The sequence below is a fragment of the Dipodomys spectabilis genome, unplaced genomic scaffold (genome assembly GCF_019054845.1).
Source record: "Dipodomys spectabilis isolate Male_0828 unplaced genomic scaffold, ASM1905484v1 ptg000119l, whole genome shotgun sequence".
NCBI lineage: Eukaryota > Metazoa > Chordata > Mammalia > Rodentia > Heteromyidae > Dipodomys > Dipodomys spectabilis.
This window is the reverse complement of record NW_024870796.1, coordinates 3,186,330-3,309,007: the sequence shown is the minus strand read 5'-3', so window position 1 is coordinate 3,309,007 and position 122,678 is coordinate 3,186,330. Positions and strand designations below refer to the sequence as shown.

General features: G+C 42.4%; 5 protein-coding genes and 1 non-coding gene across 10 annotated transcripts in view; 2 read left to right on the top strand and 4 right to left on the bottom strand.

The window, feature by feature from the left end:
• Nucleotides 1-12,992: 12,992 nt before the first annotated feature.
• Gdf9 (growth differentiation factor 9) lies at nt 12,993-30,623 on the bottom strand. 3 transcript variants are annotated; one of them, XM_042688932.1, is made up of 6 exons: nt 30,573-30,623; nt 29,916-30,142; nt 26,557-26,716; nt 17,767-17,962; nt 13,287-14,213; nt 12,993-13,062 (listed from the first exon to the last, which is right to left on the bottom strand). In XM_042688932.1, exons 3-5 carry the CDS (start codon nt 26,572-26,574, stop codon nt 13,312-13,314), a joined length of 1,116 nt encoding a protein of 371 aa, XP_042544866.1. In that variant the 5' UTR covers nt 26,575-26,716; nt 29,916-30,142; nt 30,573-30,623; the 3' UTR covers nt 12,993-13,062; nt 13,287-13,311. The 3 variants fall into 3 exon arrangements, with proteins under 3 accessions (XP_042544866.1, XP_042544867.1, XP_042544865.1); XM_042688933.1 differs by lacking the exons at nt 26,557-26,716; nt 29,916-30,142; nt 30,573-30,623 and adding an exon at nt 21,530-21,572; XM_042688931.1 differs by lacking the exons at nt 26,557-26,716; nt 29,916-30,142; nt 30,573-30,623 and having other exon boundaries at nt 17,767-18,198.
• LOC122115447 (cytochrome b-c1 complex subunit 8) lies at nt 21,604-23,547 on the top strand. Its single transcript, XM_042688934.1, has 3 exons — nt 21,604-21,695; nt 21,855-22,021; nt 23,352-23,547. The coding sequence occupies exons 2-3, from the start codon at nt 21,868-21,870 to the stop codon at nt 23,444-23,446; spliced, it is 249 nt and encodes an 82-aa protein (XP_042544868.1). The 5' UTR covers nt 21,604-21,695; nt 21,855-21,867; the 3' UTR covers nt 23,447-23,547.
• Nucleotides 30,368-31,741, top strand: Leap2 (liver enriched antimicrobial peptide 2). The gene is made up of 3 exons (XM_042688935.1): nt 30,368-30,722; nt 31,133-31,272; nt 31,523-31,741. Exons 1-3 carry the CDS (start codon nt 30,666-30,668, stop codon nt 31,557-31,559), a joined length of 234 nt encoding a protein of 77 aa, XP_042544869.1. The 5' UTR covers nt 30,368-30,665; the 3' UTR covers nt 31,560-31,741.
• A 1,627-nt stretch (nt 31,742-33,368) lies between these two features.
• Nucleotides 33,369-101,184, bottom strand: Aff4 (AF4/FMR2 family member 4). 3 transcript variants are annotated; one of them, XM_042688780.1, is made up of 21 exons: nt 101,098-101,184; nt 85,454-85,580; nt 80,113-80,895; nt 78,084-78,131; nt 74,102-74,188; nt 68,634-68,670; nt 66,699-66,747; nt 60,584-60,638; nt 59,909-59,946; nt 58,399-58,561; nt 56,524-57,441; nt 55,689-55,777; nt 53,868-54,108; nt 49,979-50,073; nt 49,358-49,421; nt 49,126-49,262; nt 48,819-48,890; nt 45,804-45,897; nt 44,953-44,996; nt 42,672-42,892; nt 33,369-39,328 (listed from the first exon to the last, which is right to left on the bottom strand). In XM_042688780.1, the coding sequence occupies exons 2-21, from the start codon at nt 85,574-85,576 to the stop codon at nt 39,201-39,203; spliced, it is 3,486 nt and encodes a 1,161-aa protein (XP_042544714.1). In that variant the 5' UTR covers nt 85,577-85,580; nt 101,098-101,184; the 3' UTR covers nt 33,369-39,200. The 3 variants fall into 3 exon arrangements, with proteins under 3 accessions (XP_042544714.1, XP_042544713.1, XP_042544715.1); XM_042688779.1 differs by lacking the exon at nt 101,098-101,184 and adding an exon at nt 100,160-100,372; XM_042688781.1 differs by lacking the exon at nt 101,098-101,184 and adding an exon at nt 100,160-100,372 and having other exon boundaries at nt 58,399-58,534.
• On the bottom strand, nt 55,309-55,436 carry LOC122115511. Its single transcript, XR_006148784.1, has one exon. It is a non-coding gene; the product is annotated as a small nucleolar RNA SNORA40 (small nucleolar RNA).
• Nucleotides 101,185-117,536: 16,352 nt separating the features above from the next.
• Zcchc10 (zinc finger CCHC-type containing 10) overlaps nt 117,537-122,678 on the bottom strand; it is a 21,248-nt gene continuing 16,106 nt past the window's right edge. Inside the window, exons 3-4 of the mRNA XM_042688861.1 lie at nt 120,544-120,585; nt 117,537-118,711 (exon numbers count right to left, since the gene is read on the bottom strand). Of these exons, the coding sequence (XP_042544795.1) occupies nt 118,438-118,711; nt 120,544-120,585 (316 nt within the window). The 3' untranslated portion in view covers nt 117,537-118,437. The remainder of the gene's footprint in view (nt 118,712-120,543; nt 120,586-122,678) is intronic.

The following is a 122,678-nucleotide window of genomic DNA, read 5'->3' as shown; positions in this document are numbered from 1 at the left end:
CCCCCCAAAAAGAATATTCTGCTCATATCTGCCACAGTGATCTTATTTTTTGCCAGTCGTGGGGTTTGAACTCTGGGCCTGGGCGCTGTCCCTCAGCTCTTCAGCTCAAGGCTAGTGCCCTACCACTTGAGCCACAGCGCCACTTCCGGCTTTTTCCAGCATATGTGGTGCTGCAGAATCGAACCCGGGACCTCATGCATGCGAGGCAAGCGCTCTACCACTGTGTCACCTTCCCAGCCCCTGCTACAATGATCATCTAAGCCATGTCTTCCTGCTCCCCTGTCCTGTGCTTCTAAACTCTTAGCACCACACTGCCAAGTCCTGTCCCCTTCCAGGGAGGGGATGCTGGTGCTTTGCTTAACCAGGTCTCCAGTCTCTGCCACTCACCCCATTTGCACTTGTTTTACCTCAGGATCAGCAAGTCTGGGGCCAGGGAGCATGCCCTTCCCACCTGCCATCGCTGGCAGATGGATGTGAATGTGGTAATAATCTAGTACTGGGGCTTGGACTCTGCCTTTTTTTTTTTGTTGCAATCTGGTTTTTTGCTGTTTAATTGGAGAGGAGAGTTTCACCGCCTTTCCTAACCAGGCTGGCTTCCATCCTCAGATCTGAGCCTCCTAGGGAGCTAGGATTACAGATGTGAGCCACGGGTGCCCAGCTTGGGGGAAAAAAAAATTCAGCCATTTCTTTTGTGCTCATCCTACGGCTTGAATTCAGGGTCTAGGTGTTGTCCCTGCGCTTTTTAGCTCAAGGCTAATAGTCTATCACGTGAGCTTCACTTCTGTCATTGTGGTGGTTAAGTGGAGATAAGCATCTTTGCTGCCCAGGTTGGCTTTGAACCGTGATTCTCAGATCTCAACCTCCTGAGTGGCTAGGATTACAGGCGTGAGCCACCAGCACCTGGCCACAGCAATTATTAACTCATACCCTCCTGCCCCTTTATGTTTCTTGCACAAACTACAGGAAATCTCTGCCAAAACTCCCAGAAAATTCCTGTGCACTTCTTCTCTCTTCCGAGAAAAACAGCATCCCCACCCCCACCCCCAAGATCCGGAAGTTGGCCTGCTAGACTTTGGTGTTGCTAGGAGTGAAAATCAGATTTACAGGAAAACCTTGGTATTCTCCACTTGAACATAAATCATGTCACAAGACACCCACACGAAGTCGTTCTGTAACTATGGTGTGTCATGGCAAAATCAAGAACATTCTATAACCATGTCCCCCACCCACGAGAACTCAAGGTGCTATCGAGTATGAACAAACATTTCCTCTCCTGGCGACACGAGTGATTTCTGCTGTTTTTCCACTTGCCCCTCTTGCCTTTCTTTGGGCCTGCTTCTTCCTAGATAAGATTTATTAACAGGCCCAATGGAATTCCTCCTGTTTCCTGCACGGTCAATACAGAGAAAAGTCCTGTTTCTGTAATCCTCCATCAAGAATGCAAGCCCGAAGCCGGTAAGACTTTTCTACTGCCGTCTCCCAAGCCGGCTACTTCTTTCCTAGGCTGTGTGTCCCTCTTCACTGTGACAATCAACCCAATCTGTCCCGTTGCAGCTGTAGTCTGGGTGATCTTTGTGGAAGGCACTGGTGCTTCATTTTTATTTTGTGCCAGGGCCCGGGCACTGTCTCTGAGCTCTTTTGCCTGAGCTCTTTTGCTCAAAGCTCATGCTCTACCACTGGAACCACAGCTCTACTTCCAGCTTTTTGTGTTTCATTGGAGATAAGAATCTCCATGTGGACTTTCCTGCCCCAGGACTGGGTTCAAACTTCAATCCTCAGATCTCAGCCTCCTGAGTAGCTAGGATTACAGGCATAATGAGCCACTGGTGCTCAACTCATTCTGCTCCCTCTCCCTCTCCCTCCACCCCCTCTCTGCCAGTCCTGGGCTTGAACTCAGGGCCTGGGCAATATCCCTGAGCTTCTTTTGCTCAATGCTAGCACTCTACCACTTGACCCACAGCACCACTTCTGGCTTTTTCTGTATATGTGGTACTGAGGAATAGAACTCAGAGCTTCATGCATGCTAGGCAAGCACTCTACCACTAAGCCACATTCCCAGCTCTCATTTCTATTCCTGAGAACTAAAATGAATGTTAATGAAGATGCATTTCATCTTGGTCTCAGGAAACCAGAGGACTCAAAGTGAGGTTTGTTGGAATTATCAGGGGAGCTGAGAAGCCCATATCTATTTATCTGGTTTATCTTCTTTTGTCCAACAAACCTGTGGGGAATATCTGAATTAGCACAGACAGAAAGATGGACAGGACCTGGGTCTAGGGTGGGAAGCCAACCTGGAAGAGAAAAGTTGAGTTATTATAACCAAAGCAAACAGCGTCTGCAGGGAAAAGGTGACATATGTAACTCAGCAGGAATGTGACAGCCCAGCATTCCTTCCAAGGACCTATGGCACTGAAAGAAAACTCTGGCTTCAGCCCTCAACTCAGGCCAGCCCTCCAACAGCCTTAGCCAGGTTTTGCCTGGCATGGAAAGAAGAAGGGTCTAGTCTCCCTGCACCTGAGTTCAAGCCCCAGAACCCGCACAAAAGCAGAAAATACACTTGCTGGGTGCCCATGGCTCATTCCTGTAATCCTAGCTCCTCAGGAGGCTGAGATCTGAGGATCGAAGTTCAAAGCCAGCCCCAGTAAGAAATTGGAGACTATTATCTCTAATTTACCACAAAAATGCCAGAAGTAGTGCTGTGGCTCAAGTGGTAGAGCACGAACTTTGAGCAAAAGCAGCCCAGGCCCCTGAGTTCAAGCCCCAATACTAGTGTATACACACACACACACACACACACACACACACACACACACACACACACAAAGCTTCCTGACTTTAACCAGAGTCTGACCAATTACACAGACTTTGAAACCTGAGATTAAGGATGTCCAGCAGCCCTTGTGAGGGGTTAATATGCACACACACACACAGAGCACTCTATTTAGAGCCTCCAGAGAAGTAAAACAAATAAAACAAGGTAGCAAGCTGTATTTGACTTTTCTGATGTTTCCCAATTAATGGGCCTATGAATTAGGCCACACCAAAGGAATTCTGGGACAAAGAATAGTTGATAGTAACTTCCTAGAACTTGTCCATTCTGGATTTCTCACAATGGAACAGGGACAAATAGATCTCCTACAACTCAGTACAACCTAGGGATAGGAAAACCAGTGTAGGGGAAAAGAGACGGAGACTTCCAAAGTCTCCAAGACCTGCTATGCACCTGCTGGGTAAAGACGAAGTGAGATGTGATCACATAGATTCAGTGCCAGGCCCATTATAGGCTGCCCATTAAGGGTATCAATTATCAGTATCATTCCTTCTTCCAGAAATACAGTCTCAACTCAATCGCAGCTCAGTTTTATCTCTGAGGGCTGGATCATATAATCAGGGTCTTCCATATGTATTGTTTCCTCTCCTAAACTTTGCTACCAGCCCCTTAACAGGGCTGTAGTGGATGGACTTCCTTCTTTATTTATTGGGGGCTTGGTCTCAGGGCCTGGACTCTTTCCCTTAGCTTTTTTTTTTTGCTCAATAGCACTTTATCACTCTGAGCCACACTTTCACTTGTGGCTTTATGGTGGTTCATTGGAGATAAGTTTCACAGACTTTCCTGCCTGGACTGGCTTTGAATCATGATCCTCAGATCTCAACCTCCTGAGTAGTTAGGATGATAGGCATGAGCCACTGGTACATGGCATAGCTGGTTACTCTTGCTTGACACTAAGAAGTTTCTTTTTTTTTCTTTTTGCTAGTCTTGGGCTTAAATTTAGGGCCTGAGCACTGTCCCTGGCTTTCTTATGCTCAAGGCTAGTGCTCTACCACTTGAGCCTGAGTCACAGTGCTACTTCTGGCTTTTTCTGTTTATGGGGGTACTGAGGAATCGAACCCAGAATTTCATTCATGCTAGGCAAGCATTCTACCACTAAGGCACATTTCCAGCCATTATGAAGTTTCTATTGCTTTTAGTGCCCAGATTAGACACGAGGAAAATGAAGCCAGATCTGGGCACGCAGAGTTACCCTTTTCCTCAGAGAAGTAACCACCAGGCAAGAGAGCAAGAGAGAAATTCTAGCTGCCAAAGGGTCAGCCTCTGCCCTTTGAAGTGACCAGAGGCCTTCTTTCGCAATCTCAAAAATCTAACAGCCTGGGAAACAGGATAAAACAGCCCAAAGAAACACAAAGCATGAAGTTCCTGGTTCAAAATCATAAATACCCCCCCCCCCCAATGAAAACAAGATTTCCCTTGATAAGCATCAAAGCAAAAAGATTTGTATATTGGTTGCTTTTTCCTATTCTTGTGCTAAGGAGAGTTGACCTAAAGTCACTTTTTTTTTTTTTTTACATCGACATGGGCCAAAAAACTAAGGTGATTTCAAACACTTGTGGAAGCCCCAATCCCATGCAAATGGATGAGGTAGTTCATTCTGTGAGTTCTTGCATGAAAGCAATAGTGCAAGGATGGTTGGTGAGCAAAACCTGATCATTGTGTGTGTGTGTGTGTGTGTGTGTGTGTGTGTGTGTGTGTGTATTTTGGGTAGGTGTGAGGAAAGTACAAACAGGCAGCATTTTTAGCACCAAGTTGAAGTGAATGAATTGCATTAAGCTATTGCTATTTAAGCCAGGCATCTGTGGCTCACACCTGTAATCCTAGCTACTCAGAAGGCTGAGATCTGAGAATCACAGTTCAAAGCCAGCCTGGGCAGGAAAGCCCATGACACTCTTATCTCCAATAAACCACCAGAAAACTGGAAGCGGTGCTATGGCTCAAAATGCCTTGAACACAAACCAGCTCAGGAACAGTGCCCATAACTGACAAAAATAAAGCACAATTTAGCTCTAACCTGATGTTTTTAAGTGTGTGTCTAGAAATGCAGAAGGTTTTTCTTTTTGTGGTATGGGGGTTTGAACCCAGAGCCTCAAGATTGCTCAGCTTGTTAGCATAAAGCTAGGCCACCCCTAGCCTAGCTTTTTTTTGTACATTTTTTAATTGTAAAAATGCCGTACAGAGGGGTTATAGTTACATGAGCAAGGTAATGAGTACATTTCCTATTGAGCATTGTTGCCTCCTCCTTTGTTTTCCCCCTACCATCCCTTCCCTCCTACCTCCACGACTACCCCCACTCCCCAAGCCTAGCTTCTTGCTAGTCATTTGGAAATGGAATCCAGCAGACTTTTCTGTGTGGGCTGACAATGAACCATGATTCTCTGAGCTTTTGCTCAAGGCTAGCATTCTACCACTTGAGCCACAGCACCACTTCTGGCTTTTTCTGTGTATGTGGTACTGGGGAATCAAACCCAGGGCTTCATGCATGCTAGGCAAGCACTCTACCACTAAGCCACTTTCCCAACCCTTATTCATGCATTTATGAATGCATTCACTCATGTGATTAATACATTCACTTTCAGCAGCTACCTCTGGAGCTGCTGATTTGTTGGAAAAGGCTTTGATAAAGGGGAAGTCATGACGTCTTGAGGCCAGGATACTACAGCTCAGCAAATCTCCGAGATTCCTTCATCTCTCCAATCTTGCTTCAACCCTCTACAAATATTTCACCAGGCAGTTGCTGGTGGCTCATTGTAGCTGTCATTGTAGTTACTCAGGAGGCTGAGATCTATGGATTGTAGTTCAAAGCCAGTCCAAGCAGGAAAGTCCATGGGATTCCATAAACTACTCAGAAAAAGCTGGAAGTGGCGCTGTGGCTCAAGGGCTCTAGCCTTGAGCAAATGAAGCTCAGGGAAAGCACTCAGCTCCTGAGTTCAAGCCCCAGGACTGGCAAAAAAAAAAAAGAAATGCACCAGCTGACCATGGTTAAGGGCATGAGCACAATGAAAGCGTGTGATAAGCGTGTGATGCTGATTCGTTCTCCAATAATGCACCTATTTGTCAAAGTCAAAGCACACATATTCCTGAAGGCTGATGCAATGGGGACCTGGCAGGCTGACCTGTTCTTTCAACCAATCAATTCTTAAACCCATTCGTCTCATTCCTCAACTCAAATTCAGACTCCTTATTGACAGGTGGCTTCAGGTGCTAAGTTAATACCATCCAATGAGGTACTTCTATATTAAATATGGGATATGGGCCAAATATTGATGTTTCTCTGTTTTGGAAAAGCTCCATGTCTCCTTTCCCCCAAATGGATTGGACCAGGGATGACAGGAAGACGTGTTGGTGGCTCAGGCCTGTAATCTTATCTACACAGGAAGCTGAGATGTGAGGATCACAGTTTGAAGTCAACCTCAGCAGGGAAGTCTGTGAGGCTCTTATCTCCAGTTAACCACCAAAAAGCCAGAAGTGGAGTTGTGGCTCAAGTGGTAGAGTACTACCCTTGAACAAAAGAACTAAGAGACAATGTCCAGGTCCCGAGTTCAAGGCCCAGAACTGGTGCAAAAAAAAAAAAAAAAAGCTAGGTGCTGGTGGCTCACACCTGCAATCCTAGCTACTCAGGAGGCTGAGATCTGAGGATCACAGTTCAAAGCCAGCCCAGGCAGGAGACTCCGTGAGACTTATCTCTAATAAACCACCAGAAAACCAGAAGTGGCGCTGTCGCTCAAGTGGTAGAGCATTCACTTTAAGTTGAAGAGCTGCCAGGCGCCGTTGGCTCTCGCCTGTAATCCTAGCTACTCAAGAGGATGAGCTCTGAGGATCAAGCTTCAAAAGCCAGTCCAGGCAGGAAAGAGAGTAAGACTCTTTTGTTTTTTTTTTTTGGGTCCGGTTATGGGGCCTGAACGCTGGGCCTGGGCTCTGTCCCTTAGCTCTTCAGCTCAAGGCTAACACTCTACTACTTGAGCCACAGCGCCACTTCCGGCTTTTTTCTTTTTGCTTATGTGGTGCTGAGGAATCGAACCCAGGGCCTCATGCATGCAAGGCAAGCACTCTACCGCTGAGCCACCTTCCCAGCCTGAGAGTAAGACTCTTATCCCCAATTAACCACATAAAAAGCTTTTTCTTCCCTATCTAGAAGACTGCTATTGCCCAACCCAGAGAGATAAGCCCAGTACCAAGGAGAGAAGTTATTAAAAAAATAATAAAGTGCTGGGTACTGGTGGCTCATGCCTGTAATCCTAGTTACTCAGGAGGCTAAGATCTATGGATCATGGTTCAAAGCCAGCCTGGGCAAGAAACTGAGACTCTGATCTCCAATTAACCACCAGAAAACCCGAAGTGGCACTGTGGCTCATGTGGTAGAGTGCTAGCCTTGAGCTGAAGAGCTGAGGGACAGCCCCCAGGCCCAGAGTTCAAGCCCCATGACCAAAAAATAAAGGTTGCTTTTTTTTCCCCCATTTCCCTGCATCCTTATCGCTGTCATCATCCAAGTTCGCATCATTCATTATGTGGACCAGGATGCTAGCCCTCTGAGAGTACTTCCTGCTGCAGAGTCCCTGCCAATAGTACCACTTAGAATGCTGAACAACTGGGGTGGTGTTTACAAAAAAAGGAGAGATAGTATAATCTCTTGTCTAGCTGCCCATCATTTTTCTTTAATAGTGTCCTAATAAATCTCTGCTTGGGCTGGGAATGTGGTTTAGTGGTAGAGTGCTCACCTAGCATGCATGAAGTCCTGGGTTTGATTCCTCAGTACCGCATCAACAGAAAAGGCTAAAAGTGGCGCTGTGGCTCAAGTGGTAGAGTGCTAGCCTTGAGCAAAAGAAGCTCAGAGACAGTGCCTAGGCCCTGAGTTCAATAAAAATTTAAGAAAATAAAAATTAAAAAATAAAAATAAATCTTTGCTTTTCCTACCAAAAGAGATGGGGTGGGGGGAGAAAGAGAAGCCCCTAGTACTGGGACTCTTGAGCCACACCTCCAGGTTTTTGCCACTTAACTGGAGATAGAATTCCTAGACTTGGGGCTGGGAAGGTGGCTCAGTGGTAGAGTGCTTGCCTTGCATGCATGAGGCCCTGGGTTCGATTCCTCAGCACCACATAAGAAAAAAGAAAAAAGCCGGAAGTGGCGCTGTGGCCCAAGTGGTAGAGCGCTAGCCTTCAGCTGAAGAGCTGAGGGACAGCGCCCAGGCCCAGAGTTCAGGCCCCACGACCGGACTCAAACCCCCCCCCCCCAAAAAAAAATTCCTAGACTTGGGGCTGGGAAGGTGGCTCAGTGGTAGAGCTCTTGCCTTGCATGCATGAGGCCCTCAGCACCACATAAGCAGAAAAAAAAAAGCCGGAAGTGGCGCTGTGGCTCAAGTGGTAGAGTGCTGGCTTGAGCTGAAGAGCTGAGGGACAGCACCCAGGCCCAGAGTTCAGGCCCCATGACCAGACCACAAAAAAAATAAAATAAAAATAAAAAAGAACAATTCTACATCATTGAACACAGACCCATTATATAAAAAAAAAATCTCCTAGACTTTTCTGCCCAGCTTGGATTTGAACCTTGATCTTCCAGGTCTTAGCCTCCTGAGTAGCTTGATTAAAGGTATAAGCTGCAAGTGTCTGGCCTCACGCAGATGCCTTTGTGTGTGCCAGTTCTGGGGCTGGACCTCAGGGCCTGGACGCTGACCTTGAACTTTTGTGCTCAAGGCTAATGCTCTATCACTTGAGCCACAGCTCCACTTCTGGCTTTTTGCTGGATAACTGGCAATAAGTTTCTTCTGCCAGGCTGGCTTTGAATGGCAATCCTCAGATCTCAGCCTCCTGAGTAGCTAGGATTTATAGGTGTGAGCCATCGACTCTGGCTGGGTAGATATATTTTTACTGCCGATGAGTTCATCAGACTCTGTTCTTGGCTACACTTGGCACCTGGCTCCTAGCTCAATGTTCAGTAAGTATTTATTCAATGAGGCAATTGTTTCTGAGAAAGCCAACATGACTGCCAGGTACAGGCTGCAGAGAGCTCAGAACACTGCTGGTGACAGCAATTCAACATGGAGGGACACAAGTACCAATGACACCTCCACGAAGAACAAGACTGTTCATGAGGCACAGACGCCTCAAGCAATGAGATGTCCAACATCGCTGCACAATTCTCTACACCATATACATTTATGACAGGCTAAGGGGGGACAAAGAAATGCTATGTCAGTACTAGGTCAGACATCTAGAAACGTCTAGGTTTTGGGGTTTTTCTTGGGGGGAGGCTGAGCAAGTGGGATTTTAACTCAGCACCTCACATTTGCCCCGCTTGCTCACTAACATGATCCTCTACTACTTGAGTCATGCATCCAGACCCACCTTTTGCTGGTTATTTTGGAGCTGGAGTCTCATGGAGTTTGGGGTTTTTGTTTTGTTTTCTTGGCCTAGGCTGGCTTTGAACCACCATCCTCAGATCTCAGCCTCCTGAATATCTAGGATTACAGGCGTGAGCCAATGTTGCACTTGGCATTTATTTGAAGGACTGTTCATGGATATTAGCAGTATCAATTTGCTCTTGCCTCAACAATCTCTATGTTTGAAACGACAGCCTCTTCACACGTTTAAAATATTTTAGTCTTGGGCTGGGAAGGTGGCTCAGTGGTAGAGCACTTGCCTTGCATGCTCAAGGCCCTGGGTTCGATTCCTCAGCACCACATAAGCAAAAAGAAAAAAGCCAGAAGTGGCGCTGTGGCTCAAGTGGTAGAGCGCTAGCCTTGAGCTGAAGAGCTGAGGGACAGCGCCCAGGCCCAGAGTTCAGGCCACGACTGGACCCAAAAAAAATATATATATATATTTTAGTCTTACTTCATCTATCATTTTATAAATTATAATCCCTACATAATTACACATTATATTGACTCTGCAATTCTTCTAGGAACTAGGTTCCTCTATTTTTTTTCTTCCATTTACTTTTTATCACTGAATGCTTCCTCCCTTTCTCTATGAATAAAACAATTTTTCTCCCCCACACTGTCCTGAACCGAGGCTAGAAACCCAGCCAGTAGCTGCTTCCCTCCTGTAAAACACAAAGTATGGGGCGGAACATAGGAGTTGATTGAAACGGATAAAGAGCAGGAAATCCAGAGCGAGGGTAAAAGCGACTCCTGACATTGTCCATTGTTCCTTGCTACACTGGGGCCCTCATCATGCTAGGCAACCTCCTATCGCATCTGGACTAAATACCAACCCTCAATGCATCTATTTAGGGCACATGTAGCTTCATCTTTGGGTTTCCAGATTCAAATCGCTGCTGCCTTTTCTTAGTCCTTTTCTAAAGTGGCAGCTTTTCTAAGAGGAGTGAAAGAAAAGTGGGTTTCAAATAAAGATGGAAGGTCCAGAATAGTGCACTGTGGATAAAAGGACCTTTGAAGTTTACATTTAGGAGATCTAGCTGCCCTGAATGTGAACATTGTCCTATGATCGAATAAGGTTTAAAATTTGTCAAATAAAAAATAATAGTAACACTAGCCTATAGCTCTCTAAGCTATCATTACTCAGCTGTATAGCAAAATGCAGAAGTTTAATACTCAGATTTACTTATAACAAAGACCTCCCCCATCGCAACAAAGAAATCGGGTATGAGGGCTCATGTCGGTCCTAGTTCTCCGGCCCCTCCCAACCGCCATGGCTCTGTACCTGTGTTGGGCCATGGGAACAGGCCAGTGTGCCAGGCACACTGAACTCCTGGGCTCAGGGACTAACACCTGAATCTCTGTCCCACACAAGGGAACAAGAACCGGTAATCATTGTTGAATATTGCAAATACTATTCTGCAATGACCTTTCACAATAAATCGCAGTACATTTTAAAGGACTTTAGTGTCCACTCTCCCATCCCCCTCCCCAAAAGCAGCTCAAATTGAGGCCAAGGGTTGTGGATTAGTCATAGGATATCTGCCTAACTTTTTTTTTTTGGGGGGGGGGGTTGCGGGGATCAGTCTTGGGCCTTGAACTCTGGGCCTGGGCACTGTCCCTGAGCTCTTCAGCTCAAGGCAAGTGCTCTACTACTTGAGCTACAGCGCCATTTCTGGTTTTCTGGTGGTTTATTGGAGATGAGTCTCAGGGACTTCTTGCCCTGGCTGGCTTTGAACTGTGATCCTCAGATCTCAGCCTGGTGAGTAGCTAGAATTACAGGTGTGAGCCACCAGCACCCTGTCTTTGCCAAACATTTTTAAGGCCCTGAGTTCCATCCCCAGTACTTTTTTTTGTGTGTGCCAGTCCTGGAGCTTAAACTCAGGGCCTGAGCACTACCTCTGAGCTTTTGTGCTCAAGGTCAGTGCTCTACCACTTGAGTCACAGCTCTACATCCAGCTTTTTGGTGATTCATTGGAGATAAGAATCTCATGGACTTTCCTGCCCTTGCTGGCTTCTAACCTGAGTCCTAAGACCTCAGCCTCCTGAGTAGCTAGAATTATAGATGTGAGTCACCGGCACCCAGCATCCCAGGACTGAATTTATATAAAACTAAAATTGTAAAATTAGAAGAAAATACAGGAGCTATCTTTATGATACTAGATTTAGTAATAATTTCCTTACTATAGGCAACAGCGTTTAGTCCACAAAGGAAAATTACCAGATAAATTAGATTTAACAAAATTGAAATTTTTTGCAAAGGACTGTTAAGAGTAAAAAAGGCAACTCACACAATGGAAGCAAATATTTGCAAATCATTATGTCATAAGGAATATTCAAAATGTAAAGAACTCTTAAAAATCAACAACCAACAAAAAAAAGGCCAGGCACCAGTAGCTCATGCTTGTAATCCTGGTTGCTCAGGAGGCTGAGATCTGAAGGTTTTGGTTCAAAACCAGCGTAGGCAAAAATATCCAAGAAACTCCTATTTCCAGTTAACCCCCATAAAGTTCAAAGTGGAATTGTGGCTTAAGTGGTAGAACACTAACTAATGGGCAGTGCTCAAGCTCTGAGTTCAAGTCCCAGTACTAGTAATAAATAAATAATACATTATCCATCAATTCCATTTTTAGGAATAGACTGAGACCCCAGTACTAGCACTAAATAATATTTCTATTTCATCACTTCTATTTCTAGGAATAGATGCAGGCAGAGAAGTTGGCTTTTTTTTTTCTTTTTGGTCAGTCATGGAGTTTGAACTCAGGGGCCTGGGCCCTGTTCTTGACTTCTTTTGCTCAAGGCTAGAGCTCTGTCACTTTGAGCCACAACTTCACTTCGGTTTTCGGGTTAATTGGAGATAAAGAGTCTCATAGATTTTCCTTCCTGGGCTGACTTTGAACCATGAGCCTCAAATCTCAGCCTGCTGAGTAGCTAGGATTACAGGCGTGAGCCACCAGTGCCTGGCTGCTGACTTCCTTTTTATTCCAACAAAATGAGCTGGGCTCCGGTGGCTCACGCCTTGTAATCCTAGACTCAGGAGGCTGAGATCTGAGGATTGCAGTTCAAACCAGCCCAGGCAGGAAAGTCCATGAGAGTCTATTCTTTTTCTTTTTCTTTTTTGTGGGTCATGGGGCCTGAACTCTGGGCCTGGGCACTGTCCCTCAGCTCTTCAGTTCAAGGCTAGCATTCTACCACTTCAGCCACAGACTCACTTCCCGCTTTTTCTGTTTATGTGGTACTGAGGAATTGAATCTAGGGTCTCATGCATGCAAGGCAAGCACTCTACACTGAGCCACATTCCCAGCCCCCATCCATAAGATTCTTATCCCCAATTAACTTGAGCCACAGCTCAAGTGGTAGAGTGCTAGCCTTAAGCTGAAGAGCACAGGGACAATGCCCAAGCCCAGAGTACAAGCCCCAGGACAAAAAAAAAAAAGAAAAAAGCTAAGGTCCAGCCAAAGCCAGTCCTTAGATCTCCCTCCTCCTCCTCTCCCACAAATCATTATATTAAAAAAAAATAGGGCTGGGAATATGGCTTAGTGCTAAAGTGCTTGCATGAAACCCTGGGTTCAATTCCTCAGTACCACATATACAGAAAAAGCTGGAAGTAGCGCTGTGGCGTAAGTGGTAGAGTGCTAGCCTTGAGCAAAAAAAGCTCAGGGACAGTGCCCAGGCCCTGAGTTCAAGCCCCCGGACTGGCAAAAAAACAAAAAAAAACTCTTTAATAGAACATACAGAACATATGGCACTGACAGGAAAATTTATTCTATTACAGAAGGTGCTAGCCCACTGAATTGTTTATAGCTGCAATTCTATCCAACATTTTGCGCCGATCAGTTTCCCATCTGAATTACGATTCCTGTGGAAAAGAAAAAAAAAAACAAAACCTATTACTCAAGAAAAAAAATTAAATCCCTCCCAAGTAATTATGCTTCATAGAAGTTTAGAAATTTAAAAAGGCTCCGTTGCAACAAAAGATGTTTTCCCGTAACACTGACAGATGCCATACCATGTGCCAGTCCACATGCCCCCCTTAGATCTCTTCACCCACGAGGCTTTCCCCTAAGGCATACAAGTCCTCACCTGCCAGATAGGCTCCCAGGTTTGGTTACCGACAGGTGCACTTGGTGGCGATCATATCTTCGTATTCTTTGTAAGCGATGGAGCCATCCGGCTCGATGGTCAGGACGCTCAAGGGACTGTATTTGCCAGGCACACATGATGGCCTGGGCACCGACGAATCTAGCTTCTCATAGATAATGTTCTGTACCATGGTGTGCACCGGAGAACCATACCTGTGTCTCACAGCGCGGGGACAATCCCCTTTACAGAATCGAGGGTTGTACCTGTGCGGAGCTACTATCCAGTTATCCCACTTGAGCTGCCGAAAGCTGAGCCTAAAGTCGTGCAGTTCACACTCACCCGGGGGGAAGAAAAACTGCCTGAAGTATTCACTCAGGTTGAAGGAAGTCGGAAGCAGCGGCTTCTTGGATTCCGAGCTGGGGACTTCCTGACCTCTAAGGTGACGAGAAAGTCGTGGGGTCTCGGTCCCCCTCCTGTCCAGGTCAGGGCCCTGGGCTGGCCCTCTTTGATGGTGCAGGGAGTACCACCGGTGATACGCCTGCGCACTCGTGTCGTTCAGATATAGGATCAGCGAGGGTGGCACCAGGCGAGACGTGTGGAGGGGTCCCTCCGGGCCTGAAGGATGCGGTGGCTGGGCCAGCCGACAGGTGAAACTGACTGTGGTGTGGATGCTGCGCTCACGGGAGTCCACCAGGGGCTGCAGGAGAGGGGTCACGTCGATCTCCATCCATTTGTGATTCTTCACGGTACAGGATAGCGGAGCTGGGCTCGATCTGGACTCGTGGATGGCCAGGATGCACAGGCACGTGAGAGCAGAGGGAGGAGGGATGGAGGTGTTGAACGGGTAAAGCAGGACGGACTTGAGTAAGTGCTCCACGGCAGCCACGCGATCCAGGTTGAACTGCAGGGCGTCAGAGGGGAGCAGGCCTGGGGAGAAAAACTCACTGGTAGCATTGACTCCAAGGCCACATCAACCAAGAAATGTACTCATTACCTTGCTCATGTGACTAACTCCTCTGTACAGCATCTTTACAATAAAATAAAAAATTTAAAAATATAGGTCATCACATCAGATGATGTTAAGGGAAATGAACACCAAGATGTGAACAGAAGAGGTCTTTCTTTGTGGTTGTTATTTGTAATGTACAATGAGATTTGTGTTTCCTTTGTATGTTCTTCCCTCTATGGTATATCCCTTGGGGTCACTGTGCTTGAATTTGACACTGTGCACCTTCTATAAATTTATCTACTTTGGGGAGGGTATGGAAATAACAAGGACACAGGTTGGCCCATTGCAATAAATCTACTGAAAAGATACTTAATTGGAAATAAAATTTATAATGTTGGGGAGAGAGGAATGGAGCAGGTGAGGGAGAGAAGGAACAGTTGGAGAGCCACAAAGGAGGGGTTAACAATTCTTGACAAGGAATGGACTCAATACCTTGCTCATGTAACTAACACCTTTGTACATTATCTTTATGTATATGAATATGTATCTATATATATATATGTAAAGAGCATGACAAAAAAAGAAATGTACTCATTGTCTTACTCATGTAATTGTAAACCCTCTGTACAACATCTTCACAACTATATTAAAGTAAATAAACCCCACAAACAAAAAAAAAAAAAAAAAAAAAAAAAAAATTAAAAAAAAAAAAAAAAAAAAAATATAGGTCATGCCGGGTGCTGGTGGCACACGCCTGTCATCCTAGCTACTCAGGAGGCTGAGATCTGAGGATCATGGTTCAAAGCCAGTCCGGGCAGGAAAGTCCATGAGACTCTTATCTCCAATGAACCACTAGAAAACCAGAAGTAGTGCTGTGGCTCAAGCGGTAGAGCGCTCTCCTTGAGCTGAAGAGTGCAGGGACAGCGCCCAAGCCCAGGGTTCAAGCCCCACGACAGACCAAAAAAAAAAAAAAAAGAGCCTCACGGACTTTCCTGATCAGGCTGGCTTTGAGCCGTGATCCTCAGATCTCAGCCTCCTGAGTAGCTAGGATTACAGGCGTGAGCCACCAGTGCCTGGCTTCTGAGCTTCTTTTACTCAAGGCTAGCACTCTACCACTTGAGCCACAGAATCACTTCCAGCTTTTTCTGGGTTTGTGATACTGAGGAATCAAATCCAGGGCTTCATGCATGCTAGACAACACTCTACCACTAAGCTACATTCCTAGCCCACCATAACTAATTTGAATGGATTTTTAGTTTGTGCCAGGACTGGTGCCTGGCCAAATGGCTGTGTGTGTGTGTGTGTGTGTGTGTGTGTGTGTGTGTGTGTGTGTGTGTGTGTGTGTGTGTGTGTGTGTGTGTGTGTGTGTGTGTGTGTGTGTGTGTGTGTGTGTGTGTGTGTGTGTGCGCATCCTGGGGCTTGAATTCAGAGCCTGGGTGCTGTCCTTGAGTTTTTGTTCAAGGCTAGTTCTCTACCACTTACAGCCACAGCTCCACTTACAGCCTTTTCTGGTAGTTAATTGGAGATAAGTCTCATGGGCTTTCTTGCCCTAGCTGGCTTTAAACCGTTATCCTCAGGTCTCAGCCTCCTGAGTAGCCAGGATTACAGGCTTGAGCTCAGGCACCTGGCTTGGATGGACTTTTTATCTGCAGTTAGTCAGACCAGCTTTGATAGTAAAGCAACAGGGAGTGAATATGTGCTGCAGCTTCCCTCCTCACAGCTAGCTCCACACACAGAGGAGGGTAATAAGCAGGACTTTTCTTGTGGTGAATATAGGGGGAAATCAGCACCATAATTTTAAAACAAAGCTTACCAGGTTCAATAAAGACATTCTAGCTCACACTTGTAATCCTACTTAGGCAGCTGAGATCTGAGGATCGCAGTCTGAAGCCAGCTGGGCAGGAAAGTCTGAGACTCTTTTCTCCAATTAACCATCAGAAAACCAGAAATGGATCGGTGGCTCAAAAATGGTAGAGTACTAGCCTTGAGGACAGAAGCTCAGTTACAGGGCTCAGGCCGAGTTTAAACCCCCCAACTGTTTTAGGTACATTTTCCTCACCAATAGTTTGGTAGAACAAAAACATGTGAACTTTCTAGTATCTTTTTTTTCAATATATATATATTTTTTGGTTGGTCATGGGGCTTGAACTCAGGGCCTGGGAGCTGTCCCTGAGCTCTTATGCTCAAGGCTAGCATTCTACTACTTTGAGCCACAGCTCCACTTCTGGCTTTTGAGTAGTTAACTGGAGATAAGAGTCTCATAGGGATTTTTCTATTGGCTTCAATTCGTGATCCCCAGATCTCAGCCTGGGTAGCTAGGATTATGGGCATGAGCCACTGGCGCCCAGCTGTTTTTTCCAATCTTTAAAGCCACTAAATCTTTTTGTTGTTGTTGTTTGTTTGTTTGTGGGTTGTGGGGCCTGAACTTTGGGTCTGGGCATTGTCCCTCAGCTTTTCAGCTCAAGGCTAGTACTCTACCACTTCAGCCACAGAGCCACTTCTGGCTTTTTCTGCTTAACTGGTGCTGAGGAATCGAACCCAGGGCCTCATGCATGCTAGGCAAGCTCTCTACCACTGAGCCACCTTCCTAGCCCCATCTTTTAGTTTTAAAATTCTAAATTCTATCTTCTTAGCCCTTATTAAGTAAAGAGGGCATTAAAAAAAAAGCCCAGTAAGACCAAATATGAGTGCTAGGTAGGGCTGTAGCTCAATGGTCGAGTGCTTACCTAGCATATTCAATCATCAGTAGCACTACCACGACCACCTGAATACATCAAGATACATCACAGTCCCGCCCCTTCCTATAACCAAGTATCTTTGGATCCCAGCATGTCTGTACACACCTGTAATCCCAGCACTTGAGAGGTTTGAAGCTCGAACACGGAGTTCCCAAGGCCAGTCTGGGTAACAGAGTAAACCCCTTATCTCAAAAGGCCAAAAACAAGGTGGGTTCCAGTGGCTTACGCCTGTAACCCTAGCTACTCGGAAAGCAGAAATTGAGAGGATCATGGTTTGAGGCCAATCCAGGCTGAAATTTCTGGAGAGATAGGACTTAGTAAAACATACTTGTCATATCGTAGCTACAATTCTAACATAGGTGGATTGTGGTCAAAGTGCCTACATTGGCAGGAAGCCCCTATCTTTAAAAACAAAACAAAACAAAAAAACCCAAAAGGCTGGGAATGTGGCATAGTGGTACAGCGCTTGCCTACCAAGAATGAAGCCCTGGGTTCAATTCCTCAGTACCACGTCAGCAGAAAAGGCAGGAAGTAGCATTGTGGCTCAAGCAGTAGAATGGCTAGCCTTGAGCAAAAGACTCTCAGGGACAGTGCCAAGGCCCTGAGTTCAAGCCCTAGGATTGGCAACAAAACAAAAAAACAAAGACAGGGCTGGAGATGTGGCTCAGCAGTAAGACAGCCTGGCAGTAAGACAGCTGGAGAACTTGAGTTCGAACCCCAATATTGCCAAAAAAACCCAAATCACCACAACTCCATAAACTTCCCTTTCCACCATTTAAGCACTTTTACATACCTGTCACCTGGTCTCCAGAAGCCTGTTTGTTCTGAGTACTGGGAGTGAAGAGCCGGACAGTGTTGTGGAGGTGACTCTTACTGGATTTCGGAACCCCCTCTTTAGTAGCATAGGCTTTATAGAGCTTCTTCATGTAGTACAGTGCTCGGGAATCTGGCTGCAGCTTAGGAGACTCACCTCGCCTATCAGACAGGACCTTGAAGAGAGGAGGAAAGAGACCGGATCTGTCTGCCCCATCTACAAGCTGTAGTAAGGACCAAGGGTCTACCTCAGATTCAGACTCAGCATTAGCTGTAATCTTAGCTTCTCCCCGAAAAGTCTGAGAACCAAGGCTAAGATAAATAGGGCCATAGAGCCAGGCCAAGCAGCAAAACCATAGCAGGGATTTGCTGGGAAGTGCCATGGCTTGAGAGAACTAACAAGAAAAACATTTCCCCACACTGGTCATCTTCCTAAAGGGAGAAAGGCCCTCCCTAGGTCTCTTAAATAAATTTTAGGTGCGAGAATGGATGAGTATCACTTCTGGAATCAGACCTCAAGGGTACTTAGCTGAAGATCATTTTTATCAACTCTACCGCAGTCAGCTGATCACATCCTAATTATTTAATTTGTCCTCATGAGATTCAAATATATTTGGTTATGTAGCCTATTTCCCCTTTCCCTGGCACTTACACCTGTCAAGATTGTCCATATCCTAATGGATTAGCTCTCTTGCTGAAAGTCTAAGAGAAACAGATAAATCATCTTCAAATAAAACCTCTCAGGGGGCTAGGAAGGTAGAATACTTGCCTTGTATGCCTGAGGCCCTGGGTTTGATTCCTCAGCACCATATAAGCAGAAAAGGCTGGAAGTGGCACTGTGGCTCCAGTGGTAGAGCACTAGGCTTGAGCTGAAAAAGCTCAGAAACAGCGCCCAGGCCTAGAGTTCAAGCCCCATGACCGACAAAAAACAACAACCAAAAAAGGACCTCTCAGCCAGAAGCTGGTGGCTTATGCCTGTAATCCTAGCTACTCAGGAAGCTGAGGATCATGGTTCAAACACAGCCTAGGCAGAGCCCAGGCCCAAAGTTCAAGCCCCAGCATCAACAAAAAAAAAAAACAAAATTCTCAGGGTCAAGGATGTAGCTCAATGTCATTGTTTGCCTAGTATGTTAGAAGCCCTGGTTTCCATCCCATCCCCAAGGCAAAAACAAGTACATCTTTTCCAATCTCTCTCTCTCTCTCTAGCTCTCTCTCCTTGCTTTCTCTCTCAAAGTCAGGGTCTGGGTGCTGTTTTGCTCAATCTACTGGAGCACTTGAGCTACATCCTTTGCTTCTAGGTTTTTGGTTTTTGTTTTTGTCAGTCATGGGGATTGAACTCTGGGCCTAGGCACTGTCCCTCAGTTCTTCACCTCAAGGCAAGCACTGTACCACTTGAGCCACAGTGCCATTTCTGGTTCTGGTGGTAAATTGGAAATAAGAGTCTCAGGGAGGGCTGGGAAGGTGGCTCAGTGGTAGAGTGCTTGCCTTGCATGCATGAAGCCCTGGGTTCAATTCCTCAGCACCAGTTAAGCAGAAAAAGCTGGAAGTGGCACTGTGGCCTAAGTGGTAGAGTGTTAGCTAGTTCAGGGTGGGGGAGGGGGTCTCATGGACTTTTCTGCCCCAGCTGGTTTTGAACCATGACCCTCAGATCTCAGCCTCCTGAGTAGCTAGGATTATAGGCATGAGCCACTGGCACCGGCTGGTTTTTGTTTGTTTGTTTTGTTTTGGCTGGTTAATTGAACATAAGAATCTCAGAAACTTTCCTGCCCAAGCTGGTTTCAAACTTCCATCCTTAGATCTTAGCCTCCTGAGTAGCCACCATGACAGGTGTGAGCCATCAGCTCCAGGCTCAACTCATTTTTTTTTTTTTGCTGGTGGTGGGGGCTGAACTCTGGGCCTGGGTGCTGTCCCTGAGCTCTTCAGCTCAAGGCTAGCGCCCTACCACTTGAGCCACAGCGCCACTTTCGGCTTTTTTCTGCTTATGTGGTACTGAGGAATCGAACCCAGGGCCTCATGCATGCAAGGCAAGCACTCTATCACTGAGCCACCTTCCCAGCCCAACAATTAAGATTTTTTTTTTATAATATTTCTTTTGTGCTTGTTGAAATTTCCAAGGCATATGACAAAAGCTGTTGTGCTGATAATATTCAGCACATGTTGGCATGCAATTCATAGTACTGGGTTACTCTTCCTCTTGGTTAATTCTCCTCAGAACACCATTTCCATATGTAATTATTTACTGCTGTTGGTTTGGAGAAGGGAGGAAAGGCACAATTTCTAACAGGTGAGAACCAGCTGAGTTCAACTTTTCTCAGGTGGCTTAGTATATCCTAATCATGTGCTTAGCAAACTGCAGCAGTATTTGAGGACTTTACATCTAGCCATCACTAGTTTTAAAATATAAAAATCTTGATGTCCTTACACTAGTCTATACATTCATCTGTAGATATTTTGGCTGAAAGGTTTTTGAGATGATTGCAAATACTATTAAATAATGGATTTAAAAAATATATGTCGGGCGCTGGTGGCTCATGCCTGTAATACTACTCAGGAGGCTGAGATCTGAGGATCAAGGTTCAAAGCCAGCCTGGGAAGGAAACTCTGTGAGACTTATCTCCAAGAAGCCACCAAAAAACTGAAAGTAGCAGTGTGGCTTAAGTGGTAGAGAGCTCCCCTTGAGCTGAAGAGCTGAGGGACAGTGCCCAGGCCCAGAGTCCAAGCCCCACGACTGCCCCCCCCCAAAAAAAGATAGATGGAGTGAGAGAGTGTGAGAGTGAGATAGATAGATAGATAGATAGATAGACAGACAGACAGACAGACAGACAGACAGACAGACAGACAGATAGATAGATAGATAGATAGATAGATAGATAGATAGATAGATAGATAGATAGATAGATAGTTGTGGCTCACACCTAAAATCCTAGCTACTTGGAAGGCTGAAATCTGAGAATCACAGTTTGAAGTCAACTTGGGCAGGAAAGTCTTTGAGACTCTTTTTTTTTTTTTGAGTCTGGTCGTGGGGCCTGAACTCTGGGCCTGGGCGCTGTCCCTCAGCTCTTCAACTCAAGGCTAGCACTCTACCACTTGAGCCACAGTGCCACTTCTGGCTTTTTTCTTTTTGCTTATGTGATGCTGAGGAATTGAACCCAGGGCCTCAGGCATGCAAGGCAAGCGCTCTATCACTGAGCCACCTTCCCAGCCTCTCTTTGAGACTCTTATGTTCAATTAATTACCAAAAAACCAGAAGTGAAGCTGTGGCTCAAAGTGATAATCAGCCTGAGCAAAAAACGATCAGTTCAAGCCCCATTACTGGCATTAAAAAAGAAAGGGCTGGGAATGTAGCTTAGTGGTAGAGTGCTTGCCTAGAATGCATGAAGCCCTGGATTTGATTCCTCAGTACCACATAAACAGAAAAAGCTGGAAGTGCCACTGTGGCTCAAGTGGTTGAGTGCTAACCTTGAGCAAAGGAAACTCAGGAACCATGCCCAGGCCCTGAGTTCAAGTCCCAGGACTGTCAAAAAAAAAAGAAAAAAGAAAAAAAAGAAAGGAATTAATCACTCAAATGCCTCCTCTGATTTACTGAATCCTTCCCTCATCTAACTGTATGCTCCCTACCCAAGGCTCCACAGAGCCGCGGGAGAGGTGGGGGGAGTGCTTGTGGGGGGAAGGTAGGGATCCCCCCACCCCACCTCCAAGTGGTCCGCTAGGCCACACCCCGCCTCCACCTCAGGAACCTTCACCTCCCAGGCCCAGCGGACTCGGCCATCTCTCACCAGCAGGGGACCCGCCCCCGAGACGACGCTAGGATGGTACTTTCCGGAAGTGACGTCACGGCCGCCCAGCACCGCCTTCTGGCTCTGCCGGAAGTGACGCGCGGAGGTCAGCGGCGGAGGACAGCGCGTTCGGGTATGGGCCGGAAGGGATGAGGGGGTGTCCCCGGGAAAGGAGGATGGGGGGGCGGTGGCAGCGGGAGTGTGTGTGTGTGGGGGGGGGTCTGCATGAGGCCGTGGCGCGCCCCGAGGCTGAGCCCCAGCGCCCTGTCTTCCCACCGGCGTCGGCCCGCAGGGTCCCCGCCAAGATGGGCCGCGAGTTCGGGAACCTGAGCCGGGTGCGGCACGTCATCTCCTACAGCCTGTCGCCCTTCGAGCAGCGCGCCTTCCCCCACTACTTCAGCAAGGGGATCCCCAACATGCTGCGGCGCATCAAGGACAACCTCCTGCGGGTGGCCCCGCGTGAGTACCGCGCATCCCCGGCGCGGGAGGCGGGAGCTGCCGACCCCGACTCCCTCCGGAGGCCCGGCCTGCCCGAGAGGCGGGGACGCTCGGACACTTGATCGCACTCAGTGACTGTCCCCGGCCTCCCCAAATGACCGGCCGAAGGTCACTTGTGGGACTCCAGCGTGCTCCCTGTGAGGTCAACCTATCTCACTTTTCTTATCGTGGGTACAGTGTCCCGTGGGAAATGTGCCGCTGGTGCCTAATGCTGACAGGTGCAGGACAGGGCGACTCCGCCCAGAACCACGGGCGCAGGGCGGGGGCGGGAGGGGTAGGGAATATGCCAAGGTGGTCAATGCCAAGTGGATCTTTCATCCCACTGATGGCAATTTTTGGCTTACTGTATAGTGAGGGGTCATCTTTATTTTAGCTTCTTGTGGAACGGATGTGTAACTTTTTTTTTTGTTTCTTTTTGCCAGTCCTGGGGCTTGAACTCAGGGCCTGGGCACTGTCCCTGAGATTCTTTGGCTCAAGGCTAGCACGCTACCACTTGAGGCACAGCACCACTTCCCGCCTTTTCTATTTATGTGGTACTGAGGAATTGAACCCAGGGCTTCATGCATGCTCGGCGAGCACTCTACCACTAAGCCACATTCCCAGCCTGTAACTTAACCTTTCTTGACCTTAACTTAACCTTTCTTAAAGTTTAAAAGTAAGTTTTGTTTTTGTGCTGGTGCTGGAGCCTGGGTACTGTCCCTGAGCTTTTTTTTTTTTTTTCTTTTTTCTTCCTCTAAAAGGCTAGTGCTCTGCTACTCGAGCCATAGCTTCAATTTAAAGCTTTTTGGTGGTTCATTGGAAGTAAGAGTCTCACAGACTTTACTGCCTGAGCTGGCTTTGAACTGTGATGCTCAGATCTCGGCCTCCTGAGTAGCTAGGATTACAGGCACGAGCCACCAGCACCTGGACTAAAAGTAGTTTCTTAAAAGCTAGAGAGCAGAACCTGGCCTAAGTCAGACAAGAAGGACCTGTAACTCTGTCATAGGTACTCACCACTTATTCTTACTTTTGATTTTTTTTAAGCATTTGTAGGGGTTTATCTTTTTTTTTTTCTATTTCAGTTGATTTTATTTTTATAAAACTGCAAGGTTATGAACACAAACTTTGAAGAATCTCCTAAGCTTTTTACATAAGTAAATTTCAAGTTCACAGTCTATTCATTTTGAATTATTTATAATAGGAGACCTTAGTATAATATCTTAGATAAGAGGTTATTAATTCTGCAGACAGGTAATAAAATGCCAAACCTGACAAGAAGGACTTATTCTCACTTTTGATTTTTTTTTTAAAGCATTTGTAGGGGTTTATCTTATCTACACATGGGGGAACCATGAGTTTGAGAGGTCCAAGAGGAAGAATCCAGCTACCTATGAACATGACAAATGAACAGCTCACCGGCATGAAGGTTTACTCCCTCTGAAAGACCCTTCTCTGGGAGAGGAGTCTGTATTGTTGTGTCTTGAAGATATAATAAACTTCTGGGCTGTATACACTGTTGTAACTTTACATTTTTGTAAGCAGAATCCTTAGTTTGACTGCTAATAGTCTCGATTCAAGTTCATGAAGTTACACTTTTCACAAGTTCTATGCAGCTTTGTGTAGTCAGGTTTTGAGAAAGGAGTGGATAAACTCCCCCACCCCAATTCTGTAGTTTGAAAGTTGCCACAGCTAATCAATAGTGGTAGCATGAACTATGAAGAATGTTGATTCTTGGCTCTCTGCTCCCAGTATGAAGATAAGTCTGCTAACTATTGTGTGTCAAGTACTTTTGTTAGCCACACAAATGATCTTTTTGCCAGTCCTGGAGCTTGGGTGCTGCTGTCCTTGAGCTCCTTTTGCTCAAAATTAACACTCTACTATGTGAACCATAGCACTACTTCCGGCTTTTTCTGTAATTGTCTCCCAGACTTTTCTTTTTTTTTTTTTTTTTTTTTTTGGGTCCAGTCTTTGGGCCTGAACTCTGGGCCTGGGCGCTGTCCCTCAGCTCTTCAGCTCAAGGCTAGCGCTCTACCACTTGAGCCACAGCGCCACTTCCGGCTTTTTTTCTTTTTTGCTTATGTGGTGCTGAGGAATCGAACCCAGGGCCTCAGGCATGCAAGGCAAGCGCTTTAACCACTGAGCCACCTTCTCAGCCCCATCTCCCAGACTTTTCTACCTAGGCTGGCTTCAAACTCCAATCCTCGGATCTCAGCCTCTTGAGTAGTTGGGATTACAGGTGTGAGACACTGGTGCCTGGCACAAATGATCTTTTAAACTTTCTAGCAACCTTTGAACTAAGTATCATTAGTATGCTCATTTTGTGTACAAGAAAACAGATACAAGTAATTTGCCAAAAATTATACAACAGTGAATGGTAGAGTCTAGCACCCAGGATATGCTCTTAAAACTATGCCATATTGCCTCTCCTCCAAAGGCAGGACTTGGTTTGAGCAGAGTCAAGTGTGAATGGAGGCTGTGGGCTGATTATACCACAGAGCTGACAATGATTGCTAACTATATGTGAACTGTAAAGACTATTTTCTCTATCCCTTTGTGGAAAATGTCTATTCCTGTGCTGGAGCTGAAAGCTACCATTTAACCTTCACCTGAAGATAGTGGAAACTTCTTTTAGAATACTGGTTAGTCTACAGCAACTTTTATATCCTCTAATGTTTGATGGTTGCTGTTACCCCTTTTTTTCCCTTTAATTTTTTTTCTTTTGTTGGTCATAGAGCGTGAACTCAGGGCCTGGGTATTGTCCCTGAGCTTTTTCCGCTGAAGGCTAGTGCTGTAACTTAACTTTGAGCCCACAGCACCACTTCCAGTTTTCTGCTGGCTAATTGAAGAAGTCTCACAGATTTTCTTGCCTGGACTGGCTTTGAACTGTGATCCTCAGATCTCAGCCTCCTGAGTAGCCAGGATTACAGACATGATGAGCCACCAATGCCCAGATTAATTCCTTTTTTTTTTTTTTAATTTGCGATTGCCTTTTGAGAATTAAAATTACTTGGCTTGCAAAAAAGACAGATATATGGGACAACCATGTCTGACAATCTGGGCCCATTCCTTTAAACTCATGTTCTGGGGCTGAGAATGTGGCTTAGTGGTAGAGTGCTCGCCTAGCATGCAAGAAGCCCTGGGTTCAATTCCTCAGTACCACATAACCCAAAACCTTCTCACTGTGATATAACCTTGAGGCTTAAGTTTCTCACCTATAACAAAAATGTGCCACATAAAGTCCTTGAGTTGTAGCAATGATGGCATGAGGAGCCTAAATGTTTCTGGCAAGGTGGTATAGGCTAAGAACAGCTATCAAGAAAAATTTGCCTCCCCAGACATGGCCCAGTTTTCCTGTTTGTTTTTTTTGGTCCAGATTAATTTCCTTGGTCTGGTTGCCAAGTCTTACAACACATGTGGATTGTAGAGTCCAGTGAGAATATGATAAAAAGCTGTGGGCCTGAATACAGTATAGCTGCGCCTATCCTGGTCGCACAGCATTTCAGCAGGTTACCTTGGTTCCTCTTCACCTTACTGGACTTGTTCTACAGTTATTGTTGGTTCTTTGACTCCTTTATATGCCAGAGTGCTCTTCGGAGACCACCTGAGGGTCTGAGATTCCACTTATGGCTCAGCTTGTTAAAGGATGCGTTCAAAGCTGGACACCTGTAATCCTAGCTACTCAGGAGGCTGAGATCTAAGAATTGTAGTTCAAAGCCAGCCTAGGCAAGAAAGTCTGTGACTTTTATCTCCTATCAACCACCAAAACACCATAGGTGGCACTGTGGCTCAAGTGGTAGAGTGTTAGTCTTGAGCACAAAAGCTTAGGGACAGCTCCCAGGTCCTGAGTTCAAGCCATATGACACACCAAAAAAAAAAAAAAAAAGATGCTTTCCACTTGTCTGGAGGAGGGACTTCTCTCTGGAATTTGGGAGCGTGGATCTGGTACCAGCTGGAGACATGGGTGTAGGGGATGTGGTGGCTAGGTATCAGTATAGATAATCAGGGGTCACTTTAGGGGCTATTTGTAGGAATCTACAAAAGAGAACTTGAGGTAAGTTTTTTGTGCCAGTACTCGGGTTTGCTGTCCCTGAGCTTTTGTGCTCAGTGCTAGTGGCTCTACCACTTGAGCCAAGTACCACTTCCAGCTCTATTTGGTGGTTCAGTGGACTTAAGAGTCTCAGACTTTCCTGCCCAGGCTAGCTTGGCACCACAATCCTCAGATCTCATCCTCTTGAGTAACTAGGGTTACAGGCATGAGCTACCAGCACCTGACTTCAGGAAAGCCTCTTAAAGGAAGCATAGCTGCTGTGGGCCTTGATGCCATGGCCTGCCCACCTGGAGCTTACAGCCTTAGATGTGGTGCTTACTTGCTATACCATTTGCTCTATTACTTCCCCAGTGTTCCTGCCCCACTGGGGCAGTCTGCCAACATGGTACCCAAGATGGAGGTCCAGAAGTATGCCAGTTTCAGCCAGCAAAACAGCAAATACACTTTGACCTTTGGTTAGAAATTTTACCTGCAAAAGTGTTCCCATTTCAAAGTCCTTTTATTTTCTTCTGTTCAACCAGCACTCAAATGCAGTATCTGATGGTTGCTTTTGCTCATTGGCTGGTGCTCTACCACCTGAGCCACACCTCCTACCCCTCAAAGTCTTTTCATCTTTTAGTAGGCATCTCCTGTTGAAAAGATAGAAGAAGGGGCTGGGAAGGTGGCTCAGTGGTAGAGTGCTTGCCTAGCATGCATGGAGCCCTGGGTTCGATTCCTCAGTACCCCAAAAACAGAAAAAGCTGGAAGTGGCTCAAGTGGTAGAGTGCTAGCGTTGAGCAAAAGCAGCTCAGGGACAGTGCCTCAGCTATGAGTTCAATCCCCAGGACTGTTTAAAAAAAGAAGAAGAAGAAAAAGTTCCAGGTTACCACCAAATCCTAATGATCTCTCCACCTATAAAATACTTAAGTCAGCTGCTCATGTACCCATACCCTTTCATCTTAGGACTTACCTCTAAAGCAGAAAGTCCCAGGAGTGATATCCAGAGCAGCAATCAAACCTGCTTCAGTGTTATTTTCTTCATGTAAATTAATCACTGGAACCCCCAAATGACAGTGCCCTGGAGGCTTGAGATCTACTGCCATCTCACTGGCAGAGTTAAGCTAGGGAAAGGGCTGGCCTAAGGTGAGGAAGTCCTGGGCTTGAACTCAGGGTCTGGATGCTGTCTCTGAGCTTCTTTAGCCACAGCACCACTTCTAGCTTTTTCTGAGTAGTTTATTAGTGATAAGAGTCTGTTGGACTTTTCTGCCTAGGCTAGCTTTGAACTGCGACCCTCAGATCTCAATCTCCTGAGTAATCAGGATTATAGACATGAGCCATCATGCCCAGCTAACATGTGGTTTTTTATTCAGTCGGTGAGATACTTGCTTGTTGCTGAGAAACTATGCTTTTTTTTTAATCTCTCCCTCAACTTCAAGGATAGTTTTTTATAGTCTAGCCTCAAGGTAAGGAATGGCTACGGGTAATTGCTCAATTCAGCTGTTTTTTTCTTCCTCCTTCCCTCCCTCCCACCTTCCCTCCCTCCCTCCCTCCCTCCCTCTCCTTTCTTGTGCCAGTAAATGGAGCTTGAACTCATAGCCTCACACTCGCTCAAGGTTTTTTCATTCATGGCTGGTGCTCTACCACTTGAGCCATGCCTCCACTTCCAGTCTTTTGCTGGGTCATGAGAGATAAGCCAGGTTTTTCTGCCTGGGGTGGTCTCAAGTCTCCATCCTCAGATCTCAACTTCCTGAGCAATTAAGGTTATAGATGAGAGCCATAGATTGGTTCCTGGCCCCAGGTGTCCTTTTGGGAGGATGTAGATAGAAGTTTGAGTCATGAAGGCTTTGGCAGTGTTGCACCCATGAGGCCTTTTTCCCAAGCACAGGGCCCCCTGGCTTCAGGCACTTTTCCTCCACTCTGATATTGGCTTTATAGATGAACACAGAAGGCTAGTGTGCTTTTGCTTAGAACATAGGCAAGACAGAAACGGTGGGTTTAGGAGACCACTCCTATAATAGATGCCATGCATGTCCCTGCAGGCTGGGTTGGGGGAGCTGGCATTAAGCCCACAGCCCCACTGGTTCTAGGACGTCACGTTGCCCAGCCTTGTTTATCTAATCAAATTTGTGTTCTTACTCAATGTTCACTAGGTCACCACACAGCCTCTCCCTAACCCTGCAAAAGCTTTTTCCATAGTCTCTTACCTGGGGTCATTCAGTATCCACCACCAGGGGATAAAAGGAGGGAGCAAGCTAACTCATCCTGAGTTTCTATGGTTTGTCATGTAGGCTTTTCCTCTTCCTCTTCCTTCTGCTCTTCTTCCTTGACTTTCCTCCTTCTCCTCCTTCCTTCTTTTGTGTGTGTGTGCGCCAGCCCTGGGGACTTGAATTCAAAGCCTGGGCACTGTCCCTGAACTTTTTTACTCCAGCCTAGTGTTCTACCACTTGAGGCCACAGCTTCACTTCCAGTTTTTTGCTGGTTATAAGAGTCTCATGAGCCAGGCGCTGGTGGCTCAAGCCTGTAATCCTAGCTACTGAGGAGGCTGAGATCTGAGGATCACAGTTCAAAGCCAGCCCAGGCAGTAAAGTCCAAGAGACAATTATCTCCAATTAACCAGAAAACCAGAAGTGGCACTGTGGCTCAAGTGGTACAGTGCTAGCCTTGAGCTGAAGAGCTGACGGACAGTGCCCAGGCCCAGAGTACAAGCCCCACGAGGGGGAGGTGGGAAGTCTTATGAACTTATGTCCAGCTGGCACTGAATCATGACCCTCAGATCTCAGCCTCTAAGTAGTAGCTAGGGTTACAGGTGTGAGCCACAGGCACATGTCTAAGGCCTGCTTCTTGATGATTCTAAACTTGGGAACTCCATGGTCCCAAGACGACTAGAATCAGGGCCAGCAAATGTATGGAGTCACATCCCACACATCATAAGACCATGCTCTTCTCCCTGGGAGAAGCTCCCTCTTCCTTGCTGTAGGATTGGTAATGATCCTCCATTCCTGCTGGGAGGTAAAGGTAACAGGCAAGCTCTTCCCCAAATATCCAACCTTAGGAGCTTTGGGAAGACGTGTTAGCCAAGTTTCCAGTGAGATACTAGGCAGGCAGATTAAAAGAAAAAATCTTGGGGCTAGGAAGGTGGCTCAGTGGTAGAATGCTTGCCTTGCATGCATGAGGCCGTGAGTTCAATTCCTCAGCACCACATAAGCAGAAAAAGCCAGAAGTGGCACTGTGGCTCAAGTGGTAGAGTGCTAGCCTTGAGCTGAAGAGCTGAGAGACAGCACTCAGACCCAGAGTTCAGGACCCACAACCGACAAAAAAGAAAAAAAAAATCTTGTTGCATTTCTCTTATCCTTTCATGGAGATCTCAAATCTCCCTATGCAGAAGTCAGCTTTCCTCTCAAATGTATTAAAAAAATGCTCATAATCAACACTGGAGAAGATGCTCTTGTAATCCCAGCACTTGAGAGGCTAAGGCCTCTTGAATCTTTGAGTTAGAGACCAGCCTGGGCTACTTGGCAAAACTCTCTGCCTTCAAAAACAATGAAAATGATAAAATTCCAGGTTACTGAATGAGTATCCTCCTTAACTACTCAGGGTTTGAATGTATATCCTCTTTTGGTCTAGATTCCTACTAAGGTTCATGAATATTGAGCTTTAGAGTTAGCTTTATGCCTGTTCCCCTAAGGCTGCTCTGCCAAAGCCCAACCATCTATACTGGAAGTAAAGCCTGTATATAATTCAATGTTGTGACTATATAAGCTCTTACATCAATTTCACAATTCCCATTACCATCTCATTCACGGGTCCTTGAAAAACCCAAACCCCAACGTGTGTCATTATTCAACTCACCTATGGCTCCAATAAATCCCACCAGAATGGGTTGCCATTTCCCTTGGCAGGCCGCATGGATACCAGGACTGAGCTGTCCACAGCAGGGTCTTGGAGGATCAGCTGATGCCCCATCATCAGGGTGATGGTTTCTGTATGCCAATGAGGGACCCCTGACCCTGTAGGCTGATGAGGTATCTTCTCACAGGAGAGAGAAGAGCCATATACAATAGTCCAGTGCTTCCTGCCTAGACAAATATTCAGAGAGGTCAACCTTATTTCTGAAGACTGTTTTGACTAGTGAAAATAGTTGAGCTATTTTCAGACTCCCCCACCCACCCCCCCGCCTCCCTCCTCCTGTACAGCTGGGAATTGAACCCTGGGCCTCCTACATGCTAACACTCTACCCCTCCCCCACCTCGCCTGAGCTATTTTTGAAATATGGCCAGATGCCTAATCTCCCTTCGTGGTTTCACGTGGCTTCCAAAGAGGAGGGGCAGGGCTGACTCCTGATCAAATGGGTGAGAGAGTCCAGGCCAGCAACACAATCATTCAAAGTCCAGATGAGGGATCAGTAAATGCAACGTGCCTCAAAGGTAGCCCTGAACACATGCCTCGGGTAGATATTAACTTATTAAATCGATCCTGATTACAAATATAAACTTTGTCCAATCTCACCTGGCAAGCAGGAGAAAGGTAGATGTCTGTCTATAAAAAGGGAAATGCTAAGCATTTCTGGCTTTCAGGCTTTAGCATCTTCTCTCTGCCAAGATGTGGCACCTCAAACTTTTTGCAGTGCTCATGATCTGCTTGCTGATGCTGGGTGAGGTAAGGAAGGGCCCCATGTAGGCTTGGACATGGTGGGATTTTTGTGTTGCTAGTCCTGGGGATTGAACTCAGGGTCTGGGCACTGTCCCTGAGCTTCTTTGTGCCCAAGGTTAGTATTCTACCCCTTGAGCTACAGCTCCACTTCCATCTTTTTCATGGGTCATTAGAGATGAAGAGTCTTAACACTTTCCTGCCTGGGCTGGCTTTGAACTGCAATCTTTAGATCTCAGCCTCTTGAGTAGCTAGGATTATGGGTGTGACCCATTTGGTACCCAGCTTGGTGGCAATAGGATTTTAAGTAGAACTTGTCAGACTTGGGTCTTGAGGAATGGCTCCTGTTGAGTCTCCAGTGTTGTAGATGTGTGTAGCGGAGGGCATCAAACATCCACACTTGAATCTTTCTTCTATAGGCAAATGGCTCCCCGGTACCAGAACTGAGTTCAGCAAAGAGACGACCACGGAGAATGACACCTTTTTGGAGAGGGGTTTCTCTCAGACCTATTGGAGCCTCCTGTCGGGACGATTCTGAGTGCATCACAAGGCTATGCAGGTACTACTCCACAAATCTGGGTGCAGGGCTGAGCCAGAAAGGCCTGGAAAAGTGGGAAGGGGCAAGAATAGAGTTCCAAGAGCAGCTTGGGATGTTGGAGTGCTAAGGCTGAGGCAGTCAGCTGCACAGAGAAGCCCTTGGGTATGAAAAACCAAGGTCCACTCCAGGTTCCTTTCCTTGGGCTGGATAGATCAAAGACTGGGCTCTGCTAGATCTAGTTCTTAAAAAAACCACCATTTTTCTCCTCTAGAAAAAGACGCTGCTCCTTAAGTGTGGCCCAGGAATAACGCCCATCCTAGGGGAAGAAGAGACAGCCGTGACCTCCAATGCTCCGTTCTATGGAATATTGATGAACTGCATTTTGGCTGGAGATACTTAAGTGAAGCAATCTTGTGTTTTTAATATTTAAAAGATGCATGCTTTCGACTGGTCTCCATTTTCTTCTTGGTATATTGATGTGTGGATAACAAATATGTCTATTTTAAGTTTATTTTTCTATGGATACTATTAAATAACTCAAATAGAAATGCTGGCAGTCTGACTTCAAACTTGAAAGGCTTCAACTTTGTAAAGTACAAGAAAAAGAAAATTAAAAACTTGGCGTCTCAGGCCAGGTCAAGACTGTATTCCTGAGAAGGTGGTATATTCCTACCTCCTGTCATTCACTTTAGCAAAGGAATATTGAGGGCTGGGAATGTGGCTTAGTGGTAGAGTGCTTGCCTAGCATGCATGAAGTCCTGGGTTCAATTCCTCAGTATCACATACACAGAAAAAGCCAGAAGTGACGCTGTAGCTCAAGTGGTAGAGTGCTAGCCCTGAGCAAAAGAAGCTCAGACAGTGCCCAGGCCCTGAGTTAAAGCCCCAGAACAAGCAAAAAAAGAAAAGAAAAGAAAAAAAAAAAACTAGCACTGCCCAATAATGATGTGTTAACTTCTCTGTCTGGAAAGTGTGGTTAACAGATTTTTACTGGGTACCAGTGGCTCATGCCTGTAATCCTCGCTACTCAGCAGGCTGAGATTTGAGAATCATAGTTCCAGACAGGAAAGCCTGAGACTTTTTTTTTGTGGGGCTTGAGCTCAGGGCCTAAGCTCTGTCCCTGAGCCTCTTTTGCTCAATGCTAGGACTTTACCACTTGAGCCTCAGTGCCACTTCTAGTTTTTGAATGGTTAATTGGAGAAGTGTCTCAGGGACTTTTCTGCCCAGCTGGCTTCAAAGCATGGTCCTCAGATCTCAGGCTCCTGAGTAGCTAGGATGAAACCAGCTGTGAGTGACCGGCGCTTGGCTTCCATGAGACTCTTTATCTCCAATTAACTACATGGTAACTGGAAGTGACACTGTGGCCCAAACTGGTAGAGCACTAGACTTGGGCAAAAAAGTTCGGAGACCAGACCCTGAATTCAAGTTTCATGACTACAAGTTAACATCTTCAAAAGCCTTAAAAAGAACATAATGGGCCAGGTGCTGGTAGTTCACACTGATAATACTAGCTACTTGGGAGGCTGAGATCTGTGGATCATGGTTTGAAGCCTGCCTGGACAGGAAAGCCTGTGAGATTCTTATCTCCAGTTAACCACCATAAAGCCAGAAAAGGAGCTGTGGCTCAAGTGGTAGAGCACTAGCCTTGAGCAAAAAAAAAAAAAAAAAAAAGCTCAGGGACAGCACCCAGGCCCTATGCTGGCAAAACAAAACAATGAGTTAATATGGCAAGACCCTAAGTTGTGGCCCTGCCTTCTGGATCTTCACTCCATATAAAAGTGTCAAGATGGGCCAGGGTGGCCCTTGCTGCCTGATGTGTGATTTTGTCTATGCCTCTCTGAACATGAAAGCAGAACTCAAGGAAAAATCTAGTTTAATAAAGGGATAAAAATCCATGCCACTGAGAACATCAAAAGGGATTTGAGATTTTTCAGGTAAGGTGATAGTGATGTTATGCACAAAGACCCAGGACTAGTATGCTGTAACAAGTAAATGTGATGTGCTGGGGGGAACCAGACTCAGTACAGAACCCTAAAAAGAACCCTAAAATACAAAACAAGCTGCTGCATGCAAAGGGTAAGGAGCTGGGGTGTAAAGAGAACAGTGTTTATAAACTTTAATACAGAAAATCTATTTGATATTTATTAAACTTAGTTTCTCCAGCTATGGTTTGGCATTATACAAAGCATCTTAATGACACAGTAGAGTTAAAAAGATTTTTACAAATTGAAATGTGATACCCTTGTCTCCAAATATTTTAATTGCCATAAATTTGTTTAAAAATACACATTAAACGCATGTTTGACACTCTAAACTTTCTATAATCTCAATACCACAAAATACATATAATATACTATACAGATGTGGAAAAATCTAGTTAGTATATAATACTTTGCTCACCATTAACAGCTTTATTATGTGAAATGCACATACTGACTTAGAAATCCTAGCTTCTGAGCCCCAAAGTACCTCTAAAATTTTAATGTATTGCAACAAATAAAAATCACAGTATATAATTGAAATTTTGGTTGCAAATGTCAGATGCCTAAATATTCTGAATAAAAGAAATGTAAAATGAAGTTTTCGATCATGTACAAAACAAAGGCATCCTATTTAAGTCATTAACAGTACCTTTCTGTGGAACCAACAGACTTATTGTTTGTCAATAGTGTTACCTCCCCTCTAACCCCCCCACCCATATCAAATCATTATTTACCAAATAATTTTAAATTCAAATAAAAGGATTTTCAATAAATATATAAGTATTTCTATCCTCCATATACAAAATTTCTTAAAACCATTCAAAACGGAGGCTAGAAATTTTCTTAACTGTGCTTACCAACCCCACATCTGGCCCTCACTGAGCCATCTCTGTTGGTGAGCGCTGCTCCTCCCCCCTCCCCCTTTTAAATCCCAGTACTGTTGAATGCTCATGTCAGTGATTGGCCAGGTGTGTGCATGAAGTTGTAAAATGGGGACACTTCTTGAACAGCAACAACAAACTCAACAATATGGATTCATCATGGCATTGACTTGAAAGGCAGCATTTCCAAATAGATACTTTCCAGATAGGGACATAGTAGGTAGAGAATTACAATAGTGAAAAACTGAGAAGAAACCCTACATGGAAGCAGTATGAAGCAAAAACTAAATGTTACTAGAATTTCTGGCTGGGAGCTTTTCTAAAATGCTCACATAAAAGACGGCTTTCTTTCTCAAAATGGCAACTGACAGCTGAAGAATGGTAGCAAGGAGAAGTCCATGCAGACATTCCTGAAAACCAATTCTTTACATGATGGTTATTTAGGCTGCTATTTTAGGATACTTAATTGTCTTTCTGACTTGGCTGAGAACCGGAATACCCTATTCTGCAACCAAGTTCCATTAAAACCAGAGTTTGCTCCTCTTTCTATTCTCAGTTCTAGAGTCAGCAAAGTTTTCACTGTTGTTGTTTTTGATGGTATTAGGGTGTGAATTAAGAACCTCAAGCTTGCTAACCCAAATGCCCTATCACTTGAGCCATACATCAACCCCGAGTTCCTTTTAATTAACCAACTACGGGGTTCATATGAAATATCATTAGTAGATAAGTATGCCTTTATTAACTCTTAATAACTGACTTCCTATCACTTGCTAGCTTGGTTTTAGGGCCTGGAAGTCCTAACTCAATTTTTCCATTAGCAAATATATGAAAGGTATGTTGTCAAACATAACTATTTTGGCCTTTTGTCACTGTTACCTTCTAAGTCATTCAGTTTCAATGATTATTTCTTCCATCTTCTATTTAATGAATAGCAACCTTATGTGCATAATATTATTACTGGGAGAAAGTCTGCCTCTCACACACTGATATGTGAAGCTGAAATGAAGTCTGCATTGCATGGAACCAAGGAATGGGGAATATGAGTTACAGGAGTCTACATGGATTTGAAATGCTCTGGCTCCCCAAGTTACTTAGGCTTTTATTATTTTTTTTTGTTTTTTGTTTTTTAAAGCATCATCACAATCTGCCTAAAACAGGCATCCCCAGTACCAGTAAATGTTCCTGGGACCCAAACGCCTATAAATAGACTCCTATTATAAATCAAAATACATAAGCTTTTTTGTTTAATTAGCTACTGGAAAATTAAATCCTTCCCACCCTGTAAGAGCCCTGTATTACACTACATAAGGGCTCAAATATATTTTAAAAGTTAATTTACTACAAATCATAGTAATTAAGCTTTAACAATCTAAAGGAATACACATTGCACCCTTGAACATTAATATTCAAGGTATTAACAAGAAAGTGTCTTAGATCAATTTAATAAATAATGTGGAAATAGTTGCACTAAGCTAAAATACTAAACACACACATTTGGACAAACTAATTTCATGTTTTCATACATACATACATATATATATATATAAAGTGTGTATGTGTACATAATTTTTAAGATCCAAAGTTGTATACCTTTATACCTAGAAGAGTGCACAGCATAAGCCTCCTCGACACAGCTAGACATCACTAGCTGCTCTGAAACTCCACCGAGCCCTGGCCCCAGGACCAGCGCTTAGAACCAGATGTCTCACAATGCAAGCTCACTCACTCATTAAACACCAAGGTACCAAAGTTTCTGCCATTAAATACAAAATGATCTAGCTGATTCAAACCTTGAATGGAAAGAAACGATAATTAAAAACAACAGCAAAACAAACAAACAAAAGAACCCACAGTGAAATCTACTAAAGCCACAAGTGTGTCATTCAAAGTGCAGCCTAGAGGTCTATGGATCCCTAGTGCAAGAGTTCCCCAGGAAACAAACAAACAGAAAAAAAAAAAAAAGGCGTGTGTGGGCACGTGCACACATTAAATTGGTTTTTATACTGGAGAATTAAATCAGTAGTGGTCAATCTTCTTTGTTCTTCAACAGCTGTAGCTGTGCAGGTATCTGAAGTATGCACTGTTTATGGTCACTTCTTGACTCCTTGTCAAGAAAAAGGACAAGGAAAGGGCTGGATGCTTTGCAGCCAGACTGGGGCCTGAGGCTGAGCTGTGCAAGCTTGAATCGCCTAGAAGAGAGGCCTTCCCACCCCCTCCCTAGCCCAGCCTAACCTGGGCAAAACTACTGTGGCAATGTGATCCACTGCAGCTGGTCTGCTGGTTGCCTGAAGAGTCCAGTAGTGCAGGCTGCTGCCTCCTGGCATACAAGTGTGGTCTTAAAGAGCAGTCAACAGAGTAACTTTTAAAATAGTTGCTATTTCTGTAGTTAACTGGATACTAGATACAAGTCTTAGACTAAGTAAGTTTGTAGCCACTTGTCAAATTCAGGTTTAAATGGTTGGAAAACACCAAGGACCCCTCTACTGAGGTGGGAGGAATGGTCACCTGTAAGAGAGTCCAAGGTAGGTGGCTGGAGGAGACGATGCAGACTGGACATCTGAGGCGACAGACACAGAGGAGGAGGACGAGTCTCACAGTCTACAACATTGACAATTCAATTACTTAGGATTCTGATCCATTGCCCCCTTCCACAATGAAAAGCTGTTTAACACATTCTCCAAGAATTAATACAGTTTTAGAGAGAAAATATCTTAGGGCAGCACCATAAAACACATAGGAAACTCTGCTTAAACACCACAGCACTGTGACTCTGAATGCTCCCACTGCCGCCAAGCAGGACACACAAGAGGATAGAATGTACTGGAATCCAGAGGTGCCCTGTTAGCTGTGGCTGCTGAAGCCTAAAAAACCTAAGAACCTTTGCTCCTTCCACTTTTAGGACATCATTACAAATCAAGGAATTAGAGTTAGAGAAATCAGAGGACAGGACATAAATATACTTAAGTTAACCAGCCTCATGTCTTACTAAATGACTTGTGATTGCTGAGAAGTTGTCCTCTGAAGAGAAACTGTTCCTGGAACACTTTAAACTAGAAAAATACCAGAAGCAATTTCTCTACAGGAAAACAAGGTAAATTCATCTTAATTTGTAGATCTCAATCTTCAAATGATATGTAAAAATAACGAGGTACGAGACGATTGAGCAGCTCTATAGTAAGTCTGAGGCTGCAGGACAATGAAAGTTCACCAGCTTCATGTAGAAGATAGACAGATGTGGTGAATCTGATCAAAGTTTAAGTATCACAATGAAACCCCTTGTACAATTTACACTAATTTAAAAAAACAAGGAAAGAGAAAAGTTCACTAAGCTTCAGAAATAAGTTTAAAAGACTCACTGCACCACGGGAACTTGGGAGAATTTTCTATCCCTTTTACCCCTTTTCCTATTTCAAGTCTTAGCAATTATCTACAAGTAGTACGGCAATCCTTTGTCCAATTGGATGGATTCTTTTTTAGAATGAGAACAAGTTATTTTTTTTAAGCAGCATTATCCAATTGGTTAGACTAAGTCATATACCAAAACATGAGTTTTTCTGAAATTAAATCCTTACATGACTTTAAAAGAAGCTTTAAATGAAAGAATTTAAAATTATTACTCTAGAGGACCAACCATGTATAGAAGATCTAGTCCTAATGTAAAACATCATCTGTAAACAATCTGGAGAGTCTTCCATTTAAAGGTAAGATTTAAGGCACGCCAAACGTGATAGGGGCACTAAAAACAAAGTACAGAGGAGGATATATTTCTCACTCTTGAGTCCTATGTGCACCTTGTCGGGAAAGGTACTTTGATATATGTTTCTTACAGAGCTGCCTTCTTAAATTCTACCCTTGCTCTCTTCCCCTTTCCAAGAGAACTCATTTTGAACCAAGTTAGGTACACTTTTCTAGTGTGAATTTTCTGATTCCATCAGAAACATGCATCACTGATGAAGGCGTTTAAAAAGGGAAACTCATCATCCCAACGTGAGCATGAGAACTGTTGGCTGTACAGTGGAAGCAGATACACCGAAGCGCCTGTCCAATTCCATATCAGTCCCTGCAAGCTCTTTCTTCAGGAGTGTCACACTCTACTGTGGGGGAAAAATCTGCAAAGAGATCATTAACCTTCAAACATCATCAACTGAAGAGACATAGGCAGCAACCCCCATTGGGTTGGAGCAATTTTGTTTTTGAACAAGAGTAACTTATTCTGCTTCAATTAAGTGTCAAATAACTAGCAACAAAAATGAACACCTGGTCCTAATAAAATTCATAGTTTAAGATTGTCCTTTTATGATACCTTTCAATATGATATATTCCTAGAAAGTTTTATACCTGCTCTTTTGTAATGCATTAAAAGCATGTTATAGTCACCTTGTGATTGGTGTAGTGTTATTAACATGTTCACAGTTTTTGAAATAATGCATATCAAATCAGACATATTTCATTTTACAACCACATACAATGCCATTTCATATTTAAATGATCTTTCATGTGTAGAGGAATAACTGTAACACTAAGCATAAATTCTACAATAATAAAATTGTAGTTAAGAACTGAAATAATAGATAGTACGTGTAGAAAGAACACGTCCCTATTTTAGATGAATCAACTCTCACTCTTGGTAGAGCGACCACAAAAAGACATTAGGTAACAAAACTCCCCAAATACATAAATAAAAAGGCCTATATTAGATTTACACTAAATATTCAACAGAATAAATTTATAGTCAAAAAATAAGTTTTAAAGAAGCCCCAGTCTGGGAACTTAAAAATATTAAAATAAATAATTTTCACTTGATTAATTACGAATTGCAACTGGAACTTCAATCTTCTTATGAGATCAATAAAACTACCTTATCAATGTGCTGCAGACTGAAAAGCAATTAAATAAGTTTTTCACACTGGGAATACTGAAGGGGTCAATTGATATGATGGCTTTGGGTTATAAAAAACAACACATAAACCAAGGAGGAGAAACCATTCCTCATTCTTAGTGTCGACTAGGTGGCATGTTATGGCAGTTTTCCTTCGTGATGTGACACAGTGTTGTGGAGAAAATCAGAGGCAACGAGAATGTGTTCAGTTCAAGATATCAACTTGGCATCCTGGCGAAGCCAGTGTAGTCCCTGCCGGGTATAACGAGCTAGATCTGTCATGATGCTTGCATTAAAGATGAGAGGACCCATTACTTTATCCAGTTCAGCAAAGAATTCTAGAAAATGAAAAACCATTCATTAACATCAATCCCAAAACATTCTTAATCATTAATTAAAAATGTTCAGTCTAGACTGTAAAATAGCATCTGCATGAAGTAAAAAGCATGACTTCACCTGCCTTACAGAACTCTAATAATCCCTCTGCATATTACCTTTATAATAATCAAAATATTTATTTATTTATTTATGCCAGTCCTGGGGCCTGAAATCTGGACCTGGACACTGTCCCTCAGCTCTTCAGCTCGAGGATAGCACTCTACCACTTGAGCCATAGCACCACTTCCGGATTTTTCTGCTTATGTGGTGCTGAGGAATTGAACCCAGGGTCTCATGCATGCAAGGCAAGCACTCTACCACTGAGCCACCTTTCCAACCCTCAAAATATTTTTAAAAAGTAGCCTTCCTACACTGAATGACTTGGTTATGTTTTAGAATAAAGCATTAAAGTCTCTTGTTATATTGTTCTATAAGTTATATAACATTTTAAACAGAATGCATAGTCAGGAATTGTTATACATACATCTTGAAAATGGATGTGCCACTCACATGCAACAAACTCTTTGATTATACAAAATATTCTTTATGCACTGTTTTTGTGTAAGAGTTCAAGCCCCACAACCGACAGAAAGAAAGAAAGAAAGAAAGAAAGAAAGAAAGAAAGAAAGAAAGAAAGAAAGAAAGAAAGAAAGAAAGAAAGAAAGAAAGAAGTAGTGCTGGGTGATCACACTTGCAATTCTAGCTAATTCATGAGGCTGAGATCTGAGAACCATGGTCTGAAGCCAGCTTGAGCAGAAAAGTCTGAAAAGGCTATCTCCAACTAACCAGCAAAAGACACTGGGCTGGAGGGATGGCTCAAGTGACAGAGTACTGTGAATGAAAAAACTGAGTAAGAGCATGAGTACTGGCACCAAAACTAAAACATTAAAAAAAAAAAAAAAGCTGAGCACTGGTGGCTCATGCTCATGCCTGTAATCCTAGCTACTAAGGAAGCTGAGGATTGAGGATTGTGGTTCAAAAGCCAGCCCAGGCAGAAAAGTCCGTGAGACTCTTATTAACCAGCAGAAAACCAGAAGTGGCACTGTGGCTCAAGTGGTAGAGCGCTAGCCTTGAGCTGAAGAGCTCAGGGACAGCACCCAGACCCAGAGTTTAAGCCCCATGACCAAAAAAAAATAAAAGGCTTGGTGCCTGTGGCTCATGCCTATAACCTTTAGCTATTCAGGAGATGGAGATCTGATGATCAGAGTTCAAAGCTAGTCCTGGGATAGGAAAAGACCATGAAACTCTTATTGCCAATTAACTACCAAGCCAGAAGTACATCTGTGGCTCAAGTTGTGGAAAATCAGCCTTGAGTGAAAAAGATAAACAGCATCCAGACCCTGAGGTTCAAGCCCTAAAACTGTCCCCCTCCCAAAAAAAGGCATCCCAAAAAAGCATTCTTTGTTAAGTTTCCCAAAGTACCTCCTATGCAGTTAAATAAGACACCGTATTCAACTCAACACTGAGAAATTAATCATTAGTAAATAGAAGATAATATCTCCATTTTTATATTTTGCTAGGTCTAAGTAGCCAGTATCATTTGCTTTTTATATAAGGATAGTACATAGGAAGATTAAGTTCAAGGCCAGTCTGGGCGATATAGCAAGGAAAATAAAACCAGAGATATTAAATATAAAATGTAAAAGAGCCGGGCGCTGGTGGCTTACGCCTGTAATCCTAGCTACTCAGGAGGCTGAGATCTGAGGATTGCGGTTCAAAGCCAGCCCGGGCAGGAGAGACCGTGAGACTCCTATCTCCAATAAACCACCAGAAAACCAGAAGTGGCGCTGTAGCTCAAGTGGTAGAGCGCTCGCCTTGAGCTGAAGAGCTGAGGGACAGTGCCCAGGCCCAGAGTTCAAGCCCCACGACCGACAAAAAAAAAAAAAAAAAAAGAATGCACATATGAGACAACAGAAGAAATCTGAGGACATACCAGATATTAGACAATATAAGATTTATTGTTAACTTTGGTGCTATGTTATGTTTTTGAAAAGTCTGCATCATTTTAAGGATGCATACCAAAAAATTTTTTAAAAATCATGTATTTGCTTTAAAATATTCTTCAGGAGCCAGCCCCTGGTGGCCTATGCCTGTAATGCTAACTACTTAAGAGGCTGAAATTTGAGGATCCTGGTTTGAAGCCAGCTGGGACAGAAAAATCCCTGTGAGACTCTCATCTCCGATTAACCATTCAAACACCAGAAGTGGCGCTATGGTTCAAGTAGTAGAGTATTAGCCTTGAGCAAAATAGAGCTCAGGGACAGTTCCTAGGCTCTGAGTTCAAACCCCACAACAACAACAACAATTCATTCTGCAGGATAGCCACGAGCCAGTGACTAACACCTGTAATCCTGACCTGGTTCAATGCCAGAAATGCCTGGTTCAATGAGCAGAAAAATCCATGAAACTGAGCAAAAGCAGCTTAAGGACAGTGTTCATATGTCCTGAGTTCAAGCTCTAGGATCACACGCAAACACAATTCCATTGGAGGGGGCTGATGGTACCAGAGGAAAAGCGAGGGTACATACATACAACTAGCAAACTGTATTAAAAGGTATAAAAGTGGCTTAATAGGCTAGGAAGGTAGCTCTGTTGCACAGTGCTTACCTTGCATGCATGAGGCTCTGGGTTCGATTCCTCAGCACCACATAAGCAGAAAAAGCTGGAAGTGGTGTTTTGGCTCAAGTGGTAGAGTGCTAGCCTTGAGCTGAAGAGCTGAGGGACAGCACCCAGACCCAGAGTTCAGGCCCCATGACCAACAACAACAACAAAAAAAGTAGCTCAATATAACGTTCTTTGCTTTGTAGTCAATGTTTGAAAATTGCAAGAACTATTTCCCAGACTTTAAAAAACAACAACAATTAAAAAAAAAAATCAGTTACAGCTGGGTGATAGTGATTCACACCTGTAATTCTAGCTACTCAGGAAGCTGAGATCTGAGAAGCATGGTTCAAAGCCAGCCCAGACATGAAGTAACATGAAGACTCTCATCTCCAATTAACCACCAGAAAGCCAGAAGTGGAGCTGTAGCTCAAGTGATAGAGCTTTAGCCTTGAGCTAAAAAACCTAGGGAACAGTGCCTAAGCTCTGAGTTCAAGCCTCAATACCAGAACACATGTTGTATACACATATAAATAAAATCAATTATATTTAGTGTGATTACGAAGCAAAAGAGACTAATAGCAAACTGATTATGATTAACTATAAACTAGGTGATAAATGAAATACCTATCAGATAAATAATTACAAAAGATTCCTTTTACCAGTTACAATGCTCAAAGCTTCCCCCAGCACCCTACCTACCTTTTTGCTCTTTGGAAAGCTGTTCAGCTTGGTCCCAAATTTCGGTGGCATAGAGGAAATTAGAGGTAACCTGAACATAGCTGGCTGCCATCTGGTGGATCTTCTGCGGAATGGTCACTGAAGAACCACTTGCTGAAGCACTACTGCCCCCAGAGGAGTAACTTCCAGAATTGCCTGGTGACAGCTTTGGGGAAACTGGGGAAGGCATCCCAACAGCTTTGCTACACATGGAAAAAAAGGAAGCATGTTCATATAGACATAGTGAACTTAGGAAATCAATGTACTAATAGATCTTCCTACGTAAAGGCTTTTAGAATCTAAACATTCATTTAGGCCAGAGGGGCTCCCAGAGAACAATTTCTTCTAAAGTACTGAAGGCCACTGGGAGTTAGAGGGGATTACCATCCCAGACTCATCTACTTACGGCTGGCACTCTACCACTTGAATCACAATTCTACTTCTAGCTTTCTGCTGGTTAGTGGATGTAAAGTCTCAAATATTTGTCTGCCCTGGCTTCAACCCTCTATTCAGATATCAGCCTTTGGAGCAGCTAGGAGTTTTTCTTTCTTGTTCTAGGGCTTAAACTCTGTGTCTGGGCTCTGTCCCTGAGTACCTTTGTGCTCAAGGCTAGTGTTCTATCACTTGAGCCACAGCTCCACTTCCAGCTTTTTCTGTGATTAATTGGAAATGAACAGTCCCACAGACTCTCCTGCCTGGCCTGGCTTTGTACTGTGATCCTTAAATCTCAGCCTCCTGAGAAGCTAGGATTACAGGTGTGAGCCACCAGTGCCCAGCCTGAACCTGGGCTTTTAATTGTGAGCAATAAGCACCAGGCTTCTAGATCTTTTGTTTTAATAACACCTTATAATGAGAGCTTCAAATCTCAAGAAGTCAGGATCCTTCACTCCTAGTTCAACACACGTTCCATCTCTTCAGGCATGCAATTATATACTTTTCCAATTGTTTTACAAAAGGTTGGATGCAATTCACAACCCCCCAAACTGTGACAGTATGTGAGAACATCTTTTCTTGAGCTCTGTAATTTCAGGTATTTTTCTTAGTCTAGTTCAACCAAATTCTTCAGAGCTAACAAGGAAGTACAGCCTTCAAAGGGCAAGCATATCAATTGTCCTGCCAATCAACTGTGTCTTAGAAAACAAGTATATTGGGCTGGGAAGGTGGCTCAGTGGTAGAGTGCTTGCCTTGCATGCATGAGGCCCTGGGTTCCATTCCTCAGCACCACATAAGCAGAAAAAGCTGGAAGTGGCGCTGTGGCTCAAGTGGTAGAGCGCTCGCCTTGAGCTAAAGAGCTGAGGGACAGCGCCCAGGCCCAGAGTTCCAGCCCATAACCAACAAAAAAAAAAAAAAAAAAAAGAAAGAAAGAAAGAAAAGAAAACAAGGCTATTGAAATCTTTCATGTTATTTTTAGTACTACTCAATATTGGGAGAATGAACAAGATTTCAATAATAAACAGAAAAAAAATTGTGTATAAAAAACTGTATTTAGAAACATTTTTAGCATTATAAATTTGGTTAAGAAAACCACAAGTATAGGGGCTGGGAATGTGGCTTAGTTGTAGAGTGCTTCCCTAGCATTCATGAAGCCCTGGGTTCGATTTCTCAGTACCACATAAACAGAACAAGCTGGAAGTGGTGCTGTGGCTTAAGTTGGTAGAGTGCTAGCCTTGAGCCAAAGAAGCTCAGGGACAGTGCCCAGCCCTGAGTTCAAGCCCCAGAACCGGCAAAAAAAAAAAAAAAAAAAAAGAAAGAAAGAAAGAAAAGAAAAGGAAAAAGAAAAAGCACTTGCCTACCACATACAGGCCCTGGGTTCAATCACCAGCAGTGGGAGAAAAAAAAAAAAAAAAGAATTGGACAGCAGTATGCCAGTGCCTAAAGCCTGTTATCTTTTTTTTTTTTTTTGGTCAGGTGTCAGGCTTGAACTCTGGGCCTCAGCTCTTCAGTCAAGGCTAGTGCTCTACCACTTGAGCCACAGCACCACTTCTGGTTTTCTGGTGGTTTATTGGAGATAAGAGTCTCATGGACTTTTGTGCCTGGGCTGGCTTTGAACAATGATGCTCAGATCTCAGCCTCCTAAATAGCTAGGATTACAGGCATAAGCCACTGGCTCCTGGCTCTTTTTTATTTTTTTCTTTAAAGCCACATTCCCAATTTCTTACAAATTCATTAATTTGTAAGAAAGTAATCATTTTTCCCTTACTCATTTTAATATTATACATAAACCTGTCAAAAATAGTATTTTATAGAAAAAATTTTTACCTACCTTCCCAAACCAGGTGATGGTGCTTGAGAATTATTATAAGAATTCTGTAGGAAAAAAAATGTACTTAAATATTTAAAAGAAAACAATCACTACTTACAAAGTATGAAATATATTAAACAATTTGGACTAGATCTTGATTTTATGCTTTATAAATTTAAGAACCAAAATGCATGTGTGTATGTGTGTATATGTAAATGCACAAAAGTTATTAGGTGAGTGCAGGTATGTTCTAGAAGACTTCACAGAAGACACAAGGAAGCAATAAGTAACACTGAGTCATTGATAAAGGGGAGAGGACAGGAATGACTCATACTATGCATAAAATGACAGAAGAGAAGAGTATATATGACCCATATAGGCTGACTAAGACAGAGGTGTAACAAGAAATAAAAGTCCCTTGTAAGCCAGGAATAAGCATTGTGGACCTGATCCTATAGACAGATTGAGTTACTGAGAGGTGTTAAGTCATAAGTGGAGCAAGATTTTAGGAAACTTAAGTATAGAGGGAGAGGAAATATGGCTCTATGGTACAGAACTTGCCTAGTATAGGGGTCAAGGAGGAGAAAAGAAAGAAGGCAGAGGAGGAAGAAGAAGACGATAGAAGAGGAGGAGAATCTGGAGAAGGTCAAAAGATATAAATATGGCAGCTTCATATAGCTAAATATGTGCTACAATCAGGTATATATGTATTTAAAAACTTTACCAAGAAACTTCTAATCTTTTTGAGGGTTCTCAAATAACAGTTCCTCTCCTGCTGTGTTTATCTAAATGAGAGCATGTCTATGGTAGGGATGGGATGCTATTATAAATTTTGTTTCTTAAGAAATGGAGCCCTTCTTTTCCATACTTACTTTTAGGTGCTCTGTCAGTGTTTTTGAGTACTTAAGAGCATTTTCCTTCTTCAGTTTGAATAATCTTAGGTACAGCAAAGACTGGCATCTCAGGCTAGCCAACAGAAAAGGAGAGTTGTATTTACCAGGAAGGAGATTAACCTATCTGCACTGACAAGCTAGTATTACTGCAAGATAGTACAGGACTAGCTCAAGGGAGTGATCAGCAATACTAACCCTTAGGCAAACTCAAAGGTGTATATGCACAGTAGGAAGGGAAGGTGGCAATGAAACCTGGGACTAGCTTCACAGTGGATGATGATATTCAAAAACCAAAACTTTATCCCAAGGGCACCAATATGTCATAGTAACATATTTATTTAAAAATTGCTAAGTAAGTGGGGTGCCAGTGGCTCACACCTGTAATCAAAGCTATTCAGAAGGCTGAATTTGAGGTCTGAAGCCAGCCCAGGCAGAAAAGTGAGACACTTATCTCCAATGAATTATTCAACCAGAAGTAGCATTGTGGCTCACGTGGTGGAGCACTAGCCTTGAGCAAAAGAGCTCAGGGCCCTGAGTTCAAGCCCCAAAACTAACAAAAAAAAAAAAAAATTGCTAATAAGCTGGACAATGTTAGCTCAAGCTTATAATCCTAGCTACTTAGGAGACTGAGATCTAAGGATTGTGGTTCAAAGCCAGTCTGAGAAAGTCTGTGAGACTCTTATTTCCAATAAACTACTAAGAAAATGCCAGAAGTAGTGCCGTGGCTCAAGTGGTAGAGCACTAGCCTTGAGCAAAAGAAGCTCAGGGACAGGGCCCAGGTCCTGAGTTTAAGCCCCAGGACTGGCAAAAAAAAAAATTAATTAAATTAAACGATAAAATTAGGAAACTAAGCCAGGAGCTGGTGGCTCATGCCTGTAATCCTAGCTACTTTCGAGGCTGAGATCTGAGTATCATGGTTCAAAGCCAGCCAGGGCAAGAAAGTCCATGAGACTCTTATCTCCAATAAACCGCCAGAAAACCAGAAGTGGTGCTGTGGCTCAAGTGGTAGAGCACTTGCCCTGAGTTGAAGAGCTGAGGGACAGCACCCAGGCCCAGAGTTCAAGCCCCACAACCGACAAAAAAAATAGGAAAATAAACTATGAAGATTACAACTTGAACGGAATCTGACCTATATAAAATAGGCTCTACATCATTACCACCAGCAGCAGCAGCAGCAGCAGCAGCAGCAGCAGCAGCAGCAGCAGCAGCAGCAACAGCAGCATCAGCAGCATCCCTGCCTGCTTAACCAGTATCGACCACTTCTCCCTGATACTCTTTTTTAAGCTCCTTGAAAGTTTCTTATTCCTTTTACTATTTAGCCGTGTGTGTGTGTGTGTGTGTGTGTGTGTGTGTGTGTGTGTGTGTGTGTGTGTGTGTGTGTGTGTGTGTGTGTGTGTGTGTGTGTGTGTGTGTGTGTGTGTGTGTGTGTGTGTGTGTGTGTGTGTGTGTGTGTGTGTGTGTGTGTGTGTCTCTCTCTCTCTCTCCCCTTCTACTTAAAATAAGTAAGTTTCCCTATCCTTTATTCCTTGACCTACATCTTTATTCCTCGCTTTTGCCTAGGCTGGCTCTGAATCTCAATCTTCAGATCTCAGCCTCATGAGTAGCTAGGATTACAGACTTTTTTTTTTTTGGTCGGCCGTGTGGCTTGAACTCTGGGCCTGGGCGCTGTCCCTCAGCTCTTCAGCTCAAGGCGAGCGCTCTACCACTTGAGCTACAGCGCCACTTCCGGTTTTCTGGTGGTTTATTGGAGATAGGAGTCTCACGGTCTCTCCTGCCCAGGCTGGCTTTGAACCGCGATCCTCAGATCTCAGCCTCCTGAGTAGCTAGGATTATAGGCGTGAGCCACCAGCGCCAGGATTACAATCTTGATTACAGGCTCTCTCTACTTGTAATATCCTTACATACACTTTTCTTTCAAAGTACTGAACTCATATAGTTGTACAATTTTTTTTTTCTTTCATACTGGGGTTTTAACTCAGGGTCTGGGCACTATCCTTTAGCTTTTTCTTTTTTTTTTTTTTTTGTCGGTCATGGGGATTGAACTCTGGGCCTGGGCACTGTCCCTCAGCTCTTCAGCTCAAGGCTAGCGTGCTACCACTTAAGCCACAGTGCTACTTCTGGTTTTCTGGTGATTTATTGGAGATAAAGAGTCTCATAGACTTTCCTGCTGGGCTCCCTTAAACTGCTATCCTCAGATCTCAGCCTCCTAAGTAGCTAGGATTACAGGTGAGAGCCACTGGTACCCAGCTCCTGTATTTTTTGTTTAAGGCTGGAGGCTCTACCACTTGAACCACAGATTCACCAAGTTGTACAATTTTTGATGAATTTCTGTCCCCCGACACTAGATTATCAACTCCATAATGAATAGATCCATGGCAGATTTATTCATAGCTGAATTCTCAGTGTTAAACACAATGCCAGGTAAAGAACTAGTAAACTGATGACACTTCCCTAGAACAAAGCAAATAAATTACATTCCTTACTGTCCTACTGTCCTAAGGAAAAGGATATATGTGAATGGAGAGCTATAAAAAGAGCCAGAAGGGGCTGAGAAGGTGGCTCAATGGTAGAGCGCTTGCCTTGCATGCCTGAGGCCCTGGGTTCGATTCCTCAGCACCACATAAGCAAAAAGAAAAAGCCGGAAGTGGCGCTGTGGCTCAAGTGGTAGAGCGCTAGCCTTGAGCTGAAGAGCTGAGGGACAGCGCCCAGTCCCAGATTTCAGGTCCCACGACCGGACCCAAAAAAGAGCCAAAACTAGATGGCTAATTAACTCAATGTTAGTGCCCAGTATCAGTCACATGTCACCAAGAAGGCAAGGGATCAGACACTGACAACTACTAAAATCTTGCAGTAGGCATTTGGAGTCATTTCCTGCTTCACCCTTAAGAACAGGTTTGTGAAAAGTCATTATCTATAACATTCTCAAGAGCATAGAGCACAATTTATCAAGGAACTGCCCATTATCTAGCAAAGGCTATAATACTCATCACTTACCAAAGCACTGTGAGTCTTTTATCTGCAGCTGTAGCATCAGGAGCCAAATAATTCTTTAACTTCATAGTGTATCTGTGAATTAAGAGAACAAATGACAGGTAGATTAGAGTATGTCACCTTAATCTTACAGCTTCTTTTGTCCTCAAAGCTTTAGAATCAAATCTAAATAAAACCAAAAAACTGTCCAAGGAAAATGAAAAACAAAACATTAGTAATCTCCTTTGGTTTACTGTATCTGGTTTTATCAGCTTCCTCCAAGATGGACCAGAGTGGTATTGTCAATGATGTGGCAAATTTTTCCACTTACTTGATGAGCTCCACTGTGTCTGAATACATAGGGAATGGAGATTTCGATTCCTGAGCATTCTTCTCTAAGGCATTCCCACATTCAATGAAAGATACCACAGCATCCAGATAGTATACTGCTTTCTCAAACCTATCAGACTAAAGAAGGGAGAATGAAAGCACTGTAATATAAAATTACAAAGGGATATTTAAACTAATTTGATTAAATATACAAATGTAAGGAGATTACATACCAATGCATCTGCATTGTGCTTTAGCTTTTTTGCTTCTTGTAAATAATGGTCTGCTGAATAATTTCTGCAATGTAAATTTTCACTATAAATATAATGGCAAATTATTTTCATAAGATAATTCCAGTTCATTTTAGTCTCCCCTAATTCTCACATTCTCAAAACAAGCTATTACCAAGCATTTCAATTCTTTTCTGACAAATGTTTATGGTGGATTAAGAACACTGAATTGTCTCGGCCAACTCATGGCCTTCACAGAATCAGCTCCCTGGTGTTAAAGACTAATTAATGTAAGTTGTTTTAAAGATTTCAAGTAAGAAATACATAACTTTTTATCAGATGCAAAAGAACCCCAACATTGCTCTACTTTATTACACCTACTACAAACAGTAATATTAGCAGCAATAAGTTTCTCAGAAGGACAACCATTAGCATCCTCCAGCGAAGTTAGCAAGCTCAGTTAAAGGAATAAACAGTTGGATGCGTGGTTGTTTTAAAATTAAAATCTGAATATGCTGTATATTATACACAAATATGAATCCCCTTAGTTAGTGACAGAAATTAAAATGAGTTTTTTAAGGACTGATTGCTAAATGGCACACAGAAGCATCATATTCATCTTACCTGTCATCAAAGACAAGCTTTGTTCTCCGAGGCTTAGAAGCCTCAGGAGTTGGTGTAGTTGTAGGGCAGTTAGAGGAGCTATTTGGAGCCTTTTCCTGATAATTAAAATAAAAATAATAAGTAAATAAGGTATTTCTTCAGTCACTGTAAAAATGAAAACAAAGCTTCTCTGCTGAGTAATTAATTTATAATAAAACTTTAGTAGAATAAGTCAATTTTATGTAAACAAAATACTAAATTTCCTTATTTATTGAGGACTTACTTCATGGCAGGCACTTGGACTATGCATTTGTTAAAATGTGGAGAAATGGGTGCTGGTAGCTCATGCCTGTAATCCCAACTACTCAGGAGGCTGAGATACTGAGCATTGTGGTTTGAAATCCTTGAGATTCTTATCACCAATTAACCACCAAAAGACCAAAGGTGGAGCCTTGGTTCAATAGGTAGAGCATTAGCCTTGAGCAAAAAGCACAGGGACAGTGCTCCAACCTTGAGTACAAGCTCCAGGACTAGCACAAAAAATAAACAAAACATAAAACATAAACCTAGTATCAACACGGTAGTACTACTTCAAAGCCAGCCTTGGCAGGAAAGTCTATGAGACTCTTATCTCCAAAACTGGAAGTGGGCTGTGGCTCAAGTGGTTGAGGGCTAGTCCAGAGCTGAAGAACTCAGGGATAGCCCCCGGGCCCAGAGTTCAAGCCTCTCGACTGACCAAAAACAAAAACAACAAACAAACAAAAACAGAACTATCTCTGGATAGGGAGTACTCTTCTGGGACCCAAGGGCCAAACTCCCTACAGCACTATTGCTCTTGGGACTCAGGGGAGCACCATGTGTGCTCAGAGACAAAGACAAATCATTCTAGTTCCAAGACTTTGCATCACACCTCGGGGGAACACTAGTTTTCAGCTTCTTCCTTGTTTTCTAAGGGCAATGCCCAAGTCTTTGATGTGGGAATTTTTATGCAGTATAGCCATGAATTTCGGTTGCTTGAGCTAACCCAATCTGTGGTGGTTTGTTGTGGCAGCACTGGGAAATGAATACTAAAATGAGTTATAAACACAATTACTAAAAATGTTGAGTTTCAAATTTCATCAGCAAAGCTCTGAAGCTTTGTTCTTTCCGTACTCATTGCTTCTTTTTGTTTATATCAGTAGAGGTGCTTATATTCAGGGTCTAGCACTGTTCCTCAGATTTTTCATTCACAGTTGGTACTCTACCACCTTGGCCACACCTCTAGTAATAGCTTTTTTTTTTTTTTTTTGGTTAGTAGTGGGGCTTGAACTTAGAGACGGGGCATTGTCCCTGAGCTTTTTTATTCAAGATTAGCACTCTACCTACCACTTTGAGCCAAGAGCCACTACCAGTTTTCTGGTGGTTAATTGGAGATAAGAGTCTCATGGACTTTCCCCCTGGATAGCTTTGAACTGCGATGCTCACATCTCAGCTGCCTGAGTAGCTAGGATTACAGGTGTGAGCCACTAGTGCCTTGCTAGTTCACTGAAGAGTCTTGTGGATTTGTCTGCCTTGGCTAGCTTCGAATGTTGATTCTCAGATTTTAGCCTCTTGAATAGCTATGGTTATATGCATGAATTAAATGAGCATTTATTACATGTTATGGTGTGACGAATGGTACATGCAAATGATCTGATACTGGGTGAAGTAAATAAACTGCTAGGTACAAGACAGCTAACCCTTCAAGCTCCTATTAACTTCAGACTTTGTTTAAACTCTACTTCCTTCTGGAAAAATTCATATTAAGATACACATATGCCTTTTAAGGTTTCCTACGGGTTCTGTTTATTTCTATCATGATTCTTATCAAAATTTTGAATTGTTTAGATAGAAACTGATATTTTAGATTCCAAAGACTGTAAGACAATTTTCATTTTGTTATTTTTGTCATTTTTAAACTTCAAATTCCAATACCACTGACAGAAGGGGAAAATTGCAGACTGCTTTTTTTTTTTTTGGTCGGTTGTGGGGCTTGAACTCAGGGCCTGGGTGCTGTCCCTCAGCTCAAGGCAAGCACTCTACCACTTGAGCTACAGCGCCACTTCTGGTTTTCTGGTGGTTTATTGGAGATAGGAGTCTCAGGGTCTTTCCTGCCCAGGCTGGCTTTGAACCGTGATCCTCAGATCTCAGCCTCCTGAGTAGCAGACTGCTTCTTTTTACAAGCAAGCAAGAGATCTCATATCCTGCAGCTAAAGGATGGGAAATGAACAGCCCATATGCAAGCAGGTGGAGAGCTAGAGTAGTGAAGGAGGCCAACAGATAGCAGGTAAACTCTCCAGACTAATACAGAGCTGGGTGTTCAGTTGGACAGAAAACCTGTACAGTTCAATTTCAGAAGTTCAATTTCAATGACCTCAACTTAAGAATTTTTGTTACCCATTAACTAATCTTTCAACTCAAACTTTTGCTTACTTAAACCCTAGGTAATAATCCAGTGGATTATAAAATTAATATTTTAGGTATTTTCTTAATTTTCTCTGATTTTAGTAAGCTTCTGATCAGAACACTTTAAAAGTAAACAAACCCAAGAACGAAGAGACAAACGGTACATGGTCTCCCTGATAAGTGGATGCTAAATCCAAAAGGTTAGGTGATACGACAAAACTAACAGGACTTAAGAAACAAAGAACTCCCGCTCATCTGGTTGAACCACTACTAAATATCCCCATGCTGCTGATCACAAACATGGTATATAACATGTGAACACTGTTATATATTACAGACTGTGGTAGACAATTTGCTCCAGGGAAGTTAGAATGAACTTGTGACTTTGAAATTATGTAATCATTTAATCACAATCAAAAAAAAAAAAAAAAAGAACCTCGGGGAAGGGAGGGAGGGAGGGGATGGTAGGGGGAAAACAATGGAGGGGGGTAACAATGTTCAAGAGGAAGTGTACTCATAACCTCACTCATGTAACTGTAACCCTCTGTATAGTAGCTTTACAATAAAATAAAATTAAAAAAAAAAAAAAAAAGAAAAAGAAAAACAGAAGGGGTGGGCCAACGGGGTGAAAAGTGATAACACAGGTCAAGATGTATTATGTACACATACTGCTTAGCTAACTGGCTAAAATAATTCAATATATATCCTACAAAATTAAGAAAAGTGAGGGAAGAGGTGGGTTGGGAGGGCAGGGTGAGAATGTTGAAAGGGGTGACATTGATCAAGATGCACTCGTTTCACAAACTGCTTTGTTGAGTGGTAACTCCTCTGTATAACTACTTAAAGATAATAAAAATATATTTTTATTTAAAAAAAAAAAAAAGTAAACAAACAACCTGGTAAACAGAGTGAAGACCTATTACAGCACAGCCTTGAAAAAGCTTCTTGGATCCAAGCGAATAACATTTAAATACATTATGAATATGTTAATAATAATGAAGATTATTTCAGTGACAACTCAGCTATTTTTTCTATTTCATAAACCAAAGCCAAATGATTGTCTTGTCACTTTATGTGGTATATTAACTAGAAAGCCTAATGCCAAGAAACCCAAACTGTATTTCAAACCAGTCTAGAATGCAAATTTTAGCACTGCCATCTTTTTGTGCTTATTTAAAAAACATCTATGAACAATTCTAATAAGCATGTGGCCAAACTGGTCTATTGCTTTCATCATTTGAAATCACTGAAGTCTATCATCAATATCCCAGAGTAAAATGCCAAAGACTACTGATTTAATGGGAAGTTTTCAAAAATTTCAAAAAATATTGTCACCCTGAGGAGATAACATGGCAATGAGTGTGATTTTCAGGGTTGGAAGTGTGGTTCAGGTAGTAGAGAGCCAGCCAGTGAATAAAGCATCAGAGTCCCATTCTCAGAATAAAAACAAAGATGATTTTCAGAAGCTTAGTCCTCAACACCATACCTTAGCTTCCTTAGAACTACTGGAAGTCTTCCCTTCAGTCTTTTTCTGTTTTGATGCGGAGGAACTGCTTTTGCTGCTGCTACTATTTTCCTTGTTGCTATTACTGCTTGACTTTAAGGAAGAAGACTGGCTAATAGTCCTCTTCCGAGAGCTATGCTCTGTTTTTGACTCTTTTGAAGGAATAGGCCCAGCAGGTGAAGGTAACAAGTCCTTTTCTTTTGCAGCACTCTGCTTAGATGATCTGCCAAACAAAGCAAACAAAATCATTTTCTGGGGTGCAGGGGTGATATATTTTTCCATTTTTCTTTGCCTGCTTTCAAGACAAATTTAGCCCCAACCCCATATGATTACTAAGATATGTTGCTATTGAGACTGTAAATTACATGAGATGAGCTTCTTTGTCTTTTTTCCTCTCCCTATTCCCTTAATCTTTGTCTTTATTCAATTGTATATCCAGTGCCTAAAACATGACTTAGCAAATAGTAACTACTTAATAAATGATAGGTGGATGATGAATGAGTAAATAGGTATTTTGGAAAAATATTAATGCTCTAAGTTAGCAACTGGTCTTTCAAGTTTTATAAAGCTTGCCATCTACATCTACCCGGAAAGTAACTTTTTTTTTCTTTAACTTTTACATCAATTTTATTCTCTGAGTGAAGCTGTATGAGTTAAAGAATCCCCACATTGCCAGGTGCTGGTGGCTCACACCTGTAATCCTAGCTACTCAGGAGGCTGAGATCTGAGGACTGTGATTCAAAGCCAGCCCCGGGAAGGAAAGTCCGTGAAACTCCAATAAACCACCAGAAAACCAGAAGTGGCACTGTGGCTTCAGTGATAAGAGTGCTTGCCTTGAGCTGAAGAGCTGAGGGACAGTGCCCAGGTCGAGTTCAAGCCCTACAACTGCCAAAAAAAAAAAAAAAAAAAAAGAAAAAGAAAAAAGAATCCCCACATTACCAACTATTGTAGGAATCATATTCCTTCTTTTTTCTTTCTTTTTTTTTTTTTTGGGTCCGGTCATGAGGCCTGAACTCTGGGCCTGGGCGCTGTCCCTCAGCTCTTCAGCTCAAGGCTAGTGCTGTACCACTTGAGCCACAGCACCACTTCCGGCTTTTTTCTTTTTGCTTATGTGGTGCTGAGGAATCGAACCCAGGGCCTCGAGCATGCAAGGCAAGCGCTCTACCACTGAGCCACCTTCCCAGCCCTATTCATTCTTTTTTCTTCTTTTTCTCGTCTTGAGGCTTGAACTCTGAGCCTGGGTGCTGTCACCGTTCAAGGTGAGTGCTCTACCACTTGAGCCACAGCGCCATTTTGTTTTCTAGTGGTTCACTGGAGATCAGTCTCACAGACTTTCCTGCCTGGTCTGCTTCTGAACTGCTATTCTCAGATCTCAGCATCCTGAGTAGCTAGGAAGACAGGTGTGAGCCACTGGCGCCTGGCTAATATTCCTTCTTACATGTACAACATTTCATACTCAACAATGAGTTCTGGGTTGCAAAAGAGGATTTACTGTTTGCACTTGTCTTAAGTCTTTGTTACAAATTAAACAAAGACATACACACAAGTGATACAAAAGTAACAACTCTTTTACTCCATACTCACCCTTACTCCATGAAAAAAAAGTGAGAAAAAGCAGGTGAATGTTAAATGCTTTCAATCCCTATAAATTAAAATAAAAACCTCCCACTGTTTAGTATATGTATGTTGTGAATGTATATCAAAATCGATTACTAATAAAAGGAACACTATAAAATGTCCTTAAAAAGTACCCAGTGATCCACAAAGGTTAAAACTGACATGCAAAATGTTTGGGGGACATACTCTCTGCTGCTGGGCGTCTTGTGGCTGGATGAATTCTTGTCTTCTGTTTTGGGTTTTTTGCTTTCATTGGCCCGGCTATCATCTTCATTCTGGACAAAAAACCGAAAACAGCAGATACTATGTCTGATTTTTTTTTTTTCCCCATCTAACCAGCTTTTACCACTAGAAATCCCCAAACAGTAGATCCCTGATAAACTCTCATATAGAAGGTGAGGAGTGGACAATTGAAACAATGTATAATAAATAAGGTCTTAAGTCTGAGAAAGGTTATTTTAGATACATAGAACCCAAATGCTGAAACAGATTTCCTATGGTCTTGTACAATATCTTCTGTACATAATGGCTTTGGAAGAGGAGGTATCCACAAATTACAAACAAGATTTAATCCATATACAGTAAACTCCACTCTTGAAAGGTACAAAATTCTATGCCATTTAGTGTATTTACAGAGTTGTACAACATCACTGCCACCAATTTTAGAATTAACCAGTAATCTTAACTATGACTTGATCTGAATGTCACATAGAAGAGAATGGCTAACTAATACCACTCCCAACTAAGCCTTCAATAATGTTATAAAGGGCAATTTACAGTGTTAGCACTTCTTTCTCCTTTCTCTGAAACAGGGGCCCCAGGTTATTTCTTATTTAATTATCATCTTGCTTTCCTGAGGGAGACAGGTCCTCAAGAGACTATTCATATACATTTTCAACAGGGCCTTGGGCTCATCCCCTACGTTCACTTATAGTTTTTAACCTACTTGGCATTTTGGGTCTGAGATTTCTACAGCACTTCAGATTCTAAAATAAATAATAATCATAAAAAAGTCACAAACCTTATGTTTCCTCTTGCCTTTGTTAGAAACTTTTTCTGAAGTTTGCTTCTGAGCCTCTCTTGTGTGCTTTTCTGGCACATTTTTCTTTTCCCCCTTGGGTGGCTCTGTTTCTTTGTAAGGCTTTCCTGGTATTCTAGTCAAGAGATTCAGGTCAATCTTCACGATAAGTGGATACCTGTCATCAGGCTCACTGAGGGGTGAAAGGAGTTCCTTCTCTTCCATAGGAGAGAACATTCGTTGCCGAAAAAAACTATCTTCTTCCTCCACAGAGGAGGGCTTAACAGGAGTCCTATTGCTGTCAGGGTACTTAGGAGTTTGTGAGGAAGGGGGAAGGCTCTCGCTTTCATCTGAATCTGAGGACGAGGTATCTGTTTCTATGATTTCCCGTGACTTCTGGGAAGATTTACTTGTTGACTTATATTTCTTTTTCTCTGCTGTAGGCCGAGGAGAAGATTTGGACTCTTTTTTTATATTCGGCTTCCTTGAGCCTTTGGTGGCTGCTTTGTGTCTGCTGGAGGGGATGCTAGTAGCCATGTCTACAGGGGTCTCACTTTCTATCTTTAGCCCTCCACGAGGCTCTTCAGCAGCTGCTTTCTCAGCTTTTTTGGGTTGTTTTTTGCCTACAGTTCTCCTCTGTGTTGTGCTGTCACTTTGTGCAGGAGATTTCTGCCTGCTGCGCCCACTTTCCGATCCCTTTTGGACAGGTTTGGAGTCTCGTCCTGGAGTAGCAGAACTTGTTTCTTTAGGCCCACCCTGATCAGTGTAGCTACTCCCAGTGCCCTGTTCTCGGCCTTCTTTTTTGTAGCCTTGAGATGATGGTATGTTACTATCTACAGAGGAAGCTGGTGACACTTTATGTGGATTCACTTTATTCAACCAATTATCAAGTTGCCATTTGTTTGTTGGTGGTGGTTCGGGCTGAAAAACAGAAAAACGTATGGTTTTCTCAGCATTGAAGCTTTCTTCTTCACAAAGTCAAGGGAGAGGGGAAAAAAATGTAAAGCCCAAGTTAACGAAAGCATGTGCTTTTCAAAGTTCTAACTAAGACCAAAGCATGGGGTGAAATATTGATCATTAGCTCTAATAACTCAAATAAACTTAAAATATTGCATGTGGCCTTTATCAAATATTTCTGTAAGGAGTCTAACTCGAAAGGAATTATGAAAAATGACTATATACTAATGATTGTTCTAATAAAACATTGTGGTATCTTTTTTTTTTTTGAAAAAATATTATGAGCCCAGTGCCAGTGGTTCACGCCTGTAATCCTAGCTACTCAGGAGGCTGAGCTCTGAGGATCACGGGTCAAAGCCAGCTTGAGCAGGAAAGTCTGTGAGACTCTCATTTCCAATAAACCACTCAAAAAACCAGAAGTGGTGCTGTGGCTCAAGTGGCAGAGCACTTGCCTTGAGCTGAAGAGCTCAGGGACAGCACCTAGACCTAGAGTTCAAGTCCTATGACTGATTTAAAAAAGAAATTATATATTGTATTTAATTGCAAGAAGTGAACAATGTAGGTAACAAGAAAGTTTTGTAATTTTATTTTATTTAGGTATAATTATGTCATATAAGGTCATTTTATTCAGAATAACTACAGAATGTGAATTCTGATATTGAGACATAAAGAATAATCTAAAGGTCAACATAAAGGCCTGTAGACAATCTGAACTCAAAACAGTTACTAACCTAGGGAAAAAAATGTATGCCCAAATAATAAGGAAATCAAAATACTTAAGTTTTCTCTAAAACATATATGTAGTTCAATGGCCTTTGTCAGACTATGAAATCTTTTCCCTTTTCCTTTTACATTTGAATCCTATCTTAAATGGACATTGCCCATGGCCTGATGAGAACATCCCATAAGCTCCCTTCTCACCTCCGGAGACGCACTCTGGGATGGCTCATTTGCCTCACTGTCACTGGAACTACTTTCACTCTCTGAGTCAGATCCAGAGCTGCTTTCAGATCCACTGTGGCTGCTAGAATCCTCCCTGGAGTTATCTGCTCCTTCACTATTATGATGGGAAGGTTCAGAGTTACTGAAGGAGACAAAACATAAAATGACCAAAAGATTCTTATACAGTGGCAACAGGGAAACATTCAAATCTGAAAAGTAACTTTATGTACAATCTTTACATAAGCTGTTACAATTCTACAATATAGACTTCACTATAAAATAAAATAATTTTCCTTAAAAAGTTTCTTATGGGGGCTGGGAAGGTAGCTCAGCGGTAGAGTGCTTGCCTTGCATGCATGAGGCCCTGGGTTTGATTCCTCAGCACCACATAAGCAGAAAAAGCTGGAAGTGGCGCTGTGGCTCAAATGGTAGAGTGCTAGCCTTGAGCTGAAGAGCTGAGGGACAGCGCCCAGGCCCTGAGTTCAGGCCCCATGACCAGCAAACAACAACAACAAAAAAAGTTTCTTATGTTAGTTGGCAAGGTGGCTTGTTTTGGCAATCATTAGGAACTCAGGAAGTAGAAATCAAAATTGAGTTTTGATACCAGCTCAGTTAAAGTAGTTATGAGATCCCATTTCAACCAATAGAACTGAGTACACAACTGTGATCTTGGTTACATAGGAAATATAAATAAGAGAACCACAGCTTTGGCTGGCCTGGACAAAAAGTGAGATCTACCTTAAAAACAGTCCAAGAAGGGCTGGGAAGGTGGCTCAGTGGTAGAGCGCTTGCCTTGCAGGCATGAGGCCCTGGGTTCCATTCCTCAGCACCACACAAGCAAAAAGAAAAAAGCTGGAAGTGGCGCTGTGGCTCAAGTGGTAGAGCACTAGCCTTGAGCTGAAGAGCTGAGGGACAGCGCCCAGGCCCAGAGTTCAGGCCCCACGATTGGACCCAAAAAAACCCAAAACCGGTCCAAGAACAGAAGACTGAAGGTATGGATGAAGTGCTAAGATGCTTGTCTAGCAAGTGGGCAGCCCCAACTGCCTCTGATGTGATATCTTGGTATTATTTTGAAAATAGTCTGAGGTGTAATTTAAATACCATAGAAGTAATCCAGGTTAAGTGGACAGTTTAATGACTTTTGGTTAATTTACAGAAAGTACAATTATCATCACATCTGATCATACTTTTTTATTTTGGGGGGGCTTGAACTCAGGGCCTGGTTGCTAACCCTGAGCTTTTTCGCTCAAAGCTAGTACTCTACCACTTTGAGCCATAGCACCACTTCCAGTTTTCTGGTGGCTAACTGGACATGAGTCATCCTGCCTAGGTTGGCTTCAAACCATGATCCTCAGATTTCAGCCTCCTGAGTAGCTAAGATTATAAGCATAAGCCATCGGTGCCCAGGCATACTTGTTTTACATATCACTACAATGTTAATTTGATTGACATTAGTACTTCAAATAAAACAAAATAAAAGGAAACTTACCTTCCTGGTGTACTCCTTGGCACTGTCTTGTCACAATCCTACAATTAAAATGTAAGAAGGAAATTTGTGAAAGAATACTTAATATAAATATAGTATCTGAATTCTTAAAAAATTGGCTTCTCTTACATGGATTAATGTAAACTTAATATAGTGAATAAAATAGTATACTATTTGTAGAGGATAAGTTTTTTTTTAAGTTTGTTAATATTTTTTCTTGTCAATAACCTGCTTCATGAGTACATTCTGATCCACAGTAAATGTTAAGGAAAAGTCAATTTTTAAAAATAATGGGAATTAAAAGAGCAGAACTAGGTACCATTGGCCCATGCCTATAATCCCAGCTATTCCAGAGGTTGAGATATGAGGAGAGAGGTTCAGAGGCAGCCTGAGCAGACTCTTATGTGCCATTAGCCAATAAAAAGCCTAAAGTGGAGGTGTGGCTCAATCACTAGCTGTGAATAAAAAAGTCAAGTGAGAGTTCCAAGCCTGGAGTTCAAGCCCCAGTACCAGCACACACACAAAAGAGCAGAAAATTACAACACTCTAACATCAAAAAGCTTATAAAGTTTAGGAAATTATTTTATACAAATGAACCATATATCTATTATTCAATTTTTATAAAACATGATAAAAATAAATATGTATGACATTGGTAGAGCTCTATAGCACACACACCTGTTCCCCATCACTGTCTTCACTGCTGCTTAGTTTTAAGTCATCTTTTAACATACTAGAGGAAAAAAAGCAAAGAAGAATATTATTATTTTGGGAACAGTTTATCATGGCATGACAAAGTATTAAATATCAATAATTCTATCAATGCCCAGGCATTGATGGCTCATGTTTGTAATACTGGTGACTCAGGAGGCTGAGATCTGAGGATTGCGGGGTTCAAAGCCAGCCCAGGCAGTATAAGTCTGTGAGACTCCCAAAAATTCAGCAAGTGAAGCTGTTATTCAAGTGATAGAGTACCAACCTCCAACCTAGAGCGGAAAAAACTAAGGAAAAGTGCTCAGGCTCTGAGTTTAAGCCCCAGTACACCCAACCCACACCCATACCCACACACATCTTACCAATAATTCTAGAAATAATCACTGTTTTGGCAAATGCCAACCTGTGTGTGTGCACACAAATACATATACATATATACATGCATACATGCATACATACATACATACATACACACACACACATAAAAGCAGTGTTACTCTATCTGGTTATGAAATAAAAAAACTCACAAGAATTTAACCATGTTGTCATGGTTAAGTGGTAGATCTGTCTAGCAATTGTAAGGCCCTGAGTTCAATCTGAAGTTCCACTACACACACACACACACACACACACACACACACACACACACAAATACACACAATTTAAAGCTCTAATTCTAAAGAATTTGGAAGCTCTAAGCTTAATTATGCCTCCAATGTTCCATGAAGATTGATACAATTGTTAAATAGGTAATTGTCAGTACCTTAAGGACACAATTTCCTAAGCCAAAGTCCTACTTTTATTTAATTTTTATTATTATTATAAAGATGATGTATGAAGGGGTTACAGATACATAAGTCAGGTAAAGAGTACATTTCTTTTTGGACCATGTCACTTGTTTCCTCATTCTTCCCCAGTTTTTCCCTCCCTTCCCCACCCAGAACCTGTGTAGTTCATTTTCAACATAGTGTCTAGTGAATACAACTGCTCCTTTTGTTTACCCTTTATCCTTGCCCTCCCAAAGTCAGAGAAACAAACAAGACAAAAAGAAAACAAAAACAGTAACAAAGAAAAATTTTTTGTTTCCATTTCCTGTATTTCATTTCAATAAATATTATTTTATCTGATCAGATGCACATAGGCATTGTGTCCTTGTGTTCTTCTCCTAAGAGCCAACGTTCTACTTTATAAATGCCTCGTTACGAAAGACGAGTACCTTCTGTAGAAATAACAGTTTGAGGTGAGAAATTAGCAGAAATCAACTGGGACTTGAATTCTGAGCCGGGGTGCTGTACCTCAGCTTTTTTGCTCAAGGCTAGAGATGTACTATTTTGAGCCACAGTCCCACTTCTGGCTTTTTGTTTGTTTGGTAGTAGAGATCAGAGTATCACAGACTTTCCTGGCCAGGCTGGCTTGAAATGGCGATCCTCAGATCTCAGCCTCCGGTGTAGCTAGGACTGTACAAGTATAAGCCATTGGTTCCTGGCTTTTTAAATCAATTTATTTATTTATTTATTGGGTCCAGTCTCTGGGCCTGGGCGCTGTCCCTCAGCTCTTCAGCTCAAGGCTAGCGCTCTACCACTTGAGCCACAGAGCCACTTCCAGCTTTTTTTTTCCTGCTTATGTGGTGCTGAGGAATGGAACCCAGGGCCTCATGAATGCAAGGCAAGCACTCTACCACTGAGCCACCTTCCCAGCCCCTTTAAATCAATTTTAAAAAAGGAAGAGTTTCTATAAGCTAGCAGCTTCTGGAATCTGTTTCTGAAGATAAAAATTAAATTTTATATTTTCTTTGAAGTCAGAAAAATCAAACCATTAAACTTTAAAAATCACAGTAACAAACTACAAAACACTCTTTTCTAAGAAGAGAAAAAATTAACACAAAGTTTAGGAGAGAAATGCAACTAGAAAAATATTTAATTTCTCATTATTAGTAGTTCCATTACCTTTCCTTTTAAAATTTCATCAGTCTTCAATTAGTAGGAAGGAAATCTTCTTTTACTCCAATAACTATTTGTATTTTCCCTCAAAGTTTAACCTGCATTTCTATATCTGACCCCAAATTCCAAGAAATATACAAAAGATCACCTGGAAATAAAGTAACCAGATGGATATATTATTATAAAAGGTGTTTTAAACTGGCTCAATTCAATGGGATGGAAATAAAAAAGAGTTTTCCTTTGGACCAGGGCTTAGTGCATCTGTAGGACTGATTTCCTGTAAGGAAATGAACCAACTTGTGAGTTCTCCAAGCCCTTATGATTTAATAATGGCAACTCAATGAAACTGTTTACATATGTGAATATGTCAAAGCTTTTACCAGACTGCTCTAGGTCCTCAATGCTTTTGTTCCCTCAGCAACCAAAGCAATAGGCACATATATGGTAGGTAGCATTAGTTCTTTGCATGGAAATATAACGGAAACATAGTTTGAATTTTTCAGTAGTATATGGGGAAGTATGTGTATTTATATATTTTCATTCTCAGTCCTTCTCTTTGTTCAACTAAAGAAGATACCAGTCTAGTCAGTACCGTTTGAGGCTATAGCAAAGAAAGCTGGAATTGTGGCCACTTTCTTTAGACCTTTGATATCTCCTCAGTAAGTTAATTTGTTTTTTTGTTTTTTGTGTTTTTTTGTTGGTCGTGGGGCTTGAACTTTAGGCTTGGGCGCTGTCCTTGTGCTCTTCAGCTCAAGGAGAGCGCAATACCGCTTGAGTCACAGCATCACTTCCAGTTTTCTAGCGGTTTATTGGAGATAAGAGTCTCACGAACTTTCCTGCCCAGGCTGGCTTTGAACCGCGATCCTCCTGAGTAGCTAGGATTACAGGCGTGAGCCACCAGCACCCAGCTTCAGTAAGTTAATTTGTGATCTCTGGAATTCAAGTGGTGACCCCATGCTGGAATTTATTATCATCTAAAGACCCTATATACTGTGATGCATATTTCTGCATCTCCTAGAAAATAAAAATAAGAGCCAATACAAACTCTGTTGCTTAAATATACACTATTTCCTAGTTACATGGAAGGCCTATTAGAAAGAATATTGTCCTAAAAAATTACTTTTTTTCACAGAAATGGACAAAAGGTGAAAAAAGGAAACAGTGGTATTCACTAGACACTGTGTTGAAAATAAACTATACAACTTATTGGTGGGAATGAGAGGTGAAAACTGGGAGAGAGCAAGGAAAAGGGTGACAATGTCCAAAAAGAAATGTACTCTTTACCTAACTTATATAACTGTAACTCTTCTGTACATCACCTTCATTTTATTTTTATTTTTTCATTTTCTTGTAGGTCTTGTAGGTCATGGGCCTTAAACTCTGGGCCTGGGCGCTGTCCCTCAGCATTTCAGCTCAAGGTGAGTGCTCTACCACTTGAGCCACAGCACAACTTCCAGTTTTCTGAGTGGTTTACTGGAGATAAGTCTCACATCCTTTCCTGCCGGGCTGGCTTTGAACCGCAATCCTCAGATCTCAGCCTCCTGAGTAGCTAAGATTATAAGTGTGAGCCACTGGTGCCCAGCTGTACATTACCTTTAATATATGTTTTTTTTTTTTTTTTTTTTTTTGCCAGTCCTGGGGCTTGAACTCAGGGCCTGGGCACTGTCCCTGACCTTGTTTTTTCTCAAGGCTAGCACTCTACCACTTGAGCCACAGTACCACTTCTGGTTTTTTTTCTGGGTATGTGATACTGAGGAATCAAACCCAGGGCTTCATGCATGTGAGGCAAGCACTCTACCACTAAGCCACATTCCCAGACCTATAATAACTTTTTTTTTTTGCCAGTCCTGGGACTTGAATCCAGGGCCTAGCACTGTCCCTGAGCTTCTTTTCTCAAGGCTAGCACTCTACCAACTTAAGCTACAGTGTCACTTCTGGCTTTTTCTGTTTATGTGGTACTGAGAAATCAAACCCAGGGCTTCAAGCATTGTAGGCAAGCACTCTACCACTAAGACACATTACCAGTCCAATAACAAATTTTTTTTTTTTCCTGGGGTCAGTCATGGTTTGAACTCTGGGCCTGAGTGCTGTCCCTCAGCTCTTCAGCTCAAGGCTAGCTCTTTACACTTGAGAGCTACAGCACCACTTCTGGTTTTCTATTGGTTTATTGGAGACAAGAGTCTCATGGAGGAGCTGGAAGGTGGCTCAGTGGTTGAGTGCTTGCCTGGCATGCATGAGGCCCTGGGTTCGATTATGTGGTTCAGCACCACATAAGCAGAAAAAGCCGGAAGTGGCGCTGTGGCTGAGCTGAAGAGCTGAGAGACAGCATCCACAACCGACCCAAAAAAAAAAGTCTCATGGACTTTCTTGCCTGGGCTGGCTTTGAACCGCAATCCTCAGATCTCAGCCTCCTGAGTAACTAGGATTACAGGCATGAGCCACCAGAGCCTAGCTTCCAATAACAATTTTTTTTTTTTTTTGGTTGGTTGTGGGGCCTGAACTCTGGGCCTGGCCTTGTCCCTCAGCTCTTCAGCTCAAGGCTAGCACTCTACCACTTAAGCTACAACACTTCTGGCTTTTTCTGCTTATGTGATAGTGAGGAATACAGGCAAGGCAATCACTCTACCACTGAGCCACATTCCCAGCCCCCAATAACAATTTTTTAAAAAGGAAAAAAACAAACTTTTTTTCCCCCCAAGAACTGGGATTTGAACCCAATGCTGTAGGCCTGACAGGCAGATGCTCTAACACTTGATTCATGGCCCCCACATCTTTGTACTTTAGTTATTTTCAAAAGGATCTTGGGCTGGGAAGGTGGCTCAGCGGTAGAGTGCTTGCCTTGCATGCATGAGGCCCTGGGTTCGATTCCTCAGCACCACATATGCAGAAAAAGCTGGAAATGGCGCTGTGGCTCAAGTGATAGAGCGCTTGCCTTGAGCTGAAGAGCTGAGGGACAGCATCCAGGCCCAGAGTTCAGCCCCCACGACTGACCAACAACAACAACAACATAAAAGGATCTTGTGTCTTTGTCTAGAGTTAGGGTCAGACTTCAATTGCCCTACCTACCTGTACTCCTGCAGCTGTCAAACCTAGTCTATGATTTCATGATTAAATATGATGAACATACAAACATCCAAGGTGGGCTCCAATGGCTCATGCATGTACTGCTAGCTATTCAGGAGGCTGGGATGTGAAGATCACATAGTTCAAAGCCAGCCCGGGCCAGAAAGTTCATGAGTCTTATCTCCAATTAATCACAGAAAAAGCCAGAAGTGGTGCTGTGGAGCACATGGTAAAGCACTAACTTGCCTTTGTCAAAGAGGCTCAGGGACAGCGCCCAGATCCAGAGTTCAAGCCCCAGGATTGGCAAAAAATAAAATAAAATAATAATAATAAAAGAAAATACACACATCATTTTCTACCTCTGATAGGTGAGGAAAAACTCTGAGCTAAGATCAGGGGTAGGCAAACTGGCTCACAAGCAAAATTTAGCTTAATACTGCTTTGTAATAAAGTTTTACAGGACTCAGGATGTAGTTCAATAGTAGTGATTATCTAGCATTTATGAGGTCCTGGATTTGATTCCAGCACACTACCAAAAGGGGAAAAAAATCCTATATATAGTCCATGGTCATTTTTTTTCTTTTCTTTTTAGATAAACAAAGTAAATTATTTGAAATTGAACGAGAAGCCATAAAAGAGTAGAGAGACTCTACATCTAGAGAGAGGCCTAAACAGAAGTCCATATGGCCATTTTTATACAATATTCAGGACAGAAACAAGTGACCCTGAAAACCTAAACCTGGCTCTTTACACAGAAGTTTGCCTACCTCTGACTTAAAAGGGTAGTATTTTAACTTGAAAATAGCTCAGCGGTAAAGTATGTGCCTAGCATGCACAAAATCCTGGGTTCAATTTCTAGTCTACATTCAAAAATAAACAAATGGGTCTGAAGATGTAGTTCAGTGGTAAAGCACTTGCCTAGCATGTGCAAGGGCCTAACCTTGCTCTCCAGAAGCATACAAATAAGTGAATATGTCAATAAACAAAAAAATCAATTGTTTCTAAATATTATTTAACATATTCAGATATTACAGGTAACCAGCCCAAAAGACAAACTCATTAAATAAGAAACTTACGATTTTGATTGGTGACCATTTGAAGTTTTAGTAGAAGGGTTGTATCTTTCTAGAACAAAAACAATGTAGAAATGAGAAACTGAATTTAACTGTTTAGATTGCAAAATGTCTTACCACAAAGAAATATAAGTCACAACAGATAATTCTTCAATGCTCAAAATGGCAACACATTCAAGTCCAATAATATGGCATGTGATAGAAACAAGCATGTTCACAGGCTATAAACTTATACAATCTTTTTAGAGAGCAATGTAACATTGTCAATACTGTATCTATATTGCTACTGACATACCTTCCATACATCTGGTGTATCTGAAGGAATATTTACACATAAACACACACGAATGCTTACAACAGAATGGTTTCAATAGCAAAAACAAAGACTAGTTAAATAAAGTATGATACTTTTATATAAAAACAAGGTACTTTATACTGAAATCTAGCTTTAAAGGAAGTTCAGTGAAAGCCACAAGGTATAAAGACTAGATGTAGCTTATGATACCATTGCTATAGTTAGCTTTGGGGAGAGACAGTAGGAATGTGATAAAAAAAAATATTCTTAAAAGAAGAGAGAAAATGTAAATATTCTTATCTATAGCTAGCTATTCTCTGCATATCAACAACAGCTAGGTTCCTATAATCCAGACAACTTTGAAAGCAAGAGAGGATCATAAATTTGAGGCCAGTATGGGCAAAGGTAGCAAAACCCTGTCTTAAAACTTTTTTTTTCTTAAGGACCAGGACTCAGTGTAAGGGGTACAACAACTGCCTAGCACGAATGCCCAAGGTCCTGGTTCAATTTGCAGCATGCCCTAAAATTCACCCCCTCCCCCCACCAAAAAAAATCAACAACAAAAAAAACCCAGTGTCTGTTTCCTTTTTTTCTATAACAATAGCTGAAAAGATAGTACTGAAATAGATATTCAGATAAAGCTTAACATTAAAAGTTATTCATCTAGAGCCAGGGAACTGAAATAGATATTCAGATAAAGCTTAACATTAAAAGTTATTCTTCTGGAGCTGGGTGCTGGTGGCTCAGGCCTGTAATCCTAGCCAGCCCAGGCAGGAAAAATCCGTGAGATTCTTATCTCCAATAAGCCACTTAGAAAACCAGACGTGGCACTGTGGCTCAGTGGCAGAGCACCAGCCTTGAGCTAAAGAGCTGAGGGACAGTGCCCAGGCCTAGAGTTCAAGCTCCATGACCTACCAAAAAAAAAGTTATTATTCTAGTTTTTATCTCTTTGCATTAAGATAATTAAAGGTAACTAGCAAAAGGTTTAAAAAAAAAAAACAACTTCCACATTTCATTTCCCAACATACGTTAAAACTGGTTTGTCTACCTTACTTAAGAGGTTATTTGCGAAATAATTGGAGTTATTTGGCAAAGTTAAGACACTGCAGTGTTTCCTGACCTTGTTAATCTTACAGATCTTTTTGGGACCACATATGAATCCCCAAAAGATATCTTCTACTCAAGTTCTTCAGAGAGATCATATGTAGAAGACAACAGACCAGAAGATGCAGAAAAAAAAGGGGGAGGAGGCACTGATATAGGATGAGAAGAGCTATGGCCAGCCAGCGAAATGACTCGATTGTTGTCTAGAGTGCTGCTACCATAGAACCAAGTATCTACATGAAGTAAAAAGGACAGCGGCTCTTGAGCTTAAGAGGTGTCCATTAACCTGAATTAGTGAACTACCAAATATTAGTTCAAATTATCAAAAGTTTATTTTGATTTCTAATAACCTACATAACACTTTTTGATTCTTTAAGTAAACTAGGATTCAGCTCAACCCAGTATCACTTAGCAGGCCATAAAATTAGAGTAAGATACACAAAAAAAATTATTTAAAGCAATAGAAGGCAAGGCCATGTGAATCAAATGGTCCATAAAGAGATCAACTTTGAAAAAACAAGAGGAAAACAAATACTCACTTTGTTCTCCAGGGCCAAAATTGGACTGCTGAGACTCCTAAGAAAAAAGAACATAAAGTTACACAAGTAAAATTAAGAGAGAAGTGTTCATTTAGTGGCAAGTGGTCTAAATTGTACACAAATTATTGAAGTATATAAAAAGAAACTATTAAGCCACCAGATAGTCTTGCCATTATTTATTTCTTTTCAACAACATTTATGGTATTGGTCAATACCTAATTTAGAGGTCTAAAGAATAAATTATTTCAGGTTAAGATCCTTGGTTTTAAAAATATGCTTCAGTTGAGCACCAGTGGTTCATGTCTGTAATTCAAGCTACTCAGAAGGCTGAGATCTGAGAATTGCAGTTTGAAGCCAGCCTGGGTAGGAAAGTGGGATTCCTATTTCCAATTAACCAGCAAAAAGCTAGAAGTGGAGCTGTGGCTCAAGTGGTAGAGTGCTATCTTTGAGCAAAAAATCGCAGGGACAGCACCCAGGCCCTGAGTTCAAGCCCCAGTAATGACACAAATAAATATATATGCTTAGTGGGGTGCCAATGGTTCACACCTGTAATCCTTATTACTCAGGAGGCTGAGATCTGAGGATGGCGGCTCAAAGCCAGCCTAGGCAAGGAAAGTCTGTGAGACTCCAATTAACCATCAAGAAAACCGGAAGTGCTGCTGTGGTTCAAGTGGTAGAGCTGCTAGCCTTGAGCTGAAGAGCTGAGGGACAGTGCATAGGCTGAGTTCATGTCCCACAACCAACAAAAAAGAAAGAAATATATATGTTTGGGTTCTGAGTTCAAGCCCTGGCACCAGTATAATAAAAAAAATCCAGGGGCTGGGAAGGCGGCTCAGTGGTAGAGTGCTTGCCTTGCATGCATGAGGCCCTGGGTTCAATTCCTCAGCACCACATAAGCAGAAAAAGCTGGAAGCAGTGCTGTGGCTCAAGTGGTAGAGCACTAGCCTTGAGCTGAAGAGCTGAGGGACAGCTCCCAGGCCCAGTGTTCAGGCCCCACAACCAACAAAAATAAATAAACAAATTTAAAAATCAAAAAATTTGGGGCTAGGGGCTGGGAAGGTAGCTCAGCGGTAGAGTGCATGCCTTGCAAGCATGAGGCCCTGGGTTCTATTCCTCAGCACCACATAAACAGAAAAAAAAAAAAAATTTTGGGGCTAGTTGAGGACCAGTGGCTCATGTCTATAATCCAAGTTACTTGAGAGGACAAGAATGGAGGTTCACAGCCAGCTCAAGCAAAAAAGTTACTGAGCCAGGCATTGGTGGCTCATGTCTATAATCCTAGCTACTCAGGAGACTGAGATGTGAGGATTATGGTTCAAAGCCAGGCCAGGTAGGAAAGTGAATGAGACTCTAATCTCAAATAACCTACTCAGAAAAAGCTGCTCAGGGACAGGATCCCCAGGACTGGTCAAAAAAAAAAAAGATTGAGATTCTTTCTCAACCGAAGGCTGGGTACAGTGGCATAAAACATCCTAAGGTACACAGAAGACTGAGATTGGCCTGTGTTTCCAGGTCAGTGCAGACAGTCTACTGAGAGACTCCATCTCCACAGAAGGGATGCTGGAAAAGGTAGCAAGCACCAGATGCTAACAACAATGGGAAACCTAAAAGTATGTGAATTGCAGCACAAATAGTGGACTGACTGACTGGACTCATTTCCTAGTGAGACCTTGTCCCACTGAAAAATAGGGCCAGAAGTTTGGCTAAATGGTACTTTACCAATCTAGCAAGTGTGAGGCTCTTCAAACATCTAGTACTATTCAAAAGCTAGGGAGGAAAAAAGAGAGGGAGGGAGTAAGGGAGATATTTGAGCTGCAATCCTAAACTAAGAGGGTAATGCTGAAAGTATCACAATATATGATCTCAACTTCAAATGCCAATCCATAGTTAACAAAAACAGCAAGATAGTGGTACAAAACCAGACATATATACCAATGGAGTAGAAGACCCAGAAATAGATCCACCCTATTAGAGCCATCAGATTTTTCAATAGGAGTAAGAAAAAAACAGCCTTTTGAACAAATGTTGTAAGCAAAAAAGGATATCCACATGTAGAAGACTGAAAGTAGAACCCTGACAAAAACCAAATTCAAATGTATCAAAGACCTTAATGTAAGACCCGGAACTCTGAAAACAGCTATGAGAAAACAATGGAAGGTGTAGGCATAGGCTACAACTTCCTGAATAGAATTCTAATTGCTCAAGAGATAAGAGGAAGAACTGATAAATGGGATTGCATCAAATTAAAAAGATTCCTCATGTTCAAATGAAACAATTACTGGAATAAAGAGTTGGCATAGAGAATAAGAGAAACTTTGCCAGCTATTCCCTCTATTTAGTAAAGGATTAATATACAGAATATATAAAGAGTTCAAAAATCAAACTTTAATTTAAAAAACCCAATTAATAAATGGACAAATGAATTAAACAGTTCTGAAAAGAACAAATGGCTAATAAATATGTGAAAAAAAGTTTAACAACTTTAGTCATAAAGGAAATTTTTAAAAATTGAAGCAAAAGATAATGTAATCCTAGCTATTCAGGAAGCTGATAATAGAGGACTGCAGTTCAAGCCCAGCCCAGGAAAGAAAGTCCATGAGACTCTTATCTCCAATTGATCACCACTGGAGTTGTTGCTCAAGTGGTAGAGCACTAGCCTGGAGCTGAATTGCTGAGGGACAGCACCCAGGCCCAGAGCTTAGGCCCCACAACCACAAAAAAAAAAATAAATAGTGACACCTGCCTATAATCTCAGCACTTGGAAAACTAAGGCAGGAGGAATGAGAGTTCAAGGTCAGTCTCAGGGAATACATGGCAACACCCTACCTCAAACCACAGAAACCACAAAACATAAAAAATTCACTAAAACCACAGAGAAAGAAAAGTAAGAACATATGTTTATGACTCTGGGAAGACATTAAAAAGCAAACATTAAAAAGTAAAGCCAACTCTGGTGCTGGTGGCTCACGCCTGTAATCCTAGCTACTCAGGAGCCTGAGATCTGAGGATCATGGTTTAAAGCCGGCCCAGGAAGGTAGATCAGTGAAACTCTTATCTCCATGAACCACCAGAAAACCAGGATTGGCGCTGTGATTCAAATGGTAGAGTGCTCACTTTGAGCTGAAGAGCTCAGGGACAGTGACCAAGCCCAGAGTTCAAGCCCCACCACACACACACACACACACACACACACACACACACACACACACATGCCCAGAGTTCAAGCCCCAACACACACACACACACACACACACACACCCCAAGCCCAGAGTTCAAGCCCCACCACACACACACACACACACACACACACACACACCCCAAGCCCAGAGTTCAAGCCCCACCACACACACACACACACACACACACACACACACACACACACACACCCCAAGCCCAGAGTTCAAGCCCCACCACACACACACACACACACACACACACACACACACACACAAAGGTAAAATATTTAAACCATGAAACTAAAACACAAATCTAATTGGGAGATATGTTTAAAATATTGCTTATTAAAATAGGTAATTCAGCTGGGCGCTGGTGGCTCATGACTGTAATCCTAGCTACTAAGGAAGCTGAGACTGAGGATCATGGTTCAAAAGCCAGCCCAGGCAGGAAAGTTTGTGAAACTCTTATCTCCAACAAACCACCTGAAAACCGGAAGTGGCGCTATAGCTCAAGTGGTAGAGCACTAGCCTTGAGCTGAAAAGCTGAGGGACAGTGCTCAGGCCCAGAGTTCAAGCCTCATGACTGACAAAAATAAAATAAGGAATTCAACCAAAACAAAAGCAATAAAAAAATGAAAAAGACAACCCCTCCTGAAACTCAATAGATTAAAGATACCACCTATAGAATAGCAAGAATAAGTCAGGTACTGGTGGCTCATGCTTTTAATCCCAGCTACTCAGTAGGCTAAGATCTGAGGATCAGAAATGCAGTTCAAGGACAGCCTAGACATGAATCTTAATCTTCAATTAACCACCAAAAAACCAGCAGTTGTGCTGTGGCTCTAAGTGGTAGAGTGCTAGCCTTTAGCAAAAGAGCTCAAGGAAGCTGGGTGCCAGTGGCTCATGGCTGTGATCCTAGTTAGTGAGGAGGCTGAGAATCTGAGGATCACAGTTCCAAGCCAGCCCGGGCAGGAAAGTCCATGAGACTCTAATCTCCAATAAACCACCAGAAAACCAGAAGTGGCACTGTGGCTCAAGTGGTAGAGTGCTTGCCTTGAACTGAGGGACAGCACCCAGGTCCAGGGTTCAAGCCCCATGACTGATCAAAAAAAAAAAGCTCAGGGACAGTACCAAGGGCCTGAGTTCAAGTCCTATGACCAATACCCCTTTCCCTCCAAAAAAAGAATAGCAAGAATAGGGGAATTCATCCACAAAGAAATCAAAAGCATGAGCTTTTAAGATGAGGAGCTTCACTAGCAATCTAGCAAATAAAATGCAATTTCTCACTAAAAAGATTGGTATTTAATAGTACCATATACTGGTATGCAGTACCATATACTGGTATGCATGTAAGGAATAATAGGTATTAAAAGAGTAAAGGCTGTTACAAATCTGTGACAACAGAGAAATCAGAGTGTATAATGATACATACTCCTTAATCCCCAAAATTCTGTCTTATTTTACATCTTAAATAATATATAAGAAGACACAAAAAAGTTACTAAAGAAATGTTCACAGAAATGAAAATATATTAACAAGTTAAATACCAATGAGAAATGAGCAAATAAACTGGGATATATTTATACTTTGAATAAAGTTAAAATCTTATATGTAATAATATGGAAAGTTTCCTAAGGCTATTGCTCACAATGATGTATAACAATATATCTGAATAGAAGAAAATAAGGAAATGCTTGTATGTAATGATTTCACACACATAATTACATATAAATGTATCTAAATTCATATAAAAGACTTGCAAAAGTACACATGAAAGCAGCTTTGGTGAGATGGAAGAGAACAAGAATGAGGGAAAGGCTATTACTAGGAGCCATGGTCAAACTCTCACAAGGAGAATTCATTTGTGTATTCTGTGTCTGAGTATAAATTTAATCTGCAAATCTTGGGATTGGGTGGGAACTGTTGTATTACTCATGGAACTTCTTTCTACAGTATAGTTTTTAAGATCTACATAAAGGGGTTCATTAAAAATAATGGTTTGAGAAGCCCTAACCATCTCTGGCCTAGAAAACTGTAATAGTTTGGAATAAATATCAATGTCACTCCCCCTATATTGCCTGCCAAGCTTTCTTAAATAAAATACCTCAGGCCACGATGCCCTCACTTCCATTACCCTGTTTGAATTTCTTCATAGCAATGTTCACTTTCTGAACTTAATTATTGTGTATTTTCCATCAGACTGGGAATGCAAGCCAATTTTGAACTTACATGATTTTAGGTGAGCCATTTAGTGTTTTCTTATATTATTAAAGATAGAGTTTATTTACTTACCTTAGTTGGAAAAGGAAATTTGGAAGGCTCTGTTTTGCATGGTGTATGAATAGCCGTTAGTGGGGGAGGCCATGAATGCGTCATCTCCTGAAATGTAATTATTACAGTTTGTTTTCAACCAGGTCAAGGATTAAAAACTGTATCGCTAAAAACCAGATTTGTACTTATAAATGCTGGTTTTGTGATTGCTCTTTAAAATTATACATATTTAAGTCAATAAATACTGATGAAGCACAACTGTGTGCAAGGCACTATGGGGCTGTTAATAGGAGGGTAAATAATAAATGCTTATTTCCTGCAAGGAATTTGCAGTTAGGATCAACTCTGAAGAGTGATAGAAATGGGCCTGTATCAAATACAAGGCACATAATAAAATACTACTAAAGAGAGTTTGTTGTGGGAATCAATGGAAGCATGGGGCTAACAGCTAACATTTACTTTACCTTTAATTGACCCACAGTGTGCTGTTTTGCTTGTCTGTTACTCACTTCTTACAATGCTATTATGATACAGATAAGTGTGGCTCTATGAAGAAATAAATCAATCCAAGTATAAAGATTACTTACTTAACGCTATATATTTACTAAGTCATGGACACACAGAATTTTATAGTAAGAAATCTGACGACATAACCCATGAGCTGAGAGGAAAATATGGTCACATGGGAAAACCAGAAAAGGGATTCCAGAAGCACATAAGAAGGAAAGCAGACAAGCAAAACCCTAAGTATGATTTCATTCAATGTCTTCTAATTATGCTAAATATGTCCAAGTGAGGTTTGAATAAGATTAAAAAAGTATATATTAGCAGGGGAGAGAATGATGACAGACTTATAATAAGGAGGGAATGTTTTGTTAAAGGTGGTAGCTTATCTAGGAATTTATCCTATAGCTACAACCACACAATTAGGACACACATTTCAGGCTCACATTTGAAAAATGGGGACGGGGGAGGAGGTAGGGGGTGCGGGGAGAACAGGTATCCAACAGTACAGTGTTAATTAGCAGACATCCATACAATGAAACACCAGACATTAAAATGAAAATTTGAACTGATATGAAATGGTATCTACAGTATACTGTTAAGTAACTAACATAAATAATAATCTATGTCCTAGTAAATGTATATAGTCTCTGGGGGGACTGACTATCTTTGGGCAACAGAATGAGAAAAGAGGGCAGAAACAGGACACTTGATATAGTCTCTACTAGAATCTCTTAAAATAGTCACTCACATATTCTTTATCCAATGCTCTTACTATTTCTTACATCCTGCTCTAGAAAGTCAGCTCAAAGCATGCAACTATCATCATTACCATCATTGTATCCCCAGTGCTTGACATGTAACAGGGTGCTGAATTAGCATGCTTTTAATTGGTAAATTACAAATTCCCATAAACATGTACCAGTTTCAAATTAAAATTTTCATCATGGGATGTCTAGAACTACAAATTGTTTAAAGGGAAAAAAAATCTGAAGAAAAACATGAAGAAGCAGCCAGGTGTTGGTGGGGGCTCATGCCTGAAGGCCTAGCTGATACCCGAGGATCACAGTTTGAAGCCAGTCCTGGCAACATAGTTACAAGACACTTATCTCCAATTCACCACCAAAAAACCCAACGTGGTGCTTGGCTTAAAGTGGTAGAGCACTAGGCTTGAGCAAAAGAACTCAGGGATAGCACCCAATTTCAGAGTTCAAGTGGCATAAATGACCAAAAAAAAAAAAAAGATGAAGAGAAATAGACTTGTAGTTCCTGGCACACCACAGATAGGGAAGGAAAAAGGAAACAGAAACCAATATCCCTTGGGTTTTGGTATTAACATTTTACATCGGAAATATTAGAATACTCTCAGTTGATAATTTATCACCAAATGACTCTGCACCTAATACAGGCCTTGTGTCAAGCCCTGCATATATAAAATAGGGAAAAATTATAAGATCAAAGACATAATTAAATACAAGAATATCTTCTAGGTACTAACATTCTGTGCATTACCGAGGATTCAGGGGAAAGACTTCTTAGACTTTATATACATGCACCCAAAATTTACAGGTTGCAGATTCAAAGGAAGAGTTATTAATATGTCTCCTACAGGGGGAAGGCTTTTATTTGGTGTCTAAGGAAAATAATTTAAAAGAAGAAACTGAAGAACAAGAAGAAACATTCCAAGGAAACTTACTTAAGGAAGTAAAAGAACAAGAAAATGTGTATGGCTTTATGAAACCAGCTTGGCAAAAGTGGTCCATCAGTAGGAAGAAGGCTTAGGACTGGCCTGTGGAAGGTCTACATGTTAAATTTGGACACCATTCTTTCTTAGAATAGTGGTCTTAGGGTGCTACTAAAAAATGCTAAGAAAAAAAAAGTTCTGAAGACAGGGAGTAAAGAATCTGAAAACAATGTAGAAAACACATGAGCCAAGAGAGTCTACAAACAGAAAGTGAAGACTCTTCTAAGTACTAAAGCTCAAGGTGACTGAAATGGAAAGCAAGGAATGGGAATTTCAAAGTCCACATCTAGTTTTGTGATGAAATATAACATGAGGAAGAAGCAAGACATAATGAGAATTCTACACTTAACTCGTGGGGCATGACACTACTAATAGAAAAATCTATTTCAATATGGCTTCTGACATGTTGAGTCAAAAGAAGCAAAGAGAAATTAAAATAAAAACCCAGGAAAGAAGCAATTAAGAGACAAAAATCAAGACCCAAAAGAGACCAAGGCAACAGAGAAATACTGAATAGCCATCTAACAAATAAAGCCAAAGATGGTAGAAAAGGTAGGCCAAAGCACAGAAAGAAAAGGGCAGAGGCAAACAGAATGCACTCCTATTTAAGAGAAGTCACAGGATTACAAAAAGGCAGACAGAAAGACAGGAAAAGCAGATGGACATAAAAACAATGGAGCATAACAACAGTCATACCTACTTCAACGTATTTCCAACAGGAAAAATCAAGTATAAAACAGCAGGCAGTTACAAAACAAGCCAAACAAACAAAAGGAGTCAAATTAAACTGCTAGATGAAGAAAAAATAATGCCTTAGAGAAACAAGTTCAACAAAATGGTAGCTATAAAAGATTTTAGCGTGCTAAAGGAAGGAAGGGGAAAGCAAAAGGATGAGAGCATTAAAAAGCAGGTAGTCACAAGGGAATTCATAGCGAAATACAGTACAAACAAAACAATTCAGGAGCTCACCAAAAATTGTGACAGATATTTTCCTCCTAATAACAAAATGAAGTCAATGCAACTCACTAATTCATTAGACTTTGTCTTTTTCCAATAGAAAAATGTTCGTTTTTTGTCATGCATATTGTAAATGTATCCAATGAAGACTCAAAATGTAAGTACTCAAATTATTGTACAGTTTGACCACCAAGTACAGACAAATTATGAAGCAAGCTATTTTTGACATAATCATTTGACTAGTAACTGTTGAGCTTCTTTAGCACTTCAGATTATTAAATGGTTCAGTCTGAGGAAGTGCAGTTATATTTGATATCTTCCTCTTTTCAAAGCAAATTGTCAAGACTAGAATTTGTTTTACTTAAAAACAAAGCCAAATCTCTGAAGGCAAATATACAAACCATGGGATTTAGAAGTTAAGGAAAACAACTATTTGTATTTAATACACACATAAACAATGTTTTGCTTTAGATCCTTTGTGAAGCACATGTGTAAGAAGGATAATGTTTTTTCAGAAAACCAAACAATATTTACTGCTTACAGTAGTAAAGGACAACAAATAATATACAAATTGGTGAATAAAACACAATAGAGCCAATGAACACCCCACCTGAGCCTCACAGCAAAACAAACGAAACAAACACTATCCGCAAGATTTCAAGCAAGCAAAAGATGGTCATTTTCAGGCGACTATAAAAGGCAGAGAATGGCCAGAAAGCAGCAATGGATCCAAGAAGGGTAATTATGATGCTAAAGCATCATAAATAAAAACACCGAAATTATTCTTTTAACACTTACTTTAAGAATTTCATCCACACAGCTCACATCACCAGAAGCTGATGATGCCTTAAGAAAGAGGGGAGGGGAAAAAGCCCACATTAGAGTTGGAGTAGCTTATTAGACTTTTAGTATTTACTACACAGTTGTACAAAACACAACTATCCTTAAGTCCTTTCTCCTATCACTTGAGCTATGAGCTATGATTTTTGGCTATTGATATTACTTCTTAATTTTGTTATTGCACAAACTGTAAAAGATAAAATTTAAAGAAGTATTTATGATAACACTACTCTAAATCAGAATACTACTTAGAATATTTGGACTGGTTTCCCTAAACATAAATTTTTTTTAAGTACTAAAAAATCTAAATCACCAAACCACACAGCCCAGGAAACATTTCCATTTGTCTTTAAATTTTTTTTTTACATTTATTATACCTAAATTTAATATTTTAATATAACTTTCAGGTGAGCAGCTTATAAAAAATTCACAAGTTTAATCATATACAAAATCTATCATGATACTGTTACCATTTCACATTGACAAGCAGGGTAATATGAGCATTACTGAAAAGATGACTGATTTTTTAACACAACAGACATTTTACAGTCTTTCTTAAATCACAGAAGGTAAAGTACCTATTTTAAGGCACACATAGGAATCAGAAAGCTTAAGTCCTACCCTTAAGATGTTACTGTTTAAAGAAAGAACAAATTACCATTTACTGTTCTCTGGGGAGTAATTAGATGATAAACATAACAGTTTCCTAAGGCCACAGGAAGGATACTTAAATGTTCTCAAAACAGTAGTTTAACTATCCTTCAGTCCTTTTTCCCATCACTTGAGCTATGATTTTTGGCTATTGATATTACTTTTTAATTTTTTATTGCACAACCTATATCAAAAGATAAAATTCCATGTATCAATGTAATGTCACAATTAAATCCATAATTTTGCTAATTTAAAAAAGATTACATCATATATTACTTCATAATAAGTGCTCATTTCTTTGGCTATTTTCAATGCTATGTTTAAAAGTACGTTTTACATGTACTTTTACAACTGTCTCAATCCTTTAAGTGTAATCAGAGAAAAGAATGATAGCATCCAAACTACCATCTCCAAAGATTCAAATGTCCCACCATTTACCACGTGAACCACGACTTGTATCTTACTCATGAATGCTACTATAAGAACAAATAACTTAATTTTTTTTTTTTTTTGGGTCCGGTTGTGGGTCCTGAACTCTGGGCCTGGGCGCTGTCCCTCAGCTCTTCAGCTCAAGGCTAGCACTCTACCACTTGAGCCACAGCGCCACTTCCGGCTTTTTTCTTTTTGCTGATGTGGTGCTGAGGAATTGAACCCAGGGCCTCATGCATGCAAGGCAAGCGCTCTACCACTGAGCCACCTTCCCAGACCCTTAATTTTCTTTTTAAACAAAAGAAAACAAGGTATATTATTCTTTATAGAATCAATGTATGTGTGTATATATATATATATATATATATATATATATACATTTTTTATTTATTTATTTTTGGTTGGTCATGGGGCCTGAACTCTGGGCCTAGTTGTCCCTCAGCTCTTCAGCTCAAGGCTAGCACTCTACCACTTGAGCCACAGCATCACTTCTGGCTTTTTCTGCTTATGTGGTGCTGAGGAATCGAACCCAGGGCCTTATGCATGCAAGGCAAGCACTCTACCATGGAGCTACCTTCCCAGCCCCTCAAAATATTCTTTATAGACTCAATAGCAGGAAACCCAAGATATTAGTGGATCACACTTTTTTATTTATAATGGATCTGTCATCTGAATAACTGAAAACCATCAATGACTTTTAGCCTTTCCTTGAGAGGGGAAGTTTACAATTCTATGGATACACTTAGGAGTCAACTCACAGGTTTCCTCTAAACTTTTTTTTTCTCTACTTTTAAACCTTATACTCCTTACTATTAAGGGAAAAAGGCGGTTCCAAGTTTACTCAAAATTTCATGGCCAATTATTTCACACAGTCACAATGTTAAAAAGGTCTAAATGTGTGACTTACATCCAGTGGCTGGGAAGGTATTTTCAGCTTGGTGAGATGTGCTTTGCTGCTGGACTTCAGCTCAGTCATGCTGTTGCCATGGGACTGGCTGCTGTAGTGCTCAGAGGACAGCTTGGGTTCCATGGACTCCTGTCCATCCATGGGACGAACATAAGCAGTGGGTTTCTGTAACATCGAACTGGACTTTGACATCAACGACGGTGGGAAAGACTGATTTGAGTGCTGCCCACTTGAAAAGGGTACACGGGAAGGAGAATCCCAATTGGCATCAGGGTCCCGAGGAGACTTGGAACGCTGATGTTCCTTGCTATGGTGATCATTCCCATGAGACCTGGAATGACTAGAGCTTAGTGAAGAAACTGCCTGGGTTTTCCCAGGACTTGAAGATCGTGATTTGGAGTGTTCTGATCCATGCTGGCCTTTCTTCCGGCTACTGCTGTATGAGTCACGGTCATGCCTCTGACCACTACTATTAGTGCTGCTGCTACCACCTGCACTGGCACGCTGGCTACTGTGTCCACTCTGTAAGCCTGAAGACCGTTTCTGAGACTGAGAAGTGCTGGGTGCAGGTCCTACCGGAGTCCATTTACTACTCTGATGAGAACTTCCATGTCTCTGTTCAAAGAAATTTGGGTTTGATTTCTCATCTCCTGTTGGTGGTACTGTAGGCTTGGGAATTGCAACAAGCTTTGGTATAGATCTGTCTCCTATGAAATCCTTCATTTCATCGTAGTTTCCAAGCATACTCTGAATACGACTTGATAATTTATCTTCTTTGCTAGTCTACAAAAAATATAAGATAAAATTATATTAGCATAATCTGAAATAAAATATACTTCTAAAGCTGATTTTCTTAACTTTTTTTTTTTGTCAGTTGTGGGGCTTGAACTTTGGGCCTGGGCGCTGTCCCTCAGCTCTTTAGCTCAAGGCTAGGGCTCTACCACTTTGAACTACAGCGCCACTTCTGGTTTTCTGGTAGTTTACTGGAGATAAAAGTTTCACAGACTTTCTTGCCCAGGCTGGCTTTGAACCATGATCCTCAGACTCAGCCTGAGTAGCTAGGATTACAGGTGTGAGCCACTGGTGCCTGGTTGATTTTCTAACTTTCAAATGGAAAAGACCTTTCAAGGTGAGGCTTCATTTACCTCACATCCTAAAGTTAACATTTAGAAACAAACTTCAAATGTGTGTCTATGTACTTGTCTTTTGTTGTTGTTGGTTGTGATGGTTCTGGGACTGAACCCAGGGCCTCTCTCACATGCTAGATGAATGCTCTACCACTGAGTATACTCCCAGCGCTCAAATACATGATTTTCACAATCAAAGAAAATTTGTGTCTGAAAATAACCATGCTAAAACACAAATACTCTGTAGGACACAGAGAAATATATAAAGTGAATTTAAGAGAAAAAAATGAGCAAAACAATTTTCTTAAACCAGTAAACATATAGGAACAGCAGAAAAAAAGGGGGCTTTTGAGAAACAGTAAAGGAATCTGCCCTTATATGATTAAGTTCCAGGCCAGCAGATTAGCCAACATTCACGTTTTAGTAACTGATGTAAATAAACATTTCACACCTTCTAAGTCAATGTTAACAGTTAGGAGCAGAAACAAAAATGTAGTGAAACCAAGCAATATACAGTCATCTTGAAAAAAAAATTAATTCCTTCTGTTTATATGATTCATCCGTTAAGTCAGAAACTACCAAGAGTGGCAGTGTAGGTCAGCATATGTAAATTCCAGGTCTTAATCAGTATGATTAAGACATTAGAATTTGAGAGTAGCCTCAGCAAGTTCAAGACTAGCTTGAGTTACATAGTGAGAACCTGTCTCAAAAAAACTTAAAAAAAAAAAAGCCAAACAATAAATTAAGCCTCAAAAATTCATTGATAAAGTTTAAATCTGGCTATTAATTAAACCAACAAATTATTAAAATTTTAAATCAATGAGTTAAGTTTCAAATCAGGATAATGAGGAGGTCCAATATATCTATTAACTGTAAGATTTTCATTCATATATATGGAAGAAAGCTTACTGTTTATATTAAAAAGAAATCAAGAGCCAGGCCCTGGTAGCTCACACCAGTAATCCTAGCTATTCAGGAGGCTGAAATCTAAGGATTAAGTCCGTGAGACTCTTATTTCTAATTAACCACCAAAAAACTGAAGTGGTGCTGTGGCTCAAAATGGCAGAGTGCTAGCCTTGAGTGAAAAAGCTCAGGTACAGCACACAGGCCCTGAGTTCAAGCCCCATGACTAACAAAAGAAAAAAAAGAAAGAAAAAAATTAAGAATAAACTACCCCTATTTATTTTAGGATCTGCAAATAAAGCCTTTTGGTTGTTTGAAAATCTGTTTGATCTTATTAAACAAGACCAGCAAATATACAGCTACTTATAGGTAACAACAGGATTAGAAAACAAATCAAATTCATTACAGAGTAATTGCAAAATAAATGGTAGCATGATGCAAAAATTCCGGAGAAAATTTGATTTTTTTCAATATACTCTTAATCTCTAATCCCTAATCCATGGTGTTACATTCACATACACTATGTCAGCAATCATAAATGGTTTCTATAAACATCAAACTTTATGGGATAACTGAGAATACATTGCTACTTTTAATATTTCATCAGAAAGAAAGTCTAACACTCAATTTTATACTTATAGCTATAATACATAGTGTATCATCTATTACACATGATATATACCTTTAAAATATTAAGAACAGCTGAAATGAAATCCAAAGTCAAATTAAAAGTCAGAAAAATATCTTTTGCCACTAAAGCTAAAAGTTATGAAAGGTAGTACTTTTTGGTGGACATTATAATTTCAAATAAAGTAAAATGATAGTAATAAAAACAATTGGCCGGGTGCTGGTGGCTCACACCTGTAATCCTAGCTACTCAGGTGGCTGAGATAGGTTCAAGGCCAGCCCAGGCAGGAAAGGCCATTGAGACTCTTATCTCCAATAAACCACCAGAAAACCATTAGTGGCGATGTGGCTCAAGTGGTAGAGCACTAGCCGTGAGCTGAAATGTTGAGGGACAGTGCCCATGCTCAGAGTTCAAGCCCCACGACTGACAAAACAAAACAAAAAAAAAGCAATTGATGTAGGTACCAGATGTTCATGCCTAGCTTATTCAAGAGGTCTGAGGATAACAGTTTGAAACTAGTCTAAACAGGCAAATTATCTCCAATTAACCAGCAAAAAGCCTGAAGTGGAAATATATAGCTGCAGTGGTAGAGACCCAGCTAAGTGAAAGAGCTGAGTGAGAATGGGAGGCACTGAGTTCAAGCCCAAGTACTGGCACTAAAAAACAAACCAAAAGGGCTGGGAAGGTGGCTCAGTGGTAGAGTGCTTGCCTTGCATGCATGAGGACCTGGGTTCGATTCCTCAGCACCACATAAGCAAAAAGAAAAAAGCTGGAAGTGGCGCTGTGGCTCAAGTGGTAGAGCGCTAGCCTTGAGCTGAAGAGCTGAGGGACAGCGCTCAGGCCCAGAGTTCAGGCCCCACGACTGGACCTATAAAAAAAAAAAAAACCTAGGGGCTGGAAAGGTGGCTCAGTGGTAGAGTGCTTGCCTTGCATGCCTGAGGATCTGGGTTCAATTCCTCAGCACCACATAAGCAAAAAGAAAAAAGCCGGAAGTGACGCTGTGGCTCAAGTGGTACAGCGTTAGCCTTGAGCTGAAGAGCTGAGGGACAGTGCCCAGGCCCAGAGTTCAGGCCCCACGACCGGACCCCAAAAAAAAAAAAAAAACCTAGTAATTGACTTAACTTACCATTTCTGATAATATGCTAATGTAACTCTGGACAGTTAAGCACTGAATATATTAGAAAATCAAGAATATTTATGGGGCTGAGAATGTGGTTTAGTGGTAGAGAGCTTGCCTATCATGCATGAAGCCTGGGTTCCTCAGTACCTCATAAACAGAAAGAGCTGGAAGTGGTGCTGTGCCTCACGTGCTGGAGTGCTAGCCTTGAGCAAAAGAAGCTCAGGGCCAGTGCCTAGGCCCTGAGCTCAAGTCCCAGAATTGGCACAAAAAGAGAGAGAAAGAGAGAGAGAGATAGGGGGGTGGGGGGGGGAGGATAGGAAGGGATGGGAAGGGGAAACAAAGGAGGAGGCTACAATGCTTGATAAGAAATGTACTCATTATCTTGCCCATGTAATTGTAACCCCTCTGTACAGTATTTTCACAATAAAGAGAGAGAGAGAGAGAGAGAAAGAGAGAAAATTCAGGTCTATGATAATAAAAAAAGAACCAAACATACTAATAACACATTTATTCAAACACACTAATAGTCAATGAAACTTAGTAAATTAAGTAGAATGGCAAGAAGTAGGGGGAAACAAAATGATCTATAAAAATCATCTTTTTTTTTTTTTTGGTCTGTTGTGGGGCTTGAATTCTGGGCTGAGGTGCTGTCCCTCAGCTATTCAGTTCAAGACCAGCGTACTACCATTTGAGCCACAGTGCCACTTCTGGTTTCCTGGTGGTTAGCTGAAGATAAAGAGTCTCACAGATTTTCCTGCCCAGACTAGCATTGAACTTCAATCCTCAGATCTCAGCCTTCTGAGTAGCTAGGATTAAAGGTAGGTGCCAACAGTGTCTGCCCACATTTTTTTTTTTTGGTCTGGTCCTGGGGCCTGAACTCTGGGCCTGGGCACTGTCCCTCAGCTCTTCAGCTCAAGGCTAACGCTCTACCTCTTGAGCCACAGCGCCACTTCCAGCTTTTTTTTCTTTTTTTGCTTATATGGTACTGAGGAATCGAACCCAGGGCCTCATGCATGCAAGGCAAGCGCTCTACCACTGAGCCACCTTCCCAGCCCTCTGCCCACATTTTTAAAGAATACAGGACAGCAATGAGATGGGAATTCAAGGACATCTAGTGTGTAATACTCTTTTTTTCTGATATGAACACTGATTATCTGAGGTGGTTTGTGTGGTAAAAATTCTTCAAGCCATAACACATTTTATATACTTTCCCATATGCATTTCATTAGTACGGAAAAAAAAGTATGTTCCATTTACAAAAAAAAAGAAAGAAAGAAAGAAAGCAAATGTTTTTGTTTTGTTTTGTTGTTAGTCATGGGGCCTGAACTCTGGGCCTGGGCGCTGTCCCTCAGCTCTTCAGCTCAAGGCTAGCACTCTACCACTTGAGCCACAGCGCCACTTCCAGCTTTTTTCTTTTTGTTTATGTGGTGCTGAGGAATTGAACCCAGGGCCTCAGGCATGCAAGGCAAGCGCTCCACCACTAAGCCACATTCCCAGCCCAAGTTTAAAACATTTTAAAAGTAAAAGGGTTACATAGATGGGGAAAAAAAGTTTCAAACTTACAACTTTGTATGGCTCAGCAAATAGAGGGGAACTGGGTGGGAAGGCGTCTTCACCCTGCTGAATTTCCTGATTCCGCCTTTCCCGTTCTTTCATGCGCAGCACATTCCGGTCCTCACGGTTCATGTTGCTATGAGGAGAAACACAATTTTCACATAAAATAAGAAACATTAAATCCTCTGTACAGATTTTGCCAGTTGAATACTCCAATTGGAGATGCTCTTTTAACTTACAAATAGCAGGCATAGGTACTCAAGGTGGGATTTTTAAATAGGTTTATCAACTATTATCATAGCATCTTCTACAAATAGCCAGAGAGGGGACACTATTCCAGAATATTAGCACTCACTCCTCTATGTAGATAACATTCTTTAAAAAATGCTGTACTAGGAATTGAACCCAGATTCTCACACATAATAAGGCTAGCCCAAACTTACCATCTTTGAAGCATTTTGCTAGTTGTCAGTGAAAACTTGTATATTTAGAGGAAAGATACTAGTTGAGCTTCAATCATCAATATTTCCTGTAAGTTTTTCATGGCTTTCACTTCAAAAATCTAACTACCCTTTGCCCTTAGAGATAATACAACCCACTCCAACCTACCACCCACTTCCCTGGGGCCAGCTCTTTCTCTACTTCACATCTACCTTATCTTGATTTCTTTTTGTCCCAAACACAGCTTCTTTGGTGTCCATCCTTATGGCAGTTTGACCTCAGCTTTGCTGTTGCTCTAGATTCCCTAAAAAACGACATTTCTGCTCTAAATATATTAATATTACAATAAGCACCTCAATAAATGGCAAAACTAAAGATTTGAGTGATAGAATCTAAAACTAGCAATTGGTTAATAATTATAATTCAAAATTGTATTACCAAAAAAAAGTCTTGGCTGGGAGAAAAATGGGAATGTAATTTCTACTATCACCATAGTATGTTTATTTTCACTAGAACAAACCAAGGGCTACAGCTTATTTATAGCAGCAAAGGTTGCAGAGACAAAGATGGAAAAAGTATCAAACTCTGAGGTAAGAGATTACCACAGCCTTTGACACATCTTTTTTCTGAAGACAGATTAAAGCATCTTTCTTGATTTTTTTTTTAAAGAGTAACTAAGGTGCTTCATTAGCACAGTAGGTAGAGCACATCAATCTCATAAAAGGATAAGACACGCCTATGATCCTAGCACTGGACAGATGAGGCAGGAAGATTCCAGTTGAGGCCAGTCTGGGCTACAGTGTAAGTCCCTGGTGGCATGGATTACATAAGATCTTGTCTTAAAACAAACAAAATCCATGGGGCTGAAAGTATGGCTCAGGTTGTAGAGCATCAGGCAATGAGGGAAAGTGTCGGACAAAGAGTGAGACAAAGTCTCAGTCTCAAACAAAAAAAAATTTTTTAAATCCAAAAGGAAAAGTCAAATTATACCTGTAGAGTATTTCTAGTTTATAATTTTAAACCAAATCAGAAAGGGAAGTCAATCAAGACTAAGGGAAACTATAATTATAAAATTAGAATGGACAGCAAAACCAATATACTCTTGAGGGCTTTCTTTTGTGGTTAGAGAAAACAAACATCCAAAAATAAAACATGGTGGTTTGTACGATTTAGTATCATGCAAATAAAGCAATTTAATGTGGAGAGAGAAGGAAGCAAAGAGGAAGGAAGGAAGGGGAAAAGGAAGGGAAGGAGAAAGGAAGGGAGAAGAGAGATCTAAGTGCTTGAAATGTATATTTAAATTTTTTACCTGCATAATATTCTAGTAAGTGTAAATAAGAATATAACTTGTTGAGTGTTATATAATATACTATGGGATTTCTGCTTTCTCTAATAATTAGAGGGTGACATGAAACGTATTTTAATCACTTTAAAGAATCCATGCTTTACTTGGAGAATGAAACCAAAGAACGACGTCCAGTATTTGTTTTTTTGTTTTTCTTTGTTTTTGGTCCTGTCGTGGGGCCTGAACTCTGGGCCTGGGCGCTGTCGCTCAGCTCTTCAGCTCAAGGCTAGCACTCTACCACTTGAGCCACAGCGCCACTTCTGGCTTTTTTTTTTGCTTATGTGGTGCTGGGAAATCAAACCCAGGGCCTCATGCATGCAAGGCAAGTGCTCTACCACTGAGCCACCTTCCCAGCCCGACCTTCAGTATTTGGACCAACTAGTAGGTTTTTTATTACTCACATCCAGTCTCCTGGATTATGGTGCTACCAAAATACAAAGTTAACCAGGGGCTGGGAAGGTGGCTCAGTGGTAGAGCGCTTGCCTTGCATGCATGAGCCCTGGGTTCGATTCCTCAGCACCACATAAGAAAAAAGCCGGAAGTGGCACTGTGACTCAAGTGGAAGAGCACTAGCCTTGAGCTGAAGAGCTGAGGGACAGCGCCCAGGCCCAGAGTTCAGGCCCCATGACCTGACCAAAAGAAAAAAAAAAAAAGAAGTGCATATCCTGATACTTACTAATAAAAGAAATAAACAACAAAAAAAAAGTTAAGCAGGGTCAAGCAGGGCACTGGTGGTTTATACCTATAATCCTAATTACTCAGAGAAGAATGAGATCTGAGAATAATAATTCAAAGCCAGCCTGAACAGAAAAGTGTGCAAGATTCTTATTTCCAGTATCAAAAAAGCAGCTCAAATTGGAGCTGTGGCTCAAGCAGTAGAGTGCTAGCCTTGAGCAACAAAAGGCTTAAGACAGCACCAGGCTCTGAGGTCAAGCCCCAGGATAGCATCAAAAATTAAAATAAAGTTAAAAAAAAAAAAAAAAAAAAAAGCAGAGTCTAAGGACATGTTAACTACCAGTTTTCCAAATTTCCTACATCCAGATCCTGAAAGATTATATAATGAATGTAGCATGATTAGCATGCGTAAGGTCCTGGGTTCTAGCCCCATTATCAAACACAAAAATAAAGCAAAACAAAGCAAAAAACTGAAAGAAGAAAACTACTTTAAAAATATCTGAGGCCAGGCATGGTAGCTCACACTTTTAATTCTAATGATTTAAGAGGCTGAGATTAGGATGATCAAAGATGTAGGCCAGTCTGGGCAAGAAAGTTCTTGAAAAACATCTCAGCCAATAAAAAACTGGGTGTGGTGGCACTCGCCTCCTAGCCTAGCTACTTGGGAAGCATCACGGGCCTGGCCAGTCTGGGCAAAAGTGAGACCTTATTAAAAAAACGGGAAAATGGGTTGGGGTGTGACTATAGAGGCAAGGTACTTGCCTTGCAAGTACAAGGCCCTGAATTCCAAATCCAGTGGCACAAAAGAAGAAGAAAAAAAAGAATACAAATATTTATATGAACTAAGAACTAATGCATGCATTTGTAATCCTAGTTCGAGACAGAGGCAGAACTGCTTGAGCCTCAGTCAGGTCCGGCCTGGTCAAGAAAGTAAGACCCTCTCTCAAAGCAAAGAAAGGGAAGAAAGAGGAGTGAGAAAGTGAAGGAAAATATTTGCATATTTATTGTATTAAAGAAGAAGAAGACATGTTTCCCAGAACAAAATTCCCTCTATGATTTAATTTAAAGGTTGTTTTTTTTTTTGGGGGGGGGGGGGTTTGTTTGGGTTTTTTTGCCAGTCCTGGGGCTTAAACTCAGGGCCTGGGCACTGTCCCTGAGCTTCAAGGCTAGCACTCTACCACTGGAGCCACAGCATCACTTCCAGCTTTTTCTGTTTGTGGTGCTGAGGAATCGAACCCAGGGCTTCATTCCCAGCCTGGAAATATTTGGTTAACAGTGAAAGTCATCCAACCTAATATTTCCTTTAACAGTGCCACCAGAAAGCTCAGAATTAAATGAACTGATTGTTTATAATCATTTACATTCCATTGCAACTCGTTAATCTCCTTTTTCTAATCTAACTTATTTTTGTGTTTATTTTAGAGATTTCATTTTCTTCTTGTACCTATCTCTGACTAAAGTTTTTCCCCAAACTAAAAATTCCAGTAATGTGAGTTCCAATAAATTAAGCAACTTAAACAAGAGTCAATCTAAAGCATACATCTTTGCTGTATAAGCAAAACTTTTATAGCCTATCCCTCAGGAAACTAGTTTAAACTATTGAAATGAAAAAGAATTTAGTCAAAATTAGAAAAATGCTACATCACAACAAATTACTATATTAAATATTTCTAAAAAGAAATATTGCAGACTGGAGGCATGGCTCAGAACATCAGCCAATGAGAGAAACTGTCAGACGCTGAGTTCAGGTCCTGAACAACAAAAAAGGCAGAGGAGAGAGAGAAAGAAAATGGCAGACTAGAAAAAAGCATAGCCAAGTGATAGAGCATCACCTGTAAACAACAAAACATGAGGCAAAGCATGAGACCCTGAGTTCAAGGCCTGGTACTTGCACACATACCAAAAAAAGAAGAGGGGGAAAGGGGGTAAGGGGGAAAAGGGGGAAGGAGGAAAGGGAGGAAAGAAAGGAAAGGAAGGACGCAAGGAAGGAAGGAAGGGAGGGAGGGACGGAGGGAGGGAGGGAAAGAAAAAGAAAGAAAGAAAGAGAGAGAGAGAGAAGAGGAAGAAGGAAGGAAGGAAGGAAGGAAGGAAGGAAGGAAGGAAGGAAGGAGAGAGGGGGAAACTAGTAAAAAGGAAAGGAAAAGGGAAAGAGAAAATGGCAAAGTAGAAATGAGGGTTATTTCAGGCAAGACCCCATTCTCAACAAATAGCTGATGAAGGTGGCAAGCATCTTACATCTTAGCTACTTTGGGAAGCAAAGAAAGAAGACTGTGGGCTGGGAAGGTGGCTCAGTGGTAGAGTGCTTGCCTTGCATGCATGAGGCCCTGGGTTCAATTCCTCAGCACCACATAAGCAGAAAAAGCTGGAGTGGGGCTGTGGCTCAAGTGGTAGAGCACTCACCTTGAGCTGAAGAGCTGAGGGACAGCACCCAGGCTCAGAGTTCAGGCCCCTTGACCAACAACAAAAAAGAAAAAAAGAAAGAAAGAAGACTGTGTGCAAGTTGGTATGGTCATAAATGTAATACTTTATCCACAAATGAGTAAAGAGCTTAAATGCACAAAGCCCTGAGTTTAATCTTTAGTACCAACAACAACAACAAAAAAGGCTATCTAAAATTTGTAATTTCTAGGTTTGGTGCTAGTTGATAGTGCAGCAATTTCATTTCTACAGACTGAGCAAATGACTAGTAAATGAGAGTCTAGAAGAACCACAGCTCTTGCCAAGCAAGAAGAGAGTTACAAATACAAAACGAAGAGAAAAAGAACCTTGAAGGCTATTAGTATTATGAAGTTCTGGGGTTTAGAAATATGCATGTAGCATGACAAGCAAAACAGACTCTGTTGGTGAGGAAGTGAGTACCAGGAAATGAGGAGAAGACTACTGAAAAGTGATAGTGCCCAGACCCAGAGTTCAAACCCAAAACTGACTGGCACACATGCACGCACGCGTGCTTGCATGCACACACACGTATGTGTGTATATATATATATGTGTTAAATGTACATAATATTAAATAGATACGTACAAACGTAAAACTAAGTATAAACTCAGCAATGCTCCAGTGGTTCATGCCTGTAATCCTAGCTACTCCGGAGGCTGAGATCTGAGAATTATGTTTTGAAGCCAGTCCAGAGGGAAGTCCATGAGACTCATCTCAACCTAACCAGCAAAAAGGCAGAAGTGGAAATGTGGCTCAAGTGGTAGAGTACTAGTCTTGAGCTATAAAGCTAAAGGACAGTGCTCAGGTCCTGAAATTAAGCCTTAGTGCCCTCGCCAAAAAACAAACCAAAACAAAAAAAAAAAGAGCTGGTTTTTATGTAAGACTAAAAATTAAATATAAAGTAAAATTTAAAATAACAATGTGGGGCTGGGAAGGTGGCTCAGTGGTAGAGCGCTTGCCTTGCATGCATGAGGCCCTGGGTTCAATTCCTCAGCACCACATAAGCAGAAAAAGCCAGGAGTGGTGCTGTGGCTCAAGTGGTAGAGCACTAGCCTTGAGCTGAAGAGCTGAGGGACAGCACCCAGGCCCAGAGTTCAGGCCCCATGACCGGACCCAAAAAAAAAAAATAAAATAAATAACAATGTAACAGATATTATTGTTATGAAAAAATTAGACCAACAATGTAGTTAAGCATGGAAATAAGTAGTCCTGGATTTGTTTTATATTTTTAAGTATGTTTTTGTATTTTGACTTCAGTAATGAAAGATATGAGGCCTCTCTGGGCCACAAAAGGAGACCCTATTACTCTAGATGGTCTAGGAACAGAAGCAGGGCATTTATTTGTTTGTTTGTTTGTTTGTCTGTTTTTGCCAGTCCTGGGGCTTGAACTCAGGCCTAGGCACTTCTGGCTTTTTTTCAGGGCTTCATGCCTGCTAGGCAAGCACTATACCACTAAGCCACATTCCCAGCCCAGGGCTTTTATTTTTAAATAGGTAGAGGGACAATTTTCTTTTTTATTGTGGTAAAATTCCCATATACACAACATAAAACTTATCAATAAAAATCATTCCTGTAAAACATGCTTATAAATATGTACTATTAAGGATAGTCTTCCTTAATATTAAGGAAGTCTCCCAAGTCTTCATGTTCTAGTTCAGAGAAATACAATCCTATGTTATCATACCACCTGGCAATGTTTTTTGGGTATTTTTTAGCAGTGCAAGGGGTTTGGTTTTTGAAGATGGGATTTCACTATGTAGGCTAGGCTGGCCTCAATCTTGCCTTCCAAGTACTAGGATTTACATGACTAGTTTGACGCTTCTGAAATGCTGAGCTTTCACTTGTTAATTCTGGCACACTACCTTGTTCATCTTTGGCTATGCACCTTACTGAAACTGACAGTTTTTTCCATATCTGTATCACTATTGAAGTCTGAAACAAAACACATTTATTGCAAATAAGCTATTTCATGGTGATTAATTACAAAGATGAAATATTGTCAGAAACAGGTAAAGTGGTATTAGCCACTTTGCCAGGGTTCTTTTGGGTTGGCCTTTCTATATTAATATATACAGTTATCACTTTTACTCACTTTCTTTTCCTACCTAAACCACTGCAAAATCACTAGTATAATGCACTTGGCACAAACAAATAATAAACCAAGTCTAAACATAGCAGCAAAGTCTTAAAGGACTATCTGGCTATAAAACAGTTATGCATAACTTTTATAAAACTCATCAATGGAGCCAGGTGCTGTAGCTCAGTCTATAATCCTAGCTACTCAGAAGGCTAAGATTTGAGGATGGTGGCTCAAAGCCAGCCCAGGCAGGAAAGTCCAGGAGACTCTTATCTATAATTAAATACCGAAAGAAACTAGCTGTGGCTCAAATGGTAGAACTCTAGGCTTGAACACAAAAGCTCAAGGACAGTGCTCAGGCCCTCACTTCCAAGCCCCAGAAACCAGCACTAAATAAACAAAAGACCTTAGCTGGGCATCAGTGGCTCATGCCTGTAAGTGCTAGCTACTCAGGAGGCTGAAATGTGAGGATCAAGGTTTGAAGTTAGCCCAGGCAGGAAAACCCATAAGATTTGTCTCCAGTTAAGCACTAAAAAGCTGAAAATGGAGCTGTAGGGCACTAGCCTTCCGTAAAAAAGCTCAGGGACAGCGCTAAGTTCAAGATACGCACTGTACATGCGCGCATGTGCACGCGCGCATACACACGCACATGCACAAAATAAATAAAATAAACAGATATCTTATAACTTACTTTAAGGCAATCCTCAGACCTAAGTAACCACTAAAGTCCACTTGGTCTGCTAAAGCAACATTTTTTTAGAGCCAGAAAGTAAATATTTTAGACTTGGCAGACTATATAGTCACAATTTCTCAACTCTGCTCTTACTGCAGCAGAACCTGCCAGACAACACATAAACAAAATGGTACACCATATTCCAATAAAATCATATTTACAGACCTTGAAATTTAAGTCTCCTATAATATTCACTTGCCAGAAAACATCCTTTGATTTTTCCTAATATTAAAAAAATATAGGGCTGGGATGTAGCTCACTGGCAAAGCACTTGCCTAGCAAGCGGAACGTCCTGTTTGAGCCCCAGTAACAAAAAAGACAAAAAAAAAAAAAAAATACAATTAAAAAATAAAAAGATAGTCTGGGTGCTGGTGGCTACGCCTGTGATCCTAGCCACTCAGGAGGCTGAGATCTGAGAATTATGATTCAAAGCCAGTCCGGGCAAGGAAAGTCTGTGAGACTCTTATCTCCAATTAACCACCAGAAAACCGGAAGTGGCACTGTAGCTCAAGTGGTAGAGCATTTGCCTTGAGCTGAAGAGCTGAAGGACAGCGCCCAGGTGCAGAGCTTAAGCCCCATGACTGAAAAATAAATAAATAAATGAGTGAATACCAGTTGGGCATAGTGATGAACATCTCTAATCCAGTACTTAGGAGGTTGCAAGAGGATCACAAGTTACAGGCCATCCTGGACTACACTAACTACGAGGACCCTGTTTCAAACAAGCTAAGCAAAAAATATAGACAAAATCAGGCAGCAGGTTGTATTCAGTCTATCAAAGTTCATGGACTCTCGAACTAAAGCAACATAGAACTGTCTTCCCCTTAAACTCTTTCTCCCAAATCCCTTCAGTATTAATCTTAGTGTCAGACCAAAGACAAATCTAGTGAATGAGCTGAAAATCTTCAGTTAGCTGACCAAAGAACTCACTCCATTTGCAAAGAAGTGAGTCAACAAAGAAATGTTCAGTTTCTATCACTTACCTTATACCACTTCTCCAACAAGATATGGCACAAATTCTTTTATGGAAGGGAACCCCAAGTTCATTTCTAGTGACCACATCCAGAAGGTTACTGTTTTTCTTCCACAGAAAGAGAATGCTTGCTGATGTATAATTTGAATATGTTAAAAAAAAAAAAAAGGACAAGCCTGGCGCCAGTGGCTCATGCCTGTAATCCTAGTTACTCAGGAGGCTGAGATCTGAGGATCGAGGTTCAAAGCCAGCCTGGACAGGAAATTCTGAGAGACTCTTATCTCCAATTAACCACCAGAACCGGAAGTGATGCTGTGGATCAAACTGTAGAGCACTTGGTTTGAGCTGAAGAGCTCAGGGACAGTGCCCAGGCCCAGAGTTCAAGCCCCATGACCAACAAAAAATAAAGTTAAGATAAAATAAGGACAAGCCAGGCACGAGTGGCTCACGTCTGTAATCCTATCTACTCAGAAGGCTAAAATCTGAGGATTGTAGTTCAAAGCTAGTTTCAGGCCGTTAAGCCTGTGACTCCAATTAACGTCCAATTAACTACCAAAAAGCTAGAAGTGGAGCTGTGGCTCAAGTGGTAGCATAAAAGCTCAGGGATAGCACCCAGGCTCTGAGGACCACCATATGTATGTATGTATTTGTGTATATATATATATATATATACACACATATATATATATTGCATATGTATGAAATACTCTTGGAATAAATGAGACAGAAATGTCCTTTACTACTTCTTATGAATTCTAAATAAAAGATATTACAGTGTAGCACCCTAACCAAAGCAGACATATAAGGTAGCCATGTAAACTTAATGAGAACCTTTCTAAGATGTGGAACTGAGAATTAGGTCAATCTCTCTGTAATGATAGAAGATTTAAAATTCAGATACAGGCACTAGTGCCTCACGTCTGTGATCTCAGTAGCCTGAGATCTGAGAATCACAGTTCAAAGCCAGCCCAGGCAGGAAAGTCCATGACACTCTTATCTCCAATAAACCACTAGAAAACTGGAAGTGGCGCTGTGGCTCAAGTGGTAGAGCGCTAGCCTTGAGCTAAAGAGAGCAGAGACAGTGCGTAGGCCCAGAGTCTAAGCCCCACCACCGACAAAAAGAAAAAGAGAAAGACTTAAAATTCAGATGAGAGATAAAGACATGCTCCTGACAAAGTTTTGTTTTTGTTTTTGGTTGGTCATGGGGCCTGAACTCTGGGCCTGGGCACTGTCCCTCAGCTCTTCAGCTCAAGGCTAGTGCCCTACCACTTGAGCCACAGAGCCACTTCTGGCTTTTTTCTGCTTATGTGGTGCTGAGGAATGGAACCCAGGGCCTCATGCATGCAAGGCAAGCACTCTACCACTGAGCTAGTCCCTGTTGTTGTTTGTTTGTTTAAATTGTTTTTTTAGTGCAGGCCCTGGGGCTTGATCTCTGTGCAAGGTCTGGTCTGGGAGCTTTTTTGCTCAAGGCTAGACCTCTACCATTTGAGTCACAGTTCTACTTCCCGCTTTTTAATGGTTAACTGGAGATAAGTGTCTCAAGGACACTTCCTGCCTGGGCTGGCTCTGAACTGTAGTCTTCTGATCTCAGCCTCCTGAGTAGCTATGATTACAGTTGTGAGTCACCAGCACCCAGCTTCAACAAAATATAAAACCTTGGTTCTAGCCATTCCTGGGTTCTAGCTGTCCTCCTATAGCTCTTCAGCTTTCTTAGCATTCATAGGATACCTAACATGCTACCAATAAATTCCTCTTTTGCTGTAGTTAGGATGTGTCTTATAACTAAAGTGCTTAATCAGTAATCTAAAGGGGATACTTGGTTAGATGAAGTTCTAGTGATCACAAATCACTAGAAAGATGTTGGCTATTAAGGAGTTTGAGTAAGAGGATGTCCTCTCTTCAAAAGGCTCAAGTGTTAAAAGTGTGGGGGGATGAGGATGGAGAAACCTTTAGGAAATGGGTCTAATGACAGCTCCCTCTCTCCTGCTTTCCTTCCTGGCCACCATGAAGTAAATACATTTACCACACAAAGGCACTTTCACTAAGATTATTGCTTTATCACAAGCCTAAAAACAACTGAGCCAAACAACCAGCAACTGAAACATCTGAACCAAAATAAACATTTCCTCCTTTTTGTTGTTTATCTCAGGCATTTTATTATAGCAACAGAAAACTGACTAACACAGTCGCTACTGAAATCAAAATAAACAGATGTGGTCAACTCAGAAAAATATACAAAGGGTACTCAGGCTAAGATTCAAAGCTATTCATATTAAGGGGTTATACTGGCTGTATGCAACAGCCAGTAAAAAAAAAGCCAGGTAAAAGGCAGAGTCATAAAAATAAAGGGAAAAATATCAAGAAATCAGAGGGCCCTATGCCAGTAATCCTAGCTACTCAGGAGACTGAGATCCGAGGATCATGGTTCAAAACCCAGTCCAGGCAGGAAAGTCCATGAAACTCTTATCCCTAAGTAACCAGCAAAAAGCCAAAAGTGAAGCTGTGGCTCATGTGGTAGAACACTAGCCTTAAGCAAAAGAAGCTCAGGGACAGGGCCTAGGCCTAGAATTCAAGCCTCAGGACTGGCAAAAAAAAAACGAAGCAAACGAAGCAAACAAAATACCAAAAAAACAAAAAACCCAACCAACACCAGCACATAGATACAAATATAAATAAGTAAACTAGCACCCACTATTAACCTGTTAACCTAACTAAAAGTCACTATAATTCATTAGACATACCAACATTGCACCCACTATTAACCTGTCTCCCTAACTAAAAGTCACTATAATTCATTAGACATACCAACATTGCACTAAGATTGCTCAGATTACAGATTTTTAAATAAAGTATAATGAAGCAGAAAATATATTAAATAAGACTTTCTGGGGCTGGGAAGGTGGCTCAGTGTAGAGTACTTGCCTTGCATGCATGAAGCCCTGGGTTCAATTCCTCAGCACCACATAAGCAGAAAATGCCAGATGTGGCGCTGTAGCTCAAGTGGTAAAGCGCTAGCCTTGAGCTGAAGAGCTGAGGGACAGCGCCCAGGCCAAGAGTTCAGGCCTCATGACTGGAAAAAAAAAAAGACTTTCCCTTTTCAGAAACAGAATAGATAGTTCCAATATTAAAATGCTCTTGGAGTCTGGTAATGGTGTCTCATGCCTGTAACCCTAGCTACTCAGGAGATCTGAGGACTGTGGTTCAATCAGCCCAAGCAAAAAAGTCCATGACACTCTTATCTCCAATAAATTACTCAGAAAAAGCCAGAAGTGGTGCTGTGACTCAAGTGGTAGAGCACTAGCTTTGAGCACAAAGAAGCTCAGGGACAGTGCCCAGGCCCTGAGTTCAAGCCCCAGGACTGGCAAGGAAAAAAAAAACACCCTTGGATATTTTTTAATTAATTTTAGAATATTTTCTGTATACCAGTAACATTAAAGTTCTCAAAATACAATACCACTGAAAACAAACATGAAGACAAAGAGGAATGCAAATGATTAGTCAAAAGTTAATAACTAGAATGTTTACTATTGCTATCTTTTATATATTGTAGCGTCACTTCAAATAACCACAATGGTTATCAAGTTGAAAACAAGTGGGGTGCTTTTCTTAAGCAAAGGAAAAAGCAGCAAGGTAATAGGATAGAATAGCTTTAAAAAGTCTTTAGTAATTTTATTTCATAATAACCAAGACTGGCAAACACCCTCCCAGAAATCAAATAAAAGTGTCCCAACTTATCAGAGGAAATGCAAAAGAGAATGGATAAAGTAAGGACTGGGGAGAGCTGGGTAACCTTTCTCATTGTATAGGAATGTTTTTATGAAAAAAAAATTTGGGGGGGGTCTGGTCGTGGGGCCAGAACTCTGGGCCTGGGCGCTGTCCCTCAGCTCTTCAGCTCAAGGCTAGCGCTCTACCACTTGAGCCACAGCACCACTTCCGGCTTTTTTCTTATGTGGTGCTGAGGAATGGAACCCAGGGCCTCATGCATTCAAGGCAAACGCTCTACCACTGAGCCACCTTCCCAGCCCCTATAAATTTATTTTTATAATACACACTGAACTTTCATATTCAGCCATGTCCTCAATACTTAACACCTCTTCAATTTTATGAAAAATACAACAATAAAAGGGTAGGCTTTGGACATTTTGGACTCCATTCTAATTCAGTAGATGGCCACAAAAGAAGAAATACCTGTTTTCTTTGTTCCTTTCAGGTACACGTAAAACCAATACATTTCCCCTTTACCTCTTCAAAACTGAAAGATATATAACTTTTAGAAGGCTTCATCTTGTTTCATCTTCTGAATTTGATATTCATTTTCCCCCCTTAAAATACTTATCACTAGGCGCTGGTTGGCTTATGCCTGTAATCCTAACTATTCAGGAGGCTGAGACCTGAGAATCATTTTCAAAGCCAGTCTGGATAGGAAAGTCCATGAGATTCTTATCTCCAATTAATGGCCAAAAAAAACAAAACAAAACAGGAAGTGGAGCCTGTGGCTCAAGTGTCAGAGCACTAGCTTAGAGCAAAAAATGTCAGGGACAGCTCCCAGGTCCTGTGACCAGCACAAAAACAACAAAAACCTATTTATCACTAGCTCATACAGCTTTCTTTAGATTACCTCTTTTGTAAAATCAGACTGGATAATTTGATACAACAATAATTTCAAGTTCAAAATAGGATCCCACTCAAAAATCAACCTGTGGCCGGGCACCAATGGCTCACACCTGTAATCCTAACTACTCAAGAGGCTGAGATCTGAGGATCACAGTTCAAAACCAGCCCGGGCAAGAAAGTCCATGAGACTCTTATCTCCAATAAACCACTAGAAAAACTGGAAGTGGCACTCTGGCTCAAATGGCTCAAATGGTAGAGCACTAGCTTTGAGCTGAAGAGCTCAGGGATAGCACCCAAGCCCAGAGTTCAAGCCCCATGACTGACCAAAAAAAAAAAAAAAAATCATCCTGTTCATCAGAGAATAAAGAAGAATAAACATGATACTCTAAAGACAGTACAAAAGGCCTATGAGAAAATTACTATTATATTAACTTACAAAAGGCATACAATAACTTCAGAGCACAAAGAGAATGTGTGAGTATGTGAGAATGCGATGAGTAGAAAGTGAATTGTAATGAAAAGATTCTATCTTTAGGAATTCTTAATTCCACAGCTTCACCAAAGCACTGTAGAGCCATCTTTACACGCCAACGCTTGGACTACAGAGCTTAGACCACAGCTAAGCTATTTTTTTTTTCAAGCAAACAGTAAATGTTTGGTCACTCAGAGACACTCTACCTTGTTCTTACTTGAAGCCAAATTTTGTGTAATGTGTGTCTACTGTTTCACCAGAGCTGACAAAAATAAGTCTGCAAATGACACAAACTGAGTGACATTGCTGGAATTAATTTTTTTTTTACTGCTTCCAGGTGTTTAGTAAGTTCATTCTGAAAGTTAATTAAAACCAACCACACTTTTTTTTTTATGTCTAGAGACTGAAATGCAATGATAATTAAGGAAAATAAACCTTAAAAGAGTTGAAGCCAGCTTTGTTGAGAACCAAGTGGCCACTTGCCAACACTTCTTTTATGCACATATGACTGAGAGTGATTTCAAGCAGACTCAGAAGCCACAAAAGCCGTAAGAAAACCCAGATTAAGAAAGTTCTCATAAATATTTCAATTTCGATAAGTTGAAAGGCAGTTAAATAAAAGACTTTATTTAAAAAAAAAAAAAAGCTTTTCAGAGTCAATACAGAAACAAAGCTCCAAGTGTTTTTACCGTCTGAACCCTAAAAAACAGCACATGTTTGAAATGCTACATAAGACTATTCATGGGTACTTATAGCTTAGATTCGGTCAAGAAAAACACTGGTAACTTGGAAAAGGACTGGCCTTAATTTATAATCTCCCAACACCCAACAGGCAAGAAAAGGGACAATTTTAAATTGTAACACACACACACACACACACACACACACACACAGCAAGCCCCAAAAACCTAGAAGCCTAAATCTTAACTTAGTTTCAAGTCCATACCTGAACATTTCCAATTAGTACTCCCCACACCCTATCCACGACGTCGTTTGGGAATGAGGCAATCCCGCGACACCTCAAACTCCTCTACCCCACCATCCATCCTCAAAGAGTGGAACCACCAGCAAAGTGGAAGGAACAAAGCCCTGACGTCAATTACGAGCTTAACCCGGAGCTCAGGCAGCTGGGCCTAGACATCACTAACCAAACACCACCCAATGGGGGGGGGGAGAGAGAGAAGGGGGGGAGAACCTGCAGGTAACAGGCCGATCCCTCAAGTTGGAAGGGGGTGGAATTCCAGGATTTCCTCCGCTCCGTCGCCCAGAAGTCTCATTTTCAGTCGATCCCCAACGTTAGTGTAAGGTGGAATTTTTTTTTCCCTTTTTTTTCTTTGCAGCGTAGTTGTGGGGGGGCAGGGGGGGGGGGGAGGTGCGCAGGATCGCGAGAAGGAAAGCGAGAACTAGTTTGGGGTCATGATAGCCAGAACCCAGAGGCCTATTTTCTCTTTAACTAGAAAAAAAAAAAAAACACTTTATAATTTTTTAAAAAATTAAATCTTTGTCAATGATGAAGGTGTATTAAAAAGCACGACAAAAATCGGCCGATGAGGTGTCACCGAGACAAGAGCCTGGGGTGGGGCGGGAGGAAGGAGGAGGAGGAGGAGGAGAAAACGAGCGAGGAGGGGAGGAAGAAACCGGTTGGAAAAAGATGGGCGCCTGGAAGGTTCGTCGGGATTGGGTTAGGTTGTCTTTATTTATTTATTTATGTCCACGGGTGGGAGGGAACGCGCACACAAACGAGGTGTGTGGAGGGGGGGGTTCGAAGCCGGATCGAACAGCCCCCGCCCCTGGGGTCCCTACCCCCTTCCCCCCCCCCACACACACTCTGTCCGTCAGTCAGTCCATCAAGTCCGTCCGTCTGTCCACCCGCCCCTCTCTCACCTCCAGTCCCGGCTCCGCTAGGCCCGAACCATCTCCCGACCGCGGCGGCTTGCGACGGGCGCCCGGCCTCCACCTTCACCGGACGCGTTTTCGGGGAGACGGGGGTGGGGGGGAGGCGCCCAGAGAGGCGGCGACGGGCTGCCGAGGGCGAAGGGCTGTGGGCGGCGGCGGCGGATCCCGAGGCCTCGCCGGGCGACGGCGACGCGCTTCACTCGGTGGACGCGGAGGTCCCGCCCCGCTCCATGACGGTCGGGCCGAGCCCGGACGGCTGACTGAAGTGGCGGAGGGGAGGAGGGGGGGAAGAGGGGAGAGGGGAGGGAGTGAGGAGGAGGAGGAGGAGGAGGAGGGCGGGCTGACGGGAGGGGGGGAAAAAAAAAACCCGGACACTGAGATCCCCGCCCCGTCCGCAGGCGGCGACGGTGACGGCGACGCCTCGACTCCCGCAGCCAGAACTGACTGACGCAGCGGCCGTGCGGCCCATGTGACCGGAGCCGGGCGGGTGTGGGACAGTCACGTGACGCGAGCACGGGGAGGGGTGGCGGGGGTTGGGAGGCAGTGTGGGGAGGAGGGGGGGAGGCGGAGGGGGGACGAGGGCCCTGCGGGCCTGAGGTGCTTCTGGCGGATCCTGGGATGGTGACGTACGGGGGAGTGTGGGGGGGGGGGGGTGTGCTGTCATGGCCCAGACCGCCTGAGGAAGAGCTTGAGGGCGACCCGAGGGCTGCGGGCCACGGTGGAAGGGGGGGGTGGGGGTGGGAGGGAGCGGGCGGGCATGTCGGGGCCTTCACGTCCCCCCGGCGCGCGCGCGCACACACACACGCACCTTCCTGTGCTGCCCGCTAGTGAGCTGGGGAGGGGGCGGGGCTAGGAGGAGGGGGCGGGGCTAAGGGCCGGCTAGATCTTCTGATTCTGCCATACAGGTGAAGCTGGGCACAGCCCCCTGACCTGTCTTCTGGTGCTATCTGAACCTGGACTTCAGCTTCCCAAGGTGTGCAAAGGTGCTGCCTTTCCACAAGTCCAGTAGAAGGGCAGCAGGCGTGGGGGCGTTGTGCTTAGGTGGGATGATGTCTAGAACCGTCTGGAACTTATCCTTGTCCTAAATGGTTTTTGTCATTAGGATTTTTCTTCATGAAAGGATTCTGAAAATAGTCAGGCACCCCCTTTTAATATCCTGCCCGTCCCACAAGGTATAATTTAGCTGGGAACAAAGTAATACAGACTAGACAGGGTTCCAGGGTGTCATGGAACTGTCTAGACAGGCTACCTCTTATTCATTTTAAAAACAATCTTATGTTTCCTAGCTACTTTCCTTTCCTGGAGGAAAGAACTGATTTTTGACAAAATACAAAAGCTTGGAAAGAGCTTTATGATCAAGGTATTATAAGAAATGTGCATATAAAAAAGTGCTTTGGGGGGGCTGGGAAGATGACTCAGTGGTAGAGCGCTTGCCTTGCATGCCTGAGGCTCTGGGTTCGATTCCTCAGCACCACATAAGCAAAAATGAAAAAAGCCAGAAGTGGCGCTGTGGCTCAAGTGGTAGAGTGCTAGCCTTGAGCTGAAGAGCTCAGGGACAGCGCCCAGGCCCAGAGTTCAGGCCCCACGACTGGACCCAAAAAAAAAGAAGAAAAAAAAAGTGCTTTGGCCCTGGCCCTAAGTGGCTCACGCCTGTAAATCCTAGCTACTGAAGAAGCTGAGTGAGATCTGAGGATCACGGTTCAAAGCTAGCTCAAGCAAAAAAGTCTGTGAGACTTTTAATCTCTAATTAACTACTGTAAAATCCAGAAGTAGAGCTGTTCTAGCTTTGAGCACAAAAGTTCCGAGAAGGTGCTCAAGTCCTGAGTTCCAGCTCCAGGACCAGCACGCACACACACACACACACACACACACACACACGCACACACACACACACACACACATGCTTTGATCCGTCCTCAAAACACACACACACACACACACACACACACACACACGCTTTGATCAGTCCTCAAAACCGGTGCCAGGCACTGGTGGTTCACGCCTGTAATCCTAGCTACTCAGGAGGCTGAGATCTGAGGATCATGGTTCAAAGCCAGCCTGGGCAGGAAAGTCCATGAGGTTCTTATCTCCAATAAACCACCAGAAAACCAGAAGTGGCGCTGGCTCAAGTGGTAGAGCGCTCACCTTGAGATGAAGAGCTGAGGGAAAGTACCCAGGTCCAGAGTTCAAGCCCCACCAACAACAAAAAACAAACAACAAAGAAAAGAAATATAGTCAGGGCTGGGAATGTAGTAAAGTGCTTACCTAGAATGCATGAAGCCCTGGGTTCAATTCCTCAGTACCACAGAAACAGAAAAAGCCAGAAGTGCCACTGGGGCTCAAGTGGTAGAGTGCTAGCCTTGAGGAAAAGAAGCTCAATGACAGTGTTCAAGCCGAGTTCAAGCCCCAGAACTGGCAAAGAAAAAAAAAGTCGCATATTAATATGAGACTGACATGTAGCTTTATATAATATAATATTAATATAAATGTATTATATTAATATTAATATTAATATTATTATATAATATTAATATTATATATACCATTATGTTATATATAATATTAATATATTTGCCTAGTATGAGATAGGCCCTGGGTTCCATCCCCAGAATTTAAAAAAAAAAAATCTGAAAAATAAAAGAGGCTTAGGGATGAAGCTCTGGTAGAGCCTTTGCCTACCATGTGACATAGTAGCTCTGAGGCCCTGGGTTCCATTCCTAGCTCCATGTGGATGGCAGAATCTATTCGTAAAACTGACAGAGACGGAGACAGAGAGAATAGAAAGAAGAAATTAAGAGTGCACTGGGTGGGGCTGGGAAGGTGGCTCAGTGGTAGAGCGCTTGCCTTCCATGCCTGAGGCCCTGGGTTCGATTCCTCAGCACCACATAAGCAAAAAGAAAAAAAAAAGCCAGAAGTGGCGCTGTGGCTCAGGTGGTAGAGCGTTAGCCTTGAGCTGAAGAGCTGAGGGACAGTGCCCAGGCCGAGTTCAGGCCCCATGACCGGACCCAAAAAAAAAAGAATGCACTGGGTGTTCATGGTTGATACCTGTAATTAGGCATCTCAGGGGAATGAGAGCTAATGATCAAGGTTCAAAGCCAGTTCAGGCAAATCCAAGAAACTCTTACCTCTAATTAATTAAAGCTGTAACGGAGGCATTGGTTAAGATGCAGAGTATCAGCCATGAGAAAGAAAAAAAAAAAAAAAGCCACAAGTGGAAGGCATTGAATTCAAGACCTTATGCACATACACACAAAGAACTCAACTGATTTTGATCACACCTGTAATTTTAGCTACTCTGGAGGTTGAGATCCAAAGATGGACAGTTCAAGATGAGCCCAGGATTGTGGTTTGAAGCCAGCTCAGGCAGAATAGTTCATTAAGACTCCATCTCTAAACTAACCAGCAAAAGCAGGCCTGGAGGTATCATTCAAACGGGACAGCACCAGCCTATCAAGCAAGCTCAGTAAGCTGCTTTTCTCCATTGTTTGCTGGAGATCCTACATATATCTGTTCGAGACTAATGAATTCAGGTGACTGAACATTTGGACTTTAGCCCTTTTCTCTCTCCTCTTCCCATGTTATCTTCATTTAGACCTAAGGGCAAATGAACTTTTTTAAAGATCTAAAATATTTTAGCAAAAAGAAAAAAGCCGTAAGTAGCGCTGTGCTGTCGCTCAAGTGGTAGAGTGCTAGCCTTGAGCTGAAGAGCTGAGGGACAGTGCCCAGGCCCAGAGTTCAGGCCCCACGACCGGACACAAAAAAAAAAACCATAAAATATTTTAGGCTTTGCGGGCTATACAAGTTTTTTGTTTGTTTGTTCATTTTTGCCAGTTGCGAGCCCTGAACTCTGAGCCTGAGTGCTGTCCCTCAGCTCTTCAGCTCAAAGCTTGAGCCATAGCACTACCTCCGGCCTTTTATGCTCATGTGGTGCTGAGGAATCGAACCCAAGGCCTCATGCATGCAAGGCAAGCACTCTTCTACTGAGCCACCTCCCCAGCCCTAACACTATACAAGTTTTCAGCTGGGCACTGATGGCTCCAACTTGTAATTCTCTACCACTTGAGCCACTCCTCTGTTTGTGGTTTGGGGCTGGTTAATTGGAGATTAAAAAAAAAAAAGTCTTGCACCCAAGCCCTGAGTTCAAGCCTCATGACAGGACCCCCCCCCCCCAAAAAAAAAGTCTCTTAGACTTTTCTGCTCAGGCTGGCTTCCAACCATGATCCTCAGATCTCAGCCTCCTGAGTAGCTATGATTACAGGTGTGAGCCAACAGCCACCAGCGCCAAGTTTATATATTGTTCTTATATGTTCTTGTTTTTTGTTTTTGGTCATGGGGCTTGAACTTAAGGCCCGCATGCTATCCCTGAGCTTTTTTTGCTCAAGGCTAGCAATCTACCACTTTGAGCCATAGCATCACTTCCATTTTTCTGGTGGTTAATTGGAGATAAGAGTCTCACAGACTTTCCTGCCTAGACTGGCTTTGAACTGCAATCGTCAGATCTCAGCCTCAGGTGTAGCTAGGATTACAGGCATGAGCCCACCTATATGTTCTCTGTGTGTGTGTGTGTGTGTGTGTGTGTGTGTGTGTGTCCAAGGATTGAACTTGGTTGTGGCTTCAAACCACAACCCTCAGATCTCAGCCTCTTGAGTAGCTATAAGCCTGGAACCCAGCAATTCTTATGTGTTCCTAAGAGCATCTTAATAATTTCACACTATCTGGTAATATTGTATACATAATAGCCAAAAAATAGAAACAAGTGTCCATCAATGGATACATGAATAAACAAAATGTTACATAACTACAATGGAATAGTATTCAGCTTTTGAAAAGGAAGGAAACATGTTTGCTACAATATATGAGGACCTTATGCTTAATGAAATATGTTAACTTAAAACAATGACTAGCCCATGCCAGTGACTCACTCCCGTAATCCTAGCTACTCAGGAGGCTGAGATCTGAGGATCGAGGTTCAAAGCCAGCCCGGGCAGGAAAGTCCATGAGACTGTTATCTTCAATAAACCACCAGAAAACCGGAAGTGGTGTTGTGGCTCAACAGGTAGAGCACTTGCCTTGAGCTGAAGAGCACAGGGACAGTGCCCAAGCCCAGAGTTCAAGCCCCACGACCAATCCCCCCCCCAAAAAAAATCAACAATTATTGGTCCTAGCTACTCAGGAGGCTGAAATCTGAGGGTTGCAGTTCAAAGCCAGCACAGTCAAGAACATCCATGAAACTCTTATCTCCAATTAACCCCCAGAAAACTGGAAGTGGCGCTGTGGCTCAAGTGGTAGAGCACTCTCCTTGAGCTGAAGAACTCAGGGACAGTGCCCAAACTGAGTTCAAGCCCCGGGACTGGCCAATAAATAAATAAATAAAATTATTGCTGAGCACCCATGGCTCACCCTTGTAATCCTAACTCCTTAGGAGGCTGAGATCTAAGGATCAAGGTTGGAAGTCAGCCCAGGCAGGAAAGGCTGGGAAACTCTCATCTCCAATTAAAAAAACTCAAAAACAGTCAGAAATGGTGCTGTCACTCAAGTGGTAAAAATACTAGCTTTGGGCAAAAGAAGATCAGAGTCAGTGCTAAGGTCCTGAGTTCCAGCCCCAGGACTAGCACCAAACAAGGAAACATACAAACAACAACAACAACAAAAAACCTGTATAGGTCCTTACATATGGTGTCAAAAGTAGTCAAATTCATAAGGACAAAAAGTAGAGGGCTGAGCACAGCAGCTCATGCTTGTAATCTTAAATATTCAAGTAATAAAGATAAGATCATAATTGAAGGCCAGCCAGGGGGGAAACGTTAAGAGATCCTATCTCAAAGAACAAGTGGGGTGCTGTGGTACACATCTATAATCCCATCTCTTTGGGTAACAGAACTAGGAAAATCATGGTCTGAGGCCCATACAAGCAAAAAAGTTCAAGATCCTATCTGACAGCAAAAAGGCCTAGGAGTGTGGCTCAAGCATGAGAGCTTGAGTTCAAACTTCAAGCCTTGTAGTTGCAAGTGGTGGATATTAAGAATTGTTTTGAGGGCTGGGAAGGTGGCTCAGTGGTAGAGCGCTTGCCTTGCATGCCTGAGGCCCTGGGTTCGATTCCTCAGCACCACATAAGCAAAAAAGAAAAAAGCCGCAAGTGGCGCTGTGGCTCAAGTGGTAGAGCGCTAGCCTTGAGCTGAAGAGCTGAGGGACAGCGCCCAGGCCCAGAGTTCAGGCCCCACGATCGGACCCCCCCACAAAAAAAAAAAAAAAGAATTGTTTTGAGTGTCAGTTTTGCAAGATGAATTCTGGAGGTAGATGGTGGTGATGGTTGCACAACAATATGAACATACATAATACAACTGAAGGGCTAGGAAGGTGGCTCAGTGGTAGAGTGCTTCCCTTGCATGCGTGAGGCCCTGGGTTCAATTCCTCAACACCAGATAAACAGAAAAGGCTGGAAGTGGTGCTGTGCCTCAAGTGGTAGAATGCTAGCCTTGCACTAAAGAGCTGAAGGACAGTGCCCAGGCTGAGAGTTCAGGCCCCATTACTGACAAAAAAGAAACAAATAAAACCTGAACTAAGTTAAAGCAGCTAAAGTGGTAAATTTTTTATTACAGTTTGCCATAATTACAAAAAAAAAAATTCCTATCTCAGCCCGAGTTCAAATAATCATTATAATAATTTATTAGTGATAAGCTTTAGAACTGTTGTGTGGTGGATCAAGTTAGGACATTTAGCTTTATTTCTGGGGTTTGAACTCAGGATCTTCCCCCTTAAAAAAAGAAAAAAAAAAAAGGCCAATCCAGGCAGGAAAGCCTCTTATCTCCAGTAAACCACCAAAAAAAGCCAGAAGTAGAACTGTGGCTGTGGCTCACGTGCTAGAGGACTAGCCTTAAGAAAAAAAAAATCAGGAGCCGGGCGCTGGTGGCTCACGCCTGTAACATAGCTGAACTCAGGAGGCTGAGATCTGAGGATCGCGGTTCAAAGCCAGCCCGGGCAGGAGAGACCATGAGACTCCTATCTCCAATAAACCACCAGAAAACCGGAAGTGGCACTGTAGCTCAAGTGGTAGAGCGCTCGCCTTGAGCTGAAGAGCTGAGGGACAGCGCCCAGGCCCAGAGTTCAAGCCCCACAACCAACAACAACAACAAAAATCAGGGACAGCAATCAGACCCTGAATTGAAGCTTTCAGACCAGCAAGCAGGTGTCTCTCTCTCTCTCTCTCTCTCTCTCTCTCTCTCACACACACACACAAACATCCACACACATGCACACTAATTTTTTTAAGGAACTCTCCCATTTAAGCCACAGTTCTAGCCCCTTTCCTCATTGGTTATTTCTGAAGTAGTGCTTAGCTTTATTCCTTGGCTGGCCGGGACTGCTATTCTTTCCATTTGTGTTGCTGGTGACAACAGTCAGACACCAAATCACCCAGCCATTGGCCAAAACAAAGTTTCACAGAATTTTATGCCCTGGCTAACTTGAACTGCCACCCAAGTAGCTAGGAATACAGGCTAGAGCCACAGGGACCTTGCTTTATTTCTTGATTATTAACACTGTCTCTATTGTTTTCAATGCCGACCAATCTAGATTTTTCTCTGGATATAGTTCTTTGGCTGTTGCAATCAAACATGACTTCATTCTCAACTCCCCATCAGTAAATGATTTTGCATGCTTCGTTAGCAAATCAGTTACTCTGAAATATACTCTGATAATATCCTCCTTTACACGTTTATTTTTGTGGGAAAAAAAATTATAGTAGGATGAGTCCATTTAAAATTTTCAGTATCAGCCGAGCACTGGTGGCTCACTCCTGTAATCCTAGCTATTCAGGCTGAGATCTGAGGATCGTGGTTCAAAGTCAGCCCAGGCAGGAAGGAAACTTTCATCTCCAATAAACCACCAGAAGACCAGAAGTGGCGCTGTGGCTCAAGTAGTAGAGCGCTTGCCTTGAGCTGAAGAGCTGAGGGACAGTGTCCAGGCCCAGAATTCAAGCCCCACAACAGACATCCCCCCCCCCCCCAAAAAAAAATCCAGTATCCTTTATGAGCTAGTCTCATAAGTCATACTCTTCACTTTTGCAACATCCGGTTGGTTTTATAGTCAGCCTTAGTGTGGGAGGGGACTTTACAAGTACATAAAGACATGAAAACCAGGAGGCAGGGATCGGGAAGGGGAGCATTTTAGAGGGTGATTAACACAATGCCTTTTGAAGAAAAGTGAATCAACAAAAATAATCCTCCTGTAAACATTATCTTTCATTTCTTCCCCCCTCCTTTGACCATAGTAGGGTTTGAACTCAGGGCCCTTACAACTTGCTCAGGTTGGCTGGCACTCTACCACATGAGATACACCTCCAATGCCTTTTGCTGGGAATTGATCTTTCCTGCTCAAGTTGGCCTTGAATTACAATCCTGAATAGGTAGGGTTATGAGCCACCAGCACCAGGCTTTTCTTTCTTTTCTTTTTTGTGCCTGTCCTGGGGCTTAAACTGCACCGTCCCTGAGCTTTTTTTGCTCAAGGCTAGCACTCTACCAACTTGAGCCACAGCCCCACTTCCAGTTGTTTGTTTTGTTTTGTTTTTTGGTGGTTGATTGGCGATAGGAATCTCATTGACTTTACTGCCTGGGCTAGCATTGAACCAAGATCCTCAGATCTCAGCCTGAGTAGCTAGGATTACAGCCAGAATCACTGATACCCAGGCTTTAATGTAGTCTTTTGATAACCATTAGCTTCAAAATGTGTAGGCCTGGCTTTATTGCTATTGCCTAACAAATTACTCAAAAGAGGCTTGTGGAGCACATGGGCAGCAAAGATGGCGCTGGGAGGGGGTTGAGTGGGCAGAGCCTAATTTACTGGAGAGCACATGGCCAGCCAAGATGGCTCTGGGAGGGGTTGAGTGGGCAGACCCCAATTGATCTTCTGATCAGTGCCTAACCAGCCCGTGAGGGCTCAGGTGAATGATAGGGTGTGACCTTGACAGTGATTGGTTCCTCTTCCTCCCTTACCATACCACCCACCCTTGTTGTCTTTAAAAGGGGCTGCTCTCTGTTAATAAACGAGTTTTTCTACCTGCTGGATTTGGCTCCCCGCTGTGTCTGATTGTCTCCTGGGCTGAGGGAGGCTAGGGAACGGGCGAGCGCCGCACTTACCTTTCCTCGGACCCCGTCCGTCTTTCGTGGGACGGACGAAGACCCAACATCTGGCGCCCAACGTGGGGCACGAAAGGAAAAGATACCGGCCGAGGCTAAGCGGTCTCTCGGGGTAAGTGAAACCCTAAATATGGGTAATGCTATATCACAGAAGAAGGAGGAGGAGGCAACATTAGGCCTAGAAGGAGTACAGGAGGACTTGGGAAGTAAAAAGGAAAAGGAAAAGGTCAAATTCAACCGGGAACGCACTATCTGTGCATGCAGGGGCGGAGGCAGCTACTCAGGTGCCCTGGACGGTCCTAGGCCCCCTCCCTATTCCCCTGATTGGACGGGAGGTACGGCGCCCTACGAGACCTGCGAGAGGGACTTGCAAAGCCCAGACCCCTACCACATGGAGGGACCAAGGGCTGAGGAAGTAACCTACTCGGAGACCTCCTCTGGAAAGGAAGGGCCACCCAAGAGCTCTGGAAAGGAAGGGCCACCCAAGAGCCCAGACTCTCGGCCACAGGATTCGCTTCCCCAAGCGTATCCGGTCAATGTGGCATCAGGGGCTAACAGGCCCTTGGAATGGTATCCATGGGAAGCTAAGGATCTTAAAGAGCTCCGCAAGGCGGTGGCGGAGGATGGCCCAAACTCTCCCTGGGCCCAGACCACTAGTTCTCAGTTTATTAAATGGTGTGCTTTCTTTAAGGAGGAATGCAGAGTGCAAGCGGAGAGTAACCGGCAGGCTCAACCAGCAAAACCTATTACTTATGCCATGCTAGCAGGGAAGGGGGAAGGGTACTCCACCGGCATCCAACAGGCTGCAATACCTGGCCCGTACTGTGACCAGGTGAGGCAGGCAGGACTTGCCGTGTGGTACAAACTAGATGATGGGCCTACTGAGTCCTCCATGGCAGAAGTGAGACAAAAACTGGGTGAGCCTCGACCTGATTTCATAGACCGAGTCCAACAGAGTGTTCACCTCAAGCTGCCGACAGGGAACCTCCGAGATCAGTTTGTAAAGCTGCTGGTCTGGGAAGGGATGAATACAGACCACCGCATGGCCTGCACGGGATTGAGAGAGAGTTCCCTGAGCAGATGGGTGGTGGCTTCACAGGATGTGGGAACGCAACAGCACCAGTCCCAATCACTAGCTTTAGCTTTACAGGCTCAGGCATCTACAATGACTGAGGCCATTACTCAGGCGCTGGCAGCCCAGGGCCAAGGAACCCCAAGGCCATCGGGGAGAGGGACTTGTTTTGAATGGGGGCAGGAGGGGCACTTTAAGAGAGATTGTTTACAACAATCCCCTGCCAACTGGCCCGTTGGCAAACCGCCCCCTATACCCTACCCCAGGGGCAGGGAGGGATACAAGTTTGATTTAGATGGGAAGTCTTTAAACTTGGGGAGGGGCATCCTCTAGCCCCTTTAACGCAAGGAGGAACCCCCCCTGCTGTGAGGCCCAGGCAGCCTCGTGGCAGGGCGACCCAGGCCCATTGGACCGTCCCCCTGGTGGACGGACTCCGCCCTAAAATGAGTATTCTCAGAGGCAGAAAGAGGTTTCACTGTTTAATTGACACCGGGGCAGACCGAACCATACTCAGGGAGGAGGAAGTGCCCTTGGACTGGAAGCTTACACCTGGGCCCCCGATATTGGGGGTAGGGGGCAACTCCCATACCAAAGAAACGGTTGCCCTTATGACATGGACTAGCCCAGATGGAGAACAGGGAAGGATACGCCCTTTAGTGGCAAAGAACCTCACTGCCAATTTACTAGGGCAAGATATGCTAAGACAAATGGATGCCGTGGTTACTACAGACCATCGAGCATCATATGATGATATCCTGGATGGGGAAGAAGCACAAAGGCTTAAACTGGATCTAGAGGGAGTTAAGGAAGGGGATTTTTTTAACTTTCATAATTACAGAGAAGAACATAGGGGATCCGCTCGGGTGCACCCCCAATCCTAAAGGCCACTGCCCCCCAAGTACCTCCCATTAGGTGGAAGCCAGGAAGCCCAATCTGGGTGGAGCAGTGGCCATTGACTAAACCTAAACTTGAAGCCCTCCACCTTCTGGTGGAGGAACAGATAAGCCTCGGGCATATCCGCCCTTCTATAAGTCCTTGGAACACACCCGTATTTGTTATTCAAAAAGCCTCTGGGGCTTGGCGGATGCTCCAAGATCTACGGAAGGTGAATAAAAGGATGGAGCTAGTAGGAACGCCCCTAAGAGGCATGCCCTGGACTCCTGCTATACCTTCAGAATATACTTTGGTTGTGATTGACATTAAAGATTGCTTTTTTTCTATCCCTCTGCATCCAGATGACTGCGAGAAGTTTGCTTTCTCTATACCTTCTCTTAATTTCTCCCAGCCTGACCGGAGGTTTGAATGGACGGTACTGCCACAGGGTATGGCCAATAGCCCTGCCTTCTGCCAACAATACTTGGCCACACTTTTAGGGCCTGTGCTGGGTTCAGATACCTCCCTTGCCTATGCCTACATGGATGATATAATTCTGGGGCACCGAGACCCAAGCTGCCTGGAGGGCCTTCTGGCCCAGGTCCTCGACATACTAAAAAAGGGGGGTTTTACCATAGCCCTTAATAAAATTCAAAAGGTAGCTCCTTTTAAGGTGCTCGGGACCCACCTTACCTTGACTCAGGCCAGCCCCCTTAAGCCTTTGCTGGATATTCCAGCCTCTCTAACCTTAACCCAACTTCAGAGTCTTTTAGGGGAAATCAATTGGCTGTTGCCATGGGTTTCTGTCCCTAAAGATAGTCTTGTGCCCTTATTTGCCCTGCTAAAAGACAGGACGCCACAAGAAGTTATTACAATTACAATATAAGGAAATGCTAGCCGTAATTATGGCCTTTCAGGACATTCAAAAACCCTTTAATTTGTATTCTGATAGCCTATAAAACAAAAAAGGGGGAGTTAGCCCCCATATACAGTTACAGATAGCTTTGTTTTTAAATTTTTCAAAAGGGGCAACTGAACCCTAAGCCCCAAGTGAAAGTCAGGTGGAAGGGACCCCCTGACACAACAATGGAGAGGACCTGACCCCCTAGTTACTATGGGCAGGGGATTTGGATGCGTTTTCCCCATAGGGGAGTCTGCTCCCATTTGGATCCCTGCCAGGAACCTTAAGTTTTTACCCATTTCCTCTATACAGGAGGATGCCCAAGAATAAGCTAACCAACAACAACAACAACAAAAAGCATGGCCGAGGCTTGTGTTTTAAAGACAAAAGCCAGAAAGACAATTATTAACCATCCCCAAGGGCAACCAGCCCTTGAGAAGCTCTTGTGTTCTCTAACAATTGCAGATGGTGACACTCCAGCTGTTGGCTGTCCTGACTCCCCGAATCCTGTGAACGGCCCTACGGAACCTGCATCAACCTCAACGGGTGACCTGGGCAGTGATCAATGCTGGCAATGCAGAAATCGTCAGGAGCACCACAAGAGAAGCTGTCCCTTCGAGCTGGTGGCCTGACCTTCATTTTGATCACCACCCTATGGACTGTTTAATATTTTTGTAGGAGTTAATTATTTTAATGTTACCTGCTTTAATTGTTCTTTTACTGATTGCTTGTATAGCAGCATTGAATCCGTACTTAATTGTTAAACAACCACCTTTTGTTATGCTTTCAGCTTAGATTTTATCCAACCCCACAGGCAAATAGCTGGATTAGAACAATCCCTACCTCTGGACTCTGAAGTGGCAAAGACTGCTATCCCATCCTTCACTAAGGTTAAAGGACTAGTAGTGACATTTCCTGGCCTGGTAATGCTTTTGCTGATGGTTTTTTCTATGCCTTCCTTGCATTATACGTGCACTGCAAAACTCTTATGAGCCTAGCCAGCCAGTTATCAAGCTCCAAATGAATGAATTTCCCCCCCAGAGAGGAATCGCAGCCAGAGACGGGTAAGAGGGGGTGTCAGTCTGACCAACCTAAGACAGGGCCTTCAGCTTCGCTCTGAAGAAGTTCCCCATGACGGGTAAGGCAGACAAGGCGATCCACCCAACCTAAGACAGGCGGGTTCGCTTCTTTAAGCAAAGACGGGGGGAGATGATGTTGGGAGCTGACAGTAAAGCTCAAAGGTCATCTTGACTCCTGTGCTAGCTTAAAGGCACGTACAAGGAACTGGCTTACTTAAAAGACACCAGGTGCCCAGGAATTAATTGAACTGCTTCGGACATTTCTAACTGTGGTGGGACTGATGTTTATTACTGTGCTAGGTGGGTCTGCCATTAAACAAAAAAAAAGGGGGAATCTGTGGAGCACATGGGCAGCAAAGATGGCGCTGGGAGGGGGTTGAGTGGGCAGAGCCTAATTTACTGGAGAGCACATGGCCAGCCAAGATGGCTCTGGGAGGGGTTGAGTGGGCAGACCCCAATTGATCTTCTGATCAGTGCCTAACCAGCCCGTGAGGGCTCAGGTGAATGATAGGGTGTGACCTTGACAGTGATTGGTTCCTCTTCCTCCCTTACCATACCACCCACCCTTGTTGTCTTTAAAAGGGGCTGCTCTCTGTTAATAAACGAGTTTTTCTACCTGCTGGATTTGGCTCCCCGCTGTGTCTGATTGTCTCCTGGGCTGAGGGAGGCTAGGGAACGGGCGAGCGCCGCACTTACCTTTCCTCGGACCCCGTCCGTCTTTCGTGGGACGGACGAAGACCCAACAGAGGCTTACTTCAACAATTATTTTCTCACGATTTCTGTGGATCAGGAAATCAAGTGGCTTTGCTGGGCTGCTCTGGCTTGAAGTCCCTTAAAAGCTTGTCATTAGTTGAAGGTTGAGAATGGAGGATCTGCTTTCCAGTTGACTTTGTTGTTATTGTTTTGTGCCCATCATGGGGCTTGAAGTCAGGACCTAGACTCTGTCCCTGAGTTTTTGTACCGAAAACTACTTGAACCACAGCTCCACTTCTGGCTTTTGGTGGTTAACTGGAGATAAGAGTCTCAGGGACCTTCCTGCCTGGGCTGGCTCTGAACCTCGATCCTCAGATCTCAGCCTCCTGAGCTCTCCACAAGGCTACTAACATATTCTTGTGGCATAGATGCCAGATTACCCCAGAAAGAATGCAGAAGACTATTATGAAGTCATACCTTTTCACCTTTGTCCCATTCTATTACTCACATAGATAGCCTTAATCCAGTATAGGAACTTACCACAATGAGAGTCACTGGAAACCATCTTGGAAGCTGGTTATCACAATCCAGATCATTATTTTTTTCTCCACTACTTGCAATGTATTTAAGCAATTAAACCAAGGGGGAAACCCACCAATGAACACTAAAATCTGATTTTATATTGGTGCAACTTTTATTTTCTTATTTACATATACACCCTATGTACACACTTCTTTCTGAGATTTCTTTCCTTTAGATATATAAATGTAAATTTAAAACAAGTAAAAGAATTTTTTTTAATGGATTTATCATCTGGGTGTCGGTGGCTCACCCCCTGTAAGCCTAGCTACTCAGGAGACTGAGACCTGAGGATCATTGTTTGAAGTCAGATGGGACAAGAAAATCTGTTGGTACTCTTATCTCCAATTAAGACCACAGACATGAAGTTGTGGTTCAAGTGGTAAGATTGCTAGCCTTGAGCAAAAAAGCTCAGGGACAGTGCCCAAGCCCTGAGTTCAAGCTTCTGGACACACATACACACACACACACACACACACACACACACACACACACACACACACACACACACACACACACACACACACACACACACACACTATTGTAAGCTGAGCAGCAGTGGGACACACACACACACACACACACACACACACACACACACACACACACACACACACACACACACACTATTGTAAGCTGAGCAGCAGTGGCTCATACCTGTAATCCTAACTCCTCAGGTTTGAGGATTGTGGTTCAAAGTCAGCTGGGGCAGAAAAATCCCTAAGACTCTTAATCACAAAATAAGCCACAAGTGGAACTGTGGCATAAATGGTAGCACACCAGCTTTGAGCAAAAACGTCAGGGACAATAACTAGGACCTGAGTTCAAGACTCTGAACAAGAAAGAAAGAAAGAAAGAGGAAGGAAGGGAGAAGAGAGAGAGAGAAAGAGAGAGGGTGGGAGGGAGGGAGAGGGAGGGAGGAAAAAATGAAGAAAAGAAAGAAAATAAAATGAGGAAGAACAAGAAGGGAGGAAAGAAGGAAGAGCAGAAAAAAGAAAAATATTGTGCCGGGCACCCATGGCTCATGCCTGTAATCCTAGCTACTCAAGGCTGAGATCTGAGGATCATGGTTCAAAGCCAGCCCAGGCAGGAAATTCTGTGCGACACTTATCTCCAATAAACCACTCAGAAAACCGGAAGTGGCACAGTGGCTCAAGTAGTAGAGTGCTCACCTTGAGCTGAAGAGCTGAAGGACAGCGTTCAGGCTCAGAGTTCAAGCCCCATGACTGACCGAAAAAAAGGAAGCTGAGATCTGAGGATTACAGTTCAAAGCTAGCCTGGCAGGAAAGTCTGTGAGACTCTCATCTCCAACTAACCACCAAAAAGACAGTAGTGGAACTATGGCTCAAGTGGCAGAGCGCTTACCTTGACAGCACCCAGGCCCAGAGTTCAAGACCCACAACTGACCAAAAAAAAAAAAAAAAAAAGCTGGGCACTGGTGGTTCACGCCTGTAAACCTAGCTACTCAGGAGGCTGAGATCTGAGGATCAAGGTTCAAAGCCAGCCAGGGCAGGAAAGTCCGTGAGACTCGTTTTTTTTTTTGGGGGGGGGGAGGGTGGGGTCAGTCATGGGGCTTGAACTCTGGGCCTGGGCTCTGTCCCTCAGGTCTTCAGCACAAAGCGAGCACTCTACAGCTTGAGCTACAATGCCACTTCCGGTTTTCTAGTGGTTTTTATTGGAGATAAGAGTCTCACAGACTTTCCTGCCCAGGATGGCCTTGAACCATGATTCTCAGATCTCAGCCTCCTGAGTAGCTAGGATTACAGGTGTGAGCCACTGGCACTGGGCCCGTGAGACTCTTATCTCCAATAAAACCACTAGAAAACTGGAAGTGGCACTGTGGCTCAAGCAGTAGAATGCTCACCTTGAGCTGAAGAGTTGGGGGATAGTGCACAAGCCCAGAGTGACAAGCCCCAGGACTGACAAAAAGAAAAAAAAAGAAAGAAAGAAACATTATGAAGTATTTTTGTTTAATTTTCATGTTAGGCTTCAATTGTGTATATATTATGTAAACATACCAGATTAACCTTTGTTGTTTGTATTAATGCAGTTGAAAGTCACAGATGACCAGTTATAAACTATCACACTGTAAATGCAAAATTGGTAAGAGGCAATCTTTATTGAAAGCATTAAAAAAATTCTTAATAAAAGACAACCAGCATTGCCCTAATTTTTTGTAAAAATTATCTCCTTTTTCCCTTCTGAACGGTACCTTTCTACAGAATGTTAATACATAAATATATTTAAAGCATTTTTACTTAGGTTAGCCTTTTACATGGCTGCTTTCTCTTCTGATACATTGCATCTTTTTAAAGGCACCAAAATTAAGAGTTCTTAGATTCATATTTTTGTCCCTTTTTAGATTCTACTAGAATTTTTCAGAAGGGTAACTCTAAGAACTTCAGGAACCAGAGGAAATGAATACTATGACAGAACAACTTGAGACCTAGCATTCAAAAGGTCTAAATATATTAATAGGTTCCTTGATTTTGAATCAGGACAAAAAGTAGAATAGCTTTCTGAACATAAAAGTAAACAGAGAGCACATTTATTAATGGTAGGAAAACTCCTTATAGTGACAATGTATAAATCTTACATAATAAACACAGCCAAAAGCATTACGAACAAAAATACCTTGCCAAATATTCTGATGTATTATCCTGAAAACCCATCCCATACATTCCATTAACATTTAACTAAGTATGGAATTTATTTCACAGGGAAAAAAAAAAACCATCACAAAAACATACTTACTGGTATTCAGCTTTGATCAAGTTCTAGAGTTACATCTTCAAGATTTTTTTAAAAAAAGATCCACCTTAAAATAAGTCTTCATATAATCCATTATTAATACTCTGTGTCTTTTCAACATGAAACACTTAGAAACCTTTGAACTCTAGAAATTTTGGTCAGCTAACCTAGTTGAATGTTTTCTAAATTCCCCTTCGAGTGTCCCGCTGGTTTTCAGTCCATCTGCCCAGTACAGAAGGAGCAATTCTATTTCTTTTTCCTCTTACTTGGTGGCTCATCCTCAGAGCTGCTATCTGTGCTGCTGCTGCTACTGGAAGAACTGGAGTCTGAGTCTGAATCTGAATCAGAGGAGGAGGACGAGGAGGTGGTGTATGAGTCCGAGGAGGAGGAAGAAGAAGAGCTTTCATCTGTGTCACTGTCTTCTGAGGAGGATGAGGTAGAGGTTTCTTCACTTTCTGATGAAGAATCACTGTCTGAACTGTCACTGCTGTTGCTACTGGAACTAGTTACACTCTTAGACCTATTAGACAATGAATGTTATATAGTAAGCCCCCTTGTTCCTGGATTTATTACATGCAGTTTGACTAAGTATAATAAAATAATAATTTAATTAAAAACTTAAATAGAAGTGTTTCGTTCCCATGCACACATTACATGGCTCAGCTTATATGAAGAAGTACATTCTCAGCAGGCCCATGTGATGGTTGAGTTGTGTTTAAATCACTGTGTGATTTGCTGAGTATTTTCTGCCCTGAATTTTATGGAAATCTGCCTCCCAAAACAGCAAATGGTACCCCAAAGCAAGCTCAAAGTTCATGTGTCTGGAGTTAAAGGGAAAATGGAATATCTGAGGGCAGTACTAAACTCACATCTTGAGCATCTGCTGTCTTTCAAGTCAGTTTCATTGAAAGCCATGTCCCCATGAATACCAAGGCCTTGCTACATACATGGGGAGCTGTTATTCAACAGTGTTTAAAAATAATGTCACATAATACTGTGTATGTATATCTTGAAGTATTGCTAGAATGTTAGCTCTAGGATTGATGTTCTTTCAATTGCCTAACTGGGGCTAAGAGTTGCTAAATTAACCAGAGACCTTGTAAAAGGAGGTCTCTGATTAATTTAGCAACTCTTAGCCTGAGTTACCAAAAGAGAATTAGTGTATTATGCTTTAGAGTAAAGGATATTAGAATACAGCTGCAGTATAACCACTGGAACTATTTAAACATCACATAGAGTGGTGAATGTTTCTTCTTTTCACTTTTTTTTTTTTTTTTGTCGGTTGTGGGGCTTGAACTCTAGGCCTGGGCGCTGTCCCTCAGCTCTTCAGCTCAAGGCGAGCGTTCTACCACTTGAGCTACAGCGCCACTTCCGGTTTTCTGGTGGTTTATTGGAGATAGGAGTCTCATGGTCTCTCCTGCCCGGGCTGGCTTTGAACCGTGATCCTCAGGTCTCAGCCTCCTGAGTAGCTAGGATTACAGGCGTGAGCCACCAGCGCCCGGCTTCTTTTTACTTTTTTTATTTTGCAGTGCTGGGGACAGAATTTAGGGTCTCATGTAAGCTAGGCATGTACCCTACCCATGAGCCACACCCCTAGTCTTATATATTCCTTATTTATAACTACTTCAGAACAGATAAGAGCTGCCCAACAGTTTCTTAGTATTTCAATAACATTTTCAAGATAAGACAGTATCAACTATTTCTAGGTATAAAGACTCTAGAAATATGTAGAAAAAGGTCCTGAAATCCTAGATACTCAAGAGACTGAGATCTGCCCAGCTAGCCTGGGCAACAAAAAGTCAGGGGATTCATCTCCAATTAATCACCAAAAAGCCAGAAATATAGATGTGTCTCAAGTAGTAGAGCACCTGCCTTGAGGAGAAAAAGCTAAGCAAGAACACAAGGACTTGAGTTCAAGCCTCAGTACTGGTAAAGGAAAAAGGAAAAATGGATAGAGAAAAGGAGAAATGGAGGCAATGATTTATAGATAAGAAGAGGACAATATCAGAAAGTAGGATGATACTCAAAAGACTTCATATCCAAACCTTTTAACTATTTTAAAGTCCTGTCCCTCCAACTAGTATTACATGTTACCTACATAATACTCTTTTTTTTTTTTTTTCTTGGGGTCCGGTCGTGGGGCCTGAACTCTCGGCCTGGGCGCTGTCCCTCAGCTCTTCAGCTCAAGGCTAGCACTCTACCACTTGAGCCATAGTGCCACTTCCAGCTTTTTTCTTTATGCTTATGTGGTGCTGAGGAATCGAACCCAGGGCCTCATGCATGCAAGGCAAGCGCTCTACCACTGAGCCACCTTCCCAGGCCCCTATATAATACTCTTGAAGCCACACGTACCTTTTGTTCTTGTTCTTTCTTTCTACATTAGTTTCTCCAATGCTGATAGAAGAGGAAAAAAGCTCCTGTTAATAATGCTATACACAACTCAAAAAACCCTTCTGCCATTCTCAGAATTGTTTTACATTGGAGAAACACACCATCTTTCATAATAATATGTTCTCAGAATACAATATTACTTGCTACAACCACATGGAAAGTTTCCCATTGTAGGCTTTTTTTTTTTTTTTGTCGGTTGTGGGGCTTGAACTCTGGGCCTGGGCGCTGTCCCTCAGCTCTTCAGCTCAAGGTGAGCGCTCTACCACTTGAGCTACAGCGCCACTTCCGGTTTTCTGGTGGTTTATTGGAGATAGGAATCTCACAGTCTCTCCTGCCCGGGCTGGCTTTGAACCGTGATCCTCAGAACTCAGCCTCCTGAGTAGCTAGGATTACAGGCGTGAGCCACCAGTGCCCGGTCGTAGGCTATATATGGTACAGGCAGTCCACTCAATTATCATTTAAGCAATCAATTTTATCACTTGTACCTTTCAGAGGCAGGTAAGTTAATAATTAAGATGACTGAATGCACAAATCTAATTCTTTTTTACTTTGGGAGTTAGGTTATCTATTAAAATGAACAAACAAAGCAAAATAATAATGTAATTGTTATCATTTGAGTCCCCAGAAACATACTGTAAATGATTAGCTCTTTTTTTTTTTTTTTGTCGGTCGTGGGGCTTGAACTCTGGGCCTGGGCGCTGTCCCTCAGCTCTTCAGCTCAAGGCAAGCACTCTACCACTTGAGCTACAGCGCCACTTCCGGTTTTCTGGTGGTTTATTGGAGATAGGAGTCTCACGGTCTCTCCTGCCCAGGCTGGCTTTGAACCTCGATCCTCAGATCTCAGCCTCCTGAGTAGCTAGGATTACAGGCGTGAGCCACCAGCGCCCGGCTTAGCTCATATTTTTTAAAAAGCAAATTTAACCTTTTTCCGTATGTCTTTCAAATTTTCAGTTACTTATTTAAAGCCAAAAAACTGGGTACTTCAGGACTATAATTTCTTATACATCTTATAAAGAGTGAAGTCTAATGAATTTGAATGAAATGTACAAATGGCCTTAAAATAGTATACACACTATTTAAGTTGTCAAATTACACAATTACTTCTATCACTACAATACTGACTGGTAAATTTAATTTAACTTTTCTACTTTCTGAATTTCTCTATATTCCTTACATAATGCTTCCATCCTTATTTCAAATGTTCTTATATAATTATTTTTATACAATGGAATCACTGACTTGTAATTTCTGCTGTAAAATCAATTGTAGAAGTACATTTACTAAATTATATAAGAATTTGTGCCAGGTAATGGTGGCTCCCATCTGTAATCCTAGCTATAAAGAGGCTGAGATCTGAGGTTTGTGGCTCAAAGCCAGCCTGGGCAGGAAAGTCCATTAGACTCTTATCTCCAATTAACCACTAGAAAACTGGAAGTTGTGCCGTGGTTCAAAGTGGTAGAGTGCTATTCTTGAGCTGAAAGAGTTCAGAGACAGCAGCACCCGGGCTGTGAGTTCAAGCCCCACAACCACCACCACCAACAACAAAATTATGATCACTGAACCAGAAAATCAGCAGTCTCTAACAGATCCAAATCTAAAATTCATGTCATTCTATGTTTGTGGTTCTGGGAATCAAACTTAGGACTTTATGCATGCTACAAGCCGTCAACATGGAGTACACTCTCAGCCCATATTGATCTTATGTCCAAAGGAAACTAAAATACTACAATTTGATACCTACCTCATATATGAACAAGTTTGTCTTTAATACATGGTACTTTCACTCTGTTCTTTTCCCTTTGTACTTTTATCCCACTTTCCCAATATATTTTATGTCTACAAGTTTTAGTGATCACTGAAGACACTTCAATAGTATGTATTAGTAGCTGAACTTTTACCTTTTCAGTGCCTGAGATCATAAGGCTTTACCAGTGTTTTAGAACTTAATAGACAGCTTCTCTTTATAAGGTAATTCATGCTCCAGCGAATTCTTCACCATAGTGTAGATTGGTTAAAAACATTTAAACAGTGTTTTTTAGGTTAAATTTCAAATGTATGACATGGATCCGTAGCTTTCTAAATAAGGAGGCTTATTA

Bases quoted from the DNA above. Each gene is read 5' to 3' on its own strand.
- LOC122115447 (XM_042688934.1), top strand. From the start codon at position 21,868: ATGGGCCGCGAGTTCGGGAACCTGAGCCGGGTGCGGCACGTCATCTCC. The intron at 22,022-23,351 runs GTGAGTACCGCG...TTTTTTTTAAAG, and splicing joins CCTCCTGCGGGTGGCCCCGC to CATTTGTAGGGGTTTATCTT.
- Leap2 (XM_042688935.1), top strand. From the start codon at position 30,666: ATGTGGCACCTCAAACTTTTTGCAGTGCTCATGATCTGCTTGCTGATG. The intron at 30,723-31,132 runs GTAAGGAAGGGC...TTTCTTCTATAG, and splicing joins GCTTGCTGATGCTGGGTGAG to GCAAATGGCTCCCCGGTACC. The intron at 31,273-31,522 runs GTACTACTCCAC...TTTCTCCTCTAG, and splicing joins TGCATCACAAGGCTATGCAG to AAAAAGACGCTGCTCCTTAA.
- Gdf9 (XM_042688931.1), bottom strand. From the start codon at position 18,169: ATGGCACTTCCCAGCAAATCCCTGCTATGGTTTTGCTGCTTGGCCTGG. The intron at 14,214-17,766 runs GTATGTAAAAGT...TTTTCTCCCCAG, and splicing joins TTCTGGAGACCAGGTGACAG to GCCTGCTCCCCTCTGACGCC.
- Aff4 (XM_042688779.1), bottom strand. The intron at 66,748-68,633 runs GTGAGTATTTGT...TTTTTGTTCTAG, and splicing joins TTTTGGCCCTGGAGAACAAA to AAAGATACAACCCTTCTACT. The intron at 50,074-53,867 runs GTATGGTGTTGA...TTTAATTATCAG, and splicing joins GTAGTTCTAAGGAAGCTAAG to GAAAAGGCTCCAAATAGCTC.